Source organism: Musca vetustissima, unplaced genomic scaffold (genome assembly GCF_032173495.1).
Source record: "Musca vetustissima isolate MV318-11 ecotype Yass unplaced genomic scaffold, APGP_CSIRO_Mvet_v1 utg24557, whole genome shotgun sequence".
Classification (NCBI taxonomy): Eukaryota; Metazoa; Arthropoda; class Insecta; order Diptera; family Muscidae; genus Musca; species Musca vetustissima.
In genome coordinates, this window is record NW_026878623.1 from 64948 (window position 1) to 209126 (window position 144179).

The 144179-nt window shown below is 34.0% G+C and overlaps 1 protein-coding gene across 1 annotated transcript; it reads left to right on the forward strand.

Moving 5' to 3' along the window:
- Nucleotides 1-6955: 6955 nt before the first annotated feature.
- Nucleotides 6956-102840, forward strand: LOC133323415 (protein Shroom-like; the record flags this gene model as incomplete). The annotated part of the gene is given in 5 exon segments (XM_061532343.1): nt 6956-7118; nt 91493-91680; nt 100027-100331; nt 100407-102732; nt 102734-102840. Coding segments are annotated over 5 exon segments (2965 nt in total), but the record flags the coding sequence as incomplete, so codon positions are not given.
- Between the last annotated feature and the right edge of the window lie 41339 nt (nt 102841-144179).

Consider the following 144179-nt stretch of genomic DNA (forward strand, 5'->3'; position numbering starts at 1 on the left):
TTTTCGTATAGAAAAAAATTCTGGAGCCAAGGCGAGTGGACTTTTTTCGTATAGAAAAAAATGCAGGAGCCAAGGCGAGTGGACTTTTTTCGTATAGAAAAAAATGCAGGAGCCAAGGCGAGTGGACTTTTTTCGTATAGAAAAAAATGCAGGAGCCAAGGCGAGTGGACTTTTTTCGTATAGAAAAAAATGCAGGAGCCAAGGCGAGTGGACTTTTTTCGTATAGAAAAAAATGCAGGAGCCAAGGCGAGTGGACTTTTTTCGTATAGAAAAAAATGCAGGAGCCAAGGCGAGTGGACTTTTTTCGTATAGAAAAAAATGCAGGAGCCAAGGCGAGTGGACTTTTTTCGTATAGAAAAAAATGCAGCAGCCAAGGCGAGTGGACTTTTTTCGTATAGAAAAAAATGCAGGAGCCAAGGCGAGTGGACTTTTTTCGTATAGAAAAAAATGCAGGAGCCAAGGCGAGTGGACTTTTTTCGTATAGAAAAAAATGCAGGAGCCAAGGCGAGTGGACTTTTTTCGTATAGAAAAAAATGCAGGAGCCAAGGCGAGTGGACTTTTTTCGTATAGAAAAAAATGCAGGAGCCAAGGCGAGTGGACTTTTTTCGTATAGAAAAAAATCTGGAGCCTTGGCGAAAGACTTTTTTCGTATAGAAAAAAATCTGGAGCCTTGGCGAAAGACTTTTTTCGTATAGAAAAAAATCTGGAGCCTTGGCGAAAGACTTTTTTCGTATAGAAAAAAATCTGGAGCCTTGGCGAAAGACTTTTTTCGTATAGAAAAAAATCTGGAGCCTTGGCGAAAGACTTTTTTCGTATAGAAAAAAATCTGGAGCCTTGGCGAAAGACTTTTTTCGTATAGAAAAAAATCTGGAGCCTTGGCGAAAGACTTTTTTCGTATAGAAAAAAATCTGGAGCCTTGGCGAAAGACTTTTTTCGTATAGAAAAAAATCTGGAGCCTTGGCGAAAGACTTTTTTCGTATAGAAAAAAATCTGGAGCCTTGGCGAAAGACTTTTTTCGTATAGAAAAAAATCTGGAGCCTTGGCGAAAGACTTTTTTCGTATAGAAAAAAATCTGGAGCCTTGGCGAAAGACTTTTTTCGTATAGAAAAAAATCTGGAGCCTTGGCGAAAGACTTTTTTCGTATAGAAAAAAATCTGGAGCCTTGGCGAAAGACTTTTTTCGTATAGAAAAAAATCTGGAGCCTTGGCGAAAGACTTTTTTCGTATAGAAAAAAATCTGGAGCCTTGGCGAAAGACTTTTTTCGTATAGAAAAAAATCTGGGGCCTTGGCGAAAGACTTTTTTCGTATAGAAAAAATTCAGCAGCCAAGGCGAGTGGACTTTTTTCGTATAGAAAAAATTCAGCAGCCAAGGCGATTGGACTTTTTTCGTATAGAAAAAATTCAGGAGCCAAGGCGAGTGGACTTTTTTCGTATAGAAAAAAATGCAGGTGTCAAGGCGAATGGACTTTTTTCGTATAGAAAAAAATGCAGGAGCCAAGGCGAGTGGACTTTTTTCGTATAGAAAAAAATGCAGGAGCCAAGACGAGTGGACTTTTTTCGTATAGAAAAAATTCAGGAGCCAAAGCGAGTGGACTTTTTTCGTATAGAAAAAATTCTGTAGGCTTGGCGAAGGATTTTTTTCCGTACAGAAAAAATTCTGCAGCCTTGGCGAAAGTCTTTTTTCGTATAGAAAAAATTCTGCAGCCTTATCTTCTGCATGTATATATACTCAAAGGTATGTAATAGTATAGAAACCCTCTAAACGTGGCCTCTTCTATTCCAAAAATCCCTAATGAAGACCTCTAACTGTCCACCTGTCTATACTAACTTTTTAATGACATATAAAAACGCTTTCTCCTTGAAAATGGATGTTAACCCCCAAAATAAATTAAGAATATGCTGCTGCTCTTGATTTCTAATATCTTTTTATATTTTTCATAAAAGTTTTGTCGTAGGACAGCTACTATTATTTTATTAACAACTATCTTATCTGACAATTACAGTTAAGATCAAATGTTATCTCAAAAACGAAAAAAGATTATATCTTCCTACATTTTTTTCTGCTCACATTTCGTCGCATTGTCATTTGTGGGTATGTGTGTGTGTGTGGTGGTATTTGAATGGGGTACTTAAAATTCCACTCTCATAATTAAGATATTTTTTTTTTAATTCGAATTGTTTAGTTGTTGTGGCTGCCGTCATTATTATTGTTCTATCTAATTAGACCAACATGCTTAAATAATACAAACGAAGTGGTTAGTTATCAAGTCTCATCTCGAACTGCTCTCGAAATGATCATCACCTTGATGTTATAAAAAAAACTTTGTTTTTGGTGAAGCTTTTCTGTGAGAATGGCAAATAATTAACGATAGTTTCATTAGTCCGTTATTAGGTTTATTAACATGTCTTGTTTAAAAAATATTATTTGTTTTACTTTTGTTTACAAAGAAATAAGATCCAATGAAGGAAGGTCATTCGGTTAATGTCGGGACTATTATGAGTGAACCGAAAACGTGGCCAATTTTTAAGTTTTCTAATTTTTATGTAAAGGTCATTTCGTTTAATTTTTAAGAAGGCCTACATTTGTGAGAGGTTTTTGAGTAGGTGAATTTCGAATGGGGTCAAAACATAATAAAAAGCATTAAAATATTTACTAATGACCTAGGTTTTATTTTTACATTATGGCTTTCACTTTTAATAGGCTTTTGCGGAAGACTTTTTTCATATAGAAAAATTCTGTAGCCTTGGCGGAAGACTTTTTTCCGTATAGAAAAAAATTTTGTAGCCTTGGCGGAAGACTTTTTTTCGTATAGAAAAAATTCTGTAGCCTTGGCGAAAGACTTTTTTCCGTATAGAAAGATTTTGTAGCCTTGGCGGAAGACTTTTTTCCGTATAGAAAGATTTTGTAGCCTTGGCGGAAGACTTTTTTCGTATAGAAAAATTCTGTAGCCTTGGCGGAAGACTTTTTTCGTATAGAAACAAATTCTGTAGCCTTGGCGGAAGACTTTTTTTCCGTAGCATTGGCGGAAGACTTTTTTCCGTATAAAAAAAATTCTGTAGCCTTGGCGGAAGACTTTTTTCCGTATAGAAAAAATTCTGTAGCCTTGGCGGAAGACTTTTTTCCGTATAGAAAAAATTCTGTAGCCTTGGCGGAAAACTTTTTTCCGTATAGAAAAAATTCTGTAGCCTTGGCGGAAGACTTTTTCCGTATAGAAAAAATTCTGTAGCCTTGGCCGAAGACTTTTTTCGTATAGAAAAAATTCTGTAGCCTTGGCGGAAGACTTTTTTTCGTATAGAAAAAATTCTGTAGCCTTGGCGGAAGACTTTTTTCCGTATAGAAAAAATTCTTTAGCCTTGGCGGAAGACTTTTTTCCGTATAGAAAAAATTCTGTAGCCTTGGCGGAAGACTTTTTTCTGTATAGAAAAAATGCTGTAGCCTTGGCGGAAGACGTGAAAACGTTTAGAAAAAATTCTGTACCCTTGGCGGAAGACTTTTTTCCGTATAGAAAAAAATTTGTAGCCTTGGCGGAAGACTTTTTTCGTATAGAAAAAATTCTCTAGCCTTGGCGGAAGACTTTTTTCCGTATAGAAAAAATTCTGTAGCCTCGGGGGAAGACTTTTGGTTTTTGCCTTACTAGTTTTTTTGTTTAAAAAACAAATCTCCTCTGCCTCTTTTTAAAATGACTCATAACTCAGATTAAAACCGAACAGAGTAAGCTGAAAAATCTTTAAAAAGACACGATTATGACACTTTGTGAATGGCTCATATTACAAGACCAACAAGATAAGTTATGCATTTATTTTTAAAATTATTTTGTTGTTTTTTTTTTTATATTTTGTTTTGCTGTTGCAAAAATTCTTGGCAAAATGTTGGCATTTCAATACCAAAAACACAACTACCGTAATTTAAAACTACAGTGGTGGTCACAGAATTAAAACATTTACTGTGGTACACATTTTTTGATCAGCCCTCGACTCGTTTGAAGTATTTTTGAAATTTTTTTAGTTCAGAACACTTCGATATACTGCACTTAAGAGATTTAGTGCGAAAATAGAAAATTATTGCTTGAAATTTTCCATAAATAACGGTTTTTATGAAAATACATCGATTTTGAAGTGGCCATATAATTAAAACATTGTGTGATTTTTTACTTTACTGCATTTTTTTTGAAAATTTTTTTTAAAGAGCTCTTTAATTTAGTTAATATATGTAAACTAAGCACTGATAGAATCATTTACAGATTAAAATATCTGAAAAAATCTGTAAAATTTATCAAAATTGCCAAAAATTTGTACAGTACACGTAACATTCAGAAAACACACTTTATTATAGAAAATAAAGGTCCGAATGCACTAGAAATTGCTAGAATTAGTAAATAACAATTAATAATTCTCAAAATGAATAAATATTTGAAATAAAAACTCAAAAAATGGGAATTAACCTAAAGGAACGATTCAATTTCAATAGCCTTTACTAAAGAAGGCCGGAATATTTTTGCAGTATGTGAGAAAATATCGATTGATATTGGTATTTATTATATAAAATCAATTGGTCGAGTAGCACAGAATATATTTTATCAAAAAATATATCAGTCACAACAGAACGAACAGAGATCAAGGCCTATGTTGACGAGTAAAGGTCTCTGGCACACAGCAGCATGATTGATGGTCAACTCTTGACCCTTAAAATCTATTGAACATGACAATATTTTTCCAAAATAATATTTTATGAAGGGAATAGCTTCCACTGAATCTATTTTAGTAACAAATTATGAAAAATTTTACACTTTGACAAATATTTGAAGACTTGTGTTGAACATCAAAAATGCTGCTGTGTGCCAGAAACCTTTACTCGTCAACATAGGCCTTGATCTCTGTTCGTTCTGTTGTGACTGATATATTTTTTGATAAAATATATTCTGTACTACTCGAAAAATCGATTTGATATAATAAATACCAATATCAATCGATATTTTCTCGCACATACTGTAAAAATATTCCAGCCTTCTTTAGTAAAGGCTATTGAAATTGAATCGTTCCTTTAGGTTAATTCCAATTTGTTGAGGTTTTATTTCAAATATTTATTCATTTTGAAAATTATTAATTGTTTTTTACTAATTCTAGCAATTTCTAGTGCATTCGGACCTTTATTTTCTATAATAAGGGTGTTTTCTGAATGTTAGGTGTACTGTACAAATTTTTTGGCAATTTTGATAGATTTTACAGATTTTTTCAGATATTTTTATCTGTAAATGATTCTATTAGTGCTTAGTTTACATAATTGAACTAAATTAATGAGCTTTTTTAAAAATATTTTCAAAAAAATACAATAAAGTAAAAAATCACACAATGTTTTAATCAAATGGCCACTTCAAAATCGATGTATTTTCATAAAAACCTTTATTTATGGAAAAATTGCATGGAAAATTTTTCTATTTTCACACTAAATCTCTTAAGTACAGTATATCGACGTGTTCTGAATGAAAAAATTTTCAAAAATACTTCAAACGAATCGAGGGCTGATCAAACAATGTTTACCACAGTAAATGTTTTAATTCTGTGACCACCACTGTACATTCATTCATTGAAAACAGAATTTTATCTAAAGAAGTGTTAACTAAAAATCGTATTTTTTTCTTTCTTTCTTTGCAGATCATTAAAAAAAATAAATAAAATTGGAGACGAATAAAACCAAACCAAACGGGGGCAAGTGAACGAAATATTCCACAGTAACACACATATAATTATATAAATACAAAAATTTCAATCACGTACAAAAATTGTAATTTTTTTTTAAAGCAAGCGTGAATATTCTCATATTATTTATTACCTTCGGGTTTTCAGTGGTAACGAATTGTCTTCCCCTAAAAATGAAATGTTGTTTTTTGTGGTTTAAACTGTGCAATAAAACCCCAATTAAAATTAATTAAAATTTAATTCACAGAAATCAAAACAACCATATATAATAAATAATAAAAAAAATAAAAAATCAACAACGACAACAATAAAAAACCTTAAAAATGTCATTACATTTAAATAAACTAAAGCAGCAACAAATAAATAAAAATTGTTGCTTTACAACATTACCAAATATTAAAAATAACAACAACAACAATAGCGGTAAAGAAGTGTGAAAAAATTATATATCATATTAACCACAACTAATGCACAAATTATAACAAAGAAATAAGAAGAAGACGAGACAGAAGTAGTAATAAAATCTGAAACAAAAACAACAACAACAATCACCACAAATTACAAAACAAAAAATGCGAAATCATTATCACCATCATCATAATCATCAACAGCACCACCACAGCCATCAGCATCATCACCAGCAACCGCATAATCACGAGAACAGCAGCAGCAATCGCACAATTGCAAATACAATTAACAACAACAACAGCAATAACAACAATACTATTAGCAGCAGTAGTAGTTGTAGTAGCAGCAATCAAAATACCAGCGGTCACAATTCCACTAATCGTTATCAATTTGGCTTACATCCGGTCATGGCGGCCACAACAGCTAACGTCAATGTTGCTGCCACAACGCCTGTACTTAACAACACTAACAATATGAACAACAACAACAACAGCAGCAGTAACAACAATAATAGTAATAACAACAACAGTGTCGCTAATATTCCTGCCGATTGTCCTTCACTTAACAAAACAACAACATCACAACAACAACAACAATGTAACTCTCCAACAGCAACATCCTCATCAACATCCTCCTCCTTAACAGGCTCAACAATGGCCAACAACAACAATAATATCAATAACAACAACAACTCCACGAATTTAGTTAATCTCGCGGATAATGAAAATATCGATATAATTAATAATAACAATAATAAAAACAACAACCACAACAACAGTGTCACAAATACCAATATAAATTTAAATACCACAACAACAACAAATAATAATAGCAATAACAACAACAATAATGAATGCCGAAAATTATTAAATAAATCCTTTAAGGATAGTTTAAATTTCAATGAATTGACTCAGCATCGAAGTAGCAGCAGTAGTAGCAGTAAACGTCTTTCGCCCAGCACCGAATCGAGTAATATGAGCTTTTCCTCAGCCTCTGTGGCTGGTTCAATACAGGTGAGTGCCAAGGAATTTATTTTAAAAGTTTTAAAAACAGTTGCTCAAAGAGAGCTTTTCAAAGAAAGATTCTCCTAACAAAGCTTATGCTACTGTTTGATCCTCTCTTAACTAGTTGTTTGGTAAGATCAACAAGTTCTACAGTGAAATGATTTAAGGAGCCTGGATGTAGAACCTCAAAATCTATTTGGGCGGTAATCTCCAACTCAACATTGATTTCGATGGGTAGGTTAGGTTAAAGGATGTATAGCCACCAGTTGTTTAGCAGCCGTATCACTCAGAGATATTTGTCCATTGTGCTCATCCTATTTACCTGAAAAAAAAGTAGGAATGAACCTGTGAGCGGAGCAGTATAGTCGGACGGCGTCGACCATACGATACCCTACACAACTACCACGGAACTCAAATTTTCTGCGGATGTTTATTCCGAGCCTGGTCAATATTTCGTGATATTTGCACCTCTTGCCCGATAGAGGTAAACAGCACCTCTTCCTCACACTGACATATTTTCCGAATATTCCTTCACCGTGGGTTGTGTTGTGATGTTCGGCTTTCATTTGAGGTCTATAGATCGACTCGAAAATAACACAAAATTTAATTTTTCGGTCCACTTCATTCCAAAATTATTATCTGATCATCACCGAAATTTATAGGCGTTGTCCTTGACCATACCCGGAACCTCATGGAACATTTCAAAGCGATCAGCGATATAGTTCCGCTCTCTAGAGTGATAATGGGTTACTAAATAATATACGAATACGGAGATACCTGTAAATATTTAGGTGTAACTCCCACATGCGAGCACATACAACAATATAATTGGTCTTAATTTAAAGGTCAACCACTCCTCTTGGATATAATATCAACTTCTCGGGTCTATGTCCTTCAGTGGTAAATATATATGCTATAGAATAAAAATTTTGTCATTTTTCACACAAAAGTCAGGGTCCGTTTGACCCGCTAAATATTGACCGATCTTTATCAAAACAGGCATGCTTATTCTTTGGCCCGATCCCCTTCTCCAGGATGTTCGGGCCGTTATTGCGGCCTCTGGAGCGACCAGAAAAACCGAAAAAAGATTTATATTTGGTCCATTTCATCCCCTAAATATTAACCGATCTTTTCCAAAAACAATAGGGGTCTTCATTGGCCAGAACCCATCCTACATGCAAAATTTCGTGAAGATTGGTCCATAACTGTGGCGTGTATCGTGTTTACATATTATAATGGCCAGACGAACGGACGGACACACATGTCTAGATCGACTCAGCTAGTCGAGATATGACGATCGGTATACTTAATGGTGGGTCTAGGAACAATATTTCGCGGAGTTACAAACTTTTGGGACTGCACAAAGCTATAATACCCTGACAACATAGTTGTGTAGGGTATAAAAACCGCTACTTAGCGATGTAAATCTTGCAGTGACCTGTATCTCTCTTACAATGAGACAGCAGCGATGTAGTTCTACGACGTGACAAATCAGACCAAATTGTAGTTTTGTGTCGTCCGTGAACGACCTAGTTCAATTGAACGAGCCAGTCCACTGAATGAGTAAATGACATAGTTCAGTTTTTATTATTGTCGTTCACTAAACGATTTTGCTTACCAAACGCTGTCGATCTATAAACGACTTTGCTTTTCCTTTACACCGTAAGTGTTGTTCACAGATGCACTGACTTTGGCCAACTGGACGGTGTCAAATATCAACAATTTTATATAAAATCTGTTAAATTTAATCAAGGTACGTGTAATATATTATTGCCCCATTTCATGGAATGCGGCGCTTAGAAGATCAAATACTGAAGTAGTGTGTTACGTATAGCTGGAGGTTCAGTAAAAAATATGAAGCGACATTTAAAAGCAAAGCACCCCTACAGAAAATCGTGGAGATTGAAACCACGGAAAAGAGACAAAGGTGTCCGGAGCAACAACTGCAGCGCAAAAAACTGTGCAGCCGAATATCACGGAGTTATACCATCAACCACCACTCATTAAAAAGTGGAGAAAATATATAGGAAAGTCCTTCAAATGATTGAGAAAGGTCATCATTCTTTACGGTTGGTTGAACTGCCAGAACTTAATTGGAATGCGCTGTCATGCCAATTGAGCTGAGTAACCATTTAAACTATATAAGCAACTGAACGAGGTGAATGACCTAGTTCACTTTAAAAAAAATGATCTAGTCCGTTCGATCACTGAACTGAATGAGGTTGCCCAAGACTACCAAATAGTTTTGGAAAACCTGCATCCACGTTCCACTGACCGTCTGCTGTCGGCTGTTCGGATTTTCCCAATTAAATAGCCAATAGGTCGTACATACCACTTATAAACGATATAAGCAGCTGAACGAGGTGAACGACCTTGTTCACTTTTAAAAAATGATCTAGTTCGTTCGATCACTGAACTGAATGAGGTTGCCCAAGACTAGCAAATAGTTTTGGAAAACCTGCATCCACGTTCCACAGACCGTCTGCTGTCGGCATTTCGTAGTAGCTCTTCCGGCTTTCGCCAATTATATAGGAGCCATTCTTAGGGTATCAGTATGACAACCTTTACATACAACCAGTGTACGATCTGGAGTTTTAGTCCCAGCCAGGGATAAGGAGCCACTCTTAGGGTATGGGTATGACAACCTTTACATACAACCAGTGTACGATCTGGAGTTTTAGTCCCTATGGAGTTCGAGACTACTCCAAGGTATTTTGGTGACTCCACCCAAAGATGACAGACGGAATTTTGGGATCGTACGTTTCTTAGTGTTTGGGGTTTACCCCAAACTATTGGCATGTGCCCAGTTAGACAGATGTGCTAATGCACCCTGCACTATTGTATAACCAACATGTGCACATTACGATACTGTACAACATGTCAACTGTACAAACATGTGTCTCCTATTAGTTGAGTGTATTTTATTTTCGTTTTTTTTCATATTCTTCACAATCAATTTTCGATGGATATAGAAGATTTAATGATGACTTTTCAAAATGGGAGAAAAAAGTTAAGTGGAATAATGCTGTCTGACCATGGAACATCTACTCTGTCGATGCCTCATTCTTCGAAATATAAGTCATCAACGATTTTATATCCGAGATAGATCCCAAAATCATTTACAGCACTGTCAAAAACTTGTTATGGCTGATTTACCGATCCTAACGCCTTCCTATACATTCTTATTGTTGCTTAGCGCGGTAGTCATCGCTCATCCTCTAACCCAATTCTTACCTATCCTAATCTAATCCCATTCATTCTGTTAAAACATGGTTTTATTTATATAAGACAATTTCTTCATTAGGGTTGTACTATAAATTAATTTCCTCCTATGTTTTCTCAAAATGACTTCTTTGGGTACCAAGTCAGTGCAGCGCGGCAGCAGATGGTCCATCAATTCCAGATTGTGAATGAATTATCTTCTCTTGTTAATTTTTTGATTTTCTTTTCCTAAGACTTTAGGCAAACAAAGAGTCAGAAATGACCGTAAGATGAAAGTCTCTTGGTTGAAATCACAATAGAGACCGCCACATTTAAGACTGAACCTTTTCAAATACTCCTAGGTTGTTTGGAATTTAGGGTTTATCCCTGCATGTTTTGGAATTGGCTGGAATTTGATATTTTGCATTCTTATTGTCCTGCGATTTGCTGCAAATATATTTTTTTTTTGATTCTTATGGTGTAGAAGATATCTCTACACAGAAAACAAATTAATGGATATTTTCATAATTTCATTCATAGTATAATTCTTCCATGTAGTACATGTATTTCGCTTAGTATACAAGGAAAAATTTTTATAATCATGAGAAAACCACAATTTTTTCCAAAAAAGTAAATATTTCATTAATATCAAAACGATTTTCCTACTTCGCTCTACTTTACCACTATTTGCGCTCATTTTGTTCTTCTCTCTTTTTTTTATTTGGACAAAAACAATTTTATTATTTCGAAGAATAAAAGCAGCACCACCATTCGTTGTTCGGCTGTGCGGTTGTTAGTTTTGCAACTGTTTCGCTTGCTAACAACCTCTCTCTCAGCTCAGTCGATTGTGGTTAGTTTTGCATTCCATTGTTTTCTTGTTTCAGGCACTGCTACCAACCACTGCGTTGGTGTTATAAAATTCACATATTCATATTCCAAATTATTTTGATATAAATGCCAAAATAGAATATATCAAACAAGTGATGATATTTGAAATAAGTGTTCTTAACAACAAGCCGTATGTTTATATTTGTACAGTACTTTTCGTTTATAGTCCTTTAAATGCCCAAAACGGATGTAAGCGAAAACAGTACTATTTACTGAAAAATTTTTTTCCAAATTCATACAAATTATTTGTTCTTTAGTTCACTTCGCCTATAGTCCGTTTTCGTTTAAAGGCCAAATTTTCTGTGCATGCTAATCTAACATTGCGTAGAAAAAAATTCCATATAGTCCACCTTGTTTTTTATATATTTTAAATTGGCATGGCATTTATATTTCTGGCAACATTTGCGAATGTTAAAAATTGTTAAATTCATAGAAGTTGCGAAAACGGTGGTATGGAGAAAAAATTGATATTATTTAAAGACTATGAAGAAAATTGATTGAAATGTGGACAGTTTATAAAATAATAAAAATTAGTTCTAAAATTAAAAAAGCTTTAAATTCGTATAATCTAAAAATGTGTGGTTTAATGAATTGTGTGGTTAGAATGCGATGGTGGCTGGCCGTTTTCCTAAAAATAACAGCATTGTGATGACGAACTGATTTGCTATGAAATGTTAACCCTTTGTGGCCCAATGTTGCCCACAGGCAACAAAATGTTTTAGAGCTTATATTTATTATACAACTAGTAGGTATGCATTCTTTGGATTTCTTATGTCAAGGCCTGATTATGGACGACACACATCAGAAGAAAAATATAAAAAATTCAAATTTTTGGTAAAGTTATGAGCTTTTTAATACAGAGAAGAGGGCAAAAATGTGTACAGTACTAATTTGTGTATACAGTCCAAATTATTTAAATCGCTTCGTATTCGAAATCTAGGAATTCTATCGTCAGAATTATTTTTGATTCTTGTAAAACAGAATATAGAGAATAGTTTAAAATGATTTTTTCATCGATTTGGCATTTGGTTTTCTTGATATTGGGCTTTTAGTTTTCAGAAAGAATGTACTGTATCTCCCGAATGCAAGGATATAGCGATATCAAATTTTGTCCATATCCTATCTAAGATAGTTGCATTAAATCTGTGAACAGAGAATTTTTCTATGATTACGGAAAACAATTCGGGGCTCAAAGGGTTAAATGTTGCAGATATTTCGGGCGATGTGGTTTCGGACAAATCTGTTGAAGACTGTCATAATAATATTCATGATGAATCCACTGTTGAAGTTTTTCATTGCAAATAACCCAAAGTTATGTTAAAAGAAGTTGTAGATTACTTTGAAATAATAACATTTTGTACAGATAACGCAATTTAACCCAACTCATTTTTTGAAAAAAAATAGAATCGTTGTAAATTCCATAAAAAAGAAGCGTACAATACAGAATTCTTTTAAAACATGTGAACAATTCACATTTGATGTAATTCTCCAAAAGCATATGATAAATCTCATACTTTATTTTTTTCCGGTTTTTGACGAAACTTAACACACATAATTCTAGACCTAATTCATTTCGCTATACCAAATTTCATGCAAATCGAAAGATATAAAGGGACTTTGGTGCAACATTTACATTAAATCGGACGAAATTATATATGGGAGCTATATCTAAATCTGGACCGATTTTCAGGAAACTTAAGACACATTTTTCTAGACCTTAATCAGTACGCTGTGCCAAATTTCGTGCAAATCGAAAGATATATAGGGTATTTGGTGGACCATTTACATTAAATCGGACGAAAATATATATGAGAGCTATATCTGAATCCGGACCGATTTTCAGGAAACTTAAGACACATTTTTCTAGACCTTAATCAGTACGCTGTGCCAAATTTCGTGCAAATCTAAAGATATATAGGGACTTTGGTGCACCATTTACCTTTAATCGGACGGAAATATATATGGGAGCTATATCTAAATCTGAACCGATTTTCTCGAAAATTGGCACACATTATTCTGGAACTAATTCAGTACGCTATGCCAAATTTCGTGCAAATCGAAACATATATAGGGACTTTGGTGCCCCATTTAAATCTGAACCGATTTTTTCCAATTTCAATAGGGTTCGTCCTTGGGCCAAATAAGTGAGCTGTGCCAAATTTCATCTACATCGGATAATAAATGCGACCTGTACTTTGTTTACAATTTAACATGGACAGACGGTCGGACGGACATAAATCGATTTAAAAAGTTATTCTATGCATATTGCCAAAAGGAACCATGTGTCTATCTCGTTTCCTTTTGCCTGCTACAAACATATGCACAAAGACATAATACCCTGTACCACAGTGTGTTGAAGGGTATAATCAAATGGACTAGGAATTTCTATGTCTCATCGAAATTCGTTTATAAAATTTAAAAATCTATTGATAGTATACAGAAAAGATTTTCAATAAGAACACCTTTCTTAAAACAGTCATAAATAAAATTTTTGGAAAAAAATACAGTTATAAATACAAAAGAAACCCCAACTGGAAAAGTCCAGTTGGAGTTTTGAAAAAATTATTTCTCAAAGATACTTTGAAGAAATAATGTTGCTTGGGGCTTTCAAGCATAGTGAAATTTTGTTTTATGAAAAAAAACTCCACTGATATATATTTTTTTCTTTTTCAGAAAAATATACAAACTCTTGTTTAACACTGTGCCATAATTTTCTCTTGACGAAATTCCATAGCTATTACCCATACATTGGAATTTTCCACTTAATTATTATGGTACGAGTATTTAAACTCAGATATTTGTTAATATTGTTATTATAAATTTTATGGGGCGGTTGCAAATGAAATTGAAAAAAAAAGAAAAAAAAAACAACGGAGTGTGCGAAAAAACACAAAAGAATGTGAATGTTTTGCAAAACAACAGTTAAATATCGTTTTTTTTTATTTGAAATATTTTCAAATAAAAGAAAGGCAAATAATGAAGAGTTAAGGTGTGAGTAAATTATCTTTTTTTGCAAAAAATATGCCCTGAAGAGAATATTCAAATAGATATGACTCGAGACAATAGTGATGGACAAGTTATGCTAAGCTATCAAATCCAATTGAGTCTATTCAAATAAATACAAGCATAGATACATACATATGCGCATATGACCAGATAAATTCTCAATCTATAAATATTTATGAGAAAAGACAGCTGTTAAAGGCAATGAATGCTACAGCTGGTAAAACCTAGTCTTTTATTTTATTTTTTTTTTAAGTAGAAGTGTTTCGCTCGGTTCAACCGGCATATAACAGTTCAGTTCATTAACCCATAAACCCTCTTGAAGATACCACGTTGTTTTGTGTGGAATGAGGAACCGCAGAATAATAAAAAAAAACTCAAAACAAAACAACAACAAAATTCTATAAATTTTGCCAAAACCAAAGAAGACGAGTTTAGAATTTTAGAAAAAAAAATGTGGCTATTCGAACAACAAATATCCAAATCATATCGATATATTTTCGCTTTAAGCTATTTTATATGAAGAACAACAAAATTGGATAACAAACAAACGGCACAAAATCCAATGGCTCAGAATGGCCACAAAAAAAAAAAAGACAAATAGTTCTTGGTTTTCTTATCTAAATAGCTGACCGAACGGTCATGCTGACTGCTGCTACGAAATGGAGGATATCATCTTAACTCGTTAATGTGATCCATCTTTGCTTTTTCTGTTTGGTTTCGTTGTTCTTCGACGTTTACACCAACCAACCAGGTCTCTAGACGGTAAGGGGCCCCCTGCTCAGCTGTAGGGCCAAAATGTTACGATTAATGTTCAAACAAAAATATTAAATATCACTTTACGAAAAAAGAGCGAGAAGTGATTATTCTTTGTTCGAAAAAACATTCTAATCTTCTTCGTCTGTTTTTCATTGTTGAGTTGAATTGTATTTTTCTACAATTTTTTGTTGTTTTTTTTTAAATATTTTTCTTCTTCTTTGTTTGATAAATTACAGCGTAAATCAGACACCATCAAAAACGTGAATGGCCCAAAGACAAAAGAATGGATTAATTTTGTTTTTTTTTTAATATGACGCAATTTATTTTTTTTTCATTTGGCAAAAGTTAATATGATGTTCCGTAGATATTTGATAGCTTGTGTTTAATGGGGGGTGCGAGAAAGAAGTCACATTTTTTTCGAGCTTATAAATTAGTGGGAGAAATTAAAAAGCAATTCGGGGCAATAAATTATTATATCTGTGGGTGTGATGAGTGGGTCAAATAACCGTACCGTCTGTCATTTGCAGGTTTTGTGAAATGCTGATTGATGGAATTATGCGGATTAGAATTTTTTGTGTACTCTATGGATTTTTTTTGTTTAAAAGAAGAAGAAATATTTTCTTTTATTTTTTTTAATATTGAAATATTGCTCTAAAATGAAAACTGATTCAATAGAATTTTTTTCAAAAATTTTCCATGATACTTTGTTGATATGTTAAAAAATTTAAAAAATTATAGGAGAATATGTCGATAAATGTCTTTGTTTTAAAACTTAAAAAAAAAACAAAAGCTAAATTCGTGCGACAAAATAATGCCCCAGAAAAAAAATTTTACCTGACTTGAAATTTTTACAGTGCAAAAGCATATTTTCGGGACAGCATGAGATGTCATGCATCTTGAAACTGTTGGCCGATTTCTATTGAAATTTCCAAAAGTATTTTAAGTGATTATTTATACTCTTTCGAGTCGTGCTTGATGATCTAAATTTTGCAATGAAAAGGAAAGCCAGAAGAAGAACCTACGTACCCACCATTATGCGACGCGTTTCGCCGTTGGTTAAGCGGATCATGAGGCATATTGGGCTATGTGGCTTTACAAAGGTCGTACGTTGATAACTTGTATTTATTCCGCCCTGATGCGAAACTTGCATATGCGAATTAAATTCAAATTTGTCAAAGTTCGACATTTGTCTTCATTCTAGGAAGAGTCCTTTTTAAAAGCAGATTTTTGTTGTAGCGATGGATAATTAATCCACACACCTATAATTGCTTCCACGGTATACACATGTTTTTGCGCAACCGTTTTTGAAGTGTGTTGATGGCTCAGAACGTTAAGTGGTCTTGGCAACATTTGTGTTGCTCCGAGGACCTAGGTTCGAGCCCTAGGAAAGGAAAGCCACGAGAAGAACCTACGTTCTCCTGGCTTTCCTTTTCATTGCAAAATTTAGATCATCAAGCTCGACTCGAAAGAGTATAAATAATCACTTAAAATCACTTTCAAATGATCACAAAAATTCAAATAACAAAAGTATTTTATTTTCAATTCAAAAGGGATAATTTTAATTTCCCATACAAATTGTTGAACAATGAATATTATAATTTGAATTACAAATACAATACACAAATTGAGAATGAACTGTTTAAATAAAGTTCTCAATTTAAAAGTTATATATTTGAGATTTTCGAGCCTTCTGAAATTTTCGGACTAAAAAAACCCTAAAAATTTAGTACGTTGAATTCTTATTTGGTACCAAAGCTCTCCACAAAAATTTATGAATATAGGTAATTTTTTTGGGATAGCCTTCATTTTTTTTTGAGTACTTTGGGAAGAGCTGCCGGTATTATTCTTCCTTTGAAAGAGCTCAGAAATTCCTCGTTCTGCGAAAGATCAGCAGGAGTCTTCTTCCGGTGGGAGAGCTGCAGGTATTCTTCCTTCTATAAGAGAGCTGGAGGTCTTCTTCTTCCTAGAGGAGAGCTCTGGGTATTATTCTTCCTGTGGAAAAGCTGCAGGTATTCTTCCTTCCATGGAAGAGCTGCTGGTATTCTTCTCCCTATAGGAGACCTGGAGGTATCCTTCTCCCTATAGGAGACCTGGAGGTATTCTTCTTCCTATAGGAGACCTTGAGGTCTTCTTCTTCTTCCTGTGGAAGAGCGGCAGTTATTCTTCTTCCTTTGAAAGATCTGGAGGTATTCGTATTCCTATGGAAGAGCTGCCGGTATTATTTTCCTTTGAAAGAGCTCAGGAATTCCTCGTTCTGTGGAATATATGCAGGAGTCTTCTTCTTGTGGGAGAGCTGCAGGTATTCTTCCTTCTATAGGAGAGCTGAAGGTCTGCTTCTTCCTAACGGAGAACTGTAGGTATTCTTCTTTCTGTTGAAGAGCTGCAGGTATTCTTCTTTCTATGGAAGAGCTGCTGGTATTCTTCACCCTATAGGAGACCTGGAGGTCTTCTTCTTCCTATAGGAGACATGGAGGTCTTCTTCTTCCTAGAGGAGAACTGTATGTATTCTTCTTCCTGTGGAAGAGCTGCTGGTATTCTTCTTTCTGTGGAAGAGCTGCTGGTATTCTTCTTATGGAAGACCTGGAGGCATTTTTCTTCCCATAGGAAACCTGGAGGTATTCTTCTTCCCATAGGAGACCTGGAGGTATTCTTCGTCCTATAGGAGGGCTGCATGTAATTTTCTTCCCATAGGAATGCTGGAGGCATTTTTTCTTCCTATAGGAGATCTGGAGGTCTTCTTCTTCCTAGAGGAGAACTGTAGGTATTAATCTTCCCGTGGAAGAGCTGCAGGTATTTTGGGCTTTTTGAAATCATTTTTCAACCGAGTTCGCTAAAATTTGGTACATGGGCTTCTTATGGGCTACAAAATTTCTCCACTAGGGTACCGTTATATGGTTAGCCCCCATATAACGGTACCCTCGAATTTTCAATATTTTCCTAGTTTTGAGCGCAGTTTTCGACTGAATTCGCTCTAATTTAGTACTTTGACTTTTTATTTGGTAGCAAATAGCCCCACTAACAATTTTTGAATGTAGTTCGACTTTTTCGGGTAAACCCTATATAACGGTGGCCCCCCAATTTTCAGTATTTTCGGTGCTCTGAGTGCATTTTCGACAGAATTCGCTGTAAATCGGTTCTATGTGTTCTTATTGGATAGCAAATCTCTCCACTAAAATTGGAAACGGTTCTTCATTTCATTTAGTACCTTGATTTCTTGTTTGGTTGCAAATAGCTCCACTAAAATTATAAATTTAGGTTCTTTTTTGCGGGTATTTAGAGGGCTTTGAACGCGTTTTCAGCCCAATTCGCTGTAATTTGGTATTTTATAGTCGTCGTTGATAACCAATGGCCTACCAAATTATAAAAATTCCCCCTTTTAGGGGTAGTCCCCATATGACCCCATTTTATATTTTAATGGATGACTGATATATTCCTCATTTTTACATTTTGATGACTGATATATTCCGCATATATAGCCGAATTCCACCATAATGGCGGAGATATTTTGTACTCGAAATTGTCAGTTTATATCCTTCGGGGGATATCTTGATAAAAAACAAATAGAACTTAAGCTTAAAGAATGAACTATATCGACCCGTAGTGAGCCTAGCCACGATTTTCGTTATTTTTATTATTTAGCGTGAAGAAAGGTATTGTGAGGAAAAAAAATTATGTTCAAAATTGAGCTATATCGGTCCTTAATTAAGTATAGCACCTCATACAATGATAACTCCAAATGTAATTCCTACACGATGTCAATATTGGTCCCATTTTAGGCATAGCCTCCGGATAACAAAAAAAAAATATTTCCGAAATGAAAATATTCATAATGAACCAGCAGACCCCAAACATACTCATACTCTCCCCCAACCTCATCGTCAAAACAATAATCACGTATATCTATTTATTTGGTTTTCTTCCTTTACATATGAGCAATATCTTCGATATGGATCTCCTGCTGCGTTTGCTTGCGTACAATTCTCGATAAATAATCAGCTAGAATGTTTTCGTTTCGTGTTTTTTTGCCGTTCGTATTATTTTTATGTCAATTAACGGTATATTTTTTGTTTTGAAACAAATTTTTGCAGTTATCCCTTTCTTTGCCGATTTCGATCGGATAGTATTTGTGTTTCTGTGCCAGCAGATGCAATTATTGTGGGGAATGTTTTATGCCGTGAACCACAGGCAATGTCCTTGGATCAATGTTAAGATTTTCAGCGTTGGTGACTAATATGCGGAAATATGTTGGGTAATATTTTGAGACAGCATAATATTGATTATGATTTGCGAATGATTGAAATTGTTATAAAAAGTTTTTGATTAAGTTAATATTTACAGCAGTTAATTTTTGTAGGAAATTTTCTTTAAGAAAATTTTTATATATATAAAATTTAGATAAATTTTTTTTCAATTTTTATACCCTACACAACTATGTTGTCAGGGTATTATAGCTTTGTGCAGCCCCAAAAGTTTTGTAACGCCGCGAAATATTGGTCCTAGACCCACCTTTAAGTATACCGATCGTCATATCTCGACTAGCTGAGTCGATCTAGACATGTGTGTCCGTCCGTCCGTCTGTCCATTATAAATTGTAAACACGATATAGGCCACAGTTATGGACCAATTTTCACGAAATTTTGCATATAGAATGGGTTCTGACCAATGAAGACCCCTATTGTGTTTGGGAAAGATCGGTTAATATTTAGGGGATGAAATGGACCAAAAACATTATTTTTTCGGTTTTTCTGGTCGCTCCATAGGCCGCAATTATGGCCCAAACACCGCGAATTTTTGCATGGAGAAGGGGATCGGGCAAGAGAATAAGCATGCCTGTTTTGAAAAAGATTGGTCAATATTTAGCGGGTCAAATGGACCCTGACTTTTGTGTGAAAAATGACAAAATTTGTATTCTATTGCATATATATTTACTCCTGGAGGATGTAGACCCGAGGAGTTGATAGCATATCCAAGAGGAGTGGTTGGCCTTTAAATTGATACCATATATAGTGATGTATCTACTCAGATGTGGGAGTTACAGTCGAATATTTACAGGTGTTTACGTATTCAGATATTATTTAGTAATCCATTACCCCATTAGAGGGGGAAATATTGCGCTAATGGCTTTAAAATTGTTCATGAAGTTCCAGTTATGGTCAAGAACAACGCCTACAATTTTCGGTGATGATCAGATTAAAATTTTGGGATGAAATGGACCGAAAACTTAATTTTTTGTGTGTTTTCGAGTCGAGTAAAACCGAAAATCACAACACAACCCACCGTGAAGGTAATCTTGACAAGTAATTAGAAGGACTGTACTGAATATTCGAAAAAGTAAGGAAGAGGTGTTGTTGACCTCTAATCGGGCAAGAGGGGGCAAATATCACGAAATATTACTCAGACTCGGAATAAACATCCTCAGAAAGTTAGAGTTCGTGGTAGTTGTTGAATAAGCATGGCTCTTTTGATAAAGATCGGTCAATATTTAGCGGGTCAATTGGACCTGACTTTTGTGTGAAAAATTACAAAATTTGTATTCAATAGCGTATATATTTACCCCTGAATGACATAGACCAAAGAAGTTGAAAATATATCCAAGAGGAGTGGTTGGTATTCAAATTGATACCAATTACATTGTCGTAAGAACTCGGATGTGGGAGTTACACGTAAATATTTACAGGTGCTTACGTATTCAAATATTATTTAGTAACCCATTACCTCTCTAGAAGGCGAAAATAGAGCGCTGATCGCTTTCCATGAGGGTCCAGGTATGGTCAAGGACAACGCCTGTAATTTTCGGTGATGATCAGATAATAATATTGGGATGAAGTGGACAGAAAACTCAAATTCTTTTTTGGTTTTGTCGAGCCGATCTATAGTCCACAATTGAAATCCGAACATAACAACACAACCCCCGGTGGAGATCAAGAGAGTGCAAATATTGCCCAAAATCAGAATATAGAACCACACAAAATTAGAATTTCGTAGAAGTTGTGTAGGGTATCATATGGTCGGCCCCGTCCGACTATACTGCTCCCCTCACTGGTTTTTATACTAAAATGTTTACCATTTCTAAAAAATTTCCATTTCAATGTAAACTACTCATATATGTATGAATGCATTTAACAACAACATAACATACCCATATTTCAAAACCAATTTCAGGTTTAAAGGTGCAGTTTGTTTTATTTTTCATTAGTCATTGTTGGAGTCTGGCTTCTGACCTTTAGCCACCCAAAAAGGCAACAGACAAGGCAGGGGTATCTCTTAAGAAGAAGAAAATAGAGGTTTTTTTTTAAATTTAACTGAAAATGAAAACAACAAAAAATTATTAAACCAATAGTTTTTGTTGTTATTTCGAATCGATTTTCATCTGAAGGGCACCACACTTTTACTTTTGTTGTTGTTCATTTTTAGTCTAAAATGCTTTATCATAACAAGATTTGTTGTTGTTTTATTATTATTATTTTGTTGTTGTTGTTGTAAAAAATTCCGTTGCATATTCATTGGCATGGTTAATGGTAATGTTTTTTTTTTTCTTAATGTTAATATTTTTCCTAGTTTGTTTTTCTTCTTTCATTCTGTTGGTAACCACATTTTGTGGTTTGTTAAAGAATTTTTTCAAATTTCTGCTGCTGCTGCTTCTTCCACGATGTAGAACCTTAAACAAGCCATAGAAATTACTGCCATCTATCATTGTAATGTTGTGTGGAAATTTTCCATTTCAAAATTCGTGTAGCTTTCTTTCTCAACTCTTTTCAATTTCATTTCCTCAGCATTTTCCATTTCGATATTTGGAATGAATTACTCATCATTTTATTATTTCTTTGAAATTCAGTCAAAGATGGGGTGGAGAAGTTTAACCAATAATAATTGCGTACACGAAAACTATCACAATTTTTCAAATCGTTGCCAATTTTCGTTTTCATTGAAAAAATTGGCATTTTTTAGCAGAAAAATACTCAATTCGGTTTGACGTACCAGCATGTGTTGTGTTGTTCAAAAAATTCCAATATAATTCAGCACTTACTGTTTCTTATAACCTCCGCCGAAGTATATTAAATTTGTCATTCCGTTTGCAACACCACGAAATAATTACCGGTGACCCCACAAAGTATATATGTATATCCTGGATCAGAATAAAATTCTATATCCATTTATGTGTGCCCCTCATTCTGTCTGTTGAAATCACAATAAATATCGCAATATTTAAGATAGAGCCCTGAAATTTTGCACAGACATTGCTAGTACTCCAAGGAGGTTTGGTATTGCAAATGGCATATATCGGTCCACGTTTTTGGGGATTTTCGACATGTTTTTCAACCGAATTGGCTGTATTTATACCCTACACAACTATGTCGTCAGGGTATTATAACTTTGTGCAGCCCCAAAAGTTTGTAACGCCGCGAAATATTGGTGCTAGACCCACCTTTAAGTATACCGATCGTCATATCTCGACTAGCTGGGTCGATCTAGACATGTGTGTCCGTCCGTCCGTCTGTCCATTAGAATTTGTAAACACGATACAGGCCACAGTTATGGACCAATCTTCATGAAATTTTGCATGTAGGATGGGTTATGGCCAATGAAGACCCCTATTGTTTTTGGGAAAGATCGGTTAATATTTAGGGGATGAAATGGACAAATACTAAATTTTTGTCGGTTTTTCTGGTCGTTCCAGAGGCCGCAATAATGGCTTGAACATCTTGAAATTTTGCATGGAGAAGGAGATCGGGCCAAAAAATAAGCATACATGCTTATCGGTCAATATTTAGCGGGTCAAATGGACCCTGGACCCAAAATTTGTATTCTATAGCGTATATATTTGTCCCTGAAGGACATAGAGCCGAGAAGTTGATTTTATAGCCAAGAGGAGTGGTTGACCTTTAAAATAATACCAATTATATTGTTGTATGTGCTCGGATGGGGGAGTTACACCCAAATATTTACAGGTTTCTCCGTATACCTATATTATTTAGTAACCCATTACCATACTGGAAGGCGGAAATATAGCACTGATCGCTTTGAAAAGTACCACGAGGTTCCTGGTTATGGTCAAGGACAACGCCTATAATGTTCTCTGATGATCAGATACTAGTTTTGGAATTATGTGGACCGAAAACTTAATTTTTTGTGTTATTTTCGAGTCGATCTATAGACCACAAATGAAAGCCGAACAACACAACCCACGGTGAAGGGAATCTGGACAATAGCTGTACTGAATACTCGAAATATTCGGAAAATATGTCACTGTGAATGGCTGTTTACCTCTAATCGGGCAAGAGGGGGAAAATATCACGAAATATTGCCCCGGCTCGGAATAAACATCCGCAAAAAAATTTGAGTTCCGTGGTAGTTGTGTAGGTTATCGTATGGTCGGCCCCGTCCGACTGTACTGCTCCGCTCACTGGTTTAGTATTTTGGGTTCTCATTGAATAGCACATCTCCGTACTAAAAACCAGTAAGGAAAGAAGTAAAGTCGGACGGGGCCGACTATATGATACCCTTCACCACTGTGGGTATATTCAACAGATGAATCCTAACAGACGTCGAATTTTTGAAGGACCATTAACATGAAAATGGATCCATAAATATGTAATTCTGCAACCTACAACCTACCTACCATTTGGTCAGATACAGGGTTCCTTCAAGCTAGGTTATATCTACTTCAGTATGCTGTGTCAATTTTTTTGTCAATCGGCCTACCTTGGGGTCTTTGGTAAACCATTTATATATCGGAAGAAAATATATATGGGAGCTATATCTAAATCTGGACCGATTTTCAGGAAACTTAACCCACATCATTCTAGACCTAATTCAGTACGCTGTGCCAGATTTCGTGCAAATCGAAGGATATATAGGGACTTTGGTACCCAATTTCAGTAGGACGAACCCTATTGAAATTGGGAAATAAAATTGGACTTGTGCCAAATTTCATCCAAATCGGATCATTAATGCGACCTGTACTTTGTTCACAAAAATACATGGACGGACGGACAGACGGACATGCGTAATTAGGGAATCAAATTTTCCTCACGTCTTTTTCTGTATATTTAAGGTCCTATCATAGCATGAGTTTTCTCCTAGGATCCCCCCATTAATTTTTGGCATGTTAAAAAATTTTAAATATCGCTCGAACTATCGTATTTAGACATGTTAATGGTGTTCGGAACATTTCCATCCGATGCGACAGGGGCATTCGAGAATTTTGGCGGACAAACAACTTCTTAACCGTACATTTTTTGTAGTCCATGTTTCTCCATGAGGCGTGGCTACATGTTCGGTATATTCAAAATTCTATTCAGGCAGTAATGTTTCATAATATCCCGATATTATATTATATAATATAATATATATATTATACAATGGATCATACATTGATTGTTTTAATTGACCCGAAACGAACCACTCATCTGCCCCTTTAACTTGTCTACTGTATTTTGAAAATATATTTTTAGGAGTGTATTTATCCATATAAAATTAAAAACCTTCCCATACACCCCTCGTAACGTATCTTATTTCCTTCTAAACTTTTCACAAATTATCTTCTCAGAATAGCCATTTAGTTAAAGAGTTTATTTTGCCATTTATTTTGTTTCCTAACCAATCCTTGCTGCCACGTCCCGAACATAGAAAAATAGCTACGCAATATCTTTGTAGAAAAAATTACAAAAATAATAATAAAATGCCAACAACAAAAACAACAATTATATAGCAATGTGTTAATTGTTAACTCAATGGCAAAGAGGTATGCGCTGTACACCATAATTAACCCTTATTATTGTCTAAAATCCTCTTCATCATCTGACTGTCTTGAAGTCTGTCGGAAGGTCTGTTGCAAAAAACAGATGTTTTTCTGCCGCATAATTCGCTTCGTTTTTTTTTTGTTTTTCTTGGTAAAATATTATCAAGGCGTAATTTTTTTAGTTGTTGTACATTTTCGAAGCGTTTTACAGAAGTCAATGTCGAAGAAATGCTACTTCCGCTGATCTACATAGACAGGGCGATTTGTTATTGTTGTTGTGGTTGTGGTTGGGCATGGAAGCCACAGGCCACAGAATGTGTTTTTGGTCTATCAATGCCAGGCGTGGTGGTAATGGCGGTGGTGTTGGTCGGTAGGTTGGCTGGTAGTGGTATGGTGCCATGTTGGCTTTGATTCCACATCTAGGCAGCCACCATCATCATCATCATGGCCCCTTGGTTGAAACCCATAATTACAATTTGAATAGTATTACATAAATTTAGCATATTAAGTCAAGTTTTCTTGCTTTCTGCTGCTAAACATGCCATTTATGTTGTTCGGTCGCATTTTTTTCCATCGTTCGTTCGTTGGTTCTGCACATTTCGTGCTTTTGGGTCTCGTAGCAAAAAAAAGAAAAGAAACGTGTTTCTTTCATTTGGTTTGGCTGGCTGGCTGTCTTGCCTCTCGCCCAAGAAAATATGCAGATTAGGTAGCAGTCTTAGCAGCCGGTATCTGAGTGGTGTTGTTCTAAAAATAGTTCAAGTTATTGTGGCGTGTTGCATATTTTCTTGGCCAGCCGAACAACAGCCAGCCAGCCAGCATGCCATCTAACCATATGCATAAAACATGACCAGATAGCTGGAATGTTTGTTTGTCTCTCGTAAAAGAAATGAAAAAAAAAAATAGCAACAACATCATATACGGCTATATGAACATTCTATGCTTGGCCTCCTCTGGATGCAAGAAAATCCAAGCCAACCAACCAGCCCAGTCAGCCAGCCATTCAAACATCAAACTAAGCTTTGATTGCATGCAGTTCAGTTCGGTTCAGAGCCAACACTAAACCAACAAACCCAACAACCATGTGGTGTCAATTAAAAATTGCTTTCAAATGCTAATGTTGTTGGCGATGTTGTTGTTGTTGTATTTGTTGTTGCAGCACATTGTGTGCTCTTTGCTCATTAAACACAAATTGCCATTTTATAAAAAAGTGATTTTTATTGAGCCAAGTTTTTCCACAGGGGGAAGCAGAGAGCGGAGGGGGAGAACTCAAACTAAAAATCAATTAAAAATTTACATTCAGTGTCTGGGATTTAAATAAAATTATTTGATTTATATTTTTGAAAAACGAGTTTTGCCAATTTGAATTATTTGCGACAGAGAGAGAGAGAAAAGGTTAATTTGTATCAATTTCAAATAGCGAAATAATTTATGGATCAGAATAGAGAATAGCGAATACCATGCTCATAACAGGAAGGGAAATATGGTAATATAAATGATATTTTAATAACAAAGCACGAGAATTCAGAATAAAAGGTGGACTCTTTTAGAAATATATCTGGAGCCACTGGGATGTACTGAGGTACTATGAAGTGACATCTAAATATTTCTAAATACATTTTGGCGTTGTTTTATTAAGAATATTTTTTATGAGAATAGAGAAGAGAATATCTGGAGCCACTGAGTGTAGATATTTTTGTAAAATTTCTTAAGCATGCCATTTTTAAGGGGACCCTCCCCAGTCTCGGAGTAACAATTGTTGTTGATTTAATTCGAATCGGCACTAATTTAAGAATGTCCCTACAAAATTTCAAGTAAAAATCTCGAGAACTCTTGAAGATATAGCCGATTTATTGTGTCAGCATCAAGTGACGGCTGAAAGGCTTCTCAAACTTTAAACGTGTTTTTCTCTAAACATTGGTATCGCGAATGGCGGACACGATAACTCAAAAACTAATAACCCAATCGATTCCAAATTTTTACACGTTTCTCTGTGAGTGTATAGCTATCGTATGAACTAGGATAAAGCCAATCGGTGAAGATCTTCCGTATTTTTTAACTTGGTTTTTGGTCATCGAGAGCTATGGTATGAACTAGGATAAAGCCAATCGGTGAAGATCTTCCTTATTGATTAACTTGGTTTTTCTCAAAAATCTGCGATTTTTCAAAAATATTTTTTCAATGGTCCTCCATTTTGTTAATTTTAGAGCGAAATCAATAATCCTGGTTCATACGAGAGCCAGACATGTATTCTTTCTAACATCGCTGGATTTTTCGGATTCCGATTTTCCAGTGAGGAGTTATCATGCCCGCCATCAACAATAAGGAATTTTCTTTTATTACAAAAAACAACAACAAAAGCAAATTTTAAATCATGTTTCTTCATTTTTAAATCTTCAGATATATATGTGCAAGGTTACAAAACTTAACAAGCATTGGTATTCATTTACCAGCCCATTGAAAATCTTGAAAAATTAAAATCGAGAATGGAGGGGTTTCCCTTAAATATTTTTCTTAGGGAGGAATCTAGTTCCATTTAGTGATATACATTTTGAGAAATTTTCTTAAGGGACAACACCCCTCATGGTGTACCTAGCTATCGATTAATAAATAAAACTAATCACAATTGTTTTGAAATTCGAAGTGTTGGCCAACAAATGCTACTATGGTCTAAGTAAGCAGTTAAGAAACAAGGCCACCTTCCGCCAGACCAAATTCACACTCTACAAGACGCTGATACTACCCGTGCTGTTTTATGGATCAGAAGTGTTTGAGAGAAAAATTCTCCGAAAGATCTATGGACCGATCTGTGTTGACGCAGATTCTCGGACATAAACATATTCAGGTGTCTTAAGCTTCAACGATTACTTTGGCTAGGTCATGTCGGGAGAATGGATGAGGACGCCCCAGCTCAAAAGGCATATAAATGCAAGCCAACTGATGGTTCACATAGAATGGGGAGGCCACAAATTAGATTAGAAAGATCATGTGGAAGACATTTCGGAACTAGGGATCCGTAGTCGACCACAAAAGTCGACTTTTTGACTTTTCGATTTTTGCCTCTGACCAAAAAGACGATTTTTAGACTTTACGATTTTTGCCTTTGACTAAAAAGTAGACTTTTCGATCTTCGATCGATTTTGTCAAAACTGTTCAAAATCAATTTTCGACTTTCACTGACTTCTACAAAATCGACTAAAAATTTGATTTTTTATATGAATTATTGTGAACAGATAAAGTAAAGTTCCGGAAAGTGTAATTTTGAAGGGCTAAGCAGAATGCTCGCGTTGAGCGTTTTTTGTTATCGCTTTAACGCACGCAAAAAGTTAAAATATATTTAACTCCGAAGCGCTGCGCACATCAACTTCGAACGTTTGTGTTATCGTTTCCTTGTGGTTGTTGTATTTTCGAAAAAAACATAACGCAACGGATGGCTCAACGCGAGCATTCTGCTTAGCCCTTTAGGCAAATTGAGCTTTGTGATAAAAAACCAAGAATTTATGAAGAAAATCGAAAGTCGACTTCGACTTTTAGACTTTTCAATACAAAAAGTCGATTAAACGATTAGTCGAAAGTCGATTTACTTTTCCCTATTCGGAATATGGTCTTTCAAAGAGGAAGAGCTGCCTGCGCACAAGACAGACGCGTCTGGAAATCGTTTAAAGATCACATGTAATTTCTTGAGAGGCAAGAGAGATTTATAGGTGGATTTTCAAAATCATATTTTTTTGAGGAACTATGAGATCTATAGGCACGGGTTTTGGGTCGCTTTCAAATGTGAATTTAAAAAACTATTTCTTGAGCGACTTTGAGGTCAGCTTATGGAACACATGTAATTTCTTGAGAGGCAAGAGAGATTTATAGGTGGATTTTCAAAATCATATTTCATATATTTTTTGTTGGGACAATGGATTCGGAAAATAATTTTCAATATTAAAAATTTCCATTTTTATAGCTTTGTGCAGCCCCAAGAGTTTGTAACGCCGCGAAATATTGATCCTAGACCCACCTTTAAGTATACCGATCGTCATATCTCGACTAGCTGAGTCGATCTCGGCATGTGTGTCCGTCCGTCTGTCCGTCTGTCCATCTGTCCATTATAATTTGTAAACACGATACAGGCCACAGTTACGGACCAATCTTCACGAAATTTTGCATACAGGATGAGTTCTGCCCAATGAAGACCCCTATTGTTAGAGGATGAAATGGACCAAAAACTTTATTTTTGTCAGATTTTCTGGTCGCTACACAGGCCGCAATTATAGCCCAAACATCGCGAATTTGTACATGGAGAAGGGTCAAAGAATAAGCATGCCCATAATTTTGATAATGATCGGCCAATATTTAGCGGGTCAAATGGACCCTGACTTTTGTGTGAAAAATTACAAAATTTGTATTCTACCCCTGAAGGACATAGACCCCAGAAGTTGAAAATATTTACAAGAGGAGTGGTCGACTTTTATTGGTCGACCAATTTTATTGCCGTATTTACAGGTGCTTACGTATTCAGATATTATTTAGTAACCCATTACCACACTAGAGGGCAGTAATATATTTTGAAATTTTTCATGAGGATCCCGGTATGGTCAAGGACAACGCCTATAATTTTCGGTGATGATCAGATAATAATTTTGGGATGAACTGGACCGAAAACATTTGCAAGAGGGTGTAAATATTAAAAAAAATATATCCCAAGCTCAGAATATAGAAGAACAGGAAGTTCGATTTTCGTGGAAGTTGGGTAGGGTATCATATGGTCGGCCCCGTCCGACTATACTGCTCCGCTCACTGTTTTTTTTTGTTTGCATTTTAGGAAATATTTTTCTTTAAATTTTTTTTCCATTTTCTAAAAAGCGTAAAGCTTTTCATAGAAAAATATTTTGAAAAGAACAAAATTATTTTTAATAGTATAATATTTGAAAAATGTGAAAATATTTTTCTATTGTCGAATATTGCCAAAATTGATAAAACAAATCTATAGTGAAATATTCTCAAAATTTAGATCTTTTTTAATATGGGAAAATTTTATTATAGAAAGATTCTCTATTGGAAAAACATGTCCAAATGGCTTTCGCCCTTAAAAACCATAAAACTGAAATAAAAATTTACAATGAAAATTTTCTTAGAGAATTTTTCAATTAAAATATCTTCCCATGGAGTTTTGTAAAAATGTATTTTTGTTGTTGTTTTCCAAAATTCTCCCAGCTTTAGGGAAGTAAAATTTTGAGCACCTTGAAGCTGTTTTTGAGATGATTTCAAAAATGTGATTGAAAACATTAATCATTTTGCTATCAATAACGGTTAATGGACATTTCTTCTTCTGCGTTCAAAAAAAAAAAAACAAAAATTCTGGAAAACAACAACAAATTCCACAATAAACAAAAATGATGATGATGATGAAAATCAACAAATACAAAATCGATTTGGAATGGTGCAAAGGGATGCCGCCAACAATGTCAATAATCTTTGATGGCGATGATGAGTCTTAGATAAGCGAGGAGCACAACAGAACAGAACACAGGCCTAATGATTCCCCAAACCATTTAAAGGCGGCTATTAAGGCTTTGATCTTCTGCGGCAGCGGTCAAACGACAAACCACAACAACTTGAGAATTTATTCTCAAACTGAAAATGTTGTTGTTTCAAGAATTCACATTTACAATGAAATATTTGCACAAAAAGCCATGAATTTGAAATATTTGTGGCTGGTATTCCATTCCCTGCTGTTGGTTGTGGTTCTGCTTCTTCTTCGTGGCCGGCAAATGGTCAACATCGAGCAACGGATATGGAGTGGCATAAAAAGTTACTTAGATTCTTATAAAACGCTGCTACGACTCCAACTGCCAGCCTGCCTGCATTTTGATGAGAAAGCCTGAGCGCGGACTCATGTAAAAACAAACTAGATTATTTGCTAAATGATTTAGATAGAACCGATTTGAACCGAGAACAGATGCAGCCGTCAACGAAGAAGAAGAAGAATACCACAACAACCACGATGATGGCAAAAAGTTCAAAGGAAACTTTAGATTGTTGGCATGTGAACACATTCCCGTCGCTCTAAATGATGGCCCGGCCCCACTGTGTTCATATATATAAATTTTTGGTTTTGGCCATTTGGAAAGTAAAGAAAAAAAGAAAAACCACTTTACAAAGCCCAAGAATTTCTCAATAGACGTAAATCGTTGAGCGCATTATAAGCTGAAGACGATGACGAGGATGGTGGTGGTGATGATGGTTGTGGTGCTGTTGGTGGTATCATGCCGAGGTGCTGATAGCTTGGCTAAGGTTACAACTGGACGAGTTGTTCTTCTTATTCTTCTACTTTTCGTATTTCCCACTCATCTCAACAAGAAGAAGAAGAAGAACACCACCGCCACCATTCATGTTGTCGATTTCTTCTTCTCCACATATATTTTCACGCTTTATTGTAAGCCAAGCGTAACGTTAACAGTTTTTAATTAATTACAAAAGAATGAGTACGCCTCGCCAGTTCAAGTTTCCCATCACTCCGACAAAATAGTAGCCGACTTTGAGTCAGATACGGCAGAATTGTTCTTATCAAGTGTTCTTCTACAATTGTGTTCTTGTTTACGACTTTCATAGATGTACGAAGAGTGGTAGAGGAGGAGGGGAGAGGGAGACAGAGCACGTGAATGCAGTTTTGGTATTTTGATGTCATGTTGCAGATGTTAGAAATATTTATTTTTTTTAATTTCTTTGATACGAACATATTTTTTCTCCATTTTTCAGGTATTTCAATTGTGGGGTAATCAACAATTTTCGCAAAAAAATTTCCCAGATGAGAACATTTTTTTTAATGGGAAACAATTTTTAACCATTGTGCAAATATTTTTCTATAGGAAAAAAATGGGAACATATTTTTCTATAGCAAACAATGTTTCCCTTTTTTTGGGAAATATTCCCTTTAAAAAGCATTTTTTGGGCATTGTTTTTATTGTAGAAATTAATTTTTCCTTCATGGGATATAATTTTCTATAGAAAAAAAATTGTTTCTATAAGAATTTGTCCATTGTGCCGATATATACTAGTCTCTAGAAAAAATTATATTGGGGGAAAATTGCCATATGGAGAGATATTTTCCTACAGAAAAAAATGGTTCCTTTAGATGGAAGTTCTTTTTTTTTTTTGAAAAATATTCTGACAATAGGAAAAAATTTTCCGTATATAAAAATATTGCCAATTTTTTATAGAAAAATATTCACCAACAGATTTTTTTTAAATGGTAAATATTTTTCCATACAAAATATTTGCCCAAACTGAGAAAACTATTTTCCACAGAAACATATGTATCTCTAGAATGGAATATTTTTTCTATAGAAAAAAATTTCACCACAACGGTCAACGGTCATGGAAAATTGCTGTCCTGTTGGCAATTTTTTCTCAATCATAGCCAAATTTTCATCAAAAAATATTTCTGTCGAACGGAAAAATTTTTTTCTTTGAAAAAATATATCCCCAAAATAGAGAATATAGTTTTATTTAGAAAATATTTCACAAAAATGGGCAAATTTTTTGGGCCAGTTTTTTTTCTAAATTCAATTTTCCGCTTTTTATACCCATCACCACACTGTGATGCAGGGTATTATGTCTTTGTGCATATGTTTGTAACAGGCAAAAGGAAACGAGATAGACCCATGGTTCCTTTTGAGAATATGCATAGAATCACTTTCTGAGTCGATTTATGCATGTCCGTCCGTCTGCAGATGTTAAATTGTAAACAAAGTACAAGTACAGGATTTATGATCCGATTTGGATGAAGATTGGCACAAGTCTCTTATTCGGCCAAAGGACGAACCCTATTGAAATTGAAGAAAAACGGATCAGATTTAGATATAGCTCCCATATATAGTTTCACCCGATTTTAGGTAAATAGTCCACTAAAGTCCCTGGAAATCTTTTGATTTGCACGAAATTTGGCACAGCGTACTGAATCAACCCTAGAGTGATGTGTGCTAAGTTTCATGAAAATCGGTTCAGATTTAGATATAGCTCCCATATATATATTTTCTTCGATTTAAGGTAAATGGGGCACCAAAGTTCCTATATACCTTTCGATTTGCACGAAATTTGGCATAGAGTACTGAATTGAGTCTAGAATGATGTGTGCAAAGTTTCGTGAAAATCGGTTGAGATTCAGATATAGCTCCCATATATAGATTCGCTTGATTTTATGTAAATGGTGCACCAAAGTTCCTATATATCTTTCGATTTGCACGAAATTTTTCACAGCGTAATGAATTAGGTCTAGAATGAAGTATTTTGAGTTTCCTAAATATCGGTCCAGATTTAGGTATAGCTCACATATATATTTTCATCCGATTTTATGTAAATGGTGTACCAAGGTCCCTATATATCTTGTGATTTAGCATATCGTACTGAATTAGGGCCAGAATGATGTGTGCAAAGTTTCGTGAAAATCGCTTCAGATTTAAATATAGCTCCCATGTATATTTTCGTCCGATTTAAGGTAAATGGGGCACCAATGTTCCTATATATCCTTCGATTTGCACGAAATTTGACACAGCGTACTGAATCAACCCTAGAGTGATGTGTGCTAAATATCGTGAAAAACGGTTCAGATTTAGATATAGTTCCAATATATATTTTCGTCCGATTTAAGGTAAATGGGGCACTATGTTGCTATATATCTTTCGATTTGCTCGAAATTTGGCACAGCGTACTGAATCAACCCTAGAGTGATGTGTGCTAAGTTTCGTGAAAATCGGTTCAGATTTAGAAATAGCTCCTATATATATTTTCGTCGATTTAATGTAAATGGTGTACAAAAGTCCCTATATATCTTTCGATTTGCAAGAAATTTGGCATAGAGTTATGAATTAGGTCTAGAATGATGTGTGTCAAGTTTCCTGAAAATCGGCCCAGATTTAGATATAGCTGCCATATATTTTTTCGTCCGATTTAAAGTAAATGGTGCACCAAAGTCCTTATATATCTTTCGATTTGCTCGAAATTTGGCATACCGTAATGAATCAGGTCTAGAATGATGTGCGTAAAGTTTCCTGAAAATCGGTTCAGATTTAGATATAACCTCCATATATAGTTTCGCTCGATTTTAGGTAAATGGTGTACCAAAGTGCCTAGATATCTTTCGATTTTCACAAAATTTGGCATAGCGTACTGAATTAGTTCCAGAATGATGTGTGCCAAGTTTCGAGAAAATCGGTTCAGATTTAGATATAGTTCCCATATATAGTTTCGCCTGATTTTAGGTAAATGGTGCACCAAAGTTCCTATATATCTTTCGATTTGCACGAAATTTGAAATAGAGTTCTGAATTAAGTCTAGAATGATGTGTGCAAGTTTCGTGAAAATCGGTTCAGATTTAGATATAGCTCACATATATATTTTCGTCCGATTTAATGTAAATGGTGTACAATGTCCCTATATATCTTTCGATTTGCGCGAATTTTGGCACAGCGTACTAAATTAAGAATATAATGATGTGTGCTAAGTTTCGTGAAGATCGGTTCAGATTTAGATATAGCTCCCATATGTAAAATATCCAAAGTCCCTATGTATCTTTCGATTTGCACGAAATTTGGCATATCGTACAGAATTGCGTCTATAATAATGTGTGCAAAGTTTCAAGATAGGATACATAGGATAGGATACATATAGAGTAACTTCGGGTAATGTGGACCACCATTTTATTTTTTTGATATTGTGGGCGTAACAACGGTAAAAAATAAAAACAAATTGTTTTCACAGCATGGTAGATTTCTTGGCTAATTATATTCCAGGTCAAAAATTATATATATTTGTCCATAAAAATGTTATTGCTATATATTTCAAAAAACTCTAAACTGCAAATAAAAAAACTTGGCGGGACGCATGGTCCACATTACCAGAAGTTACTCTACATGGATAGGATACATATGTATGTAGAATATACGCAAAGTGGTGAAGTCGGCCCAGTCTGACTTTACTATTTTCCTTACTGTTTTTTTTTCTAAATTAAATTTTCCGTTTTTTTTTTTTTTCAATAAAAATTTTTTTTAATATTTTTCAATATTTTTTATTTTTTAATAATTAATTTGCTATGGAATTTATTTCCTATAGAAATCATTTTTTGTATTTTTTCCTTAATTTCTTAACGGAAATGTGTGATTTGTTCCTGCTTCTTTAAACGGAAATCTTGCATACTTCGTTCTAAAGTCATTAATGTTAAAAACAAAATATTTAAGAATAATTTCAAATTAACCTTCAATACATAAAAAAATAAAAATAAAAAAAATCCGTAGTCGAAAAAAACATGTGAAGAAAGCATAATGAATGAAAAAAATCAAAAACAATAAAAATTGGGTCAAGTTTTTGCCTACGGTGCCGGGTAACATGAATACATCGCATTCATTATGTGTGAATGCAGGTACGTATATACGTATGTCAGTATGTGTTTTGTTGTCAAAAATGCATAATGCATTTAAATGTTTTGTTATTGTGGGGCTTAAATTTCATCAATTGATAAATAAATGGTTGGGAACTTATGTGAGTGTGTAAACTGTTTAATGGGCCAACAGCAATAATTACATAGTGTAACCGACCCTCCTCCTCAGAACTCTTCATGTCACCGGGCTGGCATTTCGTTTACATTCACAACGTGTTTAGAATGAAAACTCGATAATTTTTGGAAATTTGTTGGTGTTATTAACAAATGACAGATATCATCAAAATGATAACGGGACAACATGACAGCTTTGTAACGATTCACGATTCTAGAAAACCATCAAACAATCAGAATTAAATCAAAAACAAATAAAGAAACCTAAATTTATAATATTAAAAACAAACAAAACAACAACAATGGAATGAGGGGGAGTTTGAAAACGAAAAACACACACACACACACTTAGCTATCTTTACATCAAATTAAAATGCATTTTTTGGTATTTAAAAAAAAAAAAACAACCCAAAAAATTTATTTCGAACAGATTTATCTGTAATACCATTATTCATCATATCAGGCATTCATTTCTTTTTAACACTTTCTTTGTTAAAAGAAGATTTGGTTGTTTTTTTATGTTGAAGGTTGCATCACAGGGCACACAACCTAACCAAACCCAACAACGGTATTTGTTTGTATGTATATAATTTTTAAAGCGCAACGTTTTAAATAACCATCAATTTTGCCTTTAGACCTTGATTGCAATTTAAAAATTGACCCCTTTTGATTGGATAGCTGGCTGACTGGCTATCTGACTGGATAGCCAGTGAGTTGGTATTATGAATAAAATATGACTCCGTTTTCGGTTTGTTTTGAGCAGCAAGCAATTCATTTCGAATCGAATGAAAGTGAAAATTTGGGTAAAAGGTTATTAGGGTCCCATAACTGTCTTCATTAGTCATACTTTTATTCTCAAGCTTAATATTTGTGCGGTGTTCCCATATATTTTCCATCTCTTGGATTTTTGAAATTCACAAAAAAAAAATAAATAAATAAATGGAAATGGAAGCCTAATCAGATTGATGTTGAAATTTATGGAGTGTTAATTAAAGAGCCATAAATTCTCATCAGAAAATATGTAGAAACAAATATTTTCAGAAAAATAATTAATAAACACTTTCAATAGGGGAAAAAGTATTTCAACAGAAAATAACAAATTCTAAAACATTTTCTCAAGCCAAAAAACAAATGAAGATTGTCACTATTGCAAAGATAATTTATGTAAAACGTCCAAATATTTTTTTTTTCAAATATGGAGAATTATTTTCGAATAAAAACCAATAAGGAAATTCAACTGGGTAACTATATGATATCCTTCACCACTTTGGGTATATTGTACATATGTATCCTTACAATTGTATGTCAATGTTCCTTCGAAGTAATCCTACTCATGTCTTTCTGTAACCTATAATAAATTTAATTTCATTTGGGCAGATTTCGTGTCGTCTGCGTACCATGGGACAAATTTATGGAAAACGATTTATAGATCATCAAGCTCGACACGAAAGAGTATAAATAATCACTTAAAATTAAAAAATTGAAATGATCACTGCCCTTACAAGGCAAAATTCAAATAACACACACTATTTGGTACCTAGGTCACGGTTTAATGTTGTGATACTTAACGTTTGAGCCATCAACACACTTCCAAAACGGTTGCGCAAAAAACATGTGTATACCATGGAAGAAATTGTAGGTGTGTGGATTAATTATCCATCGCTACAACAGAAATCTGCTTTGAAAAGGACTGTTTAGAAATCTGAAGACAAATGTCGAATTTTGACAAATTTGAATTTAATTCGCATATGTAAGTTTCGCATCAGGGCGGAATAAATACAAGTTATCAACGTACGACCTTTGTAAAGCCACATAGCCCAATATGCCTGATGAGCCGCTTAACCAACGGCGAAACGCGTCGAATAATGGTGGGTACGTAGGTTCTTCTCCTGGCTTTCCTTTTCATTGCAAAACTTAAATCATCAAGCTCGACTCGAAAGAGTATAAATAATCACTTAAAAGAAAATTGATACACGCTATTCGATACGCCGCGCTGTTAAAAATGTAATCCCCATGGCTGCATCTGCACAGATTTCAACAAAATCTAATAACGTCATTCAAGTCTCAATTTGATAAGTTGTGCAAAATTTCGTGTTAATCGGACAAACATTAGGAGTTTAGTGTTTATTAATGCAAATCGGACAAAAATATATATGGGAGCTATATATAAATCTTAACGGATATTCAAAAAAACATAGCACACATCATTCTAGACTCAATTCAGTACGCTGTGCCAAATTTCGTGTCAATCGAATGATATATAGGGACTTTGGTGCCCCGTTTACCTTAAATCGGACGAAAATATATATGGGAGCTATATATAAATCGGAAGCGATTTACACGAAACTTAGCACACATCGTTCTGGACCTAATTTAGTACTCTATGCCAAATTTCGTCCAAATCGAAAGATATATGTGGACTTTTGTGCCCCATTTGCCTTAAATCGGACGAAACTATATATGAGAGCTATATCTAAATCTGAACCGATTTTCTTTTATTGTGAACAAAGTACAGGTTGCACATATGATCCGATTTGGATAAAATTAGGCAAAAGTTGCTTATTTGGCCCAAGGACGAACCCTATTTAAATTGGAGAAAATCGGTTCAGATTTAGATATAACTCCCATATATAGTTTCGTCGGATTTATATCTTTCGATTTGCACGACGTTTGGTACAGCAAACTGAAATAAGTCGAGAATACTGTGTGCTAAGTTTCATGAAAATCGGTTCAGATTTACATATAGCTCCCATATATATTTTCGACCGATTTAATGAAAATGGTGCACCAAAGTCCCAATATATGATTCGATTTACACGAAATTTTGCATAGTGTACTGAATTGTATCAAGAATGACGTATGTTAAGTTTCGAAAAAATCGGGTCAGATTTAGATATTGCTCCCATATATATTTTCGTCCGATTTTATGTTAAAGGGTCACCAAAGCTCCTATATATCAGTCGATTTGCACGAATTCTGGTATAGCGTACTGAATTAAGTCTAGAATTATAAGTGCTAAGTTTCGTGAAAATCGGTTCAGATTTAGATATAGCTCCCATATATATTTTCGTCCGACGTTGTCTTAATGGATCACAAAATCCCCTATATATCTTTCGATTTGCGCGAATTTTGTTATAGCGTACTGAATTAAGTCCAGAATTATGAGTGCTAAGTTTCGTGAAAATCGGTTCAGATTTAGATAGCATCGGAATCCGAAAATTCCAACGGTGTTAGAAAGAGTACATGTCTGGCTCTCTTATGAACTAGGATTATTGACTTCGCTCTAAAATTAACAAACTGGTGGACGTTTGAAAAAATATTTTTTGAAAATCGCCGATATCTGACCAAAAACAAAGTTAAAAAATAAGAAAGATCTTCACCGATTGGCTTTATCCTCGTTCATACAATAGCTATACACTCACAGAGAAACGTGTACAAATTTGGAATCGATTGGGTTATTAGTTTTTGAGTTATCGGGCCCGCCATTCGCAAAACCAATGTTTGGAGAAAAACGCGTTTAAAGTTTGAGGCTATATCGGCTATATTTTAAAGACTTCTTGAGATTTTCACTTGAGATTTGACACCAAGAATGGGGGGGTCCCTTATTTACCCAAAGTTTGGCCGATTACCACACAATTTTGTACAATGTACTAAAGTTACAATAAACTTACGTGTGTCAAGTTTTCTTGAAATCGGTTCAGATTTAAATATAGCTCCTATATATATACTTTAGTCCGGCGTACTAAAGACATATAGATAGGTCTGAACCCTTAGATGGTGAATCCAGAACGTATATAGAAAATATGAACAGGGAACACAAATATTTTAGAAACTTCGGAAAGTGATCCTAGGGATAGTGATCGATTGGAATATGCATATAGGCCTATAAAGACACCTAAAACTAAAGATGGACCCACGTTGAGGTTCTTATAGGAAGATATACCAAGTGTCTGAAATCTTTAAAATTTACGATTTTAAAAAACAAATCTCTGGCGTTATCTTTGTTATTTGCATTCAAAAATATTCAATAACAAATCCACGCACATATTTTTAATTCTTTTACATTTTTTTTCCTTTTTTATCTTTTGTTCCAACTGACCTAATTTTTCTTTAAATTTGGGTTTGAGGCTATATCGGCTATATTTTCAAGAGTTGTTGAGATTTGATACTGAGAATGGGGGGAGGGGGGTCCCCTTAAATACCCAAAGTTTGGTCGATTAGCACACAATTTTGTACAATGTACTGAAGTTACAATAAACTTACGTGTGTCAAGTTTTCTTGAAATCGGTTCAGATTTACATATAGCTCCTATATATACTTTAGTCCGGCGCACTAAAGAGCCATAGATAGGTCTGAATCCTTAGATGCTGAATCCGGAACGTATATAGAAAACATGAAAAAAATGAACACGAAATATTTTAGAAACTTCGAAAAGTGATCCTAGGGATTGGAATATGCATATAGACCTATAAAGACACCTAAAACTAAAGATGGGCCCACGTTGACGTTTTTATAGGAAGATTTACCAAGTGTCTGAAATCTTTAAAATTTACGATTTTAAAGAACAAATCTCTGGCGTTATCTTTGCTATTTGCCTTCAAAAATATTCAATAACAAATCCACGCACATATTTTTAATTCTTTTAATTTTTTTTTTCATTTTTTATCTTCTGTTCCAACTGACCTAATTTTTCTCTAAATTTGGGTTACATGTAATGATACTCCCCTCAATCCATTATTTTATATCATCTCTACCTAAGTACTTTCCCCCCAAAAATACAACTGTGGAAATTCGCAGCTGTCATTTGTCCATGACAATTTAATAATCACATATTTTGCGACTTCCTCACTTTTCTTTTTTCATGACTATGACTAGAATTTTGTTTTCAGGTTTTATTATTATTATTGTTGTTGTTGTCATATTTTGTTTTATTAGAATGTTTCGTTAATTACCACCTACATGTCTGGCTAAAAAGTATTTTTGCCATGTCTCTTTGGCTACTTCGCCTGAGACAAAAGAGCAAAAGCAACAGACCAAGCAACAGAACCTAGCCGCCATATGGAAAATAGAAAATATTTCGTATTTTTTGCAAACAATTTTTTATTAACAACAGCTTACAACAAAATACAAAACAAAAACATTATTTGTTGTAGAGTTTTTTTTTCTCGAATATTTGCTATTTGTTTCTTTGGTTGGCTGTGTCGGTCGGTTGGTTTTTATGTTTTGCAAATGACATGACATGTTTATTTTATACATTTTTTTATTTTTTCCATTTGAGAATAGGCGGTATTTGTTAATTGGATTTAAAACAACACCGCAAGAAAGAGAACTATATTTGTGTACCATGAAATGGTCTTGGTTGCTATTTAATTGTCTCAAGTCATACAATAATTTATAATTAATAGAAATGACAAAGCATACGAAATGAAATTACGGATTGGAGCTGTTGTTGTTGTTCGGTCGTTTTTATGGCATAATAATAATTAAAAACACTAAATAACCAGTAAGGAAAGTAGTAAATTCGGGCGGGGCCACTTTGGGTATATATATTCCACAGATGAATCCTAACAGACATCGCATTTTTAAAGGACCAGTATAATGAAATGGAGCCATAAATATGTCATTCTGCAACCGATACCAAATTTTAAATCTGAACCGATTTTCACAAAACTTAACACACATCATTCTTGACTTAATTCATTACGCTGTGCCAAATTTCGTGCAAATCGAAAGGTATATAGGGACTTTGGTGCACAATTTACCTTAAATCGGACGAAAATATATATGTGAGCTATATCTAAATATGAACCGATTATCACGAAACTTAACATACATCATTCTAGACCTAACTTATTACGCTGTGACAAATTTCGTGCAAATCGAGAGATATATAGGGACTTTGGTGCACCATTTACATAAAATCGGACGACAATATATATGGGAGCTATGTCAAAATATGAACCGATTTTCACGAAATTTAACACACATCTTCCTAGACCTAATTCAGTAAGCTGTGCTAAATTTCGTGCAAATCGAAAGATATATAGGGACTTTGGTGCACCATTTACCATAAATCGGACGAAAAAATATATGTGAGCTATATCTAAATCTGAACCGATTTATACGAAATTTAACACACACCGTTCTAGATTTAATTCAGTATGTTGTGCCAAATTTCGTGCAAATCGAAGGATATATAGGGACTTTGGTGCAGCATTTACATAAAATCGGACGAAAATATATATGGGAGCTATATCTAAATATGAACCGATTTTTACGAAACTTAACACACATCATTCTAGACCTAATTTATTACGCTGTGCCAAATTTCGTGCAAATCGAGACATATATAGGGACTTTGTTCACCATTTACATAAAATCGGACGAAAATATATATGGGAGCTATGTCTAAATCTGAACCGATTTATACGAAATTTAACACACACCGTTCCAGATTTAATTCAGTACGTTGTGCCAAATTTCGTGCAAATCGAAGGATATATAGGGCCTTGGTGCACCATTTACATAAAATCGAACGACAATATATATGGGAGCTATATCTAAATCTGAACCGATTTTCACGAAACTTAACACACATCATTTTAGGCCTAATTCATTACGCTGTGAAAAATTTCGTGTAAATCGAAAGGTATATAGGGACTTTGGTGTACAATTTTCCATAAATCGGAAGAAAATATATGTGTGGCCTATATCTAAATCTGAACCGATTTATACGAAATTTAACACACATCATTTTAGACCTAATTCCTTACGCTGTGTCGAATTTCTTGCAAATCGAAAGATATATAGGGACTTTGGAGCACCATTTACATTAAATCGGAAGAAAATATAGATGGGAGCTATATCTAAATTTGAACCGATTTTTCCCAATTTGGGCCCTTGGGCCAAATGAGCTGTGCCAAATTGCATCCAATTCGAATGCGACCTGTACTTTGTTTACAATTTAACATGGATAGACAGATGGACGGACAGATGGTCATGCGTAAGTCGACTCATTTTGGATTAGAATATATGAGAAGAATATCAGGTATTTTTTCCACCAAAAAATTTCTAATTACCAGAAATTTCTCGATATTTATGATTTGGCGAGTTTATGAGCATTTTAGAATGTTTCCTTATTTATAAATGTCTCCCAACACACAATCCCATCTGTTCCGACCTTATATTTCCCCCCACAAACAATAGATACCCCATTAAATTGTCGAACATGCTAGGAAATGACAGCTAAGCGAATGAAAGGAAGGTAGAACTTGGTCACTTCTTCTAAAATTGTTACAACGATCGAAAAAATATGAGAAAAAGAAAAAAAACTTCAGCCAAACGTCGATTAAATAGAGATGGAGGAGGATCGGGGAATTAAAAAAGAATAATAAATAAAAAAATATGTATGTTAAAAATATCCTGGAGGGCCATTCATTGCAAGCTGCTCGTATTTCATATTTTTGTGAGTTGTTACCTTCAGATTTTTTTTTCTCTTCTTCTTCTTCCCGTTGCTGGTTGCCGGGTATATTCCACTAAATGGCCAAGAAAACCAGGTGAATTATGATTAAGTTGAATTGATGTTGGAGTTGGAGGTGATTCGCTGACGATGGTGTGAAGTGGTAGCGGGGCTGGGACTGAGGATAATAAAGTGAGGGTGTTAAAGTCATATTTTTTTTTTGTTTGCAAATAAACCAAGCACTACCAAAAAACAAAATACCTTTCACTTGATTATGGTTATTTTCGGTTGTTTGTGTTATTGTTGTTGCTGTTGTTTGCTTTAAGGCGACAACTGCAACAACATATTATTTGCAACATGCTGTATCTACATTTTTACGTACTATATAAATTTTTTGTTATTATTAATGATGACAATTTTATCGTGTTCGAAAACTGAACGAACAACAAGAAATTTACAACAAATTAAGATATATGTCCTATCGTAGTTAGGACATGCCAATTTGTTATTGTTGTGTGTGTGTGTGTCATGTTGACCACGATATTAACCTGAACTAAATATCAAAAGGAAAGGGAGAAACAAATTGGTGGAAAGAGATTTTTTTGTTGTTGTTGTCGTGGGATATGGGTCATATAATAAATAATATTGGGTGTCACAGAGATTGATTATGAGGGGAAAATTGGTGGTTCCAAAGATTGGAAGAAATTGAGAGAATGTCGGTCAACAGTTGTTTAATGTGAAGGTAAAGAAGATTGAAGCGGATCAACTCTGTTTTATTCAAATATTATTTGCTATAGTATAAATGCATACAGCTCAATCAAACTTCAATAAAATCGCTTCACTCCGAGTTCTGGACTCCCCGACTCTAATTCGTTTAAGCGAACACTGAAGGCTTAAGATCATTACTCACGCTTGCCCAAGTTGATGGACTAGATGATAAGCTGGGAGTAGTTCCTAAACAAGGAGTAGCCAACATGATTGTAAATCTTGTTGTTTCGAGTTTCTGCACTGGCGCCCAACGTGAGGCCGGCTTAATTGGCACAAAACGTGGAAGCTTGCTTTAAGATGTTTTTGGGTTGATTTTTTTTTTAAACAAAATAATTCTTTTATTGAGAAATATAGAAAAACAGTTTTCCTGCAAAAAATTAATAAATTATTATAATTTTTTAATAAGAGCATTACGAACTAAGGGTTCTTATTAAAAAAAATATTCTTATAACCTCAAGTTTATATTTAGATAGTTTTTAAAAAGTCCAGAATACAAACATACAGATTACTTTGATGTTCTTCCAAAACATCATGATTACTTGAATCTGATTACGAGGGTCACTATATATAAATTTCTGACCTAATAATGAAAATGCGTATATTTGTCATTAAAAATTGTTTTATTTCAAGCTTTCACTTCTTCATGCTCTCATACCGAAGCCTATTTTTCACTCAGATTAGAACATCTCCAAAATATAGGTTTTAAATATTTCAATCACATTTTCTGGCGATGAAAATACAACACATAATCCCATCTGTTCTGACCTTATATTTCCCTCCACAAACTATTGATACCCCATTAAATTGTCGAACATGCTAGGAAATGACAGCTTGAAAGAGAGGTCATTAAAAATTGTTTTATTTCAAGCTTTCACTTCTTCATGTTCTCATACCGAAGCCTATTTTTCACTCAGATTAGGACGTCTCCAAAATATTGGTTTTAAATATTTCAATTACATTTTCTGGCGATGAAAATATTAAAAACTACGTCACTGGGTGCCAAGTCAGGGATGTACTGAGGATGATGACCCATTAATTCCACATTCTAACCGATTAAAAATTCACTGACTTATGCCGATGTGTGAGAGCTCATATTGCCATGGTGCACAGTGATTAGTCTATCTCGTTGGCTTTTGGATTCTTCTGATCAAAAAAAAAGAAAAAACAACTTAAAAGCGATGTTAGGTTCGAACTTTCCACCATGACAGGATGGCATTCAAAATATGTAAAATTAATGGGGGGCTCTTAGAAGAAAATCCATGTTATGATAGGACCTTGAATACATATACCCAAACAAGAGGTGAGAAAAAATATGATTACCTATTGAAGGACTAGAGTTTTATGGGACTATACCAAAACCGGTTTCATCGTGATCGTGTTTTGGTAGCGAAATTTGACAGCCAATGAGAATAAAAATTACAGCAAAATTTGATCAAAAAAACAAAAAAAAACGTGGCCAAAATTCCTAAAATATCGACTTGAGTCAATATTAATAATTGCCGTTATATGAGGGTGCCGTTATATGAGGGTGCCGTTATATGAGGGCTATCCTGAACATTGGGTCAATATTAATAATTTTAGTACGGAGATGTGCAATAAAATACTCCGTTGATAGACCGTGTCCAAAATCCTCAAAATACCGAATATTAGGGGGTATCGTTACATGGGGGCTACCCTGAAACTTCGGTCAATATTAATAATATTTAGTACCGAGAACCCATAATGAGAAACCCTTAATACCAAATTATAGCTCATTCGGTTGAAACACTTGTCGAAAACGCCAAAAAATGCCGAATTTTGGGAGGTACCGTTATATGGGGGATATACCAAAACGTGGACCCATATATTCCATTTGCAATACCACTCATCCTTGGAGTGCGATATCTATCGTGATTTTAACAGTGCACAACTCACAAATTGACCATCGCAGCTCAAGCGGAACAGTGGCTACATGACCAGTTTTGCTGAAGAAATACTATAAAATGTGCGGTATCTTTTTATGGGGTCTATAGCAAAAAATAGACTTTCGTTGGCCTAACAACAATTTCCAGTCCGTTCTGGTTCGCCTAAAACCTTCAGAATACAGAAAATGCAAGCGAGACTTATATATGGGCCATGTTCAAACCTTGACCAACATTGACGATGTTTTTTTTTTTTTTTTTTGAGGAAGACGTAAATTTTTTACTTTACCTCTTCGGTGGGTAAATGCGACTAGGACTATGAAAATCTCCTTAAGGGGACGGATTTTTATGGGGTTTTTGTCAGAAAATAATTCTAAATCGTAGATTTTCTGCGACAAAAATGTCACCCTACAAGAACCCAGATTGCTAAATTTTGAGGTAGGAAAATTCGACTAAATCCCAAAATGAGGCGGAACATTTAAAGAGAGCTATGTCATACGATATACATATATCTATCTATGAAAATCTGAAAATCTCCTTAAGGGGACGGATTTTTATAGGGGCTAGGTCAGAAAATAGATTTTCTGCGAAAAAATGTCACCCTACAAGAGCCCAGATTGCTAAATTTTGAGGCAGGAAAATTCGACTAAATCCCAAAATGAGGCGGAACATTATAAGACAGCTATGTCATAAGATATACCTATATCTGATGTTCTTCCCACTACACGAATCCTACACCTAAGATCATAAAATAGCTCTTAAAAGGGGACGGAACCTTTTTATTGGGTCTATACAAAAAAAAAAAAATTTTTCCAAAAAGTTTCTCACTTTCCCAGAACCTGGAACGTCAAATTACATTCACGCCTACAATCTTCCAAATACCGGAATAGGTCGGGATCTTTATGTGTGGGGGCTACGTAAAAGTATGGATGTATTTCGAAAAATGTCCTCCAAGAACACGGAATGCTAAATGTGGCTAAAACCCATCAAAATACCGATAGTGGTGTGACCCACTTATATGAGCGTCATATACCAAAACATGGACCGATATACCAATTTCCAAAACCAAATATCCTAGGAGTATTAGAGTTATATCTTGAAAATTGCAATTTCTTCCCAAATTTTGTATCCGGAAAAATAATTTTTAATCACATTTACATATTTATAAAATTTCTATAAAAATTGTGCTCCGCAAAGGGTTCGTTTCCAAAAATCCCCACTTCATGTTTCCCTAAGTCTTATTTCCTGTAAGTCTTAAAATTTCATGTGCAAAATGTCGCTGCTATTTCGTTAACAACGGGACAGCCAGCCAACCAGGCAGTTGGTTCTGTACATTCCTCCTTCATAGCCTAGTTCCATGTGATTCAAGAGATGCCTCCCTAAGGCCATGATAAATAATGATAATTTTGCACGATCACAAGAATATATTCTGTTTCTTCGATTTGTATTTTTTTCTGTGTTTTTATTTTTGGAGAACTCTACTGGGCTAGAGGTTGTTAAAGCTGCCACCGTTCATTGGACGGTTTGACATAGCTTGGCTGTAAGCTATTTTCAATGTTTTTATTTTAATGTTATTTTCGGGGTATTTGTTACTTTTTTCGCTGGTCTTGTGTTTTTTTTTCTGGGTGATGACCGAATTACGTTAAGACAGCTAGATAGCTGGTTGGCGGGTTCGCTGGCTGGATGGCAAACAAAACCTCATTGAACGAACCCATGAACCTAACGTTACTCTCATCTTGTGTGTGTGTGTGTGTGAGTGTAGTTCTTCTCCCTTCTTCAAACAGAAAATAAAAACAAAAGCAAACGAATACAGCAACGATTATCCAGCAATTGACCCACTCTTGATTCTGGTGAAAAAATGAAAAAAAAATAAAAATAAAAACAACAGCAGCCACGTCGAGGTGAGGCATCAATAACAAGAGGCTGTTATTGAGTAGAGGATGGGGATAAGGTGAGACATTGGCGAAAGCCAATATCTTGAACCTTTAATAAAATTATTTATGTGAAGCTTTCAAGTATGGGGTGTTTTTTTTTTAATTCTAACCCTGGCTCTTGACAGATTTGACCACAAAAAACACGTGTCCACACAAAAAAAATAATTCTCAAATAAACTTCGTTTTTGGGGTCTAGAATGGAATATGCCCCCAATAAATATGTATATAAGTACTTTATAAATGGATGTAGCGATTGCTGACATGTGAAAGGGAAATAGGGTCGTTCCCCCATCCACAACATACACATGTAATTATCATGATTAGTTTCCGACAATTGACACAATCTATGTGTTACCAATACCTTTATCCCATTACCAATACCTTTATCCCATGTGGAATATTTGACATGATTCTGGTTAAACTTGGCCATAGCCTGAAAATCCGAAAAATATGCGGGACAAACCAACCATTCGCAGTGGTTGCTTGCTGGGTTAAAATGAAACGAACGACCATCAAACAATTGCTTGAAAAATTTATGTTTGCCAATTATCGCTGCGGGTCGGCATGTAAATTGTTTTGCAGTTGTGTGTGTGTTTTTTTCTTTTCTTTGTCTCGTATTTTTCCAATACAATTTCAAATCGCATTCTGGGTCTAGTCAACCAAACCATTCACTTATTGTGTTTTTCTGTTTGTCCTCCATGGTTTGTTCTTGTTAATTTTTCATCATTGATTTGTGTTTGTATTTTTTTTCGAACTAAAAAAAAAAAACAAAATCACAAATCTTGGCATTCGGTATCAATAATTTTTGATTTATTTCCAATTGGCCTTAGTTTCGATCTGGAGGCCATTTTCAATTCGGTAGGCATGCAAATCTAATGGACACACATTTTTGAGTTATGATATCACAATTAAACCCTAACGAATGACAAATTCGAGGCGTAATTTGGCCAAAATATCCTCAAGGATTTTTTTTTTAAATTTCAATAAAATCGACAAATAAATTCAATAAATCGTCAATAGAAAAATCGTACATAGATTTCTAAGATGTTTGGTATTAAAAGTGGCATAAATCGGTCCATGTATTGCTATAACCCCCAATATAACTGTACCGCCACATTTTAAATATGTTAAACATTTTCGCAGCATAGGCTGTAATCCAGAAATCCCATATAAAAATCTGTTCTCAGGCAAATATTCTATCTGATGTGTCTGAAATTTTGTATTCAGGGTTCTAGGTGGGACATAAAACTCGCGTCCCTTTTTGGTATTTTTTTTCACGTTCTTGAAGAAAGTTCCTGTAATTTTCTATTTCTGTTCTTCAGAGTTGATGTATAACAATTTTCCATATAGAGAAAATATTTTGTATAACACTTTTCCTTATAGGAAATGTGTTGTATAACAGTTTTCCGTATAGGAAATGTGTTATATAACAGTTTTCCGTATAGGAAATGTTTTGTTTTAACAGTTGTATAACAGTTTTCCCTCTAAGAAATGTGTTGTATAACAGTTTTCCTTTTAAGAAATGTGTTGTATAACAGTTTCCCTTTTCGGAAATGTGTTGTATAACAGTTACCCTTATAGGAAATGTGTTGTATAACAGTTTTCAGTATAGGAAATGTGCTGTATAACAGTTTTCAGTTCGGTAAATATGCTGTGTAACACTTTTCCGTGTTATATAACACTTTTCCATATGGGAAATGTGTTGTATAACACTTTTTTTGCGTAAATAAAATCAGTTGTGTAAAACTTTTCCATATCAAAAATGTGCTGTATGACAGTTTTCAGTATAGGAAATGTGTAATATAACACTTTTCCTTATAGGAAATGTGGTGTATAACCGTTTTCTGTATAGGAAATGTGTTATGTAACAGTTTTCCGTATAGGAAATGTTTTGTATTGCAGTTTTCCGTGTATGAAATGTGTAGTATAACAGTTTTCGTATAGGAAATGTGTTGTATAACAGTTTTCCGTATTGGAAATCTTTTGTATTACAGATTTCCGTATAGGAAATGAGTTGTATAACAGTTTCCCTTTTAAGAAAGGTGTTGTATAACAGTTTCTCTTTTAAGAAATGTGTTGTATAACAGTTTCCCTTTTCGGAAATGTGTTGTATAACAGTTTCCCTTTTAGGAAATGTGTTGTATAACAGTTTTCAGTATAGGAAATGTGCTACATAACAGATTTCAGTATGGTAAATATGCTGTGTAACACTTTTCCGTGTTGTATAACACTTTTCCATATGGGAAATGTGTTGTATAACAATTTTTTCCGTAAATAAAATCAGTTGCGTAAAACTTTTCCATATAAAAAATGTGTTTTATAACAGTTTTCAGTATAGGAAATGTGATGTATAACAGTTTTCAGTAAGGTAAATATGCTGTGTAACACTTTTCCGTGTTTTATAACACTTTTCCATATGAAATCAGTTTTTTCCGTAAAAGAAATCAGTTTATAAAACTTTTCCATATAAAAAACTTTTCCGTAAATGTGTTGTATAACACTTTTCCGTATAGGAATTATGCTGTATAACACTTTTCCGTATAGGTAATGTGTTGTATAACGCTTTTCCGTTTTGGAAATGTGTTGTATAACACTTTTCCGTTTGGGAAATGAGTTGTATAACACTTTTCCGTTTGGGAAATGAGTTGTATAACACTTTTCCATTTGGGAAATGAGTTGTATAACACTTTTCCGTTTGGGAAATGTGTTGTATAATACTTTTCCGTTTGGGAAATGTGTTGTATAACACTTTTTCGTTTGGTAAATGTGTTGTATAACACTTTTCGGTATAGGAAATGTGTTGTATAACACTTTTCCGCATGGAAAATGAGTTGTATAACACTTTTGCGTTTGGGATTTGTTGTATAGCACTTTTCCGTTTGGGAAATGTGTTTTATAACACTTTTCCGTATAGGAAATATGTTGTATAACACTTTTACGCATCGAAAATGTGTTGTATAACACTTTTACATTTGGGAAATGTGTTTTATTTTACGCATAGGAAATATGTTGTATAACAATTTTCCCTATAGGATATGTGTTGTATAACACTTTTCCGTATAACAAATGTTCCGTATAACACATTTTTGTAAAGGAAATTTATTGTATAACACATCTACGTATAGGAAAGGAAAAATAGGAAATTTTTTTATAACACTTTTCCTTGGAGGAAATGCCATGTATACCACTATTCCGTATGGGAAATGTCCTGCATAACACTTTACCTTCAACAAAACCGGCTGTATAACACAATTCCTTAGAGGAAATATTTTGTATAACACTTTTCCGTCTTCTAAAAATATATTTCGTTTTTCACGCTTTTCCACGTAAGAAAAGTAGTTTATAACGGTTTTTTTCCTCAGAACATATTTTGTATAACACTTTTCCATGTGGAATATGTAAGATATGTATAACACTTTTCGATATGGTGTTAGCTGTTAGTGCAAATTTTTGTTTTGGCCAAGTTCACGTTTTCATCCATCTAAAAATATCGCCTGGACAGCACACCTCTCCTTGCCTGGTATTCAGTTTTTCCAGCGAAACCCAAAAAAACAACAACAACAACAACCCAACATAAAACCACTTAAATTCTAGCCCTTTCAATTGAAATTCTACATCAAATTTCATGCTTATTTTATAAGAAAGAAAAAAACAACAGACGTTTAAAAATAAACTATCCGGCCCAGCAGCTTTGTCTACGATTGTCCAGCATTGTGCATTTATAAATCCAACAGCCACAAACAAAAAAAAAAACAAGACAAGTGAAAAAATGACACCAGCATCTTTTCTGTCACAGTTGACATTCACACCGAACATGCCAAAGATGAGAAGTAAACAACAACGACACAAAAAACAACAACGCATCTGAAAGACAATAATAAGAAGAACAAAAACTTTACTTAAATCTAGACAAAGTCTCTGCAAAAAAAAGAAAGAAGGCAGCCAGCCCAGCCAGGCTAACATCATGATAGGCTCAAATAATGACTGGAGCTGAGCAAACGCATCGAATTGTCGTTCGGCCAAAAATACACAATAACACCAACAAAAAACCGAAACAAAACAAAAAGAAAAACAACAACGACGAGTGTATAATTCTTTGAAATACTATCATGTAATCTGTCACTTGTATTTCACGAATACGAAAATGAATTCAATGCAGCATCAAACAAACGTGCAACAACTCGACAATGGCGATTCTGGCTGTGATTCTGACTCCAACTCTTCTACTGCTGCTCATGACACTGATGATGATGATGCCTAAGAATGCATAAAAAAATCGCATCAGAATTTCAAAATCCAACCAAAATGATACAAACAAAAAAAAAACAAGCTTGCAAACAAAATAAACTCAAGATTCTAGCCATTAAATCACTTTGACTATCAACCAGCATTTGAGCGTCACATAGCCAGTCAGCCAGCTAGCCAGCCAACAGGCAAATAAATGACAACAGTCAAGCTATATAAAAATATCTCCAAAGTTTGAAACATTTACAACAACTGCTGAAACGACAACAACAACATGAGATCGGAGGAGATCGTGTTTTTGTTTTAACGTGCAAATGGAACTTTACATCCATTGAAAATGGATGCACATTCTTGATTATTTGAGATGGACTTAACAATGAGTGGTGCGGTGACTGCTGACGATGACGGTGAATGGTGTGTGACACATATCATGATCTACAACCCCTAGACAGAAAATAAAACAGTGTTTAGTTGCGAGAGAAAATGTGGCAAATTATTCAGTAATAAGGTGGTAGCAGGGAAAATCTGAAACTCCGTGAAATTATCGGATACCAATTTCTTGAGCTTTACAAATACCAAAAAATATTCAGTTATATTTTTGGAAATATAACTGAAAGCATCAAAATACCTAAAAATGGGTGGAGCATTTACATATGGAGCTTATACCAATACAAGGACTCATAATGGACATTATCTGTCAGGAGATTGTTTTTTATATCTCGGGAGACTGTAATGACAAATTAAACCAGTAAGGAAAGTAGTAAAGTCGGACGGAGCCGACTATGTGATACCCTTCACCACGTTGGGTATATTCAACAGATTAATCCTAACAGACGTCGCTCTTTTAAAGGACCAGTAAAATGAAATTGGATCTATAAACATGTCATTCTGCAAACGATACTAAATTTTTCAGTCGGTCAGATATAGAAGCTCTATCTAAATCTGAACCGATTTTAGGAAACTTAACACTCATCATTTTAGACCTAATTCATTACGCTGTACCAAATTTCGTGCAAATCGAATGATATATAGGGTCCTTGGTGCACTATTTACATAAAATCGTACGAAAATATATATGGGAGCTATATCTAAATCTGAATCGATTTTCACGAAATTTAACACACATCGATCTAGGCTTAATTTAATACGCTATGTCAAATTTCGTGCAAATCGAAAGATATATAGGGACTTTGGTGCATCATTTACATAAAATCGGACGAAAATATGTATGGAAGCTATATCTAAATCTGAACCGATTTTCAGCAAACTTAACACACATCATTCTAGACCTAATTCATTACGCTGTGCCAAATATCGTGTAAATCGAAAGATATATAGGGACTTTGGTGCGCCATTTACATTAAATCGGACGAAAATATATATGGGAGCTATATCTGAATCTGAATCGATTTTCACGAAACTTAACACACATCATTCTAGACTTAATTCAGTATGCTATGTCAAATTTCGCCCAAATCGAAGGAAATAAGGGGACTTTGGTGTCCCATTTACCTTAAATCGGACGATAATAAATATAGGAGCTATATAAAAATCTGAAGCGATTTTCTCGATATTTTACACACGTCATTCTGGACCTATATCAGAACTCTATGCCAAATTTCGTGCAAATCGAGGGATATATAGGGGCTTTGGTCCACCATTTACATTAAATCGGACGAAAATATATATGGGAACTATATCTAAATCTGAACCGATTTTCCCCAATTTCAATAGGGTTCGTCCTTGGCCCAAATAAGTGACCTATGCCAAATTTCATCCAATTCGGATCATAAATGCGACCTGTACTTAGTTTACAATTTAAAATGGACAGACGGACGGACAGACATGCATTAATCGATTCAGAAAGTGATTCTATGTGAGTGATTCTATCTCAAAATGTCAAACAAATACGAACATTTTCTTCCCCAAAATTTGAAAATGAGCCCAAATTTTTAAAATACGGACCCTTGTATGCGAACATGCACCAATATTGAAAAAATTCTCCCTGAAGTTTTATTATCCTGAGATATGTTCGAGTGACATCATATAATTAATATTCAGCACAATTTGATCTTTTGGTATAGATGGTATCAGAAGGAGTGGACCGATTTTCCACATCTTGAAACATAATTTGAGATTGAAAAAAATGTTACGATATGTACAGTTTTGATCAAATCGGACAATCCATTCGCTCAATATTGGATTTATATATTGAAAATGTTGCCACTTTTTTGGGGCACCAGGTACCAGAAAGAGTGGACCGATATTATCCATCTTCAAACTTAAACTATGAACATATGTACAAAGTTTGAATGAAATCGGTTACTCCCTTCGAGGGGTACTTTGCTCACCAGTCGGCCAGGCACACAGAAGAACGGACATTTGTGTATCGACACCGAATTGTCAGAAACGGAATTGGTTCAAGGAAACATGTGGTCTAACACCATCCGATTTTTGTCTTTTTGAAGGTTATAGCGTATGTTTCTGTAACGTAGCACTTCCATTACTCAGAGGATAAAAAATCTCCCCAGTAGGTCTTCTACTAAAGCCCTCATTTCAGTTATTATGAAGATCTACAAATTCGAACTATAGTGGCGGTAATTTTGGAATTTTGATTTCTACCAGCCATGGTTCGAAATGTCAAATTATAGCCACTTCGTGAAGCCATGTCCAGCATAAAGAGCCCCTTTGCTTATTGTCGAGTTCAAACTGCATGACACCAATTATAAAAACTTTTTACAGGATGAAGACATTTTACAGGATATGAGAATCGTTGTCTCAGGGATTGAACCCATTGTACCACAAGAATATCGTGTGTTAGGCGAACTTGCTAGTCATCGATAAACAAAAACCTATTATTCCGAACTTATTGGCTACAAACTTTGTATTTGAGACCTCAGACCCCTTATTTTATAAAAAAAACACACACACACTCCAAGATATTAAAAATCCATTATCCCGATACCTACTTTTGTTCGTATAACACTTATGTTTCATTCAGGTTTTTTTTTTGTTTTTTTGTACAACACATACGAATCTATGTGCACCCCTGTGCATATTTTTGTCGCCTACTTACATACATTTTTTTTTTTGTTTTGCTTATTTGTTCGGCTTGGCATTATCCTTGACCTCGAAACGTACAATGGCAAACAAAGGCTATAAAACGATTTATTTTAATTTTTCAGTTTGTTTCACTTTTTTTCACGGCTCTGTTCTTGTTCTCTTTGTTGGTTTTTATTGCTGACTGTTGTTGCAGTTGTTGTTGTTGTTCTTTTTTAAAATAATTTGCGTAAACAAAATCATTTGTTAGCCCTTTTTAGCCATCTACAACAGCATGCCAGTCATCCAAAGCAGTCAAAGATTACATGTCAGGTTACATGGCCGATCGGTCGTTCGAGAATGAGGTATGTGAGGATGGTTAAGGGCCGGCTGGTTGACTAGCCGACTAGCCCTTCTAAGCTATGCATCAAGACACGCTTACTTACAACTTAACAACAAAGCACTTAAAAATAACCACCTAAGAATATGGACACAGTTGGCTCAAATGTTTTTATTTGCCCACTCCGATGGGGCTTAAACACCAAAACAAAAAAATTGAAATGCCTGGCCAGCCATTCAGTGTTCACGTGGTTGTAGTTTCTGTTGCTTTTTTTGTCTTCAGTAAGACGCATTGTAGGTACTTGACTTGGAATCTAGCAAGAAATGAATGTCTGCCAACAGCAACAACAACAACAACAGCAGTGTATGAACGCAACTCTTAAGATCCTCAGGTTGTGATAGGGGAAAAATGCCAAACAGCTTAAACAACCGGAGCGAACATGACCAATGTGACCAAAATGATTCAAAAGTTGAGTGTGTGTGTGTGTGTCCATAAGTGAATTGGTTCTGCTCTGGTTCTCCGGTCAATATATGTAGTAGGGAATTTTTGTATAATTTTTGCTGGGCTGGGATGTTTTAATTAGTTAGGGATTTAAATATTCAGAAATTTCGTAGTCTTAATCGCAAACGAAAATGGCCGAAATTTGACTTTTCGGTTTCTTAGAATCTTAAAAATCAGCTGAAAAAAAAACTTCATTCTAGGACCATGCATTGATATAGCCCTTCAATATAGAAGTCCCGCATTATTTTCGATATTTTTTTTAGGCTCCAGCCTAATATTTCAACCGAAAGATAGCAATTTGGTATTCCGGGTTATCAGAGGATAATCAATTATGTCCTGTTTTCCACGAGGTCCCTATTTTGACATATAAATATCCCTGTTTTGACACAGCTCTCTATATAGAGGACCCGCTTAATTTGTGTTAATTTGTGGAAGATCTCAGCCTCATTTTTTTAACCGAAATGTAGCAATTTGGTATTCCGTGTTATTAGAGGATATTCAATAATCTCCTGGTTTCTACCAGGTTCATATTTTGACATAAAAAGTTCAATGTTTTGACATAGCTCTCGATATAGAGGACCCGCTTAATTTGTGGTATTTTGAAGATCTCAGCCTCATTTTTTTAACCGAAATGTAGCAATTTGGTGTTCCGTGTTAATAGAGGATATTCAATAATCTCCTGGTTTCTACCAGGTTCATATTTTGACATAAAAAGTTCTATGTTTTGACATAGCTCTCGATATAGAGGACCCGCTTAAGTTTTCGTATTTTGATGTTCTCAGGCTCATTTTTCAAAATAAAAGGCAGCAATATCGATTCCAGGGTTATCGTAGGTTATGATATCCCTGGCTTCTACCAGTTCCAATTTTCGTCATTTTGAAGGTCCTTGTCGTATTTTTTTTTTATACCCTACACAACTATGTTGTCAGGGTATTATAGCTTTGTGCAGCCCCAAAAGTTTGTAAAGCCGCGAAATATTGGTCCTAGACAAACCTTTAAGTATACCGATCGTCATATCTCGACTGGCTGAGTCGATCTAGACATGTGTGTCCGTCCGTCCGCCCGTCTGTCCATTATAATTTGTAAATACGATACAGGCCACAGTTATGGACCCATCTTCACGAAATTGCATGTGGGATGGGTTCTGGTCAATGAAGAACCCTATTGTTTTTTGTAAATATCGGTTAATATTTAGGGGATGAAATGGACCAAATACTTAATTGTTGTTGGTTTTTCTGGGCTCTCCAGAGGCCGGAATACACATCCGCAGAAAGTTAGAGTTCCGTGGTTTTTTTCCGCTCACTGTTTTTTTTTTTTTTTTTTTTTGCTTAACTTCAGTAAATTGTTATTTCAGTTAAAAATATAGCTGGTCGATTTTTTTTCAAAATTGGCTAATTTTTAGCTTTAGGATTCCGACCGATTTTCTTTTTTTTAAGGTTCTGGGAAAATTATTCATTCTAAATTTTTCCATCATGGCACTTGGATTTCTTAAAGGATAAAATATTTTCTGAAATAAAAGTATTAAAATAATTAATAAAGTCCCCGTATAAAGGTTCCGACCAATTTCTGGTAGTCTGATGGTTCAAGCCATAATTTTCAACCGCAGTGGCTGAAATTTTGCATTTTTTATTTTTTCAGAGGAAAAACCACCTTCTGAGAAAAAATGTTCCATGTTTAGACATGGTCCTAAGGGTCGCGTCCGATTTTAGGTATTTAGAAGGTTCTCAATTGATGTTGATGTTAATTCGGCATTGGTTGTAATTTTCTGTTTCTTCATGTGAATAAAATAGCCCCATGGCAGAATATTTCCAATACAGGACTATGTTTTGGAATAGCCTCCATGTAAGGGTTCTGACGATTTTAGGTACTTTGAAGGTCCTTCTGAAAAGTGTCTTAAAACAAGATGTCTTTAATTTGGCATTTCGAGGCTTCAGAAGAACTATTTTCATGTAGAGCCATATTTTGACCTGGGCCCCATACAAAAATCAAGGTATCGTTATTTGGATGCCACCCTGAAACATGGACCAATATGAATAATTTTTGGTAGGGACGAGATCCTGAGATGCTACATAATGAGATCCCAAAATACCAAATTGCAGACAATTCCATTTGAAAAAAATACCGAAATTGGGCAGGTTCGATTTATGGGGTCCGGTAGGATGATTTGAACTTTTTTTTGTACTTTGATAGCCTTGTAGCCTCATTTTCCAATCAAAGTGCTGGTAATTTTGAACTTCGGTTTCTTAGAGGATCTCCTTGGATTTTTCATATAAGGATGCCGATCGTGTTTTGGTCATCTGATGGTCATATCCTGCCTGTAATACGGGAGGTCGGTTTCTTATTTGATATCAGAATTATTTTTTTGCGTTTTTTGGCATTTGCCAAAAGACCCATTTGATATTTGAAGTGATTGAGCTGCTGGAATCCTCCCCGCTCAAATATATAAAGCAATGCCCGTTTTTTATATCTCCAAAATAATGGTACCTCCAAACGAAATGACGTTAATTTGAAACTTCGGTTTCTTAGAAGCTCTCCTTTGATTTTTCATGATTTTGTATGATCGTTTTTTTTGGAGATCAGTGTCTTAGGGTATCTCTATTAGCAAATTTTAGATGTAGGTCCATTTTTCGACATAGTCTCCACATCATGAATCCGGTCGATTTTTTGTTGCTTCCAATGTCCTGGGGGCATTTTGCCAATAGATGTGGCTTTAGATGGTAATATTGGGTTCTCAGAGCGTAGCAGATCTCCTCACCGATCTTTTGAAGGTCTTAAAAGCCTTTTTCATAGTCTCCATATCACAGATCCGACCGATTTTATTGCTGTTTTCAAAGTTCTAGCGGCATTTTGCAAACAGATGTGGCATAGTCTCCACATCATGAATCCGGTCGATTTTTTGTTGTTTTCAAGGTCCTAGGCGCATTTGCCAATAGATGTGGCTTTAGATGGTAATATTGGGTTCTCAGAGCGTAGAAGATCTCCTCACAGATCTTTTGAAGGTCTTAAAAACCTTTTTCATAGTCTCCATATCATAGATCCGACCGATTTTATTGCTGTTTTCAAAGTTCTAGCGGTATGTGGCTTTAGATTAAAATGTTGAGATCACAGAGCGTAGAAGATCTCCTCACAAATTTTTCGCTATTTTGAAGATTCTAAAAACCTTTTCCAAATGGGGTGGCCTAAACTAAGTTATCTGAAAAATAAGACTCATTTTGAGGTCCCCAGCAGTTTTCTCAAAACTTAAGTTTCTATAATTTGGCTTTCCGATTTTTTTTGATGATAAAAAATACTTCGGCATTAAATTTTGATGTAGATCCAGTTTGGTTTTCGAGGCGTTTTTGGAAGGGTCGACGGTAGCACTGACACCTTCTTCGCAGAAATACCCGAATATAATGTGCCCGATAAAACTTAACGATTTTTCACTTATTTTAGTCTATTTTCTGTCATCTAAAGAACAACGGGTTCTCCATCATTTTTTTGTTTCCAAAAATTTGGCGAACATATTAACCGACCCGACCCTTTGTCTTGATTACCCAAAAAAATTAAAAGAAATTTTTGCATGCGTCATCATTTGATGACTTTACCCCGAAAAAAAATCGAAACACTAAACCCTCCATAAACTTCTCCAACAACATCAGCATCATCATTTGGCCGAACTTTGTAAAGTTCGAATGAATCTTCGAAGCAACTACGAAGCAACAAAAAAAAAGCTGCTGCAAAACTTTGTTGCAAAAGTGGCCATAATAGCGGTTGATTTTTATGGCGTTTTTTGCAATGACCTTCACATGAAGGCAACTTGATTAAGTCTAATCTTAAAAATGAACAAAAACAACAACAACAACAACTGCAGCACAAAGAACAAAAAAATGAAAGAAAATAAGAAGAAGACAACAACACATTTCTGTTGCTTTTCTTCAGATATTATTGCTCTGGCCGAGGCATAGAATGCGTGCCAGCTTCCAGTTGTTGCCTGCCTGCCTGCCTATCATGCCACTACCACAGTTTTCGGATCGCCAGTGCCTCTGCCAATACTCCTCATATGTTTGCTGTTATCGGTTCTTTGAATGGCAAGTCTATCTTGCTTCGTCTGTCTGTCTGTCCTTCTGTTTGTCTTTCTGGTTTCTTTTGGCATCTTATGAATTCTTCTTGGTTTTTTTTCTGTTGCCTTTAAGTTCCTCTTCTTTATTTTTTTTTTGCAAATACCATCATATCGGGGTAGCAAGGAATGTCATGGTATGGCATCGCATGTTATGGTCAACCATCATCATCAGTCTTCTTCATCGTCTTCGGTCTTCGTCATTTTGTTGCAAACCCAAACCACAGATAATAATGTTCGATGCTGGTTGGTCATCTTCGTAAGAATATAAACCAGTTGTGGTGATGTTTTTTTTTCTGCTTCTTCGTGGACTCTTCACTAAAAATTCAAAGCAGCAACATCCACTGGGGATGGTTATGCGTTCGAATGTGTTGCTGGACTCTTGTGGTTGGAACAGTGAGATTGTTTTTGTATGGTTTGGGAAACCACAAATAACATGGAACTGACTGACTGAACAGTATTTTGCCGAATAATTATGGACACGCATGGGTTTAATCAAAACTATATTCGAATTTAAATATATACATTGTTGTGTGAAACAATGGTAATTTTATTTACGATATTCCGTCATGTGGATAGGAGTTAATAAATTGATAAATAACCAGTGAGCGGAGCAGTATAGTCGGACGTGGCTGACCATACGATACCCTGCACAACTACCACGGAACTCAAATTTTCTGCGGATGTCTATTCCGAGCCTGAGAAATATTTCGTGATATTTGCACCCTTACATTTGACCCGCTAAATATTGACCGATCATTATCAAAACAGGCATGCTTATTGTTTCACCCGATCCCCTTCTCCATGCAAAATTTCACGAAGTTCGGACCATTATTGCGGCCTATGGAGCGACCAGAAAAACCGAAAAAAAATTTAGTATTTGGTCCATTTCATACCCTAAATATTAACCGATCTTTCCCAAAAACAATAGGGATCTTCATTGGCCAGAACCCATCCTACGTGCAAAATTTCGTGAAGATTGGTCCATAACTGTGTCGTGTTTACAAATTATAATGGACAGACGGACAACATAGTTGTGTAGGGTATAAAAACTATTTTGCAACTTACGATATTCATGAGGAGTTTGGTGTACCATTTACTTAAAATCGGACGAAAATATATATGTAGAAGCTATATCTAAATCAGAACCGATTTCAACGAGACTTGCCAGAGATTATAAATTAATCTCTTTCAAATTAACTACATTTCATTGTACAAAATTGTATGGCAATTGGACAAACTTTGGGCCTTTAGTGCACAATTTCCATAAAATCGGAAGAATATATATATATAGGAGCTATATATAAATCTGAACCGATTTTCACGAAACTTAGCACACATCATTCTAGAATTAATTCAGTACGCTATGCCAAATTTCGTGGAAATGGAAAGATATATAGGGACTTTGTTGCACCATTTGCCATAACTTGGACGAAATTATATATAGGAGCTATATATAAATCTGAACCGATTTTCACGAAACTTCACATAAGTTATTCTAGGCCTAATTCATTACGATATGCCAAATTTCGTGCAAATCGAAAGATATATAGGGACTTTGGTGCACCATTTGCAATAAATCGGACGAAATGGGAGCTATATCTAAATCTGAAGCGATTTTTCCCACTTTCAATACTTGAGCCAAATACGTAGCTGTGCCAAATTTTCTAAATCGGGTGATAATTCAGTACTTTGTTTACTATAACAAATTTCGTCAGCAAAGTGATTGTATGCATATTCTCAAAAGGAATCTTTGGTGCACCATTTACAATAAATCGGAAGAAATTATATACGGGAGCTATATCTAAATCTGAATCGATTTTTCCCAATTTCAATAGGGTTGGTCCTTGGGCCAAATAAACGAGCTGTACCAAATTTCATCTAAATCGGATGATACATGCGACCTGTACTTTGTTTACAATTTAACAACAACAGGCGGACGGACGGACGGACGGACATGCATAAATCGACTCAGAAAGTGATTCTATGCATATTCTCAAAAGGAATCATGGGTCTATCTCGTTTCCTATTGCCTGTTATAAACATATGCACAATGACATTGTACACTGCACCACCCTACAACTGGGCAATATTTCGTGACATTTGCACCCTCTTGCCCGATTAGAGGTCAACAGCACCTCTTTCATACACTGACATATTTTCCAAATATTTCTAATATTCAGTGCAGCTCTTCTAATTACTTGTCCAGATTTCCTTCACCGTGGGTTATATGGTGATGCTCGGCATATAACTGTGGCCTATAGATCGATTCGACAAAATACACAAAAAAAAAATTTTTAGGTCCACTTCGCAACGAAAATGATTATCTGATCATCATCGAAAATTATAGGCGTTGTCCTTGACCATACCTGGATCCTCATGGAAAATTTCAAAGCGATCAGCGCTATATTTCCGACCTCTAGTGTGGTAATGGCTTACTAAATAATATCTGAATACGTAAGCACCAGTAACTATTTAAGTGTAACTCCCGCATCGGAGTACATACGACACTATAATTGGTATCAATTTAAAGATCAATCACTCCGCTTGGATGTACTATCAACTGTTCGGCTCTATGTTCTTCAGGGGTAAATCTATACGCTATAGAATAAAAATTTTGTCATTTTTCACACAAAAATCAGGGTCCGCTAAATATTGACCGATCTTCATCAAAACAGGCATGCTTATTGTTTGGCCCGATCCCCTTATCTATGTAAAATTTCACGATGTTTGGGCAATAATTGCGGCCTCTGAAGCGAACAGAAAAACCGACCAAAATTTAGTGTTTGGTCCATTTCATCCCCTAATACATAGAGGTGGGTCTAGGACCAATATTTCGCGGCGTTACAAACTTTTGGGGCTCCACAAAGCTATAATACCCTGACAACATAGTTGTGTAGGGTATAAAAATAATTTCTGTACATTCTTTGCATTTTTTTTCTTTTTATTTATTTATTTATTATTACATTAAAAAAACTTACGATATGTAGACAATAAAGAATATTTATATAACGATAATAAAATATTAAATATGTTTTTGTGACGTTGTTACGATATTAAAAAAAAAACGATAAAAAAATTATTAGAATATAATTAACTATATAGAAATATTTTATCAACTAAATTTATTAAATATAATTAACTATATATAAATAATTTTTTAACTATATCTAAATATCGTAAATATCTTTTAACCATATTTAATAATAATAATAATCTTAACAAAAAATATCTACGATATGTAATTATAGCTACTAAAAAATTACACTATTTTTTAAATAGTTTGTTAAATATTTACGATATTTAAATACTGATATCGTTAAAAAATATTTCTATATCGTTCGGTAAAAATTTACGATATATAAATATCATTTATAATATATTTAAATGTCGTTAATATATTTAATATTACGATATTTAAATATCGAAATTAAATATTTACGATATTTAAATATCGTAAATAAAATATTTATGATATTTAAATATCGTAAAAAATATTTACGATATTTAAATACCGTAAAAAATATTTACTATATTTAAATATCGTAAAAAATATTTACGATATTTGAATTTAAATATTTAAAATATCGTTAATTAATTACTTACGATATTTAAATATAGTTTAGAAAATCTTTACGATATTTTAATATATGAATAAATACCGTAACAAAATATTTACAAGATCTTTACGATACTTTAGAATCGTAAATAAAATATTTGCGATATTATAGTATCGTAAATAAAATATTTGCGATATTATAGTATCGTAAATAAAATATTTACGACATTTTAGTTGGTCCATTTCATCCCCTATATATTAACTGATCTTTACCAAAAACAATAGGGGTCTTCATTGGCCATAAACCATTCTACATGCAAAATTTGGCCCACAACTCTGTGGCCTGTATCGTGTTTACAAATTATAATGGACAGACGGACGGACACACATGTCTAGATCGACTCAGCTGGTCGAGATATGACGATCGGTATACATAAAGGTGGGTGTAGCACCAATATTTCGCGGCGTTACAAACATTTGAGGCTGCACAAAGCTATAATACCCTGACAACATGGTTGTATAGGGTATAAAAATAATTTCTGTACATTCTTTGTATTTTTGTTTTTTTTTTTTATTTTTATTTATTTATTTTTTATTATTTTTTTTTTTTTTTTTTTTTTTTGTAAAAATTATCCAACATTAACATCTTTAAATTGTTTTGTTTGGGCAAACATACCTCAACGGACAATGCTCGTGTTCTCGTTAATTTTAGTTGTTGTTGTTGTTGTTTTTGTTATTATTTTTGTGTTGCATGTTATTGTAATATTATGATCGTGACATTCATTTTTGGCCGAACTTATTCCTGTATTTGTCATAATAACGGCTCGAATACAAAAAAGGCGACAACAACACCGATATGAAAATAGCTATGCAAATGGAATACAGTTTTTTTTTCGCTCCGAACAAAATATGTTTCATGACAACGCTGTATAACCGTTTTTCCACTTTCCTTTGCTAATTTAACAGCCGACAATGAACGACAAGGAATCAGCAGAAAAATGAAATAAAATAAAATTTTCTTTGGAAACATTTTTACATTGTTCCGAAATTCGAGCAAATCATGTCTAGCTGAGTGGCGGGCGCGTTGGCTGGCTGCCTGACACAGACATTTTAGTTTTGGTCAATCATTAGAAAATGTTGCAATACACGAGGATCAGACAAACGGAAACTCCACTCGATGCAAAGCAATTTTTTTCTTTCTCTTTGCATTTTCCTGCAATTTAATAGAAAACACACACACACACAAATGTGCTTTCTTCCGTTAAGCTGTAAATGGCTTTCAGCATAAAAATCATCAGATCAGGCATTTGGCGGCTAAGCGCTCTGGTCATGACAATGACGACGACGACGTTGATGATGATGATGATGATCCTCTGATCTGTATTAGCCACCATTTGAAATGCATGAATCACGCCATGCCATGCCATTCCAATCCAGACAGAGTCGCCTTGGCCAAATGTTCATTCTTTTGACGGCCAGAAATCGGCAAATGCAACTCTGCTGTCAATGAATGTGTCAACATTTTTTAAGCGTTTGTTTCTTTCTTTTTTTGTGATTCTCTTGAAGAAAATCTGCTGAACAGGAAAACGTAGTTAAGAGACATGAAACGTTTTAGCGTAAATATTTTTTTAAAGCTAAACGATCTTCTTATGCTTAGCAGTTTTGTCTTTATTTGTTGTTGTTGTTTGTCTTTTTTCTGCTTTGTTTTTGCATTTGCGTGCAACATCATACATTTTATTGTCAAATTAAGTCGTGTTAATGGAAATTTAAATTGACTTAAGTCACACTCTGTACACTCCGCATCAGTAATCTCGGGGAAAGGAAGACTTCGAGCAGGGAAGAAAACGCAAGAAGTGTAACAAACTTGTTTGAAAATATTTTACTGGCAGAATGACATTGGCCTGAAAGAGGAAAGAAGGAGAAATGCATTTAAATAATATCTACGAGATTTGAATAAAAGACTTAACGATATAGCTGAGAATCGCGTATATATATATATATATTTTACGATATTAGGATGATTTGTAGGAACTAATTATATTATTTAGAAAAAGAGGCCAACATTTTTACGATATTATGAAAAAATAATTTTTATTTATTCTTTTCGATACATTGGAAAAAACTTACGATATGTAGACAATAAAAGAAAATTTCCCGTACTGCAAGAATCTACCACTTTTTACTACGATAACGAATTTTCCTTTATGATATCGAAGAATATTGTAAAATCCAGTAGATTCTTCCAGTACGAGAACAGACCCTTTATATAACGATAATAAAATATTAAATATGTTTATGTGACATGGATACGATATTTGAAGAACGACACTAAATTTATTACAATATAAATAACTATATATAAATATTTTATTAACTACATTTATTAAATATAATTAACTATATATAAATAATTTATTAACTATATCTAAATATCGTAGATATCTTTTAACCACATTTAATAAAAATAATCTTAACAAAATATCTACGATATGTAAATTAAAATATATATATATATATATATATATATATATATATAAGATATTTAAATATCGTTAATATAACATTTACGATATTTAAATAGCGGTAATTAAATGTTTACGACATTTAAATATCGTTAATAATATATTTACGATATTTAAAAATTGTTAATAAAATATTTACGTTATTTAAATATAAATATATATTTTTGACAATTCAATAACGTTAATAAAATATTCACGATGTTTACATATCGTTTATAGAAAATTTACGATATATAAATATCGTTCATACAATATTTACGATACTAAGGGATCGTTAATAAAAAAAATACGATATTGTTAATGAAATAATGACGTTAATGAAATATCTGTAATAAAGTATTCACGATATTAATTAATCTTTCGTAAAATATTATCGATATTTAAATAACGTTAATAAAATATTTACGATATTTAAATTTTGCTAATAAAATATTGACGATATTTAAATATCGATACTAAAATATTTACCATATCTAAATATCGTTGCTCGAACATTTACGATATTTAAATATTGTTACTAAAACATTTACGATATTTAAATATCGTTAATAAAATATTTACCATATTAAAATATCGTTGCTTAAACATTTACGATATTTAAGTACCGTTAATAATATATTAACGATATTTAAATATCGTTAATAAAATAATAAAGATATTTAACTATTGTTAATGAAATAATAACGATATTTGCATATCGTTAATAAAATATTTACGATATTTAAATATTGTAAATAAAATATTTACGATATTTAAATATTGTAAATAAAATATTGTAAATAAAATATTTACGGATATTTAAATATTGTAAATAAAATGTTTACGGTATTTAAATATTGTAAATAAAATATTTTCGATATTTAAATAAAATTATTTAAACATTTACGATATTTATATATCGATACCTAAATTTTTACTATATGTAAATATCGTTAATAAAATATTTACGATATTTAAATATCGTAAATAAAATATTTACGATGTTTAAATATCGTAAATAAAATATTTACGATATTTAAATATCGTAAATAAAATATTTACGATATTTAAATATCGTAAATAAAATATTTACGATATTTGAATTTAAATATTTAAAATATCGTTAATGAATTTGTTTACCATATTTAAATATAGTTTAGAAAATTTTTACGATATTTTATTACATGAATAAATACCGTAACAAAAAATGTACAAGATCTTTACGATACTTTAGAATCGTAAATAAAATAAATATTAAATAAAATATTTTTGTATGGTAAATAAATACTTACGATATTTTAGCATCGTAAATAAATATGTACGATATATTAGTATCGTAAATAAAATAACGATATATTAGTATCGTAAATAAAATATTTTAGTATCGTAAATAAAATATTTCGATAAGTATCGCAAATAAAATATTTATGTAAATAAATATAAAATATACGATATTTAAAATATAATATTTAATATGGTAAATAAAATAATAAAAATATTTTCGTATCGTAACTAAAATATTTTCAAAATTTTAGTATCGCAACTAAAATATTTACAATATTTTAGTACCGTTTATACATATTGACGATATTTAAAATAAAACATCGAAGCAAAAAGTTAAAGCGGAGAGAAGGGTATTAACCATAACATAAAATAATGTTAACTCTATAATATTGCAAATAATTACGTGAATAAAATTTATTGGACATATTTACCATAATCGAATTTATTGTACTTTTATTTTTTATAAAAAAAATTAATTTTATTTATTTTTCTTGTTTTCTTTTAGGTAAGCGTTTTTTAATGTCAATACACCAAACATAATCATATCGGAGCGGTGAGTTATGGTTAAACATATTAACGATACTTGAGTAATCTCCAAAAAAACAACATGGTCTAAGAAAATATAGTTTCGTCCGATTTAAGGTACCAAAGTTCCTCTTTATCTTTCGATTTACACGAAATTTGGCATAGGGTACTGCATTAGTTCCAGAATGATGTGTGCCAAGTTTCGAGAAAATCGGTTCAGATTTAGATATAGCTAACATATATTGTTTCGTCCGATTTATGGTAAATGGAGCACCAAAGTCCCTATATATCTTTCGATTTGCACGAAATTTGACACAGCGTAATGAATTAGGTCTAGAATGATGTGTGTTAAGTTTCCTGAAAATCTGTTCAGATTTAGATATAGCTTCTATATCTGACCAAATGAAAAAGTTAGTATCGGTTGCAGAATGACATGTCGATGGATCCAATTTCATTTTACTGGTCCTTTAACAATGCAACGTCTGTTAGGATTCATCTGTTGAATATACCCAAAGTGGTGAAGGGTATCATATAGTCGGCCCCGTCCGTCTTTACTACTTTCCTTACTGTTTTTTTCCTGGTTTTGTCAAGATTGCGACTTTTTTGTCAGTCAGTTATGGCTTAGTGGGGGAATATGGCTAACAAAAAAGATCATGTCGTGTCTTAAATGGGAATACCAGGCAGCAACAAAAATAAAAATACATTTTGACTTCTGGCACTGGATGATAGGCCAAAAAATATAACAAAATATAAAAAATATATATATTTGGCAAAAAAAAACAACAACAAAACTTGGATAAAGGTAGAAATAACAAAACTTTGTTTTCTTTCGTTTTTTGAGGGAATATTTCGTCCAACTTGGAAATAGATTGGCTACCCGCTTTCTTGTGAGTGTGTGTGTGTATGAACAAACTTCAGAGAAAAATTCATTTTATAGGCTACTCAATGTTTTTGCTCTGTGGAATAACTAAAACCACATTAACAACCATCATCAACGCCACCACCACTGCCACCACCAACCAGCATCAATACTTCAAACCATATTTAAATAGCAAAAAAAAAAACAAATCAACAAGCAATATTTTTTTTTTTGCCAATAACAACATTTATGTTCACAACAACAAGAGAAAAAAATGCAAAAAACGACAGCTGCCGTTTCTGTTCACTTTTTATTCCTAAAAACATCATCATCACCGTCATCCTTGTCTCCTTCTGGACATTGTTTTTTTTTTCTTGTCATAACCTCTACCATGAGGTGGAGTGTATTTTAATATTCTTATTCCGTTTGTAACACCTCGAAATTTTTAACGTGGAACCGATAAAACGAAAAAACCGATAAAAATATATGTATTTTTGATCGGAATAAAATACGATGCCGATTTAGTCAGGTCAATTTGTCCGATACGTCACAAAGGAGGTGTCACTTTTTTAAGATATAACTTTGATCATAGGTCAGGATATTTGGTATTGAAAATGGGATATATATGTTCATCTTTTTTGTATAGCTCCAATTGAACGGTGCCGACCCATTTTCGGTATTTTGAAATTTTTAGCTGCATTTCCCAACCGAACTGGAATTAATTTAGTATTTTGGGGTATTGGAGGATGTTAGATATTTTTGTAGCTGTAATTTGCCACTTCGAGTTCGTAGAGGGGAAAATCACATTTGCACAAAATTCTTGATCAGAATAAAATTTTATGTCGATTTACGCATGTCCGTCATGACTGTCTGTCTGTCTGTTGAAATCGCCGTAGATATCGAAATATTTAAGGTAGTACTCCTAGGCATTTGGCATTGAAAAATGACTTATATCGGTCCATGTTTTGGTGTAGCCCCCCTATATAACGGTACCCCCAATATTCGGAATTTTAGGGATTTTAGACACATTTTTTCAACATTGATGGCTGTAATTTAGTTTTCTTTTTATACCCTACACAACTATGTTGTCAGGGTATTATAGCTTTGTGCAGCCCCAAAAGTTTGTAACGCCGCGAAATATTGGTCCTAGACCCACCATTAAGTATACCATATCTCGACTAGCTGAGTCGATCTAGACATGTGTGTGTGTCCGTCTGTCCATTATAATTTGTAAACACGATACAGGCCACAGTTATGGACCAATCTTCACGACATTTTGCATGTAGGATGGGTTCTGGCCAATGAAGACCCCTATTGTTTTTGGGAAAGATCGGTTAATATTTGGGGGATGAAATGGACCAAATACTAAATCCTTGTCGGTTTTTCTGATCGCTCCAGAGGCCGCAATAATGGCCCGAACATCATGAAATTTTGCATGGAGAAGGGAATCGGGCCAAAGAATAAGCTTGCCTGTTTTGATAAAGATTGGCCAATATTTAGCGGGTCAAATGGACCCTGACTTTTGTGTAAAAAATGACAACATTTGTATTCTATAGCGAATATGAAGGACATATACCCGAGAAGTTGATATTGTATCCAAGAGGAGTGGTTGACCTTTAAATTAAGACCAATTATATTGTTGTATGTGCTCGGATGTGGGAGTTACACCTAAATATTTACAGGTATCTCCGTATTCGTATATTATTTAGTAACCCATTATCACTCTAGAGCGCGGAACTATAGCGCTGATCGCTTTGAAATGTTCCATAAGGTTCAAGTTATGGTCAAGAACAACGCCTATAATTTTCGGTGAAGATTAGATAATAATTTTGGAATGAAGTAGACCGAAAACTTAATTAATTGTGTTATTTTCGAAAACAAAAATGAAAGCCGAACATCACAACACAACCCACGGTGAAGGGAATCTGGACAATAGCTGTACTGAATTCTCGTAATATTCGGAAAATATGTCAGTGTGAAGAAGAGGTGCTGTTTACCTCTAATCGGACAAGAGGATGCCAATATCACGAAATATTGCCCAGGCTCGGAATAAACATCCGCAGAACATTCCGTGGTAGTTGTGTAGGGTATCGTATGGTCGGCCCCGTCCGACTATACTGCTCCGCTCACTGGTTAATATTGGCCCAAGTTTCAGGTTAGAACCCATATAAAGGTACCCCCAATATTCGGTATTTGGGGATTTTGGACACGTTTTTCAATCTGATTTGGCTGTAATTTTGTTTTTTTGTTCTCATGGTATAGCACATCTCCGTACCAAACATTGTTCATATTGACCCAGGTATCTCCCCCATATAAAGGTACCTCCAAATATTCGGTATTTTGGACCCGTTTTTCAACCGAACTGGTTGTAATTTGGTATTCTCATTGTATAGCACATTTTTTGGGTTCTCATAACGGTGCCACCACATCTCCGCCCTAAAAATATTAATATTGTCCCAAGTCGGTACTATGAGAATTTGGGACACGTTTTTTAACCGAATTAGCTTCAGTCAAAATCTCACTACCAAAAATATCAATATTGAACTCCAGTTTTTTATAGCCCCATATAGCGGTTGCCCCACTATTAGATATTTTGAGAATTACAATCATATTTTTTTTTCAGGTCCAATAATATCAGGATCCCCAATAATTTGAGATATTTTGATTGTCATCCTCATTTCCGATATTGGTCCAAATTTTGGTATAGCGTCTATATAACGATATTTCCGATATTATAAAGGATTTTTTTTGGAAAGTGATAAACCATGTTCCGTGAAATTACAGCCACATCGGTGGCAGTCCCGCATTTGGATTCTTGAAGCGTGAAATTTATCTTTAAATTCCTGATTTAGGTCTCCTTTAGGTCATAGCACTCATTAATGAAAATCTCCAATGTAGCTTCATTTTGGTCATAATCTTTATATAAAGGTCCTGTCATTGGTATAATAGTTTCTGAAACTGTTATACAACTGTTATACTCGTTGAAATCGATAGAGTTTTTAGATAATCGTGTGAATATTACATTTAAATAGACGTACACACCATAAATGCAATTTTTTCGACTATTCTAATAGTATTGGAAAACTGTTATACTCGAAAATTGTAGCGAATTGTACAAAACACATTCTAATATCAAGCTTATTTTCATTTGTGAGTGTTGGCGATGATTTTTTTCCAGAGTATAACAGTTTGCGAAACTGTTATACAACTATTATACTCGCAGAAATTCACATATTTTTATGTAATCTTACCGAATTGTACAAAACGCATTCAACAAATCGGATTATAATTCGTTCTAGCTTTGCTTCCCTTTAGGTAGGTCCATTTATCAAGCTCGTAGCCCATTTTCCCATCTCAACTGCCTCTAATTTGATACCTAAATTTTCTTAGAGGACTTCTGGCTCCATCTTCTTGTGGAGGTTGCAAACAGTTCGTCCCGGCCAAACTTAATGCCGTTCTGTTTTCTGTAACCCACTCCGAACTTAGTTAGTGGTGGCCTCTTGATGATTTCCATTGGCATCTCATTGTTGCTGTTGCTATTGTATGGGACTTTTTTTTCACCAACATTGCATCTTTCACCAAACGGCCTGGCCTGGCCTGTTAAATTTAGAACAGAAAAAAGAAAATCACTAAACTTTCTCCACACACTCTCATTGAACTGTTTTGAACTTGGACGTTTGAATGCCACAAGAAGCTGAAGACCAAGAAGAAGTCAATGAAGAAGATCGACATGACGACTGCCAGAGACATGTCAGAGTCATCAGTCGAAAAACCTGACAATTGTTATACCGAATTCAATGAGGATAACAATAGCAATAAAACAATCGAATCAAAGAATGATTGCTCCGCAGCAGCAGCAGGCAACAACACGCCAACCAGCCGGTAAGACAGCCGGCCAACCGGCCAGTCATCAATCCATCCATCCAGCCTCATCATCAATATGTTCTTTACCAGCTTCTGTGGTAAACTTAAGTTGTTCGGAGGATTGATTATTCTGGTCATGCCTTGAGCCGTGTTGTTTGTTTTCTTGTTGTGTTTTGGTGTTTTTTTCTTCTTCTTGTTCTCTCCTTTGTGATTCTCTGTTCTGTTTCGTTTAAAAGAAATTTCTCATTTTGGCCAAATTAAAATTGTTTTCGTTAATAAGTTCAGTTTTCTTGCAAAAACCAAAAACAAAAAAAAAATTGTTAATGATGAAAGTCCAGCAAGATCATGTCACTTTTTATTCAGACATATGTTTGGATTTCCCCTTGGGTGAAAATCATGCTGCTGCTGCAGCAGCATATTGGCCCAAAAACATAATTTAATGAAATTAATGGACAGGTGGTGTGTGTGATGATGCTAAATAATTTTTTGTTTTGTTTTTTTTTTTTTAATATTGAAAAATATTTATAAAAAAAGGACAAGTTAAGTAATGCCGCAAACAAAACACTCAGGGTATTGGGTTACTTAGGGCCGTATGGATATAAGGCCTTAGATTATTAAAGAAAGGTTCAATGATTTGAAATAAAAAAGAATGCCAAAGAAGACCCAAAGACGAGAATATAGTCACATGTCCTAGTTTATACGCACTAAGCCAGTGTAATAAGTCTATTCTGTACACTCTAAAAGTTACCTAACAGTATTTTATACATGGTTAACAAAAAATACTTTTACTAATATTTACTAGTAACAGCATTATATTCCAACGAGTTGAATAAAAATCTGGAAATTTTAGTGAGTATAACAGTTTTATAACAGTTTCAAAACTGTTTTACACGGTTAACAAAAAAATACTTTTACTAATATTTACTAGTAACAGCATTATATTCTAACGATTTGAATAAAAATGTGGAAATTTTAGTGAGTATAACAGTTTCAAAACTGTTATAACAGTTTAAAAACTGTTATACACGGTTAACAAAAAAAATACTTTTACTAATATTTACTAGTAACAGCATTATATTCTAACGATTTAAATAAAAATCTGGAAATTTTAGTGAGTATAACAGTTTTATAACAGTTTCAAAAACTGTTGTACTCTACAAAAATCATCGCAAAAACCTTCTAAATTCCTGCAAGAACTATTTCTCAAAAAAATTTTTTTTGATTTTTAAAAGTATAACAGTTTTCACCAAAAAAAAACTTTTATAACGGTATAACAGTATGTATAACAGTATTTCTTACACGGCGAATAAAATGCTTTGATATTTACTAGTAGCAACATTATATTCCAATTATTTTTAATAGAAATCTGCGAATTTAAGTGAGTATAACAGTTGTATAACAGTTTCGAAAACTGTTATACTGTACAAAAATCATCGCATAGCCTTTCGAATGCCTGCAAGAACTATTTCTCAACACATTTGCTTGATTATTAGGAGTATAACAGTTTTCCAAAAAAAAAAAACTATTATAACAGTATAAAAACCCCATTTAAATTGGAAATTAGTTCAATTATGATCTGCTATAAATTTTTAGTAATCATAGCAGTTATGCAAGAGTAGGCTGTTTTGTGCTCTGAGTGTAAATATTGCCAATTAGTATAACAGTGTTTAACCAGGCAATAAGCTTAACTAATTTTGGTATGGAAATCTTTATACTGTTGAAAAATCACTAAAAATTCTAAGAAATTCAAAGAATCACGACACCCAAACGATTTTTATACAATTCTCCTGATTTTCGCGAGTTTTGGTATCCATTAAAAATGTAAAAAAACGATATACATAAAAATATGTGAATTTCAGCGAGTATAACATGTGTATAACAGTTTCGCAAACTGTTATACTGTGGAAAAAACTAATCGCCAAAACTCACAAATGAAAATAAGCATGATATTAGAATGGATTGTTGTACAATTCGCTACAATTTTCGAGTATAACAGTTTTCCAATACTATTAGAATTGACGAAAAAATTACATTTATGGTATGTACGTCTATTAGAATGTAATAATCAAATGATTATCTGAAAAATCTACCGATTTAAGCGAGTATAACAGTTGTATAACAGTTTCAGAATCTATTATACCAATGAAATATATCATCGCCACCTCTCAAAAATTTAAATTTTTATACAATTCTCTTGATTTTCAGGAGTATAACAGTTTTTTTTCAAAACTATTAGAATAGTCGAAAAAATTGGATTTTTGCTATGTACGTCCACTAAAATGTAAAAAAATGTGATAATCACGCGATTTCCATAAATATCTGTGAATTTGTCAGCGTATGACAGTTGTATAACAGTTTGAAAAACTGTTATACTGCTGCAAAAATCATCACCCGAACTCACAAATGCAAACAAGTATGATATTACAATGATTTCTAAACAAATCACCTGATTTTTATGAGTATAACAGTTTTTTTTTTCAAAACTATTAGAATAGTCAAAAACTTGGATTTTTGGTATATACTATCCACTAAAATGTAGAAAATGTGAAAATCATGCGATTTCCATAAATATCTGTGAATTTCTAAGCGTATAACAGTTGTATAACAGTTTGGAAAACTGTTATACTGCTGCAAAAATCATCACCCGAACTCACAAATGCAAATAAGAATGATATTACAATGATTTCTAAACACTTCACCTGATTTTCTGGAGTATAACAGTTTTTCAAAACTTTTAGATTAGCCAAAAAAATGACATTTGAAACAGATTTCAGTTCACATAAGAATCAAAAGATAGAGCTTTGAAATTTTGCACATAGGTTGCTCGTTTTTATTGAAAAATTTTATCGTAGACCCTCAATATAACAATGCAGTCCAATTTTCAGATTTTTTTTAATTTTTTGTCACATTTTACAACCGAGAGAGCTGTAATGTTGCAATCCAGGTTCTTGGATTTTTTGGGGGGCGGGCTTTAACAAATTTACAGTCATTGACTTGTGAAACATCAGTAGGGATTTTGCGATAGTTGAGAGATACTGCGAAGGCAGAAGGTTTTACAATAGTGATAAGAAACAATAAAATGTAAATTAAAATAAAACACAAAACCAATAGCAGGAAGGTACAGTGGGACCCAAATAAGGGTTCCGACTGATTTTATTTATTTTCAATATAGTCTAATCCGGCCTGACCGAATTGTACGACAATTTACTTTTTTGTTATTGTCATTACTATTAAAAAATAAAAATTACTTTATTTCGTAACGAAATTCTGGCCAAGGCCAAATTTGAATTCTAATTCTTAATTTTTGCTTTACAAACTACCCATTATCATATGCAATAAATTCTTAATGCCACTTATGATTTAATTCAGCCATACTTTTATTAGAAATGTTCTGCAACAAAATTTATAAATCATTTCAACTCCACATGTGTATGTGTGTTTGTTACCAATTAAAATAACAATACAATTTTTTATGAAATATAAAAAAACAGCAACAACAAAACAGCGAAACAAATTATGGTCAAACATTCCGACTTTAATGCTAATGGCATTTGGTCGATCTACATCTACATACGTATATGTAGATGACGACTGGCTAACTAATGGCGAATTGTCATTTTAAGATTTCACCCCACCAACCCCCTCTTTTGGTCTGTGGTTTTAATCTGATTAATAATTACTTCTTAAGAATGGCAGATACAAAATGTCGTCTGCATATGACCACAGTACGTACATACATACATGTATGTGGGTATGTACGTACATACATACATTATGGCTAAGTACTCGAAGCGCAAAAAAACATGACATCAGTCAAATCACAAAATCTTGGTATGTCAGTGTGTTGTTGTTGTTGTTCATTTGTTGTCAGCCAGTCAAGCTTACTTCCCGCTTAAAGTGTTTTGTGGCGCCAACTTGAAGACTAAGCAACGACAACAGCAAAAAAGAAAACGAAATGAAAACAACCAAGTCAGCTGTTGCAAACCACAAATATTCCTAAGGCAGGCAGACAGACAGACAGCCAACCAGCTAGCTAGCTGACAGCAACAACAACAACTATATTTAAAAATCCATGCTACAGCAGAAACTTGAGCACAGCTTAATATAAGCAAAGCCCAAACACAAACTCAAACCAAAACCAAAAATCCTAATAGATATGAATAAATTCCGAAGCACTCAACAAGACCGGCAGCTAAGCATCCAATCACCCAGCCAGCCAGCCAAGCAGCCAGCTAGCTACAGCCAACGCACATCATCAGCTTCTCTTCTTGCATGATCTCTCAGCCTTCATCCCGCCTTGTTGGCGGGAAACCTCTACTTCTTTATAAATATATTTAAATATAAGAAAAGCTTCCAAACTACTGTTGCTTTAAGCTACCAAATGCCAAGCAACTTTTTTCGATATTTAGATAACTGCTGGAAAAGCCAGTAAACAGCCATTGATGGCAAAGGAGTTGTGGACATTGTACATGGCTCGTTGGCAGGCTGGCTGGCTGCTTCCAACAACAACAGCAATGAGATCTATTAAAATTTCCAGGCAATTTTGGTAGCTACCACTAATTTTAGCCCAATGCGTTTTTTGATTTTTTTTTTTTTTTTTTTTTTTGGAGGCTTCAACAAATTCACAGTCATTGACTTTATCTTGAGAAATGTCAGTAGGGATTTTGCGACGTTTGAGAGATACTGCGAAGGCAGAAGGTTTAAAAATGAGATAAGGAACCTCAAAAATTAAAATTAAAATAAAAAACAAATAGCAGGAAGGCACATTGGGATAGAAATGGAGAACATAATGTTTGTTTGATTATTGGGTGCAACTTTTTAAACTCCATTTTATTTACCTAATATTGGTCGCCAATTTTGTAATTGTATACCCATAGTACGCCATAGTAAATTGTTGCTAGGAAATATTTTGTACTCTCAGAAAAAGGATAAACAAAAATTAAGGACACTTGCCTTGAAAAATTCTTCTTAGATATTCGGCATAATAAAAATGTGAGAAGGACCTGTATACAATGGCTAGATCCAAATATGAACCTATATTGACAATTTGACAAACAAATGTTTACCCAAAGACATGCCAGATGTAGAAGAAGGGGCTATTGGGTAGGAAATTTACACCTATGTCGAACATTTTGTGCCTTTTGTCCTCCAGGGACATCGAAACTTATCACTGATCATTCTAGACTCAATTCAGTACGCTATGCCAAATTTCGTGCAAATCGAAGGATATTAAGGGACTTTGGTGCACTATTTACCGAAAATAGGACGATCATATATATTGGAGCTATATCTATATTTGAACCGATTTCTACGAAATTTAACACACATCATTCTAAACTTTATTCAGTACGCTATGCCAAATTTCGTGCAAATCGAAAGATATATAGGGACTTTGGTGCACCATTTTCATAAAATCGGACAAAACTATATATGGGAGCCATATCTAAATCTGAACCGATTTCTACGAAATTTAACACACATCGTCTTAGGCTTAATTCAGTACGTTATGCCAATTTTCGTGCAAATCGAAGGATATATAGGGACTTTGGCGCATTATTTACCAAAAATCGGACGAAAATATATATGGGAGCTATATCTAAGTCTGAACCGATTTTTCCCAATTCAGTTTGTCCTTGTCCCAAATAAATGAGCTGTGCCAAATTTCATCCAATTCGAATCAAAAATGCAACCGAAATGCAGACGGACATGCATAAATCGACTCAGAAAGTGATTCTATGCATATTCTCAAAAGAAACCATGTGTCTATCTCGTCCTCATCCATTCTTACAACATGAACTAGCCAACGTGGTCGATGCAGCTAGATACGTCTGACTATGTCGATGTCCGAGAATAGATGGTACAACTCATGGTCCATTCGACTCCGATATTCACCGTCGACGCAGATCGTCCCATAGATCTTTCGGATAATATCGTTGCGCAACCTCTTATAGAGTGGGAGTTCAATTTGGCGAGAAGTGGCCTTATTATTAAATTGCTTACTCAGACCATAGTAGCATCTGCTGGCCAACACCATTCTTCTCCGGATTTCAAACTGATGTTATTAGTTTGGTTAATGGCGGTACCACCAAAAATCGTTCACCACCTCGAAGCTGTAGTTTTCAAGTTCCACGAGTCTACTGGATATAATGCGCGTTGATAACAACTGCTTGATCTCACTATTTACTGCCAGTCACATATTGGCGGACTCCTTCTCAATTCGTTCCACGGTGGCTTTTCCAGCAGGATGCTGAAAAGGTCACAAAATGTCACTTTTTAAGCAATGGAAACGAGACTATTTCTTCTATAGTTGTGCACGGAACACAAGATGCTGAGGTTCTTCTACTAAGAATCAGAAATCCCAAATTACAGTCAATTTGGTGGGAGTATACGGTTAAAACCTCCAAATTACTGAACATGGTGCGGCAAGTTTATATGGGATCTGTGTTTGAGACATATGGATCAGTATTGAAGATTGTCTGCAAACAAGCTTTTTAACCTCCAAGGTAGTCAAATCACGTCCACTTTGGTTAGAATTTGTGTCCAGTACCATCAACATACACAAAATCGAACGTATGGACACTTTTTCTAGACCTTCCTTCAAACCCATCCAATACATGGTTTCTGAATACTTCTGTTGTATCTTTGGACTACGAAAATCTTTGATCACCAATTATTATCGAACATCAGGAACAAAATGTTCCCGCGTATTTTCGGTATATTCAGGGTCCTATTATAACCAAAGTTTTATTTTAGAAGCGCCCCCATTAATTTAAAATATTTTGATTGTCATTTTGGTTTTATGTTTTCTTCGTCGCATCGTCTCGTTTCTTTTTATTTACCTTTCATGTTCTTGCGTGATTGAACAATCATATACAATGTTTGGTATTCGGTTCGGTTTGTTGCTAGTATCAACACTTGTTTGATATATTGTATTTGGTATTTGTATCGAAATAATTTGGAAAATACATATGCGAATTCTTAAAACACAATGCAGTGGTCAAAACGACTACGAAACTAACAACCACCAAGTAAGGGGAGGAACGGAGGACGATACCAAAACAAAACACTGCCGACAAATGAGTGGTGGTAGTGTATGATTTTTTTTCTTGGGAGTAATAGATGTGCTTTTGTCAAAAAGAGTAAGAGAGAAAGGAAAATATATTGCTCGTATCAACACTTGTTTGATGTATTGTTTTTGGCATTTATATCGAAATAATTTGAAAAATATATATGCGAATTCTATAACACAATCCAGATGCCAGTAACAGTGTATATATTATAAAGAAACAATGGAATGTAAAACTAAACACAATCGAGTGAGTGGAGCGTTTCTTAGCAAAGAAACGGCGACAAAATTAACAACCACCAAGTAGGGGAGGGGCGGCGCGCGATATTAATATATACCTTAAGAGGAATATATTTGTCGTGGTCAAAAAGGGAGAGAAAAGGAAAATGTTTGCGCAAATAGTGGTAAAGTTGAGCGAAGTAGGAAAATAGTTATGATATTAATGAAATGTTTACATATTTTGAAAAAAATTATGGCTTTTTCATGATTATAAGAATTTTTAATGTTATTAGAGGCAGGGTCCACATACAAAATAATTGAAATTAAGAAAATATTCATCATATTCAATCTTAGGAGCACCTCAAAGTGTTGTAAGGTATCATTTAGTTGGGCCCTTCCGATTTTGGTTGGTTTCCTTCCTAATTTCTCAAGATTAGAGCAATGCCCACATTATCAAAATATCAAATTATCCCAGTTAGGGAAATCCCATTAATCACCTCCAAAATCGAAAATAACTCCCACGCCCCACTAATGCATTGTTATTTTAAATATTAATTGTTATTTCAAATTTTAAATTTCTCTCCTCGTCATTTTCAATATTTGTCTTGTAAAAAAAAAACTAATCTTTTTTTTTTGTTAAATATTGCAAAATTGTTTATGTTTTCTATACGACAACAACAACAAAACACAACAACATTTAAAACTTCAAACTACACACAACAACTACGGAACAATGGAAGATGACGTTTCCACTTGAGTTTAAGTACCTACTTCAGGCTTGTCTTGGTCCAAACACAGTACTCGATGTTTCCGCCTTGTTACCAAAAATAAAAAAATAATGGAGAGAAAAAAATCGTAATGCGCTTTTGGTATTGTTTGGTCATTAAGTGAAAATTAGCGAAGAAAGCCCTAGTGAAGATGAAATTGAAAAAAAAAAACAACAATAGATCCATAACAACAACTAAAGACGAAAAAATACACACAAAAATCGGCAACAAAAATTGTTCGATTGAATAAAAAAGATGTTCAAAATTTCCAAAAAAGCAAACTGATTTTTTTTTGGCGGCAATTGTCAGCGAAAGTCAATGGTATGGTTCAATAGAGGGACGGATGGTTGTGTACCATCCAACCTATACTTAGCTCAACATTGTAGTGAAGTGGTTGTTGTCGTCGTCAGCATCAGCATCATCTTTGTTAAGTTCAAAGGCACTACACAATGTTGAGGGGTGGTCTAATGAATAGTTTCGAGATCAATGAGCTGCTTGACAACCCGGCTAGCTGCTTGACTGGCTGGTTGGACTGTCTCACAGACAGTTGATAATCAAACTTGGGAGTTAAAACGTCATTGTCTTTAGCTGGTTGCTCTTGTGGATGATACTACGCCTCCATCTATTTTGGATTTCTTAATTTGTTTCCCATTTCCTTTTTTCCTACTGTTACGATTCATCGTAACTGGAATTTTTGCGTAATAACATGTATTCATTTTTAACTAATTTTTCAATTCGTTTTCATTGCTCCAATACCGTTGAAATTATTATGGAAACTATTTTTTTTATTCAATTGAATAACAAAATCAATTTTTGAGAAGCTCTCAAGCTTGAGAAATCACTTAATCGGTTTTGTTTTGTGTTTTTTTTTTTGTCTATAAATTGTTGTTGTTGTGGTTTTTGTTTGTTTTGTGAATACATCATAAAATTTGCCAAGTAAATCTATATAATCAAACATTTGTAATGATTATATTGTGTGTGTTTTTTAAATGAAACCATTTATTTCAGGCAAAACATAGCCGGGCAGAGATGTCTATAGGAGATAAAGGTGATCGACACAGAGACTTACTACCAAGTAGCATTTGTTTTCATTTTTTTTTCTATTATGTAATCAAACTCCTGATCTGCTTAATATGCAAAAGTTTGCAAATAATTGTTCAATGCACAGTGGGACAAAATTGTGAAAAGAAGGAAAAAAAGCTGGACGGGACCGACTATGTGATACCCTTTACAACATTGGGTATATACAAGAAATGTTCCAAAAGCGCCTTTTGTCTCATACAATAATGAAATCTGAACCGATTTCAGGAAACTTAACACACATCATTCTAGACCTAATTCATTACGCTGTGCCAAATTTCGTGCAAATCGAAAGATATACAGGGACTTCGGTGCACCATTCACATTAAATCGGATGAAAATATATATGCGGGCTATATCTAAATCTGAACCGATTTTCAATAAACTTAACACACATCATTCTATGCCTAATTTATTACGCTGTGCCAAATTTCGTGCAAATCGAAATATATATAGGGACTTTGGTGCACCATTTAAATTAAATCGGACGAAACTATATATGGGAGCTATATCTAATTCTGAATCGATTTTCAGGAAACTTAGCACACATCATTCTGGACCTAATTCGTTATGCTGTGCCAAATTGCGTGCAAATCGAAAGGTATACAGGGACTTTGGTGCACTATTTACATTAAATCGGACGAAAATATATATATGGGAGCTATAACTAAATCTGAACCGATTTTCAGGAAACTTAACACACATCATTGTATACCTAATTCATTACGCTGTGCCAAATTTCGTGCAAATCAAAAGATATATAGCGACTTTGGTGGACCATTTACATTAAATCAGACGAAAATATATATGAGAGCTATATCTAAATCTGAACCGATTTTCAGTAAACTTAACACACATCATTCTAGATCTAATTCATTACGCTGTGCCAAATTTCGGGCAAACCGAAAGATATATAGGGATTTTGGTGCACCATTTAAATTAAATCGGGTAAAAAGATATATGGGAGCTATATATAAATCTGAACCGATTTTCAGTAAACTTAACACACATCATTCTATACCTAATTCATTACGCTGTGCCAAATTTCGTGCAAATCAAAAGATTATATATCTTTGGTGGACCATTTAAATTAAATCGGACGAGAATATATATGGGACCTATATCTAAATCTGAACCGATTTTCAGGAAACTTAACACACATCATTCTATACCTAAGTCATTACACTGTGCCAAATTTCGTGCAAATCGAAAGATATATAGGGACTTTGGTGGACCATTTAAATTAAATCGGACGAGAATATATATGGGACCTATATCTAAATCTGAACCGATTTTCACGAAACTTAACACACATCATTCTATACCTAATTCATTACGCTGTGCCAAATTTCGTGCAAATCAAAAGATATACATGGACGTTGGTGCACCATTTACATTAAATCGGACGAAACTATATATGGGAGCTATATAAAAATCTGAACCGATTTTCAGGAAACTTAGCACACATCATTCTATACTTAAGACATTACGCTGTGCCAAATTTCGTGCAAACCGAAACATATATAGGGACCTTGGTGGACCATTTAAATTAAATCGGACGAAAATATATATGGGAGCTATATACAAATCTGAACAGATTTTCGTGAAACTTAGCACACATCATTCTAGGCTTAATTCATTATGCTGTGCCAAATTTCGTGCAAATCGAAAGATATATAGCGATTTTGGTGCACCATTTACATTAAATCGGACGAAAATATATATGGGAGCTATATCTAAATCTGAACCGATTTTTCCCAATTTCAATAGGGTTCGTCCTTTGGACCATTAAGTGACCTATGCCAAATTTCATACAAATCGGATTGTAAATGCGACCTGTACTTTGTTCACAAAAATATATGGACGGACGGACATGCGTAAATCGACTTTGAAAGTGATTCTATGCATATTCTCAAAAGGAATCATGTGTCTATCTTGTTTCCTTTTGCCTGTTACAAACATATACACAAAGACATAATACCCTGTACCAACTTGTGGTGAAGGGTATAAAAACCTTATAATCATGGGAAGCCACTATTTTTTCATGGGAAGCCACTATTTTTTCCAAAAAAAATTGAACATTCTATTAATATCAACTATTTTCCTACTTCGCTCTACTTTACCACTATTTGTGCCCATTTTTCTCTCTCCCTGTTTTTTTTTCTCTCCCTGTTTTTTTTTTTTTTTTTTTTTTTTTTTTGGCAGTATATGTATTCCTTCCAGTTTTTGTTTGTAACAACCGCCGACTTCCCTCTCACTGGATTGTGATTAGTTTTGTATTCCATTGTTGTTTTTTTAGACACTCTTCTGGTGTTATAAAATTCGCATATGTATTTTCCAAATTATTTCGATATAAATGTCAAATGCAATACATCAAATAGGTGTAGAAAATTTAGATGATATCGATCAAAGTAATATATTGAAGCTATTTTTAAATCTGAAGTCATTTTAAACTCAGTCTGTTACGCTGGTCATTTGGTGTACCATTTAGATTAAATCTGTCGAAAATATATATGTAAGCTATACCTAAAACAGAACCGATTTCAACAAAACTAAGCATACGTCATTCTAGGCTCAATTTGGTACTATGTTTAGTACCGAGTGAAGCCTCCATATAAAGGTTCCACCTCATCTCTGTACTAAATGGTAAATGGTGCACCAAAGTCTCTTCTGGTGTTATACAATTCTCATATGTATTTTCCAAATTATTTCGATATAAATGCCAAATACCAATACAACAATTAGGTGGACAAAATTTAGATGAAATCGATCAAAGTAATATATGGAAGCTATATTTAAATCTGAAGTCATTCGAAGCCCAGTCTGTTACGCTGGTCAATTTGGTGTACCATTTAGATTAAATCTGTCGAAAATGTATCTGGGAGCCATACCTAAAACAGAACCGATTTCAACAAAACTAAACAGACGTCATTCTAGGCTCAATTTGGTACTATGTATAGTACCAAGTGTAGCCTCCATATAAAGGTTCCCCCTCATATCTGTACTAAAAATGATTTCACTACCCATAATGGTATAGCCCAATAAAACGCTAGCCTTTCTTTTAGGACGTCTTTTTCGATGCATTCAAGGTCCTATCATAACATACGGTTTATCTTAGGAGCCCCCCAATAATTTTATGATCCATCTGCGTTCTATTCTGAAGCGGTATGAGACGAGAGAGAGGTCCTTCTCCGTTCTATTCTGAAGCGGTATGAGATGAGAGAGATCTTTCTCCGTTCTGTTATGAAGCGGTAGTTCACCCAGAGTACCCGACTGTTAGACGATAGATATCCCTTCCAATTTTAAGCGAATTTTTCATTTCTGTGTCAGAACAAAAATTCAGACTTTTTTAACTAATTTGTTGCTGCAATATCACTTCATATCTTCAAATTCTTATAAGAGATATCAACTTCCTGCAAAAACAGCAAAACCTGAAAGCAAAAAATTCCAGTAGTTCAAAAAATTTTCAAAATTTAGCAAATTTTCCCTTTGGCAACGTCTCCTTCTTGGAAACTTTGGCGCTAGTGGTAGTGGTGGTTGGCTGACATTGTTAAATCTTTGTGACACAATCGAAATAATATTTCATTGGAATATCTTTGTCGCTAAATCTCTCAAAGAAGACGAACACAAAAATTTCACCTCAAACAAACAGCAACAACAACAACACCGCTGGCACATGCACCAAATAGACATCTGCATGAATGCACAAAAACACCACCCATGAGTCACTCACACAAAGTAATGGCTTCTATTCTATAAATTTGTTTGAAATGAAGTGCAATGAGTGAGGGTAAAACAAACATGAATTGCTTCAGGTATGAGAGTTTCGAATTTGTTGTACATTCGTTTGATTCATACAATCCACGTTTCAGACTCGACGAACTGGTATTCATTGTGTATGTTTACTTCGGTATGAATGCATGTTGTAACACACAAAGTTTGAACAAATGCGGCAAGTTCGTACACGAACATGTTTTACACAATGAGTGTGTCGAATTATACAGTAGTATTCGAATTACCCGAATTAAATGAAGATATATTATGGTTTTTATACAATCCACAAAGTTATGAAGGGTATGTTATGTTTTTGTTTTCGTTTGTAACGCATCGAATTAGTAATTTCCGCCCATATAAAGTATATATATTCTTAATAATATGAATATCTAGTAATGTATCCACTATATAGCGCTACTTCTCTTTTTTCAATATTTAGATGTTTTTAAACGCACTTTTAAACATATAAAAATTCGTTTTAATTTGGGTTCGAATTGGTTACCCCATAGTACTACAAATTGTCAGTTTATAACCTATAATATGTTAAGACTCATTATTAGTTAGTCCGTATGTACTTCTGTTGTACTATTACTACCTTCGGGGGGTGTCGAGATACAAAACTAAACCGTTACGATCCAAAATGGCCTTTTTCAGTCCACATTTAAGTATATCCTCCCGAGAAGTAATCAATATTGGCCCCCTTATATGCAAAGCCAATTTTTTATAACAGGCAAAAGGAAACTAGATAGACACATGGTTCCTTTTTAGTATTTATTGAAATTGGGAAAAATCGGTCTAGAATGATGTGTATTAAGTTTTGTGAAAATCGGTTCAGATTCATATATAGCTCCCATATATCTTTTCGTCCGATGTTATGTAAATGGTGTGCCAAACTCCCTATATATCTTTCGATTTGCACGAAATTTGGCATAGCGTACTGAATTAGGTCTAGAATGATGTGTGTTAAGTTTCCTGAAAATCGGTTCAGATTTAGATATAGCCCCCATATATATGTTCGTCCGATTTTAAGTAAATGATGCACCAAGATCTCAAAATGTGGCCGATATGCACAAAACATACTGAAATTAGTATAACTTAACTTGTGACAAGTTTCGATGAAATCGGTTTAGATTTCGATATAGCTTTTATATATATATATATATATATAAATCTCTTTTGTTATTGTTGTTTTGTATTAATGAGTAAAGGCGCTAAGTCCAATTTATCACATGTCACTGACTTAACATCACATAAAAGCTTTAAGTCAACACGCAGGGGGGCGGCCCGGGGGTCCGTAAACCGACCGCCCCCCCCCCCCCCCCCCCCCCCCCCCCCCCGAAATCAATTTTTTCACAGTAAATTTATGTTTGCAACAGCGAATTTTTTCATTTTGTACTACTGGGCCCCCGACATGAAATTAATGTTAAAATATCAATATTGGTCTACTTTTTAGGGTACGGCCCAATATTCCAAATTTTGGAAGGTTTGGGTACGTTGTTATTTTGGGTTCTCATTGGGTGTCCAATCCTTTTTTTTACAAAAAATTATCGTTATCTGTCCGCGATATGGTATATACCCCACAAAACTGTACACCAAATTTTTGACAATTTGAGGATTACGGTATGTACAAGGTCCTAGCCCAAATTTCCAATAGCCTGTATTGTTTATACTTCTCTTAGTAGTTATTTACCATGGCATAAAACCCATATAAAAATACCGATCAATTTAAAATTTGACTGTTCACTTCACGGCGGTGAGCATAAAAAGGTCGGCCCTGTCGAACTTAAGGACGTTTTACTTATTTGTATTCATATTTTTTAATAAAAAATCTCTACTCTACTTAATACTATTAGCATGTAAAAAATCAACAAAAGTACACATTTATTACAGGAATTAAGAAATGTAATGAGAGACAATTTGTAAGAAAATGACCTAAGTCCACGAAAACATGAAAAACAAATGAAAAGTCTGAAAGTCCCAAAAAAATTGCGTATGTATTTCCACAAATACTTATTTGTACTCCTCATATAACTTTGTACTTTAATTTGCAATATTTGGGAAAATTTTCTGCATAGGTCTATTTTTGTATATCCCTTAAGGAAGATTCCGACGTTTTTTCTTACGTCATTTCATTCAACTTTTACTTATTTTTCTAGAGTTTTTAATTACTTGCATTTAAAAAAAAATAAAATACATTATTTCTCACTATTGCTCACTGATAAAGTTTTAAAGAGTGTAAAAGGTAAACATTTGCATAAATGTACCTGTACAAATGAATGCCCACCATTAATGTTAAGTCGTTGAATGAAAACAGAGAATACAAAATACAATGCATGACGTTCACTCATTGGACTCATTGATGTTGTATAACTTGTTCTTGTAATCCATCATACTGCATGTTGTGCTTTCGAGTTTGATCGTTTGATCGGACAAAGCACAACGAAGAACAACACAACTTCGGTGGTTGAATTCATTTGCACTCATTCAATGTTGTTGTGTACTCTGAATACAACTTAACACCCATGAATGTGGATGGGCATTCATTGTACGAGTACATTCTTGCAGATGTCTAGCACCAAACATACTTTCCACAATAATTTCTACTGAACATATATTTTGTTGTTGTTGCTGTTGTTTTGCTTTTGAACTTGCAACAAACCATCAGCCAGCAACCACATGTGGAACATTGTTGTTCTCACATGTGTGAATTTAACACAAACACACACATACAGTGTACTGGAGTACAAGTTGCATGTACAACTCGCTATGAACTTTTCTTGTTGTTGTTGTTGTTTTTTTTTTGTAATATTTATTTGTTATCAATTTTATCTTTACAATGGGATCGTTAAAGAAAAATTTACGCATATCTCAATACAAAGAATCTGCAATAATTTATTTCTAACGGCGCTCTTTATAGCCAACGACAGAGTAGACGCAACCAACCGCCGACCGCCGACCTGTATCAAACGCATTGCTGATGATGCTACACGAAGCATCATCAGTGCTGTTACAGGTTGCAAGTCACATATTGCTGCTGTTGTTGCTCCGCATGTTGCACACAAAGCCGCATTAAAATAACAAAATGCATAACAGTAAATCGTGTGTGAGTGTGTTGTTGTTGTTGCTGTATCATGGCAAAATATAAAAAGAAAAACAAAATTGAAGATGGAAAAAAATTAGAACACGCAGTTTTACTGTTCAATTTAGCGTTCGCAATGAAAGCAAGCCAGCCAGCCAACCAACATTGAAGATGAAGATGCTTCACAAATCTCTATGTGCTGAGAGCACAATATTTTTTAATGTTTATGTTCTAGATTTTAGACCTTGATCTTTAAGAGGTTATTTGTTTGGCGAATGTTGCGAGGAAAAGGGTCAATTATAAGTAAAAATATGTGTGTCATTATAAAGGTCATGTTGTAGACAAAAAAATAACAGCAACGGAGTAAAGCAATGCTTTAAAAAAATTAAAAAAAATATATATATATATATATTTCTGGCGTAGACGAACTCAGTACGGCTTGATGTACGAGCACGTTTTGTTTTGTTTACTGGGACATCAAAAATCACTTTGCCGAAAAAAATGTAGCAGATCGATCTTTCTAGTTCCTTTTTTAAAAAGGAACTAGTTCCTTAATGTAGTTCCTTTGCTCCATATAGTTCCCTTACTCCATACAGTTCCTTTGCTCCAAATATTTCCTTTCCTCCATATAGTTCCGACTCCTACATAGTTCCTTTGAATCTCTCTCTTTCATTGTTCTCCTTGTTTTTTTTTCGTTTTTTCCATATAAATCCTTTGCTCCATATTTTTCCTTCGATCCATATAGTACCTTTGCTCCAAATAGTTGCTTTAATCCATACAGTTCCTTCGCTCCAAATAGTTCCTTTGCTTCATATAGTTCCGACTCCTACATAGTTCCTTTGCATCTCTGTCTTTCATCGTTCTTTTTTTTTTTGCTTTTTTTCTTTGTTTTTTCCATATATAGTTCCTTCGATCCATGAGTTCCTTTGCTCCATATAGTTCCTTTACTCCATACAGTTCCTTTGCTCTTTATAGTTCCTTTGCTCCATATTGTTCCGACTCTTACATAGTTCCTTTGAATCTCTCTCTTTCATCATTCTTTTTGTTTTTTTCGCTCACATAGTAGTGAAAAAAGGAAAAGAAAAAAGAACGAGATCAAAAAGGAACGAGATCAGAAAAAGGAACTATTTTAATTAAAGAGCTGGAACTAGTTCCGATCGTTCCTTTCTCGGAATAGTTCCAATGAACTAGTTCGTTCCGGAACTACCCAACTCTACTCACCCAACAGATCCCGCACAATTTAATAATCGTTAAAAAATGCTTGCGCCGATTGGTGCAAAGAAATTATGAACAAGTAAAAACGATGTTAAGTTCGACCCTGCCGAAATTTGTATACCCTACACCATGAGGATGACAATCACAATATCATATATTAATCGGGCTCCTAGGGGGGTAGTCACCTCTATATGATGACTACACCAAAACATGGATCGATATATACCATTTACAATACCAAACATTCTAGGAATACTAGCAATGTTTGTGCAAAATTTGAGAGCTCTATCTTAAATATAGCGATCTCTATCGTGATTTCAACTGACAGGCAAACAGACGAATATGCATAAACCGACATAGAATTTTTTTCTGATCAAGAATAAGAAAACCGGTAAATATTTCGAAATGTTGCAAACGGAATGATACATTTAATATACACTCCACCTTATGGTGGAGGGTATAAAAATACGATCGCGGTTTTTCAAAAGTTGTTTATAAGGTCGTCACGGATGGCGTATGACAGATCTATGATCATGCGTCCGAAACAGAACAGCAATCGGCATTGTGAGTCTTCGAAAATGAGTCTAATCCAACGAAAGTTGGAATTCTAAGCAAATGCTCGCAACGTAGTTAGTTCGTTCCGGGACAAATTAGTTCAAAATAACTATTCTCCAAAATGAACTATCGGTACTAGGTCCGATTCATTCGTTCATGTAGTTTTTTTTTAATCGCTCCTTTTGCTCTCGGCAATAGGTCCGGTTCATTCGTTAATGTAGTTTTTTTTCCAGTCAATGAACGAAACATTGACCGAATCAGCTGATGGGTACCAATGAACAATTCAACTAAAAGGTAGAATGGGTAGAATTAACGACCGCTTCACCAACAAAACTTAAATCATTCAAAAGCCATGTTTTGAAGGTGTTTCACACGAAAGAGGAAATTTGCTTTGACAAGAGGCCTTAGTTCATGAAGATGTGTATAAATTATGAAGTTTTTATACCCTTCACCACGCTGTGGTACAGGGCATTATGTCTTTGTGCATATGTTTGTAACAAACAAACTAAACGAGAATATGCATCGAATCACTTTCTGAGTCGATTTATGTATGTCCGTCCGTCCATGTATTTTAATGAACAAAGTACAGGTCGCATTTATGATCCGATTTGGATGAAATTTGGCATAGGCCATTTATTTGGCCCATGGACGAACCTTATTGAAATTGGGAAATATCGGTTCAGATTTAGATATAGCTCCCATGTATATTTTCGTCCGATTTGGTGCACCAAAGTCCCTATATATATCTCGATTTGCACGAAATTTGTTACAGCGTAGTAAATTAGGTCTAGAATGATGTGTGTTAAGTTTCGTGAAAATCGGTTCAGATTTAGATATAGCTCCCATATATATTTTCGTCCGATTAAAGGTAAATGGTGCGCCAAATACCCTATATATTCTTCGATTTGCACGAAATTTGGCATAGCGTACTAAATTCAGTCAAGAATGATGTGTGTTAAGTTTCATGAAAATCGGTTCAGATTTAGATATAGCTCCCATATACATTTTTCAGATTTAGATATGGCTCACATATATATTTTCTTCCGATTTAAGACAAATGGTGCACCAAAGTTCCTACTTATCTTTCGATTTGTACGAAATTTTGCACAGCGTACTGAATGAAGCCTAGAATGACGTGTGTTAAGTTTCGTGAAAATCGGTTCAGATTTAGATATAGTTCCCATATATATTTTCTTCCGATTTAAGATAAATGGTGCAACAAACTACTAATGTTTGTCCGATTAACACGAAATTTTGCACAACGTATTAAATTGAGACTTGAATGACGTTATTACGTTTTGTTCAAATAGGTGCAGATTCAGCCATAGCTTCCACATGTTTTTCGAACGGACAGATTAAATTAAATTTTAACATAGATTGCAGAATGACATGAGTAGGTTCCTTCGAAGGAACATTGACATACAATTGTAAGGATACATATGTACAATATACCCAAAGTGGTGAAGGGTATCATATAGTCAGTCTAGTCCGGTTTTTTAATATTTCCATTTGACTGACATATTTTATTAATTCAATTTAGTTTACATTTTCATAGGAACTCAAATACTTTTTTTTTCAAATATTTATATATTTTATTTATTTATTTTTTCTATTTTCTTGCAGGATGACATTGGCGATCCATGTGGTTTAACCAAGGCCGGTCTAGAGGAATACACAATGCGTTCCAATTCTTTTTATGATAATCCCGTATTATATCATCATCAAAAGCAATCATCCTATGCCCAATCGGAAGGCTATCACAGTTATGTATCCAGTTCGGATTCAACATCGGCAACACCAATGTTAGATAGGTGAGTAGTAAATGAAATTTTATGGAAATTAAATTAAAGCTACATTTTAAATAGTCTAGTCGGATGATCATTTGTCATTTCTTTCTTTAAAATTATTTTTCTTGATCTACCACAGATGTGGATTTTTTAAAAAATATTTTTTCTCGATCTACCATAGGCGTGGATTTTTTAAAAATAGGCGTAGATTTTTTAAAAAATATTTTTCATCAATAAACATAGGCGCAGATTTTTTAAAAAATATTTTTCATCAACTACCATAGGCGCAGATTTTTTAAAAAAATATTTTTCATCAACTACCATAGGCGCAGATTTTTTAAAAAGTATTTGTCATAGGCTTTTTTGTCATGGATTTTTTAAAAATTTTGCAACAAGCCTTTAAAAAAATTGAATGTTATTTATTTTTCTTATATCTCATACTCTCTAAAAAATACATCCTCTTTGACATTGTTCATGCTCTTCTCCCAGTTACAACACCCACAAATCATTTTCTATTTTTCCTGTTGTTGTTGTTGTTGTAAATGTGCTGGAATCCACATTCCAAAGATGTCATCATTTCGAATTGGTTAGCTGTCGGTCTCTCTACCTATCTGTGTTGGTATTCAAGTTTATTTTTTGAAGTTGTCACATTTATCGTTTTACTTTATAGGGTTCGGGATGATGATGTTTCCAACATATCTGCTTCTTCTTCTTCTTTTAAGAATCTATTTTTTTCCTATTTCACATGTAATCAATGTTATCAAATACCATCATTTTACCCAACGACATCAATTGATGATGATGATCATCATCATGATGATGATGACGTTGTTGTAGTTGTCTTTTATTTTGAAAGAAAAATAAAACAAATCTATTACAAGCTGCTAAACGAGTTGTTGGCTATTTTTTTTTTTTTTTTTTGTTCCATCTCTTCGAGAGGATCAATTTCGTATGGTTTGGCTAGGAAACAAGTTTGCTTCGCTTTGAGTTTTGATCATTCGCACCAAACACATTCCTTGGAAGTAGCAAAAAACAACCAACAAAATGTGGCAATGTCGGTGACATTCATAACTGATTTCATGTTTTGCCATATACGTGGTGGCATGCCACCAATAGCAACAACAACAACATCTTCAATACCATAGATCGAGCCAAACTGCAATGATCATACCAAACTAAATTCCGTCCATCTAAACTATCTATTGGATTGATTGCTGAATCATGATGATGATGATGATCAAGACGATGATGATGTTGGCGATGGTGGTTCGTCGATCTCTCTAAAAGCATCACTTTTTTGGAAATTTAGCTCTCCCTCTCTCTCTCTTAAATTGGACAAAGTGTTGCCATTATTTATTTACTTACAAATTTGTAGTTTTAAATCGAAACAAAAACATTAAAAAGTCCTGAAAGGACTCATCCTCAGGATGCAAGAAAATATGTTCATCGATACCTATATAAAAAATCGGATCAATTTTTTAAGATCAAAATTTGTCGCAATTGGTTTTGGAGTGTCTTCAGACATGTCTGATCGAACTCTAAAGGAATTCGGAACTATGTAGCCAAACCACATATTTTTATACCCTTCAGCAACAGGGACGTACGCAGGGGGCCGGCCCGTGGGGTCCGGCGCCCCCCCCCCCCCAAAATGAATTGTTTTCACAGTTAATTTTTGTTTGCAACAGCGAATTTTTTCATTTTGCATAACCGATTTGGATGAAATTTGGCATAGGTCACTTATTTGGCCCAAGGACGAACCCTATTGAAATTGAGAAAAATCGGTCCAGGCTTACATATAGCTCCCATATATATTTTCGTCCGATTTAAGGTAAATCGTGTACCAATGTCACTATATATCTTTCGACTTGCACCAAATTTGGCACAGCGTAATGAATTATGTCTAGAATGATGTGTATTAAGCTTCCTGAAAATCGGTTCAGATTTAGATATAGCTCCCATATATATTTTCGTCCGATTTAAGGTAAATTGTGCACCAAAGTACATATATATCTTTCGATTTGCACGAAATTTGGCATAGCGTACTGAATCGAGCCCAGAACGATGTGTGTAAAATTTCTTGAAAATCGGTTCAAATTTAGATATAGCTCCCATATATATTTTCGTCCGATTTTATGTAAATGGGGCACCAAAGTCTCTATATATCCTTCGATTTGCACGAAATTTGACATAGCGTAAGGAATTGCGTCTATAATAATGTATGCAAAGTTTCGAGAAAATCGGTTCAGATTTAGATATAGCCCCCATATATATTTTCATCCGATTTTAGGTAATTGGTGCACCAAAATCTCCGAAAATCATTCGATTTGCACGATATTTGTCATAGCGTACTGAATTAAGGCTACAATGACGTTTGCTAAGTTTCGTGAAAATTTGTTCAGATTTAGATATAGCTCCCATATATTTTTTCGTCCGATTTTATGTAATTGGTGCACCAAAGTCCCTATACCGAATTAAGACTAGAATGATGTTGCTAAGCTTCGTGAAAAGATCCATAGCTAGGCCGATTTACACAACGTACTGATGTTATATAAATTAGTCTCTGCCAAATTTCCCTGAAATCGGTTCAGATATATTCTACATATGTCAGGATACATATGTAGAATATACCCAAAGTGGTGAAGGGTATCGTATAGTCGGCCCAGTCCGACTTTACTACTTTCCTTACAGGTTTTTTTTATAAACCAAAATTTGTAAATGTCTCTATTCCAGACCACATGGACCAAAACAATAAAAGATCAATTTTCAAAAAATAACCAAAAATTCCGACCAATTACCATATTCGTAGATTATTTAAAAATCATTTTTTATCAACTACCATATTCGTAGATTTTTTTAAATTATTTTTCATAAACTACTCTATTTCAGACCACCTGGAATTATGACCAAAACAATAAAATATCAATTTTCAAAAAATACCCCAAAAAAATCGACCAAATCTCCAACACCCAATCCCCAATCTTTTCATTACAAAAGAGAATCAAATTGGCAATCTAGATGACAATAAAAATGTTCATCGTCATCATTGCTCTATTATTTAGTTTAACTATTTTTATTTTTGTTTTTTTTTTTTTAACCCCCCATACCCCTTCGACTCCGAATCCGGTCCAATAACAGTAGCAGTCATAAATAGTACATGTTTTACATTTTAATTTATACCATTTATGGACACAAACTACCAGGACAAGTGTGACAATGATTTTTTTCATGATGATGATGATGCTGCCACCGATTGCACTAATCATAGCTACATGACAGCCCAACCCATTCCAGACTCATTCCAAGCTACATTGAGCCGGGCATTTTTTCTTCATTCCATGCACTGAACAAATATTAGGCCGGCTACTGTAAAGCGGACAGAGCGACATTTTTTGTGCCAAACAAACAACACTGGAAGTGTCATAATTTTTGTTGTAAACTATCCGGACTATCGAACTTCTATTTTGAGATACAAATTTCTGGATTTCTGGACATTTTTTTTGTACAAAAATAGACCACAAGGTAGAAAAAAAATAAAATAAAATGAAAAACTGGTTGGAATGTTGCAGGTAATTACCGAAAGGAAGTGGGATTCAGGACGCGATAAATATGACTTAGAAGATTGTTTGATGAGGAGCTGAGGAGGAGGGAGCGGGAGGTCGGTATCTACCATAGACGTGGATTTTTTACTATGCCCGATTTTTTTTAGATTATTTTTCTTGAACTACCATAGGCGTGAGTAGTTTTAAAACTTATTTTTCAAACCAGTGAGCGGAGCAGTATAGTCGGACGGGGCCGACCATACGATACCCTACACAACTACCACGGAACTCAAATTTTCTGCGGATGAATATTCCGAGCCTGGGTAATAATTCGTGATATTTGCACCCTCTTGCCCGATTAGTGGTAAACAGCAACTCTTCCTCAAACTGACATATTTTCCGAATATTACGAGTATTCAGTACAGCTATTGTCCAGATTCCCTTCACCGTGGGTTGTGTTGTGATGTTCGGCTTTCATTTGTGGTCTATAGATCGACTCAATAATAACAAAAAAAATTAAGTTTTCGGTCCACTTCATTAGGTGTAACTCCCACATCCGAGCACATACAACAATATAATTGGTATTAATTTAAAGGTCAACCACTCCTCTTGGATATAATATAAACTTCTCAGGTCTATGTCCTTCAGGGGTAAATATATACGCTATAGAATACAAATGTTGTCATTTTTCACACAAAAGTCAGGGTCCATTTGACCCACTAAATATTGACCGATCTTTATGAAAACAGGCATGCTTATTCTTTGGCCAGATCCCCTTCTCCAGGGAAAATTTCACGATGTTTGGGCCATAATTGCGGCCCCTGGAGCGACCAGAAAAACCGACAAAAATTTAGTATTTGGTCCATTTCATCCCCTAAATATTAATCGATCTTTCCCAATAGGGGTCTTCATTGGCCAGAACCCATCATACATGCAAAATTTCGTGAAGATTGGTCCATAACTGTGGCCTGTATCGTGTTTACAAATTATAATGGACAGACGGACGGACAGACGGACACACATGTCTCGATCGACTTAGCTAGTCGAGATATGACTAGCTGGGTCTAGGACCAATATTTCGCGGCGTTACAAACTTTTGGGGCTGCACAAAGCTATAATACCCTGACAACATAGTTGTGTAGGGTATAAATATGCCAAGGTGTGGGTTTTTTTAAAATTATTTTTCATCAACTACCATAGGCGTAGATTTTTTTAAATCATTTTCATCAACTACCGTAGGCATAGAATCACTTTCTGAGTCGATTTATGAATGTCCGTCCGTCCCTCAGTCTGTCAGTCTGTTGGTGTTAAATTGTAAACAAAGTACAGGACGCATTTATGAATCGATTTGGATGAAACTTGGTACAGCTCATTTGTTTAGCCCAAAGACAAACCCTAAAATTGGGAAAAATCAGTTCAGATTTAGATATAGCTCCCATATATATTCTCGTCCGATTTTAGGTAAATAGTACACCAAAGTGACTATATATCTTTCGATTTGCATGAAATTTGCCACAGCGAACGGAATGAAGTCTAGAGTGATGTGTGCTAAGTTTCATGAATATCGGTTCAGATGTAGATATAGCTCCCATATATATTTTCGACCGATTTTATGTAAATGGTGCACCAAAGTACCTAAATATTTTTCGATTTCCATGAAATTTTCCACAGCGTACGGAATTAAGTTTAGAGTCATGTGTGCTAAGTTTCGTGAAAATCGGGTCAGATTTAGATATAACTCCCATATATAGTTTCATCCGATTTTAAGTAAATGGTGCACCAAAGTCCCTATATACCTTTAGATTAGCACAAATTTGGCATAACGTACTGAATTTAGCCTAGAATGATATCTACCAAGTTTCGTGAAAATCGGTCCAGATTTAAATATAGCTCCCATATATATTTTCCACCGATTTTATGTGCATGGTGCACCAAAGTCCCTATATATCTTTGGATTAGCACGAAATTTGGCATAACGTACTGAATCGAGCCTTGAATTATATCTACCAAGTTTCGTGAAAATCGGTCCAGATTTGAATATAGCTCCTATATATAGTTTGTCCGATTTTATGTAAATGGTGCACCAAAGTCCATATATATATATAAGTCCATATATATTTGCACAAAATTTGGTATAGCGTACTGAATTAAGTGCAGAATGATGTGTGTTAAGTTTCGTGAAAATCGGTTCAGTCAAAGTCCTTTGATTTGTTCGAAATTTGGCATAGCGTACTGAATTAAGTCTAGAATGATGTGTGGTGAGTTTCGGGAAAATCGGTTCAAATTTAGATATAACTTCCATATATATTTTCGTCCGATTTTAAGTAAATTGTGCACCAAAGTCCTTCGATTTGCACGAAATTTGGCATAGCATACTGAATTGAGTCTAGAATGATGTGTGGTAAATTTCGAAAAAAATCGGTTCAGATTTCGATATAGCTCCAACATATACATATATATTTGTTCGATTTTTCATAACACCCAACTCGTAATGTTTGTCCGATTAACACGAAATTTTTCACAACGTATCAAACATGAATGACGTTATTGTGTTTTTGTTGAAATTGGTGCAGATGCAGCCATAGCTTCCATATGTATTTCATAGGGGTGTCTGATTGAGAATAATTATTTAACAGTGCGGCTTACGGAATAACATGTATCAATTTTGCTATAAATCGTTTGCCATAAATTTGTCCCATCCGCGTACAGATGACTCTAAATCTGCCCGAATGAAATTAAATTTTAACATAGGTTGCAGAAAGACATGAGTAGGTTCCTTCGATGGAACATTGACATGCAATTGTAAGGATACATATGTATAATATACCCAAAGTGGTATAGGGTATCACACAGTCGGCCCAGTCTGACTTTACTAAATTTTTTTAAAAATTATTTTTCAGTATCTACATTATGCGTGGATTTTTTAAAAATTATTTTCTTTGCTCTACCATGGGCGTGAATTTTTTTAAAAATTTTTTTTTGTGGTCTATAATAGGTGGGGATTTTTCTTAAATAATTTTAAATATTATTTTTTTGAGGTCTACCCTAGGCGTGGACTTTCTAAAATTATTTTTTGTGGCCTACAATAGGCGCGGATTTTTTAAAAATAATTTTAATTATTATTTTTTGAGGTCTACATTAGGTGTGTATTTTTTACAAATTATTTTTGTTAAAGTTTACATTAGGCGTGGGCTTTTTAATAATTATTTTCTGTGGTCTACCCTAGACGTTAACTTTTTAAAAATTATTTTTTGTGGTCTACATCTGGCGTGGATTTTCAAAAAATTATTTTTCAACATCTATCATAGGCGTGGAGTTTTTAAAAATTATTTTCCTTGCTCTACCATGGGCGTGGATTTTTTTAAAAATTATTTTCCTTGCTCTACCATGGGCGTGGATTTTTTTAAAAATTATTTTCCTTGCTCTACCATGGGCGTGGATTTTTTTAAAAATTATTTTCCTTGCTCTACCATGGGCGTGGATTTTTTTTAAAAATTATTTTCCTTGCTCTACCATGGGCGTGGATTTTTTTAAAAATTATTTTCCTTGCGTGGATTTTTTTAAAAATTATTTTCCTTGCTCTACCATGGGCGTGGATTTTTTTAAAAATTATTTTTTGTGGTCTACAATAGGCGCGGATTTTTTTTAAATAATTTTTTAAATTTTTTAAAAATTATTTTTTGTGGTCTACCCTTGGCGTGGATTTTTTAAAAATTATTTTTCAACATCTACCATACGATTGAAGATATTTAAAAATGACTTAGATCGTCTCACCTCCCTTCATAGCCTCTTAAGAAAAATTATATTCCCCCTACATTGGAACAAATTTTAAATGACTCTTTGATTCGATTTGAATTATTGTTTAGGTCAATCGTTATAATTAACAAATAATGAAGTTAGAAATACATTTAAGGTTTGTTTTTTGGTTTGTGTTCAGAATGCCATGAATTTGTGTTTACGTTCTTTTGTTATTGGGCTAAGTGCCCAATTTTATATGCTCACATTTTAATTTAAAACCAAATAGAAAAAACAGATCTCAAAATCTAATGAAAATGAAATCTAAATCGCAAATTGGTAGCCAGCTAGCGTTTCAAATGCTCCAGCGGGAGAGCGAGGGACAGGGGGAGGAGGAGGAGGTAGGGAGTCACAAATCAACAACCACAACAGCACTTGAATGTGAATAATGGCGAGTCATTTTAGATGGAGTTGACCTTCAACCATATAACTAGAGGTAGTTAGTGTTGGTAACTTCAGAATGTCTGACTGACTTGACTAACATTTGCTTTAGTTTTCAATTGTTTGGTTTTTTTTCGAGGGGGGTGGGAGTTGCGGGAGTTGTATTAGTGATCTATGATGAGATATACTAAGGGGGGTGCTAAGTTTTGTTGTTTCTGTTTCTGTTTTTTTTTCATGTGCTATTGTGGGTACTTGGAGTAGATACTACCCATGACTTGTTTAGCCATAGCCGTTGGCCATAAAACAATCAAATAATTCAATTTATACCCCAACCTCAGGTTGGCTAGCTAGCCAAGCCAAACCAAGCCATGCCACTCAAACTCTTCTCCTTTGCTGGTTGGCATGGTGAGAGGGAATGCAGTCCACCAAACCAAAAACACTTTTGATTTGAAGACTCCAAACTCATAATTAAGTTTTGAAAAAATCAAACAATAAAAGTTCCGCTTTCATTATTTTTTGTTTTTGTATTTTTTTTCAGTTTTATTTTCGTTGTTGTGAAAACCCAACAAATTAATTTAGTATTTTTTGTTGGTTTGTGTTTTCTTCTCCTCTTGTCTTAATACTAACCTTCTTCTTCTCCTCTTCTACTTTACAGATTACGTCAGGAAAGCGATTTACTATCACGTCAAGCCTCACATAATTGGTCACAAAACGATCTGTCATCTTTGGCTTCCACATCGGTGGCAGCATCACCAACCTCACTTATGTCGCGTGATCGTGATCTAAGTGAATTGAGCGTGTCCAGCATTACACAACAACAACAGCACCACCACCAACAACAACAACACAACAATAGTTCCGAAAGTACTTCCTCTACGGAGACGCTAAAATGGTTGGGTTCGATGAGTGATGTTAGTGAAGTTAGCCATGCCACGGGATTTTCGGCAATATCGGAATCAGGTGAGTAAAGATATAACCCCATAATACCCCCTCAACAAAAATAATTACAATTCTCTTTCTGTCTCTCCCCCATAGTTTCCACCTCCCAATTAATTGTGCACAGTTCCCGGGTCCTCACACCCAAACGCCATCAAAGTGAAAGTGTTCTACTGGGCAATGAGGAACAACCTGGGCGATCATCTTCCTCCTCCTCCGCCACGTCAGCCCATCAAAACCCTTCCACGGTTATAACGCATGCTCAAAATTCCTCTGCCTCGACACTGGTACCAAATCATCGTCACAGCCCCAGCTATCCGCCCGTTCACCAGACATCACACACCATGTATCGCCATCACAACCATAGCCACTTGGCCAGTACCAATGAGCTGGGCGGTAAATCCCAGCTGAGTGAGAAAACCTCATCACAGACAAATATCTCCGTTAGCATTACGAACAGTGAGGCTGTGGTCACCATATCACCTCATCCGCCACCGGTACCAGCACCCAAACCCACTACGAACGGCAGTTCGGCGTCACAAAGTGGTGAGCGATCCCCTCGCCAGGCCAATTCTCCACGTGGCTTGGCCAACTCAACAAGTTCCTTAAATGTGGCGGGTGTTCACAAATCTCCCGTCTCCGCTTCCATGGATTCATTGGCGGACATTAAATCACAGCCCTATCGCAATAATCATCGCCTGTTCCCCGTTAGTACCTATACGGAACCGGTGCACAGTAATACCTCGCATTTTGTCCATCATCCTAAGCCTCAGTATAGTACAGGGTTACAAAAGCCACAAAAATCCCTGGCCCCGCAGCAGCAACAACAACATTCGCCCTCAGGAAATGGTAGCCTCAGCAATCTTAGCCAAACACAAAAAATGGGTTCACCCACGGGGTATCCTCAACCCAGTTGGCAATCGGTGGCCACATTAATTAATGATTTTGAAAGATCTGCAGATCCCCAGCAGCAGCAACAGGGTTCTGGGGCAGGGCAAAAATACACGTATTTGGATCCCAACAAGACCCATAGGGTACCCAATCCCGCTCTCAAGGCTTTTCAAAAAAATGCCGTGCAATCCTATTTTGAGAGACAACAGCAACAACAACAACAGCAGCAACAACAAAATCAATTGCAACAACACCACCACCACAACTCTTCCATGGAAAGTTTACAGCACTCTCCGAAATCTCTGTCCTCCCGTTCCGGTGGTTCTCCCCAACATGCCATGGGTCACAACCAAAATGGTGACCAAGTGGCCACGGTTTTACTCAGGAATTCCTTGCCCAGCAATTATAATTCTCCACCGATACAAAGGCCTCTATCGGAGGATAAAAATGCCTTCAGTGCGAGAAATTTGCCCAATAAACCTCCCTCCCCCGCTCCGCCACCACCACCGCCACGATCACGTTCCATGATGCCCACAGTGCTAAGGCGTTCCTCCTCGGCCTCAGATTATTCGGAGTTACGCGATCAATTCATCTCCGCATCACAGGACAAGCTACAGTCTCAGTCCATTAAAAATATTTCCAGTTCGGAGAAATTCTCTTTCAACGACTGTGGAATGCCACCTCCGCCGCCGCCACCCCGGGGAAGGGCTTCCATGTCGGGTCGTCGAACCTCATCGGCCTCAGATTATGCTGGTATTAGGGATAAGGTCTTACTGCAACAGGCAGCTGCCTTGACCCACCAGCAACTCCATCCCCATCAACATCAAAATGCCATGATGGCCAATAGCTATCATGGCCACCCACATGGGCCACCGTATCATCATCACCACAATCCCCCCATGGCTTATCTGCCAGGTGCCAATGTACCGCCTCCCGTACCACCACCCGTACAAGATGGCTGGGTACCCGAAAGGCCACCCAAAAATCCCAATCTACGTGTTCCTTCCCCTGACTTGCCACCACCTCCCCCGGGATTGGATAGTGAAACCAGTCTCTCCGATGAACCTCTACCACCACCACCACCAGAAATTCTACAAAGACAACCGCTAAATGAATTAAATCCCGAACTTATGGCCAAGCCACCCTCACCCAATCGTCGCAATAGCTTCGCAGGGGCCTCCACACGGAAATCGGCTAACTTCTTTCAACGTACCACTTCCAATGAATCCGGAATCAATAAAGGACCACCTCCCTTGGTTCCACGTAAACCGGCCAGTATTGAATTGGTGCAAGTGACCAGACCCTCACCAACCACCCTCAATAAATTACAACCTGAGCTTATAAGGGCCACAACCATATCTTCGTCTACACGGAAAAGGCCTCATAATCTGGCTGCCGGTTCCCCCTCGTCATCGCCGTCTTCCTCTATAACAGCCATACAAGAGAATGTTGCCATAACCCAAACGCGGCATTCACCCATTGGTGCTACAATGAAATCCTCACCGCCACCACCACCTCTAATGCCACGAATGCCAACAAACGATAGCCATCACCACCAGCAACAACAACAACAGCAGCAGCCCCAAATGGCCACGACAGCAGCAGCAACAACAACAACAAATGTCGCTAATTCGAAATCAAGGTAAGTGCAAAATTAAATTTTATGTTTAATTAATTGCCAGTAATTTGAGGCATTTTTTTTTGTTCATTGTTGTGGTTCCAACTTTTATGGAACAGCTAATGGAGTTATTAGCCACCACCATTACAAGTTTTCGGTTTCATTTTTTCCTCCTTTCCTGCTCTATGAAATCTAATACGGCGAGAGATATTTCATCATTGTACACAAAGGTTTATATTTTGCAAAACTTTGCAAAGACCAAACGTCATTTTCCAGAGACTTGGAAGGTGGAGAGGGGGGTGGGCGATCAAGAGATTTACATATTTCCCAACCCCACATCAGCTCTGGGCTACATAAAAAGCTTGAACAAAAACAAAATAAAATTGTTTGCCTTTTTTCTTAGTTTTTGAACTGGGACTGTCGCTTTGGCAAGTTGTCAAGTTGTTGTCAATGTTGATGTATAGTGACTGGTCGGCTGGTCCACTCCCACTTAATTGATCTTTTGTCATAGCTGTTTCTTTCTTTTTTTTTTTTTTTTTGCTTCGGAAATGTTCCACATAGTATATGTATGTGTGTGCAAGCATTCCTATGATTGACAAAAAGAAAAGGGAAAATCCAGGGTAAATTATGCTTTGAAAGGCGGATATTGAAAGAACAGAAAAAAAACTTGAAATGCCAAGCAGTGGGAGTTAGCTAGGGATGAGGAAAGAATTACGAAGTAAGAAAATCCTATTCTTATTAATGTCATTAATCGTAGTCTGATACAAGACATTTAAGAAATTCACCCAGGAAGATCATCTGGAAATCAGCTGTTGTCACTTCCAATGGCAATACTTATGTTGCTCTGAGAACCTATGTTCGAATCCTAGCATGAGGATTTGCCTGTTAAGGTGGAGATCAATATCATATTGAAAATTCTGTAGCATCTAATTATTATTCGTGGTGTCCCACTCACATATCATTTGCACCCAACCTATTGACCGATACTATTTTAAATAACTGTGATTTTCGGTTTGGGAAAGAGTCCGCTATATTTAGAAATTATTTCTGTTCGTTTTTATACCCTTCACCACACTGTGGTACAGGGTATTATGTCTTTGTGCATATGTTTGTAACAGGCAAAAATAAACGAGATAGACCCATGGTTCCTTTTGAGAATATGCATAGAATCTGAGTCGATTTATGTATGTGCGTCTGTCCGTCCGTCCGTTCATGTATTTTTGTTAACAAAGTACAGGTCGCATTTATGATCCGATTTGGATGAAATTTGGCACAGGTCACTTAATTGGCCCAAGGACGAACCCTATTGAAATTGGCATAGCTCCCATATAAGGGTACCCCCCAATTTTCGGTATTTCGAGGTTATTTAGCACGTTTTTTTAACTGAAATCGCTGAAATTTGGTACTTTGAGTTCTTATTGGGTAGCAAATCTCCCTACTAAAAACTATAAATATAGGTTCATTTTTTCGGATAGTCCCCATATAAGGGTACCCCAAATTTTCGGTATTTTGGGGGTTTTTATCGCATTTTTCGAACGAATTCGCTGAATTTTGGTACTTTGAGTTCTTATTGGGTAGCAAATATCTCTACTAAAAATTATAAATATAGGTCCATTTTTTCGGATAGTCCCCATATAAGGGTATTCCCAATTTTCGGTATTTTAGGGTTCTTGAGCTCGTTTTATAACTGAATTCTCTGAAATGTTGTACATTGGGTTCTTATTGAGTACCAAATTACTCTACAAAAAATTATAGACATAGGTCCAGTTTTTCTGGTAGTCCACATATAACGGTACCCCCAAATTTTTGGTATTTTGGGGGTTCTAATCGTATTTTTCGACCGAATTGGCTGTAATTTAGTACGTCGAGTTCTTATTAGGTATCAAATCTCTCCACTATAAATTATAAATATAGGTCAATTTTTTGGGTAGCCCCCATATAAGGGTACCCCCAATTTTCGGTATTTTGGGGTTCTTGAGCGCGTTTTTCAACCAAATTCTTTGTAATTTGGTTTTTTGTAGTCGTATATGGTAGCAAACCTCCCTCCCTGTATTTTTGTTAACAAAGTACGGGTCCCATTTATGATCCGATTTGGATGAAATTTGGCACAGGTCACTTAATAGGCCCAAGGACGAACCCTATTGAAACTGGAGAAAAAAGGATCAGATTTAAATATAGCTCCCATATATATTTTCGTCCGATTTCAACTTATTGGTACACCAAACTCCCAATAGTGATCCGATTGAGATAAAATTTTGCACAGAGTATTGAATTAGGTCTAGATAGTTATATGTCAAGTTTTGTTGAAATCGGTTCAGATTTAGATATAGCTCCGATTTATAGTTTCGTCCGATTTAATGTAAATAGTGCACCAAACTCCCAATAGTGGACGACTAAAGCAAAATTGTGCACAGAGTACTGAATATATGTAAAATTTTGTTGTAATTGGTACAGAGTTAGGTATTGTTGCTATATATAGTTTCGTGCCATTTTATGTAAATGAAGCTCCATACTGCCAATATTTATCCGATTGCGACAAAATTTAGCACAGCGTACTAAATTGGGTCATTCATGAATGCGAAGTTTAGTTGAAATCGGTTCAGATTTAGATATAGCTCCCATATATAGTTTCGTCCGATTTAAAGTAAATTGTGCACCAAACTCCCAATATTGTTCCGATTGAAGCAAAATTTTGCACAGATTACTGAATTAGGTCCCGACTGATGTATGCGAAATGTCTATATCTACAGGATATTGTAGATATTAACATGTCTTGCATGTACCCATAGTGGTGAAGGGTATCATATAGTCGGCCCCGTCCGACTTTTGAACTTTCCTTAATGGTTTTTTTTCTTATTCTGATTTTACGATATTGTTTGAAAGTCCAAGAATTGAGGTCCCGATTAATATATGCTATATGGAAATGAACTTCAGAATATTCTTCGAATTTCCAACAGTTCTAAAGACTCACAATTTCGAAGGTACCTCAGAAAATCCCGATTTTTTTCAAATACACACTCTTCTGAGGAATTTTCTCCCCAAGAGAAGTTTAGGCGATAATTCCCTAACAATTGGGCTCCTTCACACCTCTTTTTCGCATTCCACGCAAAAAAAACATTTCCATGTACAACGAAATTCCATATGACAACTTTGTTGTTGCTGTCGCTGTTAGTGGCCTGCAAACCCCCCAAAAAAGAACATTCATAGGCATTTTCCGGGTCAAAGGGTTACCTTAGAGGCTTAACAATTTTTTAACGGACATTGTCAATTCGTTGCCTGTGATAGTACACATTTTTATGGTCCTAAACAAAGTGACGGTGTGCAGCTTTTCTAGGCTACTGATATCGACAGCAGTGCCAATTGTTGTTGTTTTTGTCGTTGTCGTCGTCGTACCTTCTTATTAACAAACATGATTTTCTGCATGTAATATAAGAAAATTGCCAAAGTGACACCCGCAAACGACCTTTATGGCACGATTTATGATGCAACTCTAAAAATCCACTCTAAACATGGCCAGGCAATCCGCAAAACCCAACGAACAATCTCCTTTGAGCTCCTTTTATAAACCATTGAGGTGGCTGGCTGGCTGGCTGGCAGCTTTTCCAGCTTATCTCCAAAGTAAAGAAACAAATTTCGAAAAAAAAGAGAAAAAAACACGGTCCCCAAGAAGAGGTGGTTGTGGTGATACTGCTACGTTCCGAAGGAGTTCGGAGTTAAGGAGCCACGAAAGAAAAAACTTGTGACAAAATTAAATTAAAGCCAATACACACACACACTATCACACGCGAAACTCTCAACAAGGCAAACCAAAACTTGTCACATTTTTGGAAAACTCCATAGCATTGGCAGCCGAAATAAATCTCTAATCCGCACACGAACGTCAATATCGGAATAGGTTTTTTGTTGTTATTTTTCCATCTCCAAAAGAAGGCTACCATCGAATCCGGCCTGTTGCCAATCGAACGTTTTTGTTTTTTTTTTTTGCGATTTGGTGAAATATTTAGAGCTGTTGTATTCATTATGTGGCATGAAAGAGGGAGGTGAGCGGATTTTTTGGAGGCTGCCTGGCTGTGGCGTGTCTAACCAGGCCACAATAGGCCAAACTAAGCCATTACGCGGCACACCGTAATGTTGCACATCAGGCGTGTGCTGCTGAGCTATAGAACCACTGATTTTGTTCGACTGCCAACCGACCAAGCAGAAAAATGCTTGATACTTTCGTGGTGGTGTTCCTCATGTCTGTGTGCACGTGGGTCAAAGTGTTGCCACTTCTAATTGTTAACACTCGAATGCACTTTTTTTGTTTTTGTTGGCCATACTTAACAAAATCTGCACTCGCCGAGACAATTTTTTTTCGAAGACAAAAGCAACAACAACGAAAAGGAATGACATTCAGTGATGATTATTGTGTAATAAAAAAGGGTGGGACATATGAACAATGGGTTGGAAAGTCATACGAAGGAGGCTGAATAAGGTTTTTGTTAAGAAATCGCAGCTGAATTAGGTTTCAATGAGGAACTCTACAATACAGCCTGGCTGAATTAGGTTTCTGTTAGGAAATCTGCAATTCAGCTCGGCTGAATTAGGTTTCTGTTAGGAAATCTTCAATTCAGCTCGGCTGAATTAGGTTTCTGTTAGGAAATTTTCAATTCTGTTCAGCTGAATTAGTTTTTTATCGGGAAATCTTCAATTCAGCTCGGCTAAATTAGGTTTCTGTGAGGTATTCAATTCAGTTCGAAATATTCAATTCAGCCAGGCTGAAAAGGTTTCTGTTACGAAATCTTCATATTAGGGTAGCTGAATAAGGTTCTACATAGGAACTCTTTAATTCAGTCTAGCTAAATAATGTTTTTCATAGAAAATCTTCAGTTCCGTACAGCTGAATAAGATTTACTATAAGAAATCTTCAATGCATTCTGGCTGAATAAGAGTTTTTATAAGGTTTACTACAGGAAATCTTCAATTCAGCCTGGCTGAATATGATTTTTATATGAAATCTTCAATTCAGCCTGGCTGAATATGATTTTCTATATGAAATCTTCAATTCAGCCTGGCTGAATAAGATTTTCTATAGGAAAACTTCAATTCAGCCTGGCTGAATAAGATTTTCTATAGGAAATCTTCAATTCAGCCTGGCTGAATAAGATTTTCTATAGGAAATCTTCAATTCAGTCTGGCTGAATAAGATTTTCTATAGGAAATCTTTAATTCAGTCTGGCTGAATAAGGTTTTCATAGGAAATTTTCATTTCATACCTGCCTGAATAAGGTTTTCCATAGGAAATCTTCAATTCAGACTGGCTGAATTAGATTTTCCATATGAAATATTCAATTCAGAGTGGCTGAATAAAGTTTTCCATAGGAAATCTTCTATTCAGCCTGGCTGAATAAGGTTTTCTATAGGAAATCTTCAATTCAGCATGGCTGAATAAGGTTTTCCATGGAAAATCTTCAATTCAGCCTGGCTGAGTAAGGTTTTCCATGGAAAATCGTCAATTCAACCTGGCTGAATAATATTTTCTGTAGAAAATCTTCTACTTAATCAGGCTGAAAGAAAATCTTCAATTCGGCCTTGCTGAATTTAATTTCCATTAGGAAATCTTCAATTTAGTCTAGCTGAATTTGGTTTCCGTTAGGAAATCTTCAATTCATTGTGGGTGAATAAGATTTTCTATCGGAAATCTTCAATTCAGCTTTTCGGAATAAAATTTTCTTTGGAAAATCTTCAATTCAGCCTGGCTGAATGTGGTTTCCTGTATGAAATCTTCAATTCAGTTTGGCTGAATGAGGGTTTCTATAGTAAATCTTCAATTCAGCTTAGCTGAATTAGGATTTTTATAACTAATTTTCAATTCAGCTTAGCTGAATGAGGGTTCCCACCTCAAATCTTCAATTTAACTTTGGTGAATGATGTTTTCTATAGAAAATCTGCAATTTAGCCCAGCTGAATTATATTTCTATGAGGAAATCTTAAATTCAGCCCAGCTGAATTAGGTTTTTAGTAGCAAATCTTCTATTCAGTCCCGCTGAATTAGATTTCCTTTAAGAAATCTGCAATTCAGCCCAGCTGAATTAGGTTTTTGATAGTAACTCTTCAATTCTGTCCAGCTGAATTGAGTTTCTGATATGAAATTTGGCTTCCGAATGACTTTTTAACATTACAAAGTACTAAGTGGCCTTATATGTACGCTGTTCATTGGTATTACCAAGGTGTTTGCGGCCATTATCGTTATGCTGCATAGATTTAGTTTTACATTTTTTTCTCTCTACTAGTTTCCCTAATTAGGTTATGCGGTGATTTTCTTGCCTTTTGGCGTTTTGTCATGCCAAGCCTATAGACCAAACCAACAAAAAAATTGTCCTTTATCATAAAAATAAAATGAAACGACTTATTGTGGCCAAAAGCCGAAGAAACAAAAAAACGCCAAAACAGCAACAACATCAAAGCCGCCACAGCCTCACACTTACCCACACCCACTAAACTTTTAACCTCTTTCTGGGGCTGATTTTTTTCTGTTTTTGGTTCACTGCTTGATTGGCGGCCCGGTTGACTTTACTATTTGGCTGTCGTCTTAGCCATGGTTAGTGAATTACCAAAAAAAAATATATAAATCATTTTCAAAAGAATATCGTCAACACTAGAGAGTAGGAGCGAGAGAGGAAGGCAACGAGAGGGAGATTCGGTTAACTTTAATTTCAATTGACCATTGTTTCAAATAAAAAAAAAATTGTATTGAAACACCATTGTTTCAATTTGCGTTATCGCTTCGAATACTGTGGGCCATATATCGCCAGATTGCTGATCGGTGATTTCGGTTTTTGTGCAACTGAATTTGGATTGTGATGAAGTTGAAATTCTGATGCAATGCCCCATTCCATTCAGCCGCTAATCTAAAAGTTCTGCCACAAATTGGCATGTCTCGTAAATTACTGCGAAACAAAAAACGATCACCAAAAACGTTAGAATTTGATATTTTGAAAAAAGGAAAAAAAATAATCACCCTCCCCCGCCAATCATTAGATGGAATACAAACGTCAACATAATGTTTAAAACTGTCAGTTAAATAAAATTATACGAATTATCTGAGGGTAATGCAATATTATTGGGGGTCTTTATGTAGCAGAAACTGAACAACAAAATAACTATCGTCGTTAACTGCCGAGAGATGACAAAAAGAGCAAAAATTAGTTACCCGCAGACCTTCAATGTCACAGCACCCCCCAAAGCAGCCGTTGGCTGCTTAGCGGCTTAGCCAGAATTAGTAATATTAGATCCATGGAACATTTAACAAATTTGCTCAACATAAATGCTGCCATTTGTTTCCTTCCTTCCGTCCTTTATTCACTCCTTATAGCTGCTGTCGCTGTTATTAATCCACTCCATTTTGTCGAAACTACCTTGGTGGCAATTTGCCACTTTTAGAGCCAGTCGTCGTCATCATCATCGTCATCTGGGCAACCATTTAACAACAATATAACCAATCGACACAAAAACCTTTAACAAATTTAGATAGTTAACTCGGTTCAACACTGGCTGGTTGGCTGGCTGGCTGGCTGGCAGGTCACTTGGGGTCACACCACAGCCATTCATTTGATATCTGTTGTTAATCAGTATTTGTTTCAGTCAATAGAGGATATTTTGTTGAAGTCTGTTTTTTTAAGACAGTTACAGTAACATTGTAATCGCCTGTCTTGGCCATATCGTCAAAGGTGTGAAATTGATATTTATTTGCTGTAATGTCTTTATACAAATTTATTAGCAGGCCAATGCAACAATGAGAGAACAGGGTCAGAAATGCATATTTAAATAATAATAATGATTCTCAATTAACAGTTGTTCTAGAAATACTCCGGAACCATTGACCATAAAGCTATTCTCATTGACATCTACATTGGTTTCGATCGGATAATATCGATAATAAAAGGCCTTCGAGCGCCAATTTCATTTCCATATTTTCCTCAGATATTGTAAAAAACTCAGATCACTCACAAAGACCGCCTTTGCCCAAAGAAACTATCTCTATGTAATCTACAAAGACGAATTATGAATTTGTTCATAACTCCTTTTATAGTTTTTATGCAAATGCATATTTTCATAATTCAATTCATATTTTAATTTTCCCATATTATCGATGTACCTCACATAAACAGCACGTAAAAGTTCGTATAATCATGACAAATCCATTAGTTTATCCAAAAATGTACACATTTCATTAATTTCAAAACAATTTTTGTGTGCCATTTTCATTTCAAAACTTTTCCGCGCATAAAAAACACGTTCATTTTGTTAGCAATTAAAGCATTCAGATCACTAAGGACTATACATCGATAATAGTGAAAAGTTAAACTATGAATTGCAATTTGAAAATATTCATTATGTAAATAATCTATGAACCGAATTATGAAACAAATTCATAAATGTGTAAATAAATTAGAGATAGTTTATTGAATAAACTATCTCTAATTTATTTACACATTTATGAATTTGTTTCATAATTCGGTTCATAGATTATTTACATAATGAATATTTTCAAATTGCAATTCATAGTTTAACTTTTCACTATTATCGATGTACCTCATTTAGACAACATGTAAAAATTCATACAAACATCGCCAAACTACTAGTTTCTCAAAAAAATTTACACATTTCATTAATTTCTAAACATGTTTCTTACTTTGTCCTACTTTACCAGTATTTGTGCTCTTTTGTTCTTCTCTTTTGTTTTTATATCGACGTCTCGCACTTAATGGTGTACAGTTTAACATTTCAAAAATGTTATAAAACTCGCATATGTATTATCGAAATATATTCGAAATAAGTATCTCAAACAATTGTTGATATAGGTACGAAACATGAACACACGGTGGATCTACAGTGCAGCACAATGTTCTAGTTTCTCTCTCTCTCTCTCTGACATGAAGCCATGTATTATAAATTTTTATGAAATTCGATCATATAATGAAGAAATTGGAACATTGACACCGTTTAATGAAACCTTTTTATAAAAATAAGAAATGAGGTCAAAGATAACAAAGAAGAAACATAATACAAGAAAAAAGGTTATCTGTCATAAAACACCCACCATCTCAAACCTAAACATTTTTTCACACTCTCTCTCTCTCTGACAAGAAACTAGTATTTACAATTTTATGATATGTGATCATAGAATAAAAAAAATCAGAACACTGGCAAAGCTTTCTGAAAGTTCATAGAATGATTCTAAAAAAAATGTGAACATTTCTCTCACTCTCAGGCAAGAAACCAGAATTTCTAGTTTTATGAATAGCGTTCTTAAAATACAGAAATCCGATCATTGGAAAAGTATGTAGAAATACTTATCAAGAGCAATAATCAACATTTTACATTTTATTCTCTCTCTCTCTCTCTCTCTCTCTCTGATAATAAATGAGTTTTTTTAGTTTTATGAATTGCGTTCATAAAATATCTGACAAGAACCAGTACTTCCTATTTTATGAATTGTGATCATAAAATACAGAAATCTGGACATTTACAACGCTTTCTGAAAACTATTCATATAATATATGAATTTTTTTTCTGTGAAAAGTTCATAAACTTTCTGTCAAGAAACGACAAATTCTTAGTATCCAGAGCACGACTTTAATTTTTTGCAAAAAAATAAATATGAACATTTTATTTTCTTTCTATGGCAATAAAAATGTTTTTTTTCTTAATTTTATGAAATGCGTTCATAAAACGAAAAAAATTGGGATCATTGGTAATACTTTTTGAACATTTTTTATATAATAGAACTGTTTCCGTATTACGAGTAGTAAAATATTTTAATTATAAAGGAAAAAACGAAAAAAATGTTCCGATTAATTGATGATTCTTGCATGTCCTGGACTCGCTCAAATACATACATTGATGATAACTACCTCTTGAGTAATTTATAGACTTTTCCTTCTCGTTGTTAATCAGTTTGTAATCCACAATAAATTATATATGGGAGCTATCGTTATATCTTCTGAACTCCAAATCCGGCAAAAGTATCATTTCCCTAATACAAGCGAAAATATTAATTCTTATGTACATCAACGTCGAATTTGGCCTCTAAACTAAATAAATGCATTAATTTATATAACTTTTAATTTAATTACTTATAAATAAATAAATTTTAATTTAATTAATTAATTTTGTATGTGCGGCTAAAATCGGGAAATACCGGATTCGTTATGTGCGATATTTAATACGAATCCTACTATATAAGATCTATGACATAACCCTGCCATTAGCATTTTTTTTGTGCTAATTCTATAATATTTTTTGATCGTTAGAATTAATGGAGTATTCTCCAGTCTATTGTAGATATACCTTATTGGGTTCACATTTTTCTTGCAGTAACTTTTCTGATTTTTTTTTGTGCTATTTTTTAATGATTTATTATTGTTATATCCGTAAAAATGTATCTTCAAGACCATAGACCTCGATTGCACAGCTAGCTGATTGCTTTATTTTTTTTAACTCTTTATTTTACTTTTTTATAATTTTTATAAAATTGATTAAAATTGTTTCAATTTTGGCTATTTCAATTTCCTACTTTTCATTTCCTATTTTTCCCCCAAACTTTTCATTTTTAAATTTCCGTTTTTGCTTCGTTATAAATATTTGCCCAATTTAAATGTATTTAATGTAGTCTATTTGTTTTTAACGCCTTACGATATGCTACAGTTTTCAAACGTAACATATCTGCATTGCTGTGACATAGTTGAGACCATATCATTAAATAAGCATAAACCACAACCTGGTGTTTATGTTCCTTGTTTATCTCTCTCTCTCTCTGAAAAAAATGGAGTATAAGAATTGCCTTAAGAGTATAAGAAAAATTACAAATCATTATATTGTTATCTTTTTATATATTTAGTACTTTAAAGTACTAAAAGATTATCTAGTTTATTTTCTAACCAAAAACGTCCTCTGTTCTATTATAACTCCTTAAAGTATGCTTCATTTTGTGAATGTTATTGTCTCTTCAACTGTGTTTGCTTATCTCAGACACAATGGCGCACACACACAACTGCTGCTGGTGCTGCTCTCATCGCAGGCAACAACCATCCATGTTGTGAATATAAGAGTGAGAGAACAAATGTGTGTGTGTCATTACTTCCCTGTGAATGTTAGGCATGTTTTCTTTTGTTCCGTCACTCGTGCTCGCTCTCTCTCTCACTCTCTGCATTCGTTTGTTTGGCCGTTGTATGTTTTTCGTATCAACAACTGGTTTTTTGTATTCGTATTCCATCTAACAGACGGTTAAGACGCTCGAGTTACAGTAAGCGGCGTTTTTAAATACAAGTCGTCGTTCGGTCGGTCGAACGTACTTTGGTTTTGTTACAAAAATAATAATAATAACAACAATAGTTAAAATAATAATAAATGAAAATTATTTAAAAAACAAAACAGAAAGTAATAAAACAAATAATCAGTAGAGTTTTGGGATTATGACCAAGAAAGAAGTGTGGTAGTGTAAATAAACCCAAAAATAAAAAATAAATAATAATAATAATAACAGAAAAAGAAAATAACAACAACAACAATTGTTTTGTTGTTGGGGCTCTTTTGGTCAAGTGCTAATGTGCTGAGTTTGATGAAAAAAAAAAACAAATTGTGGATTTCAAGAAATTATGAAAATAAAAATTTGAAGAATTTTGTGAGGAAATTTTTTTTGAAATTGAATATTTTTGACGGTGAAGTTTTCAATAGAATAGAATTGCCAAATAATAAAATTTTGTGTGAAAAATAAAAATTGCAAAAATATAACGACGTTACCATAACAATAATTTGTGAATTGTGTGAATTTGTTCGTTTTTTGGCAGTGCCTATCTGCTGCGTGTTTAAAACCAATTTAAAACAAAACGTAAATTCCAACGACTTTTTTGTTTGTCAGTAATTAACTGGGCAACAACAACCAAAAAATTAAATAACAACCCCACATGATTGGCCAAATATCCGTGCTCCTCCTCGAATAATAATAACAACAAACAGTGCAAACTTAACCAAGCCAAATACCATAAACATATGACCAACATTTAGGTCATCCAAATCCCCCCAACTCGACTTGGGAAAAAATCGAACAAAGCCAAAACTAAACGTAAACAACACAGATCGCCAAGTAATTGTTTTCAAAGTGTGTGAGAAAAGAAAATAAATTACAGAAACAAAAAAAAAACACGAAGAAAATCGAAATTGCTTTAAAAAAAAACCCCGGCTAAAGACGCGGAAAAGAAAACCTTCTTTAACAAAAACAACAGCACAACAACATCATCTGCAGCATCTTAAATCTCAAGTTGACATCTTGCGTGTGTGTGTGTGTTTGTGCAGAGTATTATGATCAGCTCTGTAAACCAAGCCCCCCACCACTTAACACCAACTATAATCGCCACAAGCCCCATAAAAAGTGCAATGAGCTAAGCCAACAAAAAAAGATCGGCTCTGAGTGTATGTGTATGCATGTATGTGCGTGCATCTCAATTTTTCGCATATGTGCTGTCGTCTTCTTTAAAGTGAAATTATTTGTTGTTGTTGCTGTTATTGATTTCTTTTAGTCAACAGCCAACATCTTCGTCGTCGTCGTCATCGAAGAAAAAGAAGAAGCAGCAGCCCCAAACAAACCTTGTTGTGATTTTTTTCTCAACTTGAAACAATAAACTTGATTTGATTTGTGCTGTTGGGCATCCGCGTGTGTCTCTTTCTGTGTGCGTGTGTCTGATTGTTTTTATTTACGAAATAATACAAGGGGCGCCGTTGCGTTTTTGTCTCTCAGCCCACAACCCCCCTTCGCTCACGCTCTCTCTCTCCATCTCTCACAAAACAATACCAAACACTATATCAAGTTGGATTATTCGATAGTGGATACCGTACATCAATTAAAAATGGTGTTCGGTGGGAAATTTCGTATCAGAAGGTAAATACAATAACAACAACTACTAATATTACTACTAATAACATTGTGACTCTCCCCACCTCTAACCAACCAACTAACTAACAAACAACAACAATCAATTGTATGGCAACAAATAATCATAAAAACTGCAATAGACGTTTGCAGTCGTCGCAGCAGCGGCGGCGGCAGCAACAACAACAAAAGGCCATGCAATCAAACAGAAGAAACATCTGTCGTTCGATAATTACTTCGTTTACAAGGCGAATTATCACAGTTATTTTATTAAGCAACAGTGTTGCCAATTGTTGATTAGATTGTAAGGTCCTGGAAAAAGTGATAAGATGTTCAACAATTATTCCAATTTTGAATAGTTACTACACCGAGACGTTATAAAATTTCTTAAAAGTGTAGAAAAGTGATTTTTGTTAAATTTAAAATAAAAATATTTTTAAAAATTGGCCACCAAACACATCTAGACCAAAATATTATTCTCAAATCCATTTATCTTCTGAATAATAAAAATTCGAACAACCAGATCAATCTCCTATACTTTATGATAATTTTTTTCAAAAAATTTGATCAACGTTTTTTTTTTATCAAAATTTAAAGTATCCTCATAATTTTTTTTTTATTTTAGTGCTTTACTGGTTCTGATACAATTGGTCCTCCTAAGGCTCTCAAAGTGAAGTTCGATTAACATTTATAACAAATGAAAATTAACTTACAAATTCTAGGAAATAAGGTCAGAAATATATAAAAAAAAATGACTACATTTTATAAAAAAATCGTTATGAATTATTTAAATTGGATAAAAAATGATCAATATTCTGTTTTTTAATACAGAATAATTCATAATGACTATTATTAAACAATTCTGATATAATTTTCCGAAAAAAATATAATGTATTAAAAAATACTAAAGATTATTTGTCAAATTTTAAGGTAAAGATTTTTTTTAATTTTTGAGAATTTTTTTAATTTTATTAAAAAAAAACAAAATTAAAAAATTCTCAAAAATTAACAAAATATAAAAAAAATCTTAGGGTAATTTTTAACCTAAAATTTTTAAAAAATACTCTATAATTTTTTTGTAATACATTATAATTTAAAAGGACTATTTTTAAACAATTCTGAAAAAAATTACTAAAAAAAATATAGGCAAAACAAATTTAATTACAAAAACATTTAACAAAAAATTCTGAAAATTACAAAAATAAAAATTCGGACCAAACAAAAAAAAAATCCAAATATGAAGAAACTGTCATCAAAAATAAGTGATTTCAAAAAATATTTTTTAATTTTCGGTTTGATTTTTTTTATTTACCAAAAAATTAAAATTTTTTTTAATACGTTTCTACATTTTTTTTTTGTTTGCTCGACACTGTATTATAAATCTTCAGATTTAAAACAACAACAAAATTGACTACCGAACAATGTGGTTTTTTCTGTTTTTATATTTTTAAATCAATACTGGAACGAAAAATATTAAAATTTCTCAAACATGTTGTCGATTTTCGATTTTAATTGCCATCCAAAGAAAGAAAAAAACACAGAAAAACATAAACAAAAAATAGATTTAATTTTGTAAATCCGATTTTTTAAAATTTTTACTATTCTAAAATTTATAAAAAAATATCAAAAAATGTCAAACATTTTACATTTTATATACAAAAAAATCATTGAAATCAGTTTGATGACAATTTGAAGATCGAAAAATACAATATTTTTATATAAAATAAAAAAATCTTACTTAAAACGCAATAACAAAAATTCTTTTAGTTTCCACAAAAAAGAAAAAAATATTTTAATATTTACAGAAATACTTGTAGGAAATTTTTATTTTGAATACCTACCAAAACACTTCAAGAAATTTTGTGCAGATATTAAAAGTTGTTTCCATTATTGTTTATTTTTTTATTATTCAATTTACAATCCATTCATCAACAATTTTAATATTTTCAGAAATATTTGTAGGAAAATATTATTTTGAAAACCTTCCAAAATACATCAAGAAATTTTGTGTAGCTATTAAAATGTTTTCCATTATTGTTTATTTTTTATCTTTAAATTGTTGTTTGAATTTACAATGCATAAAAAAATTTTAATACAAAAATTATCCCGCCATTAATTTGTTTTCAAATAGGTTTCAGAAAATAACGTTTTCCACTTAAATTTGTAGTATTGTTTAAAAAAATAATTCTACAATTTTCTCGAAAAAAAATTGTTTATTTTAAAATTTAATTTTTTTTTTTTTTATTTTTAAAAAAAATATTCTTTATTTGTTTTTTAAGCATTTTAATTTGTAACCAAATTTGATACCATTTTTTTATAAAAATCTAAATTCTTATAACCAAAGAAATTCAGGTTTATTTAGGAAAAAATTTACCTTTTTGAACGATTTTCATTATCAACAAAAACAGGGGCAACATTGTTTCTCTTCTGTTATTTCATAATAAATGCATTCCTTTATCTCTCTTATCATTCTCCACAACAACAACAAAAACATTTTCCTAACAGAAAAACAAATACTAATCAATCATTTGTAGTCTGTGTGATAAACACCTTACACTTCTCCACTCCAGATAACTTACACCATTCTCCCAACAAATAAACATCTCCTCCGTTTGCTCCCCATTCTCTCTTCTTCTGTTTGTGGTATCTCACAAATCAAACAGAGATTAATCACAAATCTCTGTGTTTGTTTAATAATGGGACTCTGTTTACTTTAATATTTACTCTCTACTCAGTGTAGATTTTATTGCTCTCATCCTAAGAAAACAAACTACCGTTTTAATGCCGACGACTATCTCCTCTCTCTCTCCCTCTCTGTGTCACTTCGAATCAAACACGAAGATCAATCATCGAATGAGTTTATCATTAATAATAATAAATTAAAACAACAACAACAAAACTCTCCTATCCCAAAGGAACACAGTGAGTGTGACAATCGACTAGTAGTTTTTTATGACTGCCATAAAAAAATAGTCAACAAAACGGCAGATGGCAACTACAATAAAAACAATAAACTGTAATTTTAGTTGTCATTTCACTTCACAACAACAGCAGCAAAACAAAAGGCAGCCTCTACGCACGCGTTTTATTTTCTCTGGATGTAATTTTTAACAAATAGGGCGGTTTGCCAACCAAAACAAGCAACCGACCAACCATCCATTCAAACCAAACTGCTGATCTCTTTGATGTTTAGCCAGCCAGCCATCCAGGCCAAAGAGGCTTAAGTGGTGTTCTGTAGGTATGCATTGCATTTTGAGGGTTAGTTTTGTAATGCAAAACAAAAAAGGACGACCAAAATAATAGTGGTTGACTATCGTTATGGGAAGCCATGGCAACATTTTACAACAATTACTACCTGTCGGCTTGTTATTATTTTTTGTAAGGATGTGGAAAAGAAATGTCTGGTAAAGTAGGATATGCGGGTATTTTTGTTTTTCTTGGCTTGCTTCGCGGTAGTCTTTGTTTATTTTCTTTTTTCATTTTTCTTTAAGGAAAGTTGTGAAAATTCTCAGTGGAAGTTTTTGGGTTGTGTGTTCTAAGGAGTTGCAAATGTGTGTGTGTTGTGAAGAAGAATGAAAAAGAAAGACAAATAGATTCCGCACTGTATTTCTTAGGAAAGTAGACTAGTTGGTGTTGTGGTCCTTTCACGAAAATAGGGGCGGAACCTCATAAATAAAGGCATAATGTGTTAGCTTGGCTTGTGCTGTGTTATTCGAATTTGTTTGGATCTAGAAAAAATATTCTTAATGACTATAGACATGATAATTTTCAAAGAAAATTTTCAAATTAAAATAAATAATAAAAAAATTAATAATAAATAATAAAAAATTTTAATAATAAATAAAAATAATTAATAAAATAATAAAAAATTAATTATATTTCGATTAAATTATAGTCCCCGAAATTTCCACATTTTCGAGGGCTTAATATATTGTAGCCCTCGAAAATTTCTAGACAAATAATGAATATTTATTATGAACAATGGTTTTATTGTTTTAAAGAATTCTTCTGTACTGATTCGACTGGAATAAGCCACTTCCGAATTTCTCGCAAAAAAATTCTCGGCCCTATATTGCTCAAATGGGGCATTCACTGCATGACATAGAAGCAGGCTTCTAGTTGGGTCGTTCTGGAACGAATTAGTTCAAAGAAATTATTCCTAAAAATGAACGATCGGTACTATGTTCGGACCTTCGTTCTAGTTCCCTTTTCTCCAGTTCATTTTTAATTTCGTTCGATCAAATCTTACATCTACATATGAAAGATTGAACTAAATTGAATTACGGAACTACTTTTGTGGAGCGAACCGAAAAAACCCTATTGCTTCAGGAATGCTCTTGCCCAACTATACAGACGATTATTTTCTTCGGAGGGCAAACATTCGTTGGATTTGGTTCGTCTAAAAAAAACCCACACTAAAACTTTTTCATTGTAGTCAGGGATGGTCTGTGTGACGAATTTTTAGGTTTTCGACTGTCAAAAAGGTGTAAACGTCGAAAAGGTCATATACTTGTATGAAATGTAATAAATGTAGTAAACGTCATTTATTTCAATATTATCAGCATATACAATTATTTTCAGGAAAATATATTATTTTTTTATATATCTGACTATACATTCCTAGAACTGAAAAAAATGTCTAAATTTTTTTGAGAAGAAAATTTTTAAATTTTGTATTAAATTGAGTAAAGCATGCGTAATTTCCGAATTGATTAATGGAAATGGCCATGGATTTGGGTAGGTTTCCGACGTTTCTGACGTATGTTTTATACGTCGGAAATGTATGTCATTTACGTCACTGTTTCTGACAGGCCATCTCTGATTGTAGTTTAACTTTATTTATACGAAACACGGCATAAGATAATCGTTCTTTCAGCTTCCGAATGCAACTGTAACGGCTGACCTATATCCTATGCTCTTTTCATTGAAACCTTCAATTGAACTAGTTTGTTCGTGAACTAAAAAAATAAATTATTTTTCTAATGATTTATTTATCTATGAACCTGGGAATGATCTATGTCCGTCGAAATTAAAATAGTGTAAATTTTTCTATAGCATTTTAGGCTAGACTTTAAAATGTCAGAGGCTCTCTATGTTTATCATTAGTCCTACATTTTTCCTTTCCCTATATTCATATGAAAAAATAACATGATGAAGAGAAGTATTTTCCATTTAATTTCAATTTTACGTATACGAAACGTTTAGTGTCCATCATAAATGTTTTGTTCATTGCGGTTCATAAAATGAACCAGAACTATTGGCCTAGTTTATACGCTCTTTTCAGTGAATCTTTCAATTGAACGAGTTCGGCCGTGAACTAAATAGCTAAAATTCTATAAGAAAGTCTAATAAACTATATCTGTCAGATAAAAGGATAAACTATTAAATTGGTGCATATTTTTTCTAAAATCTGTAATCTTTAAATACTGAAATATTGCCCCTATAAATGGTTTTGATTTTAGTCACGAGAACTAATGGAGATAATAATTTGTCCTACTTTTTCCCCTCTCTATTTCTCTAATATTTTAAACTAAAAAATGTCTTCTGCTTTTAATGTTTGCGACAAGAAATTACATTTTTGGTAAATCCCATTATAAGCCGACAAAACCGCAAATTGAATAATAAAATAAATTTGCATAGAATTCATTCCATTTACCAGATAAAAAAAATAAACAAAGAATTTCTACAAAATAACAACAAAAATGTTGTTATTTTTTTTTTTTAATTTATTAGCAACATTTTCAGTTTTAATTATCGCAAACAAACACGATGACAAATATTTCCTTAGCAATTATGCTGGTGAAAATGTTAGACTGATTTATGCCTACGAGCACTTCGAACTTCTAACGGGTCGGAGAGGAAATGGTTTAAACACATTTTTTGTTAATTTAAAATTTAATTTTTAATGAGACACAATGGCAGAATTATTATAGCGGAACTTTACCAACGCCTTAACATATTTAGAGAATGCCTGAATATCAAATATCCGACTAATTTGGACTCTTTCGAGGATTGTCCCATTTTTCTTATGGATATTTCTTTATTTAATGAATCTCTTTAATTAAGCGGTTTGATCCTTAGAAGGAACTAGGTCGTTCATTTAGTCCCTTTTAATTCAATCGTTCATTGCCACACGTCAGTTAATTGGGTCAATGAATAATCGATTAAAAATTAACTAGGTGAACCAGAGCAAGAAGAGGCTAGATGATCAAAAGAACCGAATCAAGTATTAATTGTTCCTGTGAACTAGTTCCTTTCCACATAATCCAACTCTAATTCGAGCCATGCACTCATCAAATAATCTTTTCGTTTCGGAAGAATATATTTCGATAGGTTAATAAGAATTCTATGTAATCGTATAATAAAAGAAAACATGCCAAAATAGGAATTAAATTATTTCAAACCATGCTCATGATTTTTTTCATAGTTGTAATAATTAGTATTAAAATAGTATGTAACATTATTGTGTGGTTAGCTGTAAATAGAAAATAATAATACAAATAAGAAAATTAACTCAAAATTGCAAATAACAATTGATTGTTGTAACTGTACCAAAGAATTTGAGGAGTTTCTTCTTGAATAGTGGGTTCTGGAAAATTCCGCAATTTTTTTGGTGTACGGCATAAGGGAATTAATACACCGAACCAAATTGATTGATTGAACTAGTTCATATGCTCTTTTCAGTGAATTGATCAATTGTCATAGTTGTTTAGAGTTAAGGTTTCATGTGCAGGCATAAAGTAGAAGAAAACTCTCACTGTTCGTAAATATTATTTTAATTCCAAAAAATAGTCCTGAATCTGCAGCCAAAAATTTTCACCATATATTTATTATAGGGATATGAAGTCGAAGGCAAAATATTATTTTTAAGATATTAAATTTTATAATATCAGTCTAATTCAAAGGAAGTATTCCACAAAAGGAACCATCGGAACTATAACGGGCTTGTACGGCATTAATACACCGAACCAAATTGATTGATTGAAATAGTTCGTATGCTCTTTTCAGTGAATCGATCAATTGACGTAGTTGTTTAGCGTTAAGGTTTCTTGTGCAGGCATAAAGTAGAAGAAAACTCTCACTGTTCGTAAATATTATTTTAATTCCAAAAAATAGTCCTAATTCTACAACCAAAAATTTTCACCATATATTTATTATATTGATATGCAGTCAAAGGCAAAATATTATTTTTAAGATATTACATTTTATAATATCTGTCTAGGAACCATCGGAACTATAACGGGTTCTTTCTCTTCTCCGTTGGATTTCTAAATACGATCTCATTCAAAAGAGTTGAACAGAAATCACGTTGTCGTAAAGGAGAGCTTTGAAGGAATTGAAGAGTTGATTAGTCAGATTTCGCTATCACTGATTCACAATCGTTCATTTAAATGAATGAACTAGGTAATTAAGCGAAGCGTGCCGCAAGTTGGGCAATCCTCTTTTTAAAAACGAACTAGTTCCTTTGCTCTATATGGGTCCCAAAATAGTTCCGTTGAATCTCTTTCATCGTCTATTTCCGTGTTGAATTAATTTCTATTTAATAGAATATTTACATAATAATAAATTGTCATATATATTTTTAACAAAGTGAGAGTATCTGAAAAACGAACAAGAACGAATCTGCATTCGTTCGTTCGTCCGTTTTTCAGATACGTGGATAATATGGGAATAAAGGATGGATATCAATTATAGGGACGAAATAAAAAGGAAAAAGATCACAAAAACGAGATCAGAAAAATGAACTATAGGAACTAATGAACTGGAGCTAGTTCCTATCGTTCCTTTATAGGAATAGTTCCAATGAACTAATTCGTTCCGGAACTACCCAACTCTATGCAAAATCGAACATTATTTTTTATTTCTTGTCACCGGCAAACTTAAAAATTCATATTTTATCTCCTCTTATTTATTTGTCAATTACAAAAAAAAAAACAGTTTTTGTTGTTGTTACAGAAAAATATTTCCCATAATAATGTTTTAAGCAATTAAAATAATTATTTAGGAATGTGGAAAATTTGTAAAATTACTACGAAAATAAAAATTCCCCACAAATGAATATTTTTTTTCAATTTATTTTTTATTTATTTTTTTAAGTGATAAGAGACACGACAAACTTTACCCACTGCCTCCTACCCTCTCTCTCTCTCTCTCTCCTTCTCTTTGAATATTTTGGAATTTCCCAATATTTCGTTCAGATAATTTGAATTGCGGGATGATGATGACGACGAGTCAAACTACAATTTCCACATTCCATTGGCATGTAATAGACAACAATGTTATATTATTGTTGATCGGTTCGCATCGTTTCGTTTCGAATTTTTTTTAGAGGCCATTGTTCGCGTAATTAAATTTCAATAACATCTTCATTTAGAAATATTATTATGTGTTTAGGGTAGGCAGCCCTCACTGGCTGATGGGCAAATTGGGAAATCTTCCCATGTGTGAATAGAACCTTTGATGGCTGGAGTATTAAACAAGTCGGACAGACACTGATGCGAAAACTTGCTAACACCGTTCTTCTCGCCTTCTTCATTATAGCGGCCATAAATATTTATTGAAAATCACGATCAATATTGTTGTTGGTGTTATTTTGTTATCATCTATTAACACATCAAGTGTTTGAATTTTCAAAACGTTTTTTTTTTTGTTTTGTTTTTTTTTTTATTATCATCCAACAATGCCGCTAAATAATTTGTGTTAATTGTTAATTTGACGCGTGTACCATGTTCGCTATCTGGCTGGCAGAGATTTTTATGAATTTATTTACATTTTATGGAAAAGCGATGGCCCTCAGATGACCCTGTACCATTTTTCTTATAGTTTTGTTGTTAATAGATATTTATTGTTTTCTAATTGCAATCGAATAAATATTTAGATTTTTTTGGGGAGGCAATTTGTAACAAATTTATTAACAACAAATCGGGTGGCCATTGTGACGTATGTAAATTGAAACAATTTAGATTTTATTAAAGGTTTCCAAATGGAGAATTCAATTTATGACTTCAGTTGGAATTTATCCAAGGACTGAAGTTGTTGCGGTAGAAATTTCAAATGAATATCGTATCGATTGACCTTTTTTTATAAACCTTTTTCATTCTGCATTTACGCCACATTTCATTTGACATCCAGCCCCTTTATAATTTTTCTTTAAAATGTTTTTTTTCACATTTTCATAGAACAAAAATTGGGCCTGGTGAAATTCCAAAACCCCATTCAGATGACTCTCTATCAGTAAACATCAACAGTGACATATATAAACTGATGGGACATTTATCGTTTATCCACTTAAAAATTCAGTTATCACGTAGAATTTTTGCATAAATATCAGCAATTTTGTTTCCAACGTCAAGAGGTTATCTTATCGTCAATAATTATTTTTTTATTGGTACCTGATTAGAAAATTATTACGAAATAGTTATTATTTTTCTTTTTTTCTTTCAAAAAATATCTAGTTTATATGCACTTAAATTCTTGCAATATCTGAACTGCGTAAACAAATTTAAAACAGGTTAAAAAAATATATAATAAACTAATTTTTAAGGATTTTGGTCCTTCGATCTTTTGTAAAGCATCTTAGGATAGTGTTATTTTTATTAGGATGTAGTAAATAAGGCTCCTATCTGTGAATCGAGGCCAAAATTGTCCAAACAGAATCGGAAGATACAGAAAATTATAATAAATACATTTTAAGAATTTTTGGTCCTTCGACCTGTTTTGAAAATCAATAAAATACATATTCTGACTTCTTTTGAGTTCAAAAAGTCTAGCGAAATTTTTATTTTTTTATAAAATAAGCTGTAATTGCCCAAACAGAATCGGAAGATACAGAAAATTATAATAAATACATTTTAAGAATTTTTGGTCCTTCGACCTGTTTTGAAAATCAATGAAATTAAATATTCTGAATTCTTTTGAGTTCAAAAAGTCTAGACAAATTGTTAGTTTTTACAAAATAAGCTGTAATGAATGCAATCAAGTGCAAAAATTTGGAAAATATTTTTTTTTTGGATTTTGGTCCTTCGATCTGTTGTAAAATATCTCGGGATATTTTTCTTTTCATTTAAAAGTGGCTGTAAGTCTCCTCTCTGAGGCCCAAGGGGAAAATTGACCAGACTAATTGACACCATATCAACAATAATATAATAAATACATTTGAAAAAATTTTGGTTCTTCGACCTGTTTTGAAAATCAATGAAATACAAATTCGGACATCTTTTGAGTTCAAAAAGTCTAGCGAAATTTTTATTTTGTTTTTTATAAAATTAGATGTAATCAATGAAATTAAGTGGGAAAATTGGTCAGAATTATTTTGAGATGTTTGGTCCTTCAAACTGTTTTAAAAGTTAATGAAATACATATTCTGACTTCGTTAAAGTTTTCATTTCTAAAGAATGTGGTTGTTGCGCTCTCCTATCTTTTGTCCAAAGCTCAAAATTGCCAAGACTGAAGCCGAAGAGCAGAAACGCGCTCAGCGGACAATACACGTTAATTTATTATTATTATCTATCTATCTATCAAAAAGTCTGAACTATATGGAGAACAGGAACTAGTTCCTTTTTAAAAAAGGCACGAGAATGATCTAGTTCACGTCGCGACTAGATTGTCCAGCTCTAGCAGACAGGATGACAATGCAATTTCAACATAGCAATCCACAAGTGTCATAAATATAAGTGAGGATGGCACAAAACACATGCTCGAAGTTTTTGGTCTGCAAAATAAGACACTGCTTGTAAAGAAGTGGAAACTCTAATTATGGGAAGTATTATACACCCAACAGGTTTATATGAATTCTGAACACAGATTTGGAGGGACGAGGTAGTAATTTTCTAAACGCAATCCGAAGGGTCATGCGAGAGACCAGGAAGTCTGTTTCTGTAGACGAGTTGAGGGACTAGGTAGTCTTTTTCTAAAAGCGATCTGAAGAACCAGACCAGACTATAGGCAAACTGCTCGGCTATGGTGTATATTCTATTGAGAATATTGTTATTGAAGAACTGAAGGGCCAGAGATTCTTATGCTATTGACGAGCTGAAGTCCCAGCGAGTCAATTGCTATAGGCAAGCGGACGGCCGAGAGGGAGTCTATTTTTATAGGCAAGCGGACGGGCCAGAGGGAGTCTATTTTTATAGATGAGCTGAAGGGCCAACGAGTCTATTGCTATAACAGACTGCCCAGAGGGAGTTTATTTCTAAAGGCAAGCGGACAGGCCAGAGGGAGTATATTTCTATAGGCGAGCTGACTAGCCAGAGGGCAAGCTAGTGGACTAGGTGGACGCCAAAAACCTCTCTATATTACCTTTACCATTCGAATTACTGTATTATTCATTTTCAAAATACCCCTCCCAAAGTTTTGCCAATAAATCGAGTACATCTTGATCATCACACATGAAACTTGAAAGTTTCATCGAAAAAAAAACGTTTAACCTACAAAATCTATTTTATCGATCTAGATAAATAACCCCAAGCGTAACAAGACATTTCGAAATTACAAAAATAAATATACGTGTTTGTGTGTGTGTGTGGGTACACAATAACCTTGATTTAATTTGTTTAAACACATTTTTTGTGTTTTTTCTTTACCAAAGGGAAATTTATGACGATGAAAGCATGAAAGAATGCATTCCATTCAACAAGCACAATCATGGCCAATTGTTGTAATACAACAAATTTTCATTTCTTTATACAGAAGAAGCCCTTTGTTGCCGAACATGTTCTAATCCAAAGTACAATTGTCTGTGATAAATTCGGCTGTGTTGGTGTACGTGTGTTTGGAATAATTAATTACCGAAAAATGTAAAAGAAGAGGTACACACACACACACACACACACGAAAATTTGTAATTTCATTTAAATTAATTTATTTGTTAAATTTTTTGAATAGAAGAAGAACCACAAAAGAAAATAAAACAACAAATGTAAATAAGACATTTCATTTGTACAAAAGCATAGCTTAACATGGCTCATTGTCATTAAATATGGGCCAAAGGTATACCATTGGCATGCCTTCGCTATCAGCCAGCCCACATTCTGGAACACAAACCCACAGAGAATTTTTAACTACATCATATCTCTTCTTGGGGCTGGGTACACATTGGTGTATGAATGTGGCAGAACTTAAAGTTTATCAGCAGCTCAACATGTTATCATTACAATTTTTATTGGGGTTCGCTTGTTCTACTACTCCTACTACACGATCGTGTAATTTTCATTCCCGCTGAATTTTTATAATTTAAAAAAAAAAGCGGAGAAAGAGCAAACAGAACTACAGCTACAACTGTTTATTATAATTTTGTTAAAAAAAAGCCTAATCTGCTATTTTGTTTTTCCACATTAAAGCGGGTTAATAAACTTTTTCTGAGCCTCCCCAGAATAGAGTGCCGACTAGCACGCCACGCCATACCATCACAAAAAAAAAAACTATTCGGGGGCAGGCAGCATGGCCCAAAAGTTGGCAAAGTTCAAAATGAAAATTACTGTAACGAGCTCTTAATGTGACTTCGTCGTTACATTAAGTACTTGTCGCTGAACCGCAGAACAACAGAATTTTCTTGTTGTCGTGGTTATTGTCGTAGTTGTTGTAGTTTTCTACAAAACGCAGATAAAGATAACAGCAACAACAATTACCCCATCAACTCAGAAAAAAAAAACAGAAGAAGAAGAACACGAACGAAAAAAATGGCAACCGAGGAAAAAAAAGAAAAAGTTATTTTCCTTTGTTTTCATTTATCACAAAAAATAAGAACCACACAAAACGACAACAACAACGACATCGCCAACAACAACAACACCAAACTGCTGATGATGATTATTTGCTTTTGGAGTTGAGGAGAGAAGTTAAAGCAGAGCTCAGAGTCGAGGTGTTTATGTGGGTCATTTAAATTAAGTCTTTGTCGTCGTGGTTGTTACTGGTAATGGTTTAGTCGTTATTTTGCTTTTGTTGTTGTTTTTACTCTGGAAAGCTGTAACCTCCGAAAAAAAACTGTCAAATCTTCTTCTAAATCTTCTGCTTAAGGCTAAATTGGTCGAACCATAATTAGTTTTTAAAACGCTTAAAGCCCAAGAATATGCTTTCTTAAAAAGAAGAGAAAGAATTTGAGTAGAAGTATTTTTTTAGATTTTTTATTGGGGAAAATGGTTTCAGGTTAGAAGTTTTAAATAACAATTTATCCACAAATGTTTAGAAAGAACAACTATTTTTTTTATAAAATATTGAACACTACTCAAGCTAAATTTACATTGAATTTTAGATTTATTAACAGCAAATAAACCCAAACGAACACACAAACATATTAATTATGTCGCAAAAAAATACCAAACAACAACAAAATAAATAATAATGTCCGAAAAAGGTCTTTCATTTGTTGTGAATGCTATGAAAAAAAATGCCTCACCTCAACCTGTCACCTGACTGACTGACTGCCCAGTTGTCTTGGGGGGTAAAATTGAATAAAAGCTTTAGATTTTTCTTTGCGAAACGATCACACGAGTCAGTCAGGCCAGTCAAACAGCCCGTGCGAATTCAATAGAATTTGTATAGTTTTGTAGTTGGCTGTAACCATAATATTATTTAAATTGACTGATTGTAAATTATTTTATAACCATATAAAGATTAAAGCCTTGCAAAATACAAACACACACATACATACATAGACACACACTTCAGCCAGCGTACAAAGTGCCAAAGTCTGTCAATTTCCTTTGATGAAAAAAGTTTGCAATTTTTTTCGCTGCTTGCTTCATTTGTGTTTTACCATTTTTACCCTCTTTTGTTTTCCTTTTTTTCTGAAATGTGTGAAAAACGACAACAGCAACAACAACTCATAATTAATAAAACGTAATAAATCGTCGGTAAAAGGAAGGGGGAGAGGTGCTAAATGGGAGGGGGGGAAATTGTCATGTGTTAACTGCCTTTGTTGTTGCTTTTTTCTTTTTGTTTTATTGGTACTGTGATCTATTGTTGTTGTTGTTGTTGCTATTGCAATGGCTGAAGTTAATAGCAGATTATGAACTTCCTTAATAATAATCTGTTTATAAAAAAATATATATAAATAAAAAAAAAAACAATCAATGATACTTTTTATGCGTTTTCTTATCATACCGACCGACCGCAGATAATGAAATTCATATGAAAACATTTTTACGACTTTATAGACAACACACATTCGCTTTAATAAAAAAATTGTTCAATACGGATTTGTAGCAGCGAGTGTGTGTGTGTGTGTCTTCGATTCATCGAAACAAAGAAAATTGTTCTGGTGAAAAATTAAAGTTTCAAATGATATAGAGGAAAAATAATGTGACCCAAAAAACATTTCTAGGAGGAAAATTTGTATTGTTTATATGAGAAATATATTGATCTAATTTTCTTTATTTAAAACATTCAACTGTACATAGTGAAAATTGTCAAAAAAATTACAATAAAAAAATTTCAGTTTCCTATTGAAAGCTTATCACGATATTCCTATCGAATTATCACCGGCGACTAAATTTTCCCAAAAAAAAAAAAAATTATCACATATTATCACGGTGACAAAAATTTCCTTTAGAAAATTATCACCGTTGACCAGATTTTCCCGATTGAAAATTATCACAGATGGCAAAAAATTCGTATAGAAAATTATCACTGGTGAGAAAATTTCTCATTAGAAAAATATCAGCGGTAACAAAATTTTCCCAACGGAAAATTATCACCGATGACAAAATTTACCAGTAAAAATTATCACTGGCGACCGAAATTTCCTAAAGAAAATGATCACAGGTGACAAAATTTTCCTATAAAAAATTATCACCGGTGATAAAATTTTCACATAGATAATTATTATCGGTGACAAAATTTTCCTATATAGAAAATTATCACCGATTACAAAATTTTCTTTTTAGAAAAATTATCACCTGTGACAAAATTTCCCAATGAAAAATTATCACCGGCGACAAAATTTTCTACAGAAAATTGTCTCCTGTGACAAATTTTTCGATGGAAAATTATTACCGGTGATAAAATTTCTCAATTGAAAATTATCAGCGGTGACAAAATTTTCCCAATAGAAAATTATCACCGGTGATAAAATTTCTCAACGAAAAATTATCACAACATTGACAACATTTTCATATAGAAAATTATCACAGGTGACAAAATTTTCACATAGAAAATTATCACCGATGACAAAATTATTCTGTCAAAAAAAATATCATCGATGACAAAATTTCCCAATAGAAAATGATAGAAATTTTTCCAGTAAAAATTATCACAGGTGACAAAATTTTCACATAGAAAATTATCACCGATGACAAAATTATTCTGTCAAAAAAAAATATCATCGATGACAAAATTTCCCAATAGAAAATGGTAGAAATTTTCCCAGTATAAACTATCACTGGTGACAACATTTTCGTATAGAAAACTATAACTGGTGTCTATATAACGGTGACAAAATTTTCTTGTCGAAAAATTATCACTGGTGGTAAAATTTTCCTATAGAAAATTATTACAAGTTGCATCGACGACTACAAAATTTTTCTATACAAAAATGATCACCAGTAAAAAGAAATATCGAAAATTATCACTCGCAAAAAAATTGCCTATAGAAAATTATGGCCTTATGACAAAAATAAGAGATAGGAGTACCTATAAAAGTATCAAAAATAATCTCGAAATTTCAAAATGTTAAGGCAAATTTTTTCTTTGTAGGAAATGTTTTTTTTTTTCAATTTAACATACACACAATTTATTTACATACATATGTATGTATGTATATAACTTTCTCATGCCTTATGTTTATTTAACTAATTAGCTTTTTAACGAAAAAAAAAATATTTTTTATTAATAAAAAAATAATAATCAATAATATACACCAAATTAACTGGTCAACCACATCGTAATTATGACTAACATCCCGACGACAGAGTTAGCTAAAATTGCGGAATACAAATTAAATAAAACAAAAAACGGAAGGAAAAATGTAAATAAAAAAACCTACACAAAAATATTCGTTACTTAGAGGCCAGGTGGAATAGTTAGAGAGCCAGACGGACTGCTGGCAGGTGGACAGACGGCCCACAATGTATTATAAATTAAAAATTATTTATGGGCTGGTTACTATACAAAATAGCAAACAGCAGGCTGTGTATTTTCCATCATTTCAGTCATAAATAAATTAAATTGAAAAGACAAATAAAAATCTTCAATTTACAATGGGATGGCTTTGAAATTGATATTTTTTATTAATATTTTTTTTGTTAATAAAAATTTATAAAAACAGGAAATATCTTAAAAATACCAAATCACAGATATTAAAAAAAAAAAAAAACAAAATGGAAAATCGTAAATCAAAATGAAAAGTAATAATTTTAACGGATGTTGTTTTATATAAACAAACCATGTGACTTGTTTCGTTAATTTTCCGTAAATTAAATTGTGAAGAAGATGAAGAGTAGTAAAAATATAAGTTAATCTATTAATAATCACGGCGGAAGTTTGTCCATGTGAGTGTGTTACTTGTTCCACTTGGTTTGCTTTCTGAGAGAGTGAAAAACCAAATATTTAATTTTAACACCTAAAAAAATGGCTTTCAATTTTTCTTTTGTGAAACTCCAAAAGAGGTAGTGGTTAAAAGAGATCTACCACTTTTTGAAGTGTGTGAGTGTGTGGGTTATTCGAAATGAAAACAATAATAACTGTGACGTATTTTAGCTTAATGTTTTTTTTTCTAGACCATTTGGTAGCTTATCTTGACTAGTTGTGTTACTAATGTGTGTGGGAATTTTAGCATATTTTTGTTTTTTTTTTTTATTTTTGCATTGCATCTGAAATTCTAACAAAATGATTATTTTAGCCTCACGCGATCATTATCACATTGGGATTTACTAGATGGAAGCCGAGTGGAAGTAACTTCAATTTTTCCACTAAACAACCTACAGTCATTTTACGTTGAAACTCAAAACGGCTAAAGAGATTGGTGTTTAAAACTGCTTGAAGACTGGCTGACAGACGACCTGACAATATTAAGTTTGCCTGTCGCTTGACCCAGAAATTTAGATGATTATCCTACACAGAAAAAAAAACAAAGTAAGGTTTTTTGCTGTCGGTCTTTCTAGTTTTTCTTGGCTAAAAATTTTCCTACATATTTTTTTGAGCGTTTTTTTTTTCTTGGAATTGTAAAAATAATAACAAAATTACAAAAAAAAAAAAATAATAAGAGGCGTGGATTTTTTAATAATTTTTAATAATGTCCGTCCGTCCGTCTGAAGGAATTGAGATAGGGTGCTGTGAAATTTTGCATAGGTTTGTCTTTTGTCTGCAGGCAGGTCAAGTTCGAAGATGGGATATATTGGTCCACGTTTAGGTATAGCTCCCATATAACAGTACCCCCCAAATTTCGATATTTTGGGGTTCTTGAGCACGTTTTTCAACCGAATTCGCTGCAATTTGGTATGTTGTAGTCGTATATGGTAACAAATCTCTCCCAAATCGTATACGGTATACGGTACGTATGGCGTACCAAAGTCCCTATATATCTTTCGATTTGCACGAAATTTGGCATAGCGCACTGAATTAAGTCTAGAATGATGTGTGCAAAGTTTCGTGAAAATCGGTTCAGATTTAGATATAGCTCCCGTATATATCTTCCTCCGATTTAAGGTAAATGGTGTACCAAAGTCCTTATATATCTTTCGATTTGCATGAAATTTGGCATAACGTACTGAATTGAGGCTAGAATGATGTCTGCCCAGTTTCGCGAAAATCGGTCCAGATTTAGATATAGCTCCCATATATAGTTTCGTCCGATTTCATGTTAATGGTGCCCCAAAGTCCCTATATATCTTTCGATTTGCAGGAAATTTGGCATAACGTACTGAATTGAGCCTAGAATGATGTCTGCCCAGTTTCGAGAAAATCGGCCCAGATTCAGATATAGTTTCGTCCGATTTCATGTAAATGGTGCACCAAAGTCCCTATATATCCTTCGATATATTTGTCCCATATTTGCTATTTGATAGAGCTTCCACATATATTTTCGCCCGATTTTAAGTAAATTGGACATCAAACTCTTCATGCTAGTCAGGTTGACATCAAATTTTGCACAACGTACAAAATTGAGCATAGAATTACGTAGTTGCGTTTTCTAGAAGTACAGACATAGCCCAACAGATAACCTATTTATATTTGATTGAAGTCGATTTATATAACTTATGGATATATAGGTAGATTCACATTTAGATAAATATCACATATTTTATTTCATCCAATTTCATGTTAATAGTCCTGTTTAATATATCCATAGTGGTGAAGGGTATCATATAGTCGGCCCCGTCCGACTTTACTACTTTCCTTACTGGTTTATACTAAAATAGTTAAATGATTTGTTCCGTGTTTGGGTTTGGTTCTATGACTTTGTTGGAATCATTGCATCTGCGGAAGATACGAAAAAAACTACAACATAAGGTTCGATAATTAACCTTATATACATATATATTCATATATATAAACTGTAACCCGCATTTAGGCCTAGCCCCTGTGTGGTAGGCACCGATATTCAACATATTCGAAATTGAACTAATTTTGGAAAAAATTATAAGATGGGCAAAGGGGCACAATAAGGCGAAGAACAGAAACACTATCCTACAACCTATTCAATATCGCATCTTCTATTTTCGACATTTATACTGAACATTAAAAAACATGAACTTCGATTTTTTTAGTAGAGATGATTTCTTGACCTTTCTATCCTTGTATTCAATATTTTATACCGCTAAAACATTTTCTATGACCCATATTTGCTATTTTATGGACCTTAAAGTTAAATCTTATTGGTTTCAAAATAAATTTTTGAAAAAATACTTTTTTATTATTATGTTTCTACTCTAATATCGAATTTTTATATATCTTGTAACTACAATATAAAACTTTTTAAATTCAATTTGTCTTGAATTCAGTTTGGCAAAGCTTAAATTAGAATTTAAAAAAAAAAAAACTTAAATCTATCTAAAGTTTAATTAATGTTTATGTACACACATTTCACACACACACATACATATACATATGTGTATGGATAAACATAAATTAAATACAGTTTTAATTTAAATAATTTGCATTTTTCTTTTTTGTTAGCAGTTTCCCACGCTTCGATATCATTTCAATTGTGTATGTGTGTGAGGCTCAGTCGGATGTTCCACCTTAATGTGGTGCGGGAGGAGCGGGTTTTTAGTTGGTATCGTAAAAACATTACAATTGTTTTTGATGCTATTTATTTGACAAACAATTAACAATACGCTTATTTAATATGCAGTAATGTCAAATATTTCGAAATGACAACAACAACAACAAAAAGAAAACCATGACGAAGAAGAAGCAAACAACGAAAAATCCAAAAAAAAAACTAAAGCTTTTCACAACGACGACAAACGATTTGAAGACAAATTACTTTGATGAAAAAAAATGCTAAATATTGATGGGAGGTGGGAAAGACAGGGCAGAGCAAAGAGAAGGTGTCTATAAAACTAGAATTCCCTCAAAAACCCAAAAGAAATTGAACAACGCCCCATAAATTTGAAAAAAAAAAAACCGACAACAACATAAAAGATAACAACAAAAATTATAATAATTGTAATTTTGTTGGTGTTGTTTTTTGATTATTCGAAATCATGTCGTAATTATATTGTCGAAAAGAATCAAAAAAAAAAAACGTGATCCATGTTACGTTCGGAATTAATGTAGACTGCTAACGGTAGATGGGCTTTGGTTTATATAATCTTGATATCTTAACATATTCATTCATTCATTCGTGCCATACATATATTCTCAAATGGGTTTGGCAAAAAAAAATTCGTTTGGCCTCAAAAAATAATAATTATACAAAATTATCAAAAAAAAAAATAACCCTCCCAACTACTGTCCGGCCATCCATCCATCGAACATGCTTCTTGACCATCATCTTCTTCTTCTTCTTTGGCTTGTTTGTCAATCATTATTATTTTCCCTTGGGACTTGGGGAGAATGGCAAAAAAAAAAAAAAAAGCCAACAAAATTGCATAACGAAATTACGCATTACTGGTAAGAGCTAACCACCAGGCCAGCGAACGAACCGAACCACATGTTATCGCAAAATTGTGATCTGCATTTAAAATTAGTTTGGTTCGTCGCTTTTTTTGGGTGTTCTTTTTCTTCTTCTTCCTATCGCAGTCAGCGTATTATTTAGTTTTTTTCTTCTTTTAAATATATTATTTTCTTAAAGGTGGGGTTAATCGAAATGTTCTCGATTTTTATTTTATTTTATTCGAACAATGACCATTACCCAGTCCCAACCAAAGTCCCATAAATTCTTGTGCCACAAAAAAAAACCAAGCTGGGCTATTGAAATGGAAAATTGTTATTCTTGAGGCGATAAAAAAATGCAGGCCGGCATGATCGGTATGTAAGCTTGGAGAGTGTCTTGGGACAAGGTATTTTTTTTTTATTATTTAATTTCCATTATAACGGTAAATGATGATAAAAGTTGTGACATACTTTGGGGCCGACCGTGTATTGAAATAAATTTTGTGTTACAGATTAGACTGCCCGAAAATGGCAAAAAAAAAATCGGTAAAGAAAGGAAAGATATTTTTTCGTATTTTATTCTGTCATAAATTTTGTAATAATTTTATATGATAATTAAAAATATAAATTATAATGAAGAGTGCAACAACAAAGCAAATGTCAAAAATATAACTTGTGGTCATTGAATTGATGATTGATGCCACTTGGAGATTTATTTACATATTTCTTTGTTCTGTCATGAAATTTATAAGGAAATGTAATTTTTTATAAGGAAATGTAATTTTTTAAAATTCAAGTGGTTTTTATGGAAATTGTTTAAGAATTTGAATTTTTTACGGATCTATTAGATGTTTCTTTATTTTGGTGCCTTATCTGAGTACTCATGCCCCTTAACTCTACGAATTTCGACCGCAACCTATTTCTCAATATTTCATCCAAAAAATGGTCAATGAGGGTTTTCTCTAAAAAATTACCTTCCAAAGGTCTTCTAAATAACTTATTTAGATAAAAATAGGCAAAAATTGTTATTGCGTTAGACTTTGAAAACTTCTACATAGGCAGATCGCGTTCTAAATATTTTCCATAGACACAATAACTTCGAAAGATGTAAACAAAATATATTCAAAAGGTCTCCTGTAGACCTAAGGCCTTAGAAAGACCTTCAGTTTTTAGAAGGCCTCCTAAAGTTCTTCTATAGAAATATGTTTCAGAAGACCATCTAATCTCCACTACACCTTTTTGGTTCACATATTTCACGTCCAATTACTTAGTCCTTGGCCTTATTTGTTCATAAAAAAATTGTATTTCGATTAGGAAATACCACTGATGACATGACTAATGTATGGGACAGTACTTATCTTTCCTTTCCCGTATAGTTCTCCAAATAGGTCATAAAGCGATTAAGTTGCCGAATTATCACAACTGCGGAAGTATAACATATATGTTGCTAATGTCTGCTTTAAGCATGGTATGGCGATTAGCGTTTTATTGACTCTACTCTTGTACTCTCTGAGCCTTACAGCATCAACAATTGTTTTTCAAAGTATTTTTCATCTGGAGTTTCCTGCTTTCAAATCAATTATCGAATCAGTTCTTCCACTCCGATCGAGACCAGGGATAAGTAAATCGACTTTCGACTAATCGACTTTTTGTATTGAAAAGACTTAAAGTCGAAGTCGACTTTTGATCTATGAGAAAATCGTAAAGTCGACTTTCGATTTTCTTCATAAATGCTTGGTTTTTTTTTTATCACAAATCTCGAATTGCCCAAAAATTGCACTTTCCGGAACTTTACTTTTTCTGTTCACAATAATTCATATAAAAAATCAAATATTTAGTTGATTTTGCAGAAGTCAGTAACAGTCGAAAATCGATTTTGAACACTTTTGACAAAAACGAAAGATTGAAAAGTCGTCTTTTTAATCAAAGACAAAAATAGAAAAATCTAAAACTCGACTCTTTGTCAGAGGCAAAAATCGAAAAGTCTAAAAGTCGACTTTTGCGCTCGACTACGTAACCCTAATCGAGACCACTCCAAAACATGCTTTTTGAATGCTTCATCAACCATCATGTAGTGGCGAAAGTCGCTTAATAGATATCTTTTGCTTGTTGGGTGCCATGTCAGGCCTATATACGGCCTATGACTAGATCAATTCCTCGTTTTCCCGATCAAAATATAGCGCTGGAGTAGTCGATAGCGGTTAAATCAGATTAATTGGTAAACTGCTTTTTCATCAGCTGACCATTGTAATCAGCTGATCGCTGTAAACAGCTGACGATAATAGGTAAGGGAGTTCATATTTTCCGAAAACGTCAAATTATGGTATAACACCCATAACCTCAATCCTCGGTTCGCTCCAGAGAAATAACTATGTCATTCATCTAGTTCCGTAGTTCCCTTTAATTGAACAGTGAACAGTAGAAAATATACTAGATGAACAAACGAACCTTACCCAGTACCGGTAGTATCTTTCCATTTATGCACTTTTGTCGATTTTTTTACGATTTAATACAGTTTTTCTTGACGAAATTATTAAAGTAGCGGTTAAATCAGTTGAATTTGTAAACAGTTCTTTAAACAGCTGATCGATGTAAACAGCTGATCGCTGTAAACAGCTGATCACTGTAAACAGCTGATCACTGTAAACAGCTGATCGCTGTAAACAGTTGATCACTGTAAACAGCTGATCACTGTAAACAGCTGATCACTGTAAACAGCTGATCACTGTAAACAGCTGATCGCTGTAAACAGTTGATCACTGTAAACAGCTGATCACTGTAAACAACTGACGAAAATAGGTAAAGGAGTTCACATATTAAGGTTCCTTTGTCAATAAAATATGTTTTCACTAATCAAACTATATCCAATATGTCTTAATTTTCCTACTCAGATTTTTTCTAGCGATATTTAAATAAAATATATTAATTATTTTAATACATAAAGACAAATATTTAAAAAAATATCAATGGCTTTAGCTTTACGACTTTTATTTCTTTTAAATTTCAAATAGAGTAAATTTTCCCACAATTTTTTATCTGGTGTAGAACACAACCCCACCAAGCCTTCATAATAAATTAACAAATTTAAATTGCTAATGATTGCAATTAAGACACTATTCTTCATGCTAGCGAAAAAAAATCTTATTAAAACATGTTTTTTATGTGGTTAAAAAGATTAAATGGCAGATTAAATGATGGTGTGTCATCATGAAGAGCAGTATCAGGCTAACATATGGTACATATTTAAAACACATTTTTTTAGAATTCTAGTGTGGTTTAATGATTTTGCTTTAAATTATGGACTTCTTTATTAGAAAAATTTTATTGTAAAGCTGAATTAACCTTGGCATTACATCTGTTAATTTAGTCATAAAATAACAAATTTTCTTAATCTTAGCCACTAAGAAAGATTTATCAGCAAATTTATTTCGAGAACTTCCATCAAAACTTACATCATTGTAAGGCATTTTAATTACTTATTCATAATTAGTAGCTTTGGGGCTGGGGGGTCTTATGTAAAAAAAAATAATAATCTTTCGAGTACGAGTACATCACCAAAGGTAATTAACGAAAAAAAAAACAGAAAACTAAATCTTTACACGCCAATATAATTACAAAGAATTTTTTTCTTAACAAATTTAAAAAATACTTTATATGAAGTTAGAATATTTTTTACATGTCTACACAAACGATTTTGCGGTTATTTGTCATCGATGTGGCAAATGTCGTAACATTTTTTCTCTACTACACTCACTTTTTTTAGTTGCTAATGTAAATATATTAAAACTTTACTTTAGTATCTGAATAGAAGGTGATTTTTTTGCAAATTTTTCTACATTCACTTTTAGCACTTATCAAACATCAATCTTTATTTCAGGGTTCGGTTTTTTGTTAGTGTTTTTATTTTCTATTTATTTATATTAATTAAGGTATTTTTGTTGCTGTTTCTATTTTTATTTATTGAGAACAAAAAGTGATTACATTCGATTTTATTTTTACGATCACCTCAAGCTTTCTTTACCTAACTAGCAAGTGTTTAAGATTAATTGACCCCAACAAAAAGTGCTAATATCTGTTTCAAGTTTCTGAATTTCTCTGCAATTTTACAGCCGAAATGTGCAAACCAGTTAATTTTTGGCAATGGGTTACTAATTGTATTAGCAGTTGGTTTTACAACTACCTTTTTTATAAATTAATTATTAATATTAATAGGAATTTATAAAAAAATATATATAAAATAAATAAAACAAAATGTGATACTAAACCAGTTTATTGAGGTTAAATTGATGGTACATAAAAAAAAGAAAATGTTCATTGACTTTAGGAATATGTTCATATGTTTAAGGAAAATTAATTTTCCATTAATTTTAGGAACATTATTTGTTACGAATAAATATATAAGTATTCGAAAAAAAAAATATGTAAGCAAGTTTATGTAAATGTCTTAATTAAGACAATTTTCCTAGAGTTTAAGAATATTTTTTGAAATGTATGAAAATTATTCATTAAACAAATTATATGTGTATATATCTCACATATACATATTTGAAGAAAAAATTCAAAAAAAAAATTAAATGTTGTAAAAAAAAGTTCATAGATTTTAGGAACATTTTTTTTGAAATTTAACAACATATTCATTAAAATACTCAGCATGTGTTTATATCTCAATAATTTAAAACGCTGAACGCTATAGAATGTTTTATTACTTAATACAATAAAATAGGAACAGGTTCATGGATTTTAAGAATTCAATTAAGAACAAGCTATGTAAACATTGCATACATTATGTACATAATATATAATTCATTACATTAATTAATATTGATATTCCGTTAATCTGAGAACCATAACGTTGTAAAAGAAAAACCAGTGAGCGGAGCAGTATAGTTGGGCGGGGCCGACCATTCGATACCCTACACAACTTCCACGGAACTCGGATGTTTGTTCCGATTCCCTTCACAGTGGGTTGTGTTGTGATGTTCGCCTATGTTCGACTAGAAAACACACACAAAATTAAGTTTTTGGTCCAATTCATCCAAAAATTTTAATCAGATCATCATCGAAAAATATAGGCGTTGTCTTTGTCCATAATTGGAACATCATGGAAAATTTTAAAGGGATCATCGCTATATTCCGGCCTCTAATGAGGTATGGGTTAATAAATAATATCTGAATACGTAAGCACCTGTAAATATTTGTGTGTAACTCCCACATCCGAGTACATACGACAATGTAATTGGAGTTATTTTCAAGGTCAACCATTCCTCTTGGATACACTAACAACTTCGCGGGTCTATATGCTTCACGAGTAAATATATACGCCTTAGAATACAAATTTTGTCATTTTTCACACAAAAGTCAGGGTCCATTTGACCCGCTAAATAATGACCGATTTTTCTCAAAGCAGGCATGCATATTCTCTGGCCCAATCCTCTTCTCCATGTAATTTCGCGATGTTCGGGTCATATTTGCGGCATCTAGAGCGACCAGAAAAAACGACATAAATTAAATATTTGGTCCATATAATCCTCTAAATATTAACCGATCTTTACCAAAAACAATAGGGGTCTTCATTGGCCAAAAACCTCCCTACATGCAAAATTTCGTGAAGATTGGCCCATAACTGTGGTCTGTATCGTGTTTACAAATTATAATGGACAGACGGACGGACACACATGTCTAGATTGACTCAGCTAGTCGAGATAAGACGATCGGTATACTTAATAGTGGGTCTAGGACCAATATTTCGCGGCGTTACAAACTCGTGGGGCTGCACAAAGCTATAATACCCTGACAACATAGTTGTGTAGGGTATAAATATATAGATTTTTTTCTCGTACTATTTTTTCCAGGGTGCGCAAAAATTCACTCGCGAATGATTCAAAATACATTCTTTACCAAACGAATATTCGCACCCACATTACAAAAGAATGAGAGCACACAACAACGTACGTTCGTTTCGTTTGGTGGTTGAAATTCTTTCTGACATTCTCTCACGAATAAAAACAAAAATTCCCGAATTCTCGAGAATGCTCAAAACGGCAACAACAATAACAACAAACGTTCGTGAATGAAAACAACCACCGATCAGTCTCGTTTCAGCTGTTGATGAAGGCGGTTGTGTTATCGCTTGTTTTCATGATCTTGATCGTAGCAATGTATTATTGCAGACGAAATTTTTCGAGAGAGCAAGAGTTACTCTCACACACTTTGTGTCTGTGTGACCAAACAAATGCATATGTATTTGTTGCCGATCGCTGTTCCACACACATTCTTTCATTGTTTGTGTGTGTTTTTATGAGCATTCGCGAACATTTGTTTTTTTTTACTTTTTTCAAATGAATGTTCTTCAGCAAAGAATGCTCGCGAATGAATGAATCGACGACGCTTGCAGTTAAATTTTATCGTTCTGAATTTTTCGTATAATGCGAAAATTCGCGAGAGAATGCAAATGCTTGTGCATTTATTTTAACTTTATCATTCGCTATAAATTGAAAACATTCGAATTCTTGCCCATGAACATTCGTGAGATAGAGTGTATTTTAATCATTCTTCGCACCCTGTTTTTAACATTTGTTTAGAATATTGACTTTTTTGACCCCATTAAATATCCAATTTTTTTTTATTTCCTACAAATATTTTGCATAATTTATTTCGCTTAATTACTCAATTTTAACAAATTTGTGAATCAATTATTTTCAATCTAGCACACAAAAAAAAAATCCATCATAATTTATAGTCCGCGAACATTGCTGATAATGTGATGTGATCCATCTCATCCATCAACCGAATGATGATGGGTGATGACTAAAATGGGCGACCTCATACCACAATAAACAACAACAAACAAACAAAAACTATAACAATTTATGTTAGAAGAGATGGCTATCTAAGAAAATAAATAATTTGAAAGAAAAAAAAGAATCTCATTCCAACGACACATTCTCACGCTTAGCGCGGACACACACATGCTCTCATACCAATACACACACACACACACAAACCTCTAAAGAATCCCAATAAATGTAATGTGGGGGAGCCGTTGATCTCAATGCCAATAAGTATGTAGGCCTGTTGTGTAGTTCTATGAGTGCAACAAGTGCCCGGCTAGCTCAGTCGGTAGAGCATGAGACTCTTAATCTCAGGGTCGTGGGTTCGAGCCCCACGTTGGGCGAAAATTGTTATTTTTATTTTTTTTATTTTATTATTTTTTTTATGGAATATATTTTTTTTAGATTTAAGAAAAAATCATATATTATTGTTTGATTTCATGTCAATTATATTGGCTTACAACAAAATTTATTACTAAGGCCAAATTGACAGCTGGAATAGGCAATCCAACCAACCATCCATCCATTCATCATGAGAATTACAAAGTTGTTGACATTTTAGATCCATCATCAAGATCATTGGCCATATAGTTGTTGTCATCTTCACCATCATCATCATCAAGCCAATGAGTTATGCTCTACTTGATTTGGAAAATTTTAAATATCTTTGAGGAAAAAAATAACAACAACAACGCCATAAAAGGCCAATTGCTACTGCAAAAGTTCTTCATTGTTTTCTTCTTCTTCTTTGTTTGGGGGAAATTATTTTCTTTAACATGAAAAAAAAATTACAAAACTAAAACAAATTCTTCACCTTGACTTTAATTTCACCTTTTTTTACAAGTCAATGACTGCCACCAGATGGTTGAGCTAGCCCGCTGACTGCCTGCCTTACTGCTGATTGCCTATTACAGCCGAAGTAGAAACTATGGCGTCTATTGTCTGACTCCAAAGATTTGTCTTCTAACCAAACTGGGTGGAGTTTCCTTGAGAAAATTGAATGCTATTCTAAAAACAAAATTGTTATTTTTTTTTCTGTTTTCTTGTTTTTCTGCCTGATTGCCGGTTGATGGTGGTGCCTGGTTCGAGGTTCAAAGTCTAGACTCTTAGAAGCAGAAAAAAACAAGGTTAAGACAAATTGCTAAATATCACAGATTAAGACAGCAGTAAACCTTAGGGGGCTATAGCTATTCTGCAAATCATTCTAAGCTCGATTTTTTTTTTTGCTTACGTAAAACAAAATATATGCAATTTATCAAAAATTGCAGTGGCTCACCGAAAAGGAGGAAGGTATAGAAAGAAGGCAAGAATTTGAAGACAAAAAAACACATACACACAAAACATTGGCGTTTCAAAACTTATTTGTAAGCCTCTTCTTCAGCCATTTCTTCTTCAGAACTTCATAAAATGTATCTATAAAAAAAAACCACCCCCCCCCCCCCCCCCTTCTTAAGAATTTTCTATAATTCGTGATTTTGAAATTGATGTCATTGTCCCCTTAATCAATTTTTGATTACACATATCGCTGACATGTGCCCATTCAAAATACTGAAAACCATTCGATTATTCGAAATTAAAAATAAATATAC